The sequence below is a fragment of the Pelodiscus sinensis genome, chromosome 3 (assembly GCF_049634645.1).
Source record: "Pelodiscus sinensis isolate JC-2024 chromosome 3, ASM4963464v1, whole genome shotgun sequence".
In the NCBI taxonomy this organism is placed as follows: Eukaryota; Metazoa; Chordata; order Testudines; family Trionychidae; genus Pelodiscus; species Pelodiscus sinensis.
The window spans coordinates 68298498-68442676 of NC_134713.1; the positions used below are offsets into that span (position 1 = coordinate 68298498).

Genomic DNA, 144179 nt, shown 5'->3' on the forward strand with positions numbered 1-144179 from the left:
CTTCACATGGCACCCATTCCAAACCCCTCATCATTTTTATTGCCTTTTTCTGAACCTTTTTCAATGCCGAGATATCTTTTTTGAGATGAGGCAACCACATCTGTATGCAGTATTAAAGATGTGGACATACCATGCATTTATATAGAGGTAATAAGATATTCTCTGTCTTATTCTCTATCCCTTTTTAAAATGATTCCTAACATTCTGTTTGCTTTTTTGGCTGCTGCTGCACATTGAGTGGATATTTTCAGAGAACTATCCACAGTGACTCCAAGATTTCTCTCTTGAGTGGTTATAGATAAATTAGTCCTTATCATTTTGTATGCATAGCTGGGATTATTTTTTCCAATGTTCGTTACTTTGCATTTATCATCATTAAAATTCATTTTCCATTTTGTTGCCCAGTCACTTAGTTTTGTGAGATCCTTCTGAAGGTCTTCACAGTCTGCTTTGTTCTTAACTATCTTGAGCAGTTTAGCATCATCTGCAAATGTTGCTACCTCACTGTTTACCCCGTTCTTCAGATCATTTATAAATAGATTGAATAGGATTGGTCCTAGTACGGACCCTTGGGGGACTCCACTAGTTACTGCTCTCCATTCTGAAAACTGACCATTAGCGCCCTTAGCGTCACCGAGACCATAGTGTCCCCCAGTCCTCAGAGCAACACTCTGGAGGAAATTCAAAGCAGCAGCCGGGAGCTCTGGGCCCCTTTAAAATGCCAGGCCCCAGGGCAATTGCCCCTTTGGTGGGCCTGCACTGGAAGGGGGAGAAGTTTTGAACAGAGGGCCCCTACTTCTCATAAATATGCTCTAACTACTCAGTTATGGAGTGTTAACTGTCCAACATTAGACAGAGTTAAACAATGTTTGGGGTTCAATGTACAGAGAATGTAATCTGTACCATGGCAAACACACCATTACAAATCTTTTAAACCATTTAGTAAACAAACAGAAAAGGAAAAATGGTAAAAGCATTTTAAATGTAAAACGTTACGTAAGGTTTCATTTTAACAACATCCCTTGTTCCCATTAGCTTAGGCAGTCTTTAGAAGGAAAAAAATTCTACTGTTTGGCAGCCTTTTAGATAATAACTGCTCCTTTGGGAAAAAGAGAAAAAGTTAATTGAGAGAGGCTGGAACCGCTTTTCTTGCTGTTCTTGTTAAAGCCTGATTCTGTTTTCTAGAAGCTAAAACAAGACAAACATGAACAACAACAGCAAAGATAAAAAATATAACTTCTGTTTCTTGTGCAGACTTTCACTTGCAGCCTCACAGATGGGAAAAAATAGTCTGTGTCCTGGCAAACTTGCACCAGTCAGTGTTGGGCTACTTAGGGCATTCCTTCAAATTGCCTCTCTGGACACAGGCTTACAGCAATGTTGCAAAATATACATCACTGTCCAGCTAAGTGAGACTCTTGTTAGGCAAAAGGCAATAGGAGAGAGATGGGCAAGAAAAGAAAGAAAGTGGAAAACAAAAAAGACACTTTGGCAGGTGGGAGACAGTCTCATCATATCCTGGATGGAGCTAAGATTTAGTTACAGCCAGTGGAGGTGGAGTTAAAAGATGTCATTGGGTTTCTTTCTCTCTGGCCTGCTGTGGTCAGGACATCTCTCAGTATCAGAATAATAAAGAACTGAGGGTATGTCTACACTAACACCCTAGTTCGAACTAGGGTGGTTAATGTAGGCAACTGAAGTTGCAAATGAAGCCCGGGATTTGAATTTCCCGGGCTTCATTTGCATCTTGCCGGGTGCCGCCATTTTTAAAGCCCCGCTAGTTCGGACTCCGTGCCCGCGGCTACACGCGGCACAGAGTAGGTAGTTCGGATTAGGCTTCCTATTCCGAACTACCGTTACTCCTCGTGGAATGAGGTGTACCGGTAGCTCAGAATAGGAAGTCTAATCCGAACTACCTACTCCGTGCCGCATGTAGCCATGGGCACGGAGTCCGAACTAACGGAGCTTTAAAAATGGCGGCGCCCAGCAAGATGCAAATGAAGCCCAGGAAATTCAAATCCCGGGCTTCATTTGCAACTTCGGTTGCCTACATTAACCACCCTAGTTCGAACTAGGGTGGTAGTGTAGACATAACCTGACTGTGCTACAGTAGGTCCCAGAGACCCAGGAAATGATGAGGATGGTAGCCAGGAGGGTAAAGCAGTTGTAGGCAGACAGATGCTACTGCTTTTTGATTCATCCTCCCCTCTCAGCAAGTTTTTCTTTTAAGACCCCAAAAGGAGTGGTGAGTAGAATAGCCCATCCTTTCATTGTTTTGTTTATCAGTTGGGTCTAATTTTCAAAGAGATCAACTTGGGTCCATTGATTTCCATTCTGACACTTCTCTTGTTTATCAGATGAGTTTTTAACACAGTCTGAGTTATATCAGTTGGTCGTTTTTGAGGAAAAAAAATCCGTCTTTGTCTCTCTTTTGCACCTTTTCCCTTGAACATATGTTGTTGTAGGTTATTGTTATATTTTGTGAACTTTCACTCACTTTTTACAGCTCAGTTCACTATTAAGAATAAATGTATAGGCCCAATTATTACTACAGTAGCTTTGATTCTGTTCAGCTTGTCATACTAATATGTCAGTAAATTTGACTTAATACTGAATGAGAGCCTGAAAAAGTTCAAAAATATATCTTTCCTCTCCTTACATATTTTGCATGGCATTCAAAGACTGAGTGAAACAAATGATTATAGTAAACCTCAGGAAGTATATTTTACAGTCTTCCTGGAGGAAGATCAAAGAGGCTTAATTCATCACACAGTATGGGAGTTAACTCATCAAAATGCTTTGATATATTCAGTTTTCCAATTCAAATGGAGAAAAACATCATTCCCAAACAAGATAGAATTTGGACTTCAATGAGTTAGAGAAGAATAAATAATCCCTATTAGATATATCTACAAAAATAAAAGGTAATTGTTTCAAAAAATAGTAAGTATTATATATATTCAATTATAGGTATCTAAATTGCATGTGTAAGTTATCTATTTGTGCACAAATCAGACAGCTGCACATGGAATTCTTATTTTACTCTGTGCAACATATAAATACAATTGCTTGTTTGTATGTGCTGTTGCAGGGATTGTGCATTCATTAAAGCTTTGACCTAGAAAGGAATCATTATTAGAAAAGACACATTTCCTGCTAAGAAAAGACTGATTCTGGGTATTAATCCACAGGTAGGTAGGCAGACTAATTAATTGCAGGATTGCTGTTTAGTAACCAAAGAAATTATGTCGAAAAGGCTGCCTGAGGTTGAACTATATGCTGTCTCATTAGTATTCAGCACAGCTGCTAGCTCATGAACAAAAGAAAGAAAAAAAGACAGGACATAAAATGAGAAAAGTACAGTGAAAGAAAAACTATTTATAATGTTGCCTTTATGAAGGCCAGTGACAAAGAAAGGGACTGCCTTTATTCATGACACACTCAGCCAGTGCAGTGGAGGTATTGTGCTCTTAATGTATGTTCTATATCCCAATTAATATTTTTAAAAGGCTACTCCAAGCACACATAAACATCATTCACAGCATGCTGTAAATGCACAACCAATACTCCCATCCTTTACATATAACCAATAAAATGTTCCCATATCATCCTGTAGATTTGCTAATGAATTCATCATCCATCTTAAAATGTTCAATGTCACTCACAAACACTTCAGCTTTTATTCCCTAGCTATTCAACAGCTAAAGTTTTACACACTAGTATTGTCATGATTCATGACTCACTGGTGCAATGCCTCCTGCTGGTCACTCTGAAAATTAGCTCAGTCAAACCTCAGAATGTCCTCTCCTGGCACCCACTATTACCCTTTGGTTCTGGACACTCCCTGGACCATACTGTCTTCCTAAGGACACTGCCCTTTGGCCACTACTCCAGTCTTTCTCCCCTTTCTTCCCTTTCAGCAGGTATGTATCAACAGTCCCCAGTCTTGCACCTGGCACCAAAGCCAACTGCAGCCAATGTCTAGTCCCTCACCTCAGGGGCAAATCGCTGACTATAAAGGCCATTCTTTCATATAGTGAGGTGCAGTACAAGGAGGAAGTGGGGGGACCCAGACTTGCCCACTACTCTGGGTCCTGACCAGGGACCCTCTCGCAGCAATCTTGTCCTGTCCTCCTTCACTTCCCTCTACTGCCTCACACTTCTGGGCTACTTCTCTGTGATTTCTTGCACCTTCTTGGCCAGACACTGTCCATATACACACAGTCTGTACTGAACAGGTTCTTTTCCCCTTGTACATTCTTTCAAAAGCTTCCACTCTTTGTTTTCTAACAGTTTGATCAGTGGAGGATGAGACATTGGAACATTCTTGTTGGATCACGAATTATCTCAAATAGCCTATATGATTTGATTGCATCATTATACTGCTGCATTTTATTTATTTATATAGTCCTTTTAAAAAATAAGAACATAAAAAGGGGAACTTCACTGCAGAATATAAAAACACAGCTAACGTACGCATGAATTCAGACACAGAAGGAAAGTGGAAGAATGCAAACACATCTGATTTTGGAAAGCTTTTGCTTGGGTGAGGTTGGGTGAGGTTGCTTATGTAAGGTTGGCCAGATTATAGTGAAATGTTCCCCCCATACATTCAAGGGCTCCACATAGTTGCCAAATGGAAAATATAAGGCTATGATCTTGCCCCTTCTTATATCCAACCCTCCACAGAGATGTGTATAATGCATCATTTTAAGGATCACCAAAATGAGCAATTTTAGGTGTAGTATCCCTGATTCCTGCTGATTCCTGATTCCTATCGTTACTAACAAAACAAGTTTTTTAGCTCTTTACAAGATGTAATTTGTCCAACAGGCTGTTATTAGTGGCCATTTATTGTATAATTTCTTTTCCAGGTTGGCAGTCAGCAGTTGCGCTATTCAGTTGCTCAGGAATAGTTCCTATGATAAATAATGCCTCAGTACCTCAGAGCAGCAGCAGCAGCAAAATTAAGATGTTTCTTTAATTCCTTGATGAACTAGAACTTTTAACTCCTATAAGAATGGAACTTAGAATAGTCACTATGATCTTTTCTGGGTACTATAATAAGAAACTTTGTAAGGTATTTTGTGTCTCACTGTAAACATGTTGGGCCGTGCGCCCCGTTTTCGCCCGGTGCCACTTCCCCTTCCCCCGTGTTTCCTTTACCCTTTTTGAGCACCCTTCAGCGTTCGAGTCTGTTTTGTCCAAAGCTCGCCGGGTCCTCACTTGCCTGGGATTTCGCGGACCACTAAGCAGGGACCGGTCTCTCACCAGCCACGGGGAGGGGGGGGTCTGGACCCACCCCCTCTCACAGACCCCAGCCCAGGGCCCTAAGGACATGGACGCTTCTGCTGTCCGGTCCGGCTGGCGGGGCGTCCTCCGTAACTCGCCAGCCCGCAGGCTCCCTTTGCCTGCCCTGGGCTACTTCCTCTCTCCGCGGTCAGATATCACCTTGTCTCCAGGCTCACCTCTTTGCCTTGGGTTCCAACCACTGCTGGGCCTTGGCGAGAGGCCGCTTTCTCGTGCCTCCCCCCTCTGCCGCACCTCCAGGGGTTTAAATCCCTGCGCCGACTCCCAGACCGTCAGGTCCCGCCCCTTCCGGCGTGGCCCTACTTTCGGTCTGTTGGCGGGGCCGTGGGCCGACGTTACGCCCCCCACATCAGCGCCCGGCCCGCAGGTGGTACATGGGCGTCCTGACGGGGCAGCCTCCCAGGAACAGCTGCCGGCACTGCTACCCCGCCCTCTGCCACGAGAGCTTCCAAATAAGCAGCTGCCAGTGGGACTGGAGTGTGGGGCACCTCCACCCCATCACACTCGCGTATAGTATTGATTCATTTTGACAGCATTAATTTTCCCCATAATTTTCTTTCATTTTTCATAATTAAGATGGAGATTTGATGCTCTCAAAGTGAATCAATAGGATACTGTATGTGGATCATATTACATAGTACAAGTTTGCATTCATCAAGTAATATGACAATTCTTATTACAATATTAATATAAATAATTTTGAAACAATTATCTCCGTTAAGCCCATATAAATCTTCGTTTTAAGTGTACATTTCCTGAAACAACTTATTAAGGTAACTTTTGTGATATTCATGATTCTGGAATCAATAAAGCTCAAAATACTAGAGAGAACTGAAATATGTACCCAATAAATGTTATTTATACCCAGTACAACTACTGTATATTTCTCAGTTCACAAGCATATGCTAATAATATTAAGAGTTCAGTTCACTGTGATTGTATATGTATATATGAGATAATTAAATAAATTGATTATAGCTTCTTAACCACAAATGGTTTTATTTGATTTGAATATCATCATGACTTGTATAGTAGAAATACCTATGTTTATATGAATAACATTTAGATGTCGAAATTATCAGTGGACAAACAGAGTCTTTGTAGCCATGTTCATCCCAGGATATTAGAAAGACAAGTTAGGTGATGTAATATCTTTTATTGGACCAAATTCTATTCATGAGACAGAGAAGATTTCAGGCTTACACAGAGTTCTTCTTCAGGTCTGGGCTACATCAATATTACAGCAGTGAGATCAATCCATTGGTGGTCGACTTAGCAGATCTAGTGAAGACCCACCAAATTGACCACAGACCCTACTGCAGTTGACCCTGTACTTTATCCTAATTGACTCCAGCTACATTATTCTCCTACCTGGAGTTGAGTACCTTAGGTTGACTTTCTGCGGTAGTGTAGACCACCTGAGAATATCTGCTAAATACAAAGTGTGCACACACATATATACAAAGAGAATGGCATGTCTTGTTTTTAAAAAAAAATCCAGCTTCGAGTGCTCACTAAACAGCATGGCCTGGTATTTACAAATTATATTTTTAATGTACTCATAAATCTCAATTTTTTATATTTATTTGCTGTTCTTCGGCATTTCTTCTGCTTTTCCAAGTCACAGCTTATATGCACAGGAAAAATTACCAGAAAAATATAGGGACAGAAACAATATTGAAACAAGTCACTTTACTAGACCTGAAGAAGAGTTCTGTGTAGGTTCAAAAGCTTGTCTCTCTTTCCAACAGAAGTTGTCCCAATAAATTATATTACCCCACGTGTAACAGTTGCCAGTGGAGAACGCAGCTTCTCCAAGCTGAAGATAACAAAAACACATTGTATAAAATACAATGATATTATATTCTCTCTAAAATACTGGGATCAACAGAGATAAAGGCTACAGCAACACCGCCTACTTTTATTCTAGATATGAGGGTCAGTTCTACTGGTCAATTTCACATTGCAAAGGCAAATCCCAATTGCACATCACTATGTCTGTTTTGCTCGGAAGGCAGAGTGCTTTTCCGACTGAGTCCAGACTGCTGCTCTCTCTGTTCAAGCATAAAGAGTGAGCAAATCCCAGACACTCAACCTGAGACAAGGCTTTTCCTAGAGTAGGTGAAAGGTGGTTTGTTTAAATGGAGTTAGCTACCTTGGGTAAGGCAAAATTTAGTCTACACTTGAATAGTTATACGGGTTAAGGTGGGGTAAGAATTTAGCTATTCCTGAATCACTGCACAGGTGGTGTCGGAGAGAGGGCTTTGGTTGCTTCAACCATGGGACTCTGTTCTGGGCACAAGGATTGCTAGGAAGAGAAGGGATGCACTTAACCAAGAGAGGAAAGAGCATCTTCATGGGCAGGCTTGAAAACCTAGTGAGGACAGCTTTAAACTAGGTTCATTGGGGGGATGGTGACCTAAGCCCTGAGGTAAGTGGGGAAGTGGGATACTGGGAAGAAACACAAGGAGGAAGGAGCAACAAAGGAGGAGAATGCCTGGGAAACAAACAGAAAGAATTAGAAGCCTTGGCACAGTCAAAGTACTATGATTTAATTGGAATAACAGAGACTTGGTAGGATGACTCACATGACTGGAGCACTGTCATGGAAGGGTATAAACTGTTCAGGCCAGCCTACAACATTTTGGCACCTGAGGGGTAGAGCTCAAATGACACCCCCATATCCCCTCTCTTGGGCCAAAACTTTGAAAGGTCTCGATTCTGCCTTCTTCCTGCTCTACTCCTCTCATGGTACTGCTCTGCTTCCTACCCCAATAAAGGAGAATTAACAACTTAAAATGCCTTGTTCAAAAATTTTAAGTAACACTTAACTTTCAAATGCCTGAACAGCAAATGTAGCTTTTCTTGTCTGAATAGTAAACACTGGCATTTTTATCAGTCCTCTCCATGTCTTCTTGGTCGCAAAGATTTGAATTGCTTCCTGAAGATCCACAGTCTGGGCCAGCTCATGCTCTACTGAGATGGTTGCAAGGCCAACCAGCCTCTCCTGTGTCATTGTGGAGCGTAGATGTGTTTTTGTTATCTTCAGCTTGGAGACGCTGCGTTCTCCACTGGCAACTGTTACAGGAAGTGTTAGAAGTATGCGCAGAGCAACAAAAGCATTTGGAAAGAGGGTGGTCGTCTTATTTGTGCATATATATTCCAGAACAGCCTTTGGAGTAGATCCTGCTGAAATGTATCTTGAAAGGGCTTTCAATTCATCACCTAAATCACTCGCATCAATATCGCGCATGTCATCATGTGTCAACACTGTCTCTAGTGCCCTGCATTGCTGGTGTAGGTCTTCTTCAGATACAGTGAAGAGTTTTGAAATATCATACAACATCCCAAATATGCTGCTGTGTTCCTTGAGCTGCATGAAACGATCTTCAACTGACTGTATTGCACAATCTAGCACCTGGTTAAAGAATTCAATTTTGAATTGTTGTTTGGGGTCTCTTATGGGATTATCCCATGCCTCGTAATCAAAATGTCTTCTTCTTTGGTGACTCTTGTATTCTTGAATGGGTGGGAAAATAGCTTCAGTGTGAAGTTCCTCTGCCAACTTCTGTGCACTCTTCAGAATGTTTTGAAATCCCTCATTTGACCAGTAAGACTGTAGGTATGACTTTGCTTTGTCCAGTTGTTCCATTGCTCCAGATAGATCAAGGTCAATATCTTGGAGTCTCTTGCTTACAACATTTATTTCAAACAGTATGTCATGCCACAACACTAAGCCACACAGAAATTTGAAGTTATGTATGTTTCTGGTGATTCCATTTCCCTCTGACACTGTTCTCCCATGAACAGTTCCTATCATAGCATTATCCTCTATAATGGCAACTATTGCATCATCTATCTTCCCAATTTGGTGTTTGATAGGCTTTATCACCTCCACTCGACTTTCCCATCATGTGGCACTCAGTGGTTTCAGTGTCAGAGAGGATGTTCCCAGATGTTGATTCAAAATTTGCCATTGATGAGTTGATGCAGAGAAAAATACATAGATGCTTTGAATTACATTAAAAAATTCAGCAGCCTCACTAGAAGCTGATGGTGCATCACTGACCACCAAGTTCAATGAATGAGAACTGCACGGGACAAAAAAAGCTCAAGGGTATAACTCTCAGTTCCGCGTCTGCACTCCTCTGTTCTTTCCTCTCATGTTGGCACCATTATCATAGCCCTGATCTCTCATGTCAGCTATCGCAATTCCCGTATCTTCCATTTTTTTAAGAAGCACATTTGTCATACCAGCTCCTGTAGTATCACCAATGTCAATAAATTCTAGAAAATGTTCTCTGACAGTCACCATTTCAGGAACATTTTCACTAGGTTCTGTTGTTGTTACAAAATGCACCATTAAAGCAATTTGTTCCGTATAGCTGATGTCAGGTGTGCAGTCCAATAACAGAGTAATATCTTGCTGACTTCAGATCTGCCACAATCTTCTGTTTGACTTTTGTTGTCTGTAACTGTATGATCTCATTTTGAATTGTTTTTCCAAGGTAGTGGTGTGTGTACATTTCTTGGGTGGTGACTCTTCTTAGATGCTCCTGGAGTACAGCATCAAACTCAGCCATCAGCTCCACAATTTTAAGGAAGTTTCCATTGTTTGGCACATACAGCTGATTTGAAGCGCCACGCAGTGCTAGGTTTTGAGTAGCAAGCAGTCTCACAAAGGCAATGAGCCTTCTCAGAACATTTTGCTAGTAAAGAGACTCTGATGCAATCTTCTCTTGATGATGATCATCTATGGTGGCCTTTAATCTTAGTCTCATCTCAAGCTCTTTCCACTTATGGAATGCTCTCTGGTGATTTGCTGCATTCTGGGTTTTTGAGTACATAAGCCATAGCTTCTCCACTTTATCTCCATTGGAGCTTTCATGCCAGTAATGTGTTGAATGGAAACTTCTATTTTCATAGTCTTTGGGGAACATGAAGTTTTTCACTTGCTGTGGCCCATGCAGTACAAGGAAGTCCCTCAGGCTACTGTTCAAGTGGGTCCACAGTCCTGGATCATCTAGACTAAAGGAACGAAACTCAGCAGCACCTGTTTCTTGGGCCTCCACCACACTCTTCTCTGATCTACACTTTTCTTCAGGAATGTGCATGGTTACATCCATTTGAGATGGAGATATGGATGCTGCAGTAGCTGCCAGATCACCTGCACTCTCACTAACTGGAAGATCAGGCATCTCGTCACCACTCACATGCTCACTGAGGCCTGAAGGCTCACCGTGAACATTTGTGTCTATGTATCTCAGGAGAGCTCCTTCCTGCTTAGATAGAAAAGCTTCCTTTGCTTGCTTTCTTTTTCTGAATGCTGCCCCAGAGGGGCGTTTTCATCTTTCACTCATGACTGCTCTTCTGTGCCAGCTATAGTGGCTCTCATCACTCAGTTGAAGGGAACAAATAAACATGCTGGTAGCAGGGCCTGAGTGAGGGAAGATATCAACATCTTAAGGGCCTAACTGGCTCCTACTACTTCAGTTGACTGCCTGTTCTCCTCAAGTGGGTTTAGGGAAGCAGCAGGAAACAGGAAGCTCCCTGAGAAGCTGGTGTTAATCAGTCCAGGCTCCTGGGGGTGCTAGAGAGGTACATAAGAGGCTTCTCCTCCACTCTTTCCCTGAAGCTCCTGCTGCTTTCTGTTATTCCCTCTCACCTTGTCTCCTGCCTGCCTATTATGTCTCTTGTGCCCTCCTTCCTCCAGCACAGCACTCCACCATCTCTGTGCATCTAGAGCAGAGAGAATACATATGCACCAGCAGCAGACACAATTTTCTACACTCTGGGTCCTAGTGGAGGTGTCTGCTATAGACCACCAGATCAGGTGGATAAGGTAGACAAGGCTTTCTTCAGACAATTAAGAGAAGCTTCCAGATCACAGGCCATGTTTCTCATGGAGGACTTTAATCACCCTGACATCTGTTGGGAGACCAATACAGCAGTACACAGACAATCCAGGAAGTTTTTGAAGAATGTTGGGGGATAACTTCCTGGTACAAGTGCTGAAGGAATCGACCAGGGGCTGTGCACAATGCTCTGCTGCTCACAAACAGGGAGGAACTAGTAGGGGAAGTAGATCTGGGTGGCAACCTGGGCAGCAGTGATCATGAGATGGTAGATTTCAAGATCCTGACAAAAGGAAGAAAGGAGAGCAGCAAAATACCTACCCTGGACTTCAGAAAAGCAGACTTTGATTCCTCCAGAGAACTGATGGGCAGGATCCCCTGGGATGCTAACATTAAGGGAAAGGAGTCCAGGAGAGCTGGCAGTATTTTAAAGAAACCTTATTGAAGGCACAGGGAGAAACCATCCCGATGCGCAGTAAGAAAAGCAAATATGATAGGTAACCAGATTGGCTTACCAGGGAAACCCTTGGAAGCTTAAATACAAAAAGGCAGCTTATAAGAAGTGGAAACTTGGACAGATGACTAGGGAGGAGTTTAAATATATTGCTCAAGAATGCAGGGGTGTAATCAGGAAGGTAAAAGCACAACTGGAATTGCAACTAGCAAGGGATGTGAAGGATAACAAGAAAGGTTTCTACGGGCATGTTATCAATAAGAGGGTGATCAGAGAGGTTGTGGGGCACTTACTGGATGAGAGAGGTAACCTAGGGTATGTCTACACTACCACCCTAGTTTGAACTAGGGTGGTTAATGTAGGCAATGTATCCCGAGCTTCATTTGCATCTTGCCGGGCACCGCCATTTTTAAATCCCCGGTAGTTCGGACTCCGTGCCCGCGGCTACACGCGGCACGGAGTAGGTAGTTCGAATTAGAAAGCCTAATTCGAACTACCTACTCGGTGCCGCGTGTAGCCGCAGGCACGGAGTCCGAACTACCGGGGATTTAAAAATGGCGTGGAACGAGGAGTAATGGTAGTTCGAATTAGAGATCCTAATTCGAACTACCTACTCCGTGCCACATGTAGCTGCGGGCACGGAGTTCGGACTAAGGGACATTTAAAAATGGCGGCGCCCGGGAAGATGCAAATGAAGCCCAGGAAATTCAAATCCCGGGCTTCATTTGCAACTTCCAATGCCTACATTAGCCTCTCTAGTTCGAACTAGGGGGCTAGTATAGACATACCCTTAGATACTTGAAAGCTGCTCTCATGTCCTTTCTTGGTCTTCTCTTTTCGAAGGTAAACAAGACCAATTTCTTCAGCCTTGCCTTATATCTCATGTTCTCTAGACCTTTTGTATTGATCTTCATTGGACTTTCTCCAGTTTCTCCATGTTTCCTGAAATGTGGTGCCCAGAACTGGACGAGATATTCCAGCTGGGGCCTAATGTAGATGGCTCATTCCCTGCCTAGGGGACGTGAAACTGGGCGGGTTAATTTCCAATCCTTCTGTTTATTCTTTTCCTAAGCCAGGAGGGCACAGTAGTTCTGATGGGGGCTCTACAGGAAGGCAGTCCACACTGTCCCCTTCCTGAAACCTTATGCAGGTGTTAAACAGCTGTCCAGCCCACCCTAGAGGTGATAGATAGCTGCAGCGGCACAGGAGCCAGCAAACAGAGCTGTAAACAGGGGAGTTTGAGTGGGAGTTTGTAAAGGGAGTTTGGATATTGGGACTTGTTTGGGATTTGTTTTTGCTGTGGAGGGGGTGTTTTGGTCTGTTTTTGTGTTCACTGGACTAATAGGATTTTGGTGAGAAAGTAGATAAAACACAGAGGCAGTAGTGGCCATGGCCCAAGTAGCAGAGAACATAAGGAAGATGATTGGATGTGGTAGCTGCGGTATGTACATGATTCTGGAGGGGGTACCTGAAAGCAGTTTTGTTTGCATGAAGTGCCACCTGATAGAGCTGATGGAAGAAAAGATCCGAGGACTGGAGATGCAGGTGGAAACTCTGGTTGAGTTTAGAAGGGGGTTTGAGCAGATGATGGAGCAAAGGCGTGACGTGGCTGAAGGGGAAAGCTTATATATGCAGATGGAAGCAGGATCAAGGGCCTCAGAGGGGGGACTGCTGGGCAAAGAAAATGGACAGTGGAAGCATGTGACTCAGAGAACCAGGCACAGGAAAAGATAGGTCAGTGAAGGAAAATAGGGTTCAAGAACAGGTATGTGGAGCTGGAGAATGAAGAAGGGGTACAGCAGGTAGATAATGAAGATAGAAGGATAAGGAAGAAGAGAAGAGTGGCTAGTCCCATAGATAAAGGGGAGACAACACCAATAATGACCATTAGGAGGATACAGAATGGGTTAAAGAGGATTACAAGGGAAAATAGGAATGGCAAGGACTTGCAGCCAGAGGAAGCAAGAGATAGACCAGAGAATCGCACTGTCACTAGGAAAAGGCAGGTCTATGTGATTGGGGACTCCTTATTGAGAAGAATATATAAGCCAGTAACCACAGATAGTTCGGATTAGAAGCCTAATCCGAACTATCTAGTCCATGCCGCGTGTAGCCGCGCGGCACGGGGTTCGCACTAGCCGGCTTTTAAAAATGGCAGCGCCGGCTTTATGCTAATGAAGCCCGGGAAATTCAAATCCCGGGCTTCATTAGCAAGTTCGGTATGCATACATTACCCCCCTAGTTCGAACTAGGGGGGTAGTGTAGACATACCCTCAGTCAGTTCTGAACGGGAGATGTAGCAGCCCAGTCCTAATTCCTTCAGGCTTTTTTTTTTTTTTAATTTGAACATTTATCTCCACTAATTCCCCTCCTTTCTCTTTCACTATCCAATAATGCATGGATCAAAATTATAGGTGCTTTGTGAATATGCTGACTTGAGAGTGGAAAGATTTCATATTGTCATGTACGATTCCTGGTAACCCATCTCAAATATGAAAAACTAGGTTGATACCTATTAGGAGAAGTTGAATTCAGTTCACCATTTGCAGTATCTCATTAGGATGTTTAGTGGAGAAGGTATTGTGGTTTTCTATTTATACTGTGGGCAAAGCATGGGCTCACAAGAATTCCTCCATTGTTTTACCATGAGTCTCAAAACATTTGTTGTTTTTCTAAAGGCCTGGAGTCAATTGATTATGTAGGAATCTCAGCTTTCATTTAAAAAAAGTTCTCTATACTTCTGGGCCTTACAGCTAAAGAGGAAAGCTTTAAAACATGAACGCTAAATATTCAATAAACAAAAGGCCAATAAAATCCAACATGTTTTATTTTTAAAAAATCTTATGATTTGTAGACCATTCTCATAACTTTATGTAAGTGTTCCTCGTGATTTATGGGTTGGCAATACTGCTCTTTGATTGGTGAATTTAGAGAGGTCTCTCCCTTCAGTTTCCCTTTCCACCCTCCTTTTTTGTCACAGGTCATCAGAGAAACAGAGACAATGGAGAGTAGGATGAGTCCATGACTATGGTTAATGACTGGTCAGGGTGACTAACTATTATCAGCCAGTGGTTTGAATGAGCTATCTACTGCCATCTGTCAACTGTAGGAAAAGGCTTCACAAGCGGACCTTATTTATATAGACATACCTACTGAGCCACAGAGATCAGTAGACACACTTTCTGTGTCAAGGTGATCAATTTTGGCTCTTTTGGGTTGAAACTCACTTAAGACTTGGAGCTGGGAGAATGAAATGTTGTTATCCTTATTGTATGATTAAAAGGAAAAAGACCTGAACCTAATATGACCTGGCTTAGGGCCTTCCATAACTTGAACACTAAGCAGAGAATAGTGAGTCGCATCTAACTGAAAGTCACAGAAGATAGAAACAGGTTTTATTTCTGGTGATGTAGCGTCTATTTGGGAGTCCTCAATTATATCTGACACTTTACATCCAGTGTTTAAAGGCAGAGCTGACTAGAATCAATTGAGAGTCCATGTCTTGTCTCAGTGATCGCTTGAGCAAAAATCATTGATAAAATCTTGTGTAGACTGATCTTGGACTCAACATGCAGTCCGTGTGTTGAAGGGCAGTGCAAAGGAGGCAATGGTGGTGGTGAGGTACGATATTACCTAGTGAAATCATTGGTGCTGAAATCACTAAGGACTGGAATTTGACCACAGAACTGACACTTTCTTAACAAAGACTCCATTTTTACTATTTAAAAAGTAAAACAATGTAACAGAAAACTGCAATACTCTCTGGTAACTTTAAAAAAATCAAATTTTAAACTTTATTGAAAAGATTAGATAGTTTGCAATTGAAAATATTTAACCTACACTTAAGGCAACTGATTTAATTTTGTGTAAAATTTTGCATAATAAAGGATGGCTTTTAAAAAAAAAAGTTCAACTATATTGATATACATTTTGATCAGATCTACTTCTGATATGATATTTGCGTGTGGTTGTGGTTTGTAGTGTGGGTGTCCTTTTTTTTCTGAACAAAAAATCCTGGTGAGGGGGGAGGGCCGCCAACACTGTTCGAATTGGGCCCCGCACTTCCTAAAGCCGGCCCTGCATGGGTCTGGATTTAATACACCCGAGGGTACTGAGGGAGTTGGCAATTGTCATTGCAGAGCCTTTGGCCATTATCTTTGAAAACTCGTGGAGATCAGGAGAGGTCCCGGATGACTGGAAAAAGGCAAATGCAGTGCCCATCTTTTAAAAAAGGGAAGAAGGACAATCCAGGGAACTACAGACCAGTCAGCCTTAACAGAAAAATCATGGAGGGCATCCTCAAAGAATCCATTTTGAAGCACTTGGAAGAAAGGAAAGTGATCAGGAATAGTCAACATGGATTCACGAAGGGCAAGTCATGCTTGACCAATCTGATTAGCTTCTATGATGAAGTAACAGGCTCTGAACATGGGGAAGTCATTGGATGTGATATACCTTGACTTTAGCAAAGCTTTGGACATGGTCTCCCATGATAACCTCACCAGCAAGTTACGGAAGTATGCATTGGATAAATGGACTGTAAGGTGGATAGAAAACTGGCTAGATTGTTGGGCCAAATAGGTAGTGATCAATGGCTCAAAGTCTGTTTGGTGGTCGGTTTCAAGTTGAATGCCCCAAGTATCTGTTCTGGGTCCAGTTTTGTTCAACATCTTTATTAATGACCTGGATGAGGGGATGGATTGCACCCTCAGCAAGTTTGCAGATGACACTAGGGGAAGAGGTAGATATGTTGGAGGGCAGGGATGGGATCAAGAGTGACCTAGACAAATTAGAAGATTGGGCCAAAAGAAATCTGATGAGGTTCAACAAGGACAAGTGCAGAGTTCTGCACTTGGGATGGAAGAGTCCCAAGTATTGTTACAGGATGGGGACCGACTGGCTAAGCAGTCGTTTGGCGGAAAAGGACCAGGGGATTACAGTGGATGAGAATCTGGATATGAGTCAACGGTGTGCCCTTGTAGCCAAGAAGGTTAATGGCATATTAGGGTGCATTAGGAGAAACATTTCCAGCAGATCAAGAGAAATTATTATTCCCCTTTATTCAGCTCTGGTGAGACCACATCTGGAGTACTGAGTCCAGTTATGGGGGCCCCACTACAGAAAGGATGTGGACACATTGGAGTGGGTTCAGTGGAGGGCAACCAAAATACTTAGGGGGCTGGAGCACATGCCCAAGAGGAGAGGCTGAGGGATTTGGGCTTATTTAGAGAAGTGATTTGATAGCAGTCTTCCACCTCCTGAAGGAAGGTTCCAAAGAGGATGGAGAGAGGCTGTTCTTAGTAGCTGCAGATGGCAGAACTAGGAGCAATGGTCTCAAGTTACGGTGGTGGAATGTCTAGGTTGGACATTAGGAAAAACTATTTCACTAGGAGGGTGTTGAAGTACTGGAATGGGTTACCTAGGGAGGTGGTGGAATCTCCATCTCTAGAGGTTTTTAAGTCCTGGCTTCACAAAGTCCTGGTTGGGATGATTTAGTTGGGGTTGGTCCTGCTTTCGGCAGAGGGCTGCACTGGATGACCTCCTGAGGTCTGTTCCAGCCCTAGGATTATAGACTCCTGGTTAATCCATCCGGGATCTGAGAAACCCTCCCCATCAAGAAACGTTTCCTTTCCATGCTCACATTTCTATGACAAGTTTCATCCATGGACCATAGGAATGCTGGGCTGGGCCAGGCTGCATGGACTCACAATGCGCCAGGGCAGGTCTGTGGTTGGCAGCAGGGGGCTCCCACTTGGTGCCACGACTTGCCCAGGCAGGCTGGATAGGAGCCGGCCCTGGGCTGATGTCTGGGGGGCAGTGGTACCTGCAAGGGAGAGGGCACAGGGAGGGCCAGGCAGAGGGGCAAGGTGGGTGCGCATGGAGAACCCCATTCAGCAATTAACATGTTGGCAGGGCACAGGGGGCGGTGCTTTCCCCCAGAGCGAGCCGCTGTCGCCTGCGCTGGAGAGTTTAGCGGGGGCAGGTTTGTAACGAGGCTCCTGTCCCTGGCGGGCTCCTCGCGGGACGAAAGCCCCTCCCGGGGCTGAGCCTGGAGCCGCTTTCCCTGCGGCTTCTCCTCTCCAGGGGGCGCTATTGGCAGGCGAACGCCTTCGCCGCCGCGATGTGTCCCAGCGCGCGGCCCGTAGCCCGGCGGCTAGCGCTGACGTGGGGCTGCGGCGGGGGCAGCCATGGCGGCCGCCTGGGAGGAGATCCGGAGACTGGCCGCCGACTTCCAGCGCGCGCAGTTCGCCGAGGCGGCGCAGAGGTGAGGGGGCTGGGGCGCCCCTCCCCCCCCCGCTCGGCAGCCCAGCCTGGAGCGCCCCCCCCCCCCGGCAGCCCAGCCTGGAGCCCGGCTGCGCCACCCCCCGCAGAACCCCCGGGCGCGGGGGGCGGGGGGATTGGTGCTGGGGGGCGGCTCGGGGCCTGTGCCCGGCGCGGGGAGAGAAGCGGGAGGCGCCGCACTAGCCCCGCGGGGGGGGGGGGGGGGGGTCGAGTATCCCGCAGGCCGCCGGGTGACTGCGCTGAAATTGGGGTAGAAAATCCTTAGCTCGGCTGCGTAGCCGCTGCGGTTGGCAGAAAGCGCCCAGTGAAAGGTTAACTCGCGCTATAAAGTTGACGGGGTTTCAAATTGACAGCGAGGCCTCCTGTGTGTCCTCGTCAGAGGATCCGCTGCAGAGCTCATCTTTTGGCAGTTCATTGCCTTCGTCTCGACAAACAATGTTAATTGGTGTAAAGGGGGCAGTTGTTTACTTGTTTGAAGTGATTTCAAACACAAACTCCAAACAGAGATTGAGTTTGCTGATGTGAATGGTCTCCCTGAAACGTTAACTATTCAGGAAGGAAACTGACTTCAGTGATACTAGTATCATGAATAAAGTTAATTTTTTGCATGTGCATTAGTACGTATCAAGCCCATGTTTTTAAAATGAGAAGAGAATGAGGATATTTTATGAAACTGACATACTAAAAGGTGTGTGCAGAGAACAGCAAAATAATCCTTCAGTTTATAACAGTTGAAAAGCTTCAGTTATTTATCCCCAAATTAGAAAGTTCTCATTAAAAATTACTTGGTTCCTCTTTATAACATTCACAGGCTGTCTGAACGTAACTGCATAGAGATTGTTGCTAAACTGATTGCTGAAAAGCAGCTGGAAGTAGTGCACACCCTTGATGGAAAGGAGTATGTCACTCCAGCACAGATTAGCAGAGAGATACAGGATGAGCTTCATGTTTGTGGTGGTAAGAGTTACATTTTTTCCCTTCACTTCAATTAGATTAATAGCAAGATCATAAAAAATAATTTGGGGATTCTAAGATTGGCCTTGTTGTTCAATACATTTAGTATCACTTAAGTGTGCATTTCCCTGTTGCTTCATTGAAGATTAATTCCTCTTATTCTTGTGTCCCTTCCAAATTCTGCTACTGGCTGGTTATGAACCAGAACTGTCAATGTTACATTATTTTATAGTATCGAGAATATAGGACAAGGATGTTACAATACTTAACAATACATCTTTTAGTACCCTTAATATATTGATTTTATTTATTTCTGTGTGTGTGTGTGTGTGTATACACACATATATAACATGCTTTGATATTTTGTGGGGATTAATATTCACGTCTTTATGTATAATAAATAAAATAGTGATTTTATACATTCAGTAATTTTTGTGCTCTGTTTAATGTTAATTTCTCTATTGCTGTCAGATTGAAAGTGTGATTAAATTTGAATATTTTCATTGTACTTTTATAGACTTTTAAAGCCTTATCCCACAGTATAAAACAAGCATTGTGTATCTGGGCTTTTTTGTTTTGTTTTGTACTGAACATTACTGCTTACAGCCAGAAATCATCTAAATGTGACAGGCATATTTAGACAGTTTTCAAAGACAAATGAAAGATTATTGAATCAAGCAAATCACTCAACTAACCAGCCATTTTTCTCTGGGGAGAAATAAATGTATGTGCACTTATAATGAGAAATGTGAATCCGAAATGTTCCATGATGGGGTTTGACTTCACAGACGAATACTCATATTTCACAAGGAGATTATTTTTGAAAGGTTTGTCTCTTTTAGAAAACTTACAATAATATAACTATCCGTTTAAAACTAATGCAATTACACCAGTGAAAACCTCTAATATAGATTCATTACATCCAGTGAATTGTAATTTAAACCAATTTGAGAACATCAGTATTGGAGATCTGTATTGGTGTAACCAGATTTCGTGTTAAATGGACTTAGAAAATTTGCACTGGTGAAACTAAAATAGATGAGGTCTAAGACTGCAGCCCTGCAGTCTTGATTCAGGATCAATTTTTTTTATGTAAAAAGTAGAATGAGAGCCAACATATTCCTCCATGTTTGTATGATATCACAGAGTGAAGAGTACTAAGAGCTTTTCTGTATTAGATATGATTTAGATGCCCAGGGAGCATATGTGACTTACCCTGATGCTCTAGGCCAGGCGTGGCCAACCCACAGACAACTCCGGGTGTGACCTTTATTCTTGCAAGCTGGTTGTGAGCATACCAGGCTGGGCACCCTGGAAGGAAAGCATTGTAAGGTATCCATAGTGACCGGGCAAGTGGGGACGCCCCCCCCCCCCACTTCTTTGATTTGCACCCGCAAATCCAGAGTGAACTGTCATCACTCTCCCTTACCCAACACATTTTAAGAGCACTTTAGGAACCAGTTTCCCACATAGCTCCTACAGGGCTCATAGTAATCAGGAATTGGCACTGGTCCGTGTTGGTGAAGAAGTTCTGGGTCTTATTCCCTGTCATCAGGAGTCACCTAACTTCTCTGGAAGTGTTTTTTACTAAATGAATTGGCAAAAAGTGATTGCAGGAGTGCTGATTTTGTCCATTCATCTCTGTAATCTAAACTACTGACAGGGACAGATACAAATCCCAGATGTGCATGTCTTTGAAGTTGTGGTATCCTAGAATTTGGGGTGTTTGAAACCTAAACAAGCTTTGGAGCCAAATGTTGCAGCATACTGCAGTTGATTGGCTTGGTTCAGTTTGCAAAAAAAGGACCAAAATCAATATGTGCTTCAAATGTGCTCCATTTACTGATGTTTCAAGTGATGAATTGTTCCAAGTGATGGGGAGTTGGAAGGGTTTTTCTTTGCTATCCTGATAAATGCATCCCATTTCTGGAGAATGATAAATCATGCCTTTCTAGGCTCCTTATTGCTCTGCCTCCTTAAGAGGCTTCTTTCTTTTATACTGAAAAATATTGCGGCTCCTGGCGAAACCGAGATGGAACCTGGAACTACTCAGGTCAGTCGCTCTCGCAGCCGGGCCCCTGTGAGCTGCATGCATGCTCATGGCCCGCGCCGTTTTGCTCACGGTCCCTAGTGTACTACGTCATATCCTGTATGCGCAGGCCAGGTCGCACACCGCATCAGCCTGCACCTGCTAGCAGCCGGCTGCTGAGCGTAGGCAGCCGCAGGTGCTCCAGGTGCAGTGGTGGCGCAAGTGACGGCTCCGGGACCTGGGCATAAGGTTAGTGGGGGAGGGGGATTGGGTTAGAGTGGGGAGGGAAGGTGTCTGGCTGGAGGAGGGGGGTTGGGAGGAGCGTGCATGGCGTGCTGGCCACTCAGTGCGCCAGCCGTTCACTGCACTCGCCCCAGCGTCTGGAGGGAGATGCGTGGCTGTAACAGCAGCGGTGGCTCCAGGACCTGAGAATTAGGTTGGGGGAAGGGGGATTGTTGTAGAGGGGGGGCCGGTGCCTGGCTCTGGGGGGCTGGGATTGGGTTAGGGGTGTGTGTGCCTGGCTCTGGGGAAGGGGAAGGGGATTGGATTAGGGGTGTGTGTGCCTGGCTCTGGGGAAGAGGAGGGAGATTGGGGGAGGGGAGGGGAGGAGAAGAGTAGCTAGTGCACTTCCAGAGACCAGGGATCCCCAGGTACTGGCCCCAGCTGTCTCTGTCCCCTCCTCCTGGCCAGACCCCCCCCACGAGTACCCTGCCCCAGCACCCACCTGCACCCTCCCCCAGCACCCTGTCTTCTGTCCCCACCAGCACAGTTGGGGCCACATTAGTGAGGCTTGGGGGTTTTTGGAGCAGTTGTTTTTTCACATCTCACTTGTGTGACCCTGACTGACTTTTCTGTGGGTGGGTCAGTGACCCCTAACTCCGAACCGGTTCCCTGTCCCTCATAAATAAAGACAACGCTGAAACATTTTATGTTTGACATAATATTTTATTTTAAAATGAAGCCTGGCCAACAAGCTCCCAATTGGGGCCAATTCCCCATCTGGCCGCAGCATCATAACGCTCCTGCACCCCCCTCAGCCCCCAAACCTCAGCCTATCATACACTGGAACCCCCTGTCCTGAGCCTCTCACATCCCCAAATTCCTGCACCCCCACATCCCCAGTCTTCTGCCACAACACTTCTGTACCATCCACACACTGCACATCTGTGTCCTGAGCCCATCATACTCCCAGCCTTCCTGCCCTGAGCCCCTCATACACCCCAGCCCAAACTCCTGCACCCTCACAGCTACAAGCCTGCGGCTTGCTCAGCACCCCAACCCTCCACCTGACCCCAACACTCTCCATCCTGGAGCCCCCTCCCTGAGGCAGCATCCCCTTCTCTACTTCCTCCTGCACCCAAATTCCCTCCCAGAGCTTGCACTTCTCACCCCTTCCCAGTGCTTTTTTTGTGAGCCACAATAGCAGTGGAGACAGCGTGAAGAGCTGGGGAAAAGTTGTTAACACACACAAAAAGAAAAAAAAGAGCTGTGCCCTGGGACGAATGTTCCAGCACCTATTTTCCACCAGTGCAGCTTTTTTTTTTCCCTCAACAATTTTGCCCCAGTTCTTCACACTGTCTCCACTCTTCATCTGGAACGGGTTGGCCACTCCTGCTTGGGCAAATGAGTACAGGCAGTCCCCGGGTTACATGGATCCGACTTACATTGGATCCCTACTTACAAACGGGGTGAGGCAACCCCGCACTAGCTGCTTCTCTCCCAGCAGACCAGGGAGACGCGAAGCTAGCGCCCCCCGCCCCAGCAGACCAGGGAGATGCGGAGCGGCTTTTCTCAGCAGACACCTCAGCTTGAGAATAAAGGACTGAGGGAAGTGAGGTGGAGAATAAAACTGAGCTCTGGAGAATGTTTGGCTAGAGTTTCCCCTACAATATGTACCAGTTCCGACTTACATACAAATTCAACTTAAGAACAAACCTACAGTCCCTATCTTGTACGTAACCCGGGGACTGCCTGTAGTTTTATGTCTAGGATACCGAATTCTGTCAGTGTAATTCTATCAGTCACAAGTGTGAAGACTATTCAGAAGAGAAAAGAAACTGACTTCAATGATATTAGTCACATGAATAAAGTTAACATCCCTGACCAACAGCTATGTCAGCATAAGCCCCTAACAAAGACACAATTATACCGGTAAAACTATGTTTTTAAACAGTATAGCATGTTTTACTGTGGGGAGTGGTTTTACAACTCTGATACAAAGCTCTGCTTTCCCAGTATAGCTGCATCCATCCTAGGTGCTCTTTGCTATTATAGTGTATTGGATAAGCATTCCTACTGTAGACATGGCCTGAATTATAATGTGGAGAAAGCATATACCTGTAGTTAACCTAATTAAAGTTTTTCTCTCGTGTATGAAGTTCATATTGTGATGTTTGGTAAATAAGTTAACATGCCTGTCACATTCATGCACTCCAGCTGATTCCCCACCACCCCCCATCATTAAGGTATCTTAATGTGTGCTGCCTCAGTGTGTTAGCATGACAAATTTGGACATTTTTACCATTTGACAGCAGTTTTCTTGCATATGTGGAAAGGGTGGTGGTTTCAGTTCCATCTGTAGTAGACATGTTCCTTTTCTAGTAGTGTCCATACGAGTGTTCCACAGTAGGTGCACTTACATCTCCTGTGCCCTTGATCAGAGATTTCTCATAACAGTGTCCATTTGGCCTGTGAGAACATGTTATTCAGATTCATGCCCCAGCCTGTTGCTATATGGCACTGTGCATGCTCATCATCCTTAGTTCTTTCTCATCTTAAGCTGGTGCAGTTGAAGCCTTAGCAAGTTGTCCATGTTGAATTTTAGCTCAACTGTGTTCTCTTAGCTTTTGCACTTTGTATATTAAAACAACTAGTTGTATTTTTTTAATACAAATTTTACTCTCCCCTCCCCCATATACAGGCAGTCCCCGAGTTACGCGGATCCGACTTACGTCGGATTCATACTTACGAACGGTGCTTTTCTCGCCCCGGAGGATGCAGGCGGCGGGACCGCCCAGACCCGCCGTGGTCCCGCCGCCCGCGTCCTCCGGGGCGAGAAAAGCTGCTCCGCGTCTCCCTGATCTGCTGGGGGGGGGGGGGGCAGCAGACCAGGGAGACGCGGAGCAAAGCCGCGAAGGACCCGGGCGGCGGGACCGCGGCGCATCTTGGTTCCGCCGCCCGCGTCTCCATGGTCTGCTGGGGGGGGGGGGGGGGGGGAGACGCAGCTAGTGCGCGCCCCCCCCCCCCCCAAGCAGACCAGGTTTTTCTAGCAGACGGCTTTTCTAGCAGCGCCCCAGCTGCTCTGTCCCAGGCGTCCAGATCCAGCTGCTGTTGAAACTGATCAGTGGCTGATTCCAGGAAGCCCGGGGCAGAGAAACTCTGCCTCGGGCTTCCTGTAGTCAGCCGCTGGTCAGTTTCAGCAGCGGCTGAATCTGGACGCCAGTTCCGACTTAAGTACAAATTCGACTTAAGTACAAACCTACAGTCCCTATCTTGTACGTAACCCGGGGACTGCCTGTATATATAATATATAGCTTCTATATAGTTCTCTGCCCAAGGAGATTGTTTTGCTCTTTCCAAGGGTATGCCTGGTTCTCCCAGATTCAGGACTTGCTTGTCACACTGGGAGGCAATCCCGGTGAGTGATGGACAGCTCCCGATGCATCCGTTACCATTGGGAATCTCATATTTCACAAAAGTGGAAATTCTGGCTGGTGTTAAAAGGTAGAGCCAGAAAATACAGGGAGATATTACTCCTTTTACTGGAGAACTTTGCGCCTCTATTATGATGTCTTTAAAAAGTTTCCATGCAGCTTGCAGGGATTTGGTTCTAGTCATTGTGCCTTTTAATTTCCGTTTAACTAACCTCCTCATTTTTGTGTAATTCCCCTTTTTTAAATTAAATGCCAGAGTGCTGGACTGCTGAGGTGTTCTTTCCACCACAGGAATGTTAAATGTTGTTATATTATGGTCACTATTCCCAAGCAGTCCTGTAACGGTTATCTCCTGGACCTGATCCTGCGCTCCACTCAGGACTAAATCAAGAATTGCCTCTCCCCTTGTGGGTTCCTGTACTAGCTGTACCACTGGGGCTCTCAGACTGGAGGTGAGACAGTACTACAGTGTCCCGGAAAGTCTCATCAGCGTAGCTCTCTATCTCTCTTAGCTCCTCCAGTTCAGCCACTCTGGCCTCCAAAGCCCGAACTCAGTCTCTGAGGGTCAGGAGCTCCTTGCAACGGGTGCACACATATGCCACCCGCCCATGGGGCAGGTAATCATACATGTGACACTCGACACAATAAACAGGATAGCCCCCACTCTGCTGCTGGGCTTCTGTCTCCATTTTTCCTATGAATAAGTTTAAGTCTAAACTGGACTTATTAAATGTCTGGAATATAGATTATAAAAGTTATGTTTAAAGAAGGTCAGAAGTCACTAGTGCCCTCTAACCTCCCCCTCTAAACTCTCTCTCCAAACTCCCTGTTAGCTGCTCCTGTTCGCAAGACACTCTTCTACCCCTGTGTGCTACAGAATAAGGATGTAAAAAGTCAGTTAAAAAGTTAACCATGTAACCACTAAAAATTTTAGCAGTTACATTGTTACATACACTGGGCTTTGCAGTATAAAGGTTAAATAAGCTTTATACTTCAGAGGTTGCAGTAAAGCCACGTCCCTGGGAGCTGTCTCCGCTGCCAAAGTGAAGCCACTTCTCTGGGAGCAGGAGATGGCAGGGGCTGCAGATCCCCCTCCTGGGGAGTCATCGCATCAGGCTCTGTAGCTAGCTCCCTGGGAATGGGGCAGAAGCCCCTGCTGGCCCCGCTCCTGCAGAGCCGGCTGCTGGGACCCAGTGCATACCTGGAAGGAAGCTTCCGGCTCCTAAACTCTGGCACCCAGTTACATATGCTTTGTAAAGAATACTACCTACTGTATCAGAAGGTTATATCCCTGTCCTTTTGTGTTTTCCTTAATGATGCCGAAAACTTTTGCCTCTGGAAGAACAGACTAACAGGCAATATGCAGGTTATTATACAGTGTCTCAAAATCCATTTTGGAGAGTAACCAGATATGGAGTTGAGCTTTCAAAAGTACATTTTGATCCCTGTGCAACAGCTGGAATTCATAGGGGCTCATCATAACTCAGTAGCAAGAGCCTACCTCCCAATGCACAGATTTATATCCCTGTTCAACTTAGTCAATATGATTCAGATCAGACCTCATATGCCAGTCAGGAATTATCTGTAGCTTATGATTGCCATCACTTTCATTATTGATTACACATGACCATGCATGCAGTGTCTTCAGGAATGGCTCAGGACAGTTTATTCACAGAGCAGATACAGCTCAAATATACTGCTTTCTGTACCCACTTCTGTAAAGGAATCTCTCAGCATGTGTGCTAGAGTCTCCTTCCCCCATCCTCTTCCGATGGTTGCCAGAGTGACAGATGTTTTTCTGTTAGGATGGGGAGCACAGCTAGAAACCCACACAGCTCAGGATAGTTGGACATCCCAAGAAGCCAAGCTGTACGTCAGCCTGGTATTCAGATATGTCTGTCCAATTCCTGCCATTAATCAGAGGCAGAGACATAATGATGGACAGCATATCATGCATGTTTTATAAATATATTGGCAGTGAGGAGCAAGATTTTCCAAGGTTATAAGGCTATGGTATTGGATTAGATTTAGTCAGATTGTCATCACAGCAGTTTACCTTTGGGAATTCTGATCATAACTGTGGATGTATTGGACAGGCACTTTTCTTAAGACCATGAGTTGCAGATTCCATTGTATGTCTCCACATATTTTGGCAATGGGGTACTGCTCAGATAGACCCTTTTCACCAGTGTTGCTTCAGAGCCTGGATGTGTAACCAGTCTCTGGGGATACCTTTCCTCTCTAGTGGTTTCTGGGTCTTCTGTATGCATTCCCCCTAGTGTCTCTGATATCCAGTGTTTACTCAAAATAAGAAAGGACAGGGAAAGAGGTATTGTTTGTTGTGATGTGGCCCAGGTAAACATGGTTTCCTTACTGGTACAGGTGATGGTGTTCTCACCAATCATTTTCTATGCTGTTCCTCACCTCCTCTCCCAGGAGATTAGGAAGATCCTTCACTCCAAGTTCAGAATCCTTCTCCTGCTTGATGATTCATGCATATGGAAATTGCCTTTTCAGAGCAAGTAGAAAAAAGTGCTCCTATGCAGAAGAAAACATTCCACATGATGCACTTCACTTGCCCACTGGGGTGATCTCATACACATTGCACCAGGAATCTCATTGCTGCCGGACATATTTAGCTACATTGTAGAACTAAAGAGCTTAGAGTTATCACTGAGTTCCATCAGAGTTCACCTGGCATCCTTCCATTACCCAATAGATAGCTAGTCTATTTGCCCTTCCTATGACATAGACTCATAGAACTCAAGGAACCTCAGGAGGTCATCAAGTCCAGCACTCTACTCAAGGCAGGACCAATCCCAGACATCGAGGTTCCTCAAAAACCTCTCCAACTTTTCTCTGCCAGTTAAAAACCATACTTTGGTTTATGACTTCCTTTTGGTTTTTAAATACCTTACAAGAAAATATGGCTGCCTGTGCACTCATCCATTTATTGATGAAATGAAATTTCTGGTTGCCATCAAATGGTTGATGTGTGTAGGAGATAGGGCATCTCACGGCATATCCCCCTTCACAACATTATTCAGAGACAAAGTCATCAGATCCAAGATTTTGCCAAAAGTGCCTCTTTATTTCCATATTAATAAGCTCATTTGCCTGTCCATCTTCCACCCTGAACCTCACCAGAATAAGGAGGAGGCATTATTCCATGCTTGATGTCAGGGGGGTTCTTACCTTCTACCTACGTGGGATTAAACCTCTCAGGAAGAATTCCAGATTTTGTCTTGACTACAGACTGAACAAAAGGAGCTGCACACTGTAAACAGAGGCGCTCTGCATGGATAAGTGATTGTATTCTGCTAGCCATCTCAACCTCAAAACACCTGCTGATATATGAGCTCATTCTACAAAAATCTATGTACACTTCGTCAATCTATGAAGACATTTCCTATCATTAGAATACATTAAGGCTCAACGAGGACTTCTATGCATCATTTGCCATAATAACTTGTGATTCTTCTTCTGATAAATGTTTGTCTTAGCTATATTTTCTTCCATACTGGACTAGATTCTGAAGTTCCCTCATCCTTTAGTCGACCACCAAGCAGTTCTCTTTTGAGTGGAGCATCCATAGGGACATTACTTGGAAAAAAAAATGGTTATTCATCCTGTGCAGTAACTTTGGCTCTTTGAGGTTTGTGTTCCTGGTCTCCTTCCCCTCTGTCATAAGGTTTCATAAAGGTTAGTCTGCACCATTCTATATAGCAACATTGAGAGTCATGAGCCTGAGCAACATGCATCTGCGGCCCAAATGGATTCTGCTATGAAAAATTGCTGATCAAAGGTGCAGTGGTTGCAAGTGCACCCGAAAGTGGAGCATCTATATGGACACACATCTTGAAGAGCCACAGTTAGTGCATATAGGGTATGTATCCATTTCTTTATATTTTGTTAGTGCCATACCTGACAATTTCAGCAGAGAGGTAAACGAGAAAAAAATCTCTCAACAAATTCTTTAACTTGTAGAGATTCTGTGTTAACATTGTATTTAGGGACATAGACTAGGCTGTCATAAGGAACTGTGCCTCCAAGTGTGTGGTTAAACAGATATCAGTTTTAAATATTATCACTATGATACGTCTTGTGATCACTAAATAATATTGATTGGTTGTTCAAGGCTATTTTATGTACTGAATTCGTATTTGTATTTTTTTCAAAGGTCGAGTAAACATTGTTGACTTACAACAGGTAATTTTTTTTAATAAAAATTATGTATACTTTGTTTCTGTTTTTCCTTTTATACAGCTTTAGTTAGTCTCTAAGTAAGTTGTTATGCTGACACTGACGTGCTGTATAGCAGCAGTTCCAAAATTGGTGGCACTTAATTTCACTAACATTGACTACTTCATCCTTTTGTATATTGCTTCACAAATGTTGTACAGGCAGTCCCCGGGTTACGTACGAAATAAGGACTGTAGGTTTGTTCTTAAGTTGAATCTGTATGTAAGTCGGAACTGGCGTCCAGATTCAGCTGCTGCTGAAACTGACCGCCAGTTCTGACTTACATACAGATTCAACTTAAGAACCCCAAGCTTCCCCAAGTCAGCTGCTGCTGAAACTGATGAGCGCTGATTCCAGGAAGCCTGGGGCAGAGCAACTCTGCCTCGGGCTTCCTGTAGTCAGCGCTGGTCAGTTTCAGCAGCGGCTGACTTGGGGACGCCTGGGGCAGAGCAACTGGGGTGCTGCTGGGTTGCTCCAGTAGCACCCCTCGGCGCTACTGGACCAACCCAGCAGCACCCCAGCTGCTCTGCCCCAGGCGTCCTGATTCAGCCACTGCTGAAACTGACCAGCAGCAGCTGAATCAGGACCTGGGGCAGAGCAGCTGGGATGCTGCCGGGTTGGTCCAGTAGTGCCCAGAGCGGGTGCTGCAGGACCAATCCGCAGCGCCCCAGCTGCTCTGCTCCAGGGTCCAAAACAAAAGCCTGGTCTGCTGGGGGGGGGCACACTATCCGGGCCCCCCCCGCCCCAGCAGACCAGGGACACGGGGAGCAGAGCAGCAGCGGCAGCGGGGTGCCGCGCCTCTGAGGCTTTGCTCTGGCAAAGTCTCAGAGGCACGGGACCCCTCCCCCCCGCGGCTGCGGCTTCAGTCCCGGTGCCTGTGGTCTGCTGGGGACCGTCCCCAGCAGACCACAGGCACCGGGACCCAAGCGGCAGCAGCGGGCGGGTTCCCGCGCTTCTGAGGCTTTGCCAGAGCAAAGCCTCAGAAGCGCGGGAACTGCCGCTGCTGCCGTATGAGACCCGGTGCCTGTGGTCTGCTGGGGACGGTCCCCAGCAGACCACAGGCACCGGGTCTCAAGCGGCAGCAGCAGCGGTTCCCGCGCTTCTGAGGCTTTGCTCTGGCAAAGCCTCAGAAGCGCGGGAACCCGCCTGGTGCCCCTGGTCTGCTGGAGACGGTCTCCAGCAGACCAGGGGCACCGGAGCAGCTTACGAACGGGGCTTTCTCGCCCCGGAGCTCGCAGGTAGCAATCCGCTACCTCGACCTCCGGGGCGAGAAATCCCTGTTCGTAAGTGCGGATCCGACATAAGTCGGATCCGCGTAAGTCGGGGACTGCCTGTATTCATGTTTATGTTGATTTTGACATAATATTACTGTAATCTGTACTACCGTGGCACACTTTCAAATTGCCCCTCAAAAGAAGCAATGCTTTTTTGATTATTTGACTCTCTCTGCTTTCTTAAACTGACAAGTACAAGTGGATAAGAAATGTCTGTCTGTTAAAATTTAGAGCTACAGGGTCATTCAGTGAAATATAATAAACTTTGTATGTCTCTTTAGGTCCTTTCTCTTCATTCATTAATCTCTTGTCTCCACTATCCCCCAGTAAGCTTCTGTAACTATGACATCAGAAAACTTTCTATAAGAAAATGAGTAGTTTCTCTTCAGAGCTTTACAGAAATCTTAATTTTCTAGGGCCCTTTTAACCATGTAATTGCAAGAGATTCTTTTTTAAAGTACAAATGCTTCTGTTCCAAGCTACAGACTTACTTATTGCCTGCCTGTCTATCTAATCTATCTAAAAATGATAGAGCAAATCAAAAGCAGATATCCTTTGGAAAATATATAAAATCTTAATATCTGAAAATTAATTTGAATGTAAGGGACTGATGGATTTATTTTTTTTCCAGATAATAAATGTAGACCTGGTCCATATTGAAAGCCGAGCTAATGACATTGTTAAATCAGATAGAACTATTCAGCTGGTGCTAGGACAGCTTATAAATGAGTGAGTATCTTTAGGAGAAATTTGTACAGGGTCCAGAGATATGACTTTAGATGTTCGGGTGCAATATAACTTTAGTCTTCCTTTGTTAATTATGCTTTAGAGTTTATTCTTGGGGCAGAGAATAGACATTCATGTGCTAACCCCTGTGACACGATGAGCACCTTCATTTCCCATAAAAGTCAATATTCAGTTCCTGTTGAGAGGAAAAAATGTGTGTGTTTGAATGAGGGGGTGGGAAGTTATTACTTATTGTTCCATATAAGGAAACAAATGAACAGGTTGCAGGCTAGTGGGTTGATTAGAAGAATATTAAAAATACATTTTCCCTTTAATACGTGTACTGAATTTCAATATCCTATCTCTGTTTTACAGTACAGGTTGTACCTCTAAAACTCAACATTCTCTGGTCTGGCAACATTGGATCATGGATGCTCCTGGACCAGAGAGCCTAGGAGCCTAAGGGCAGGATAAATAGCCAGGGCTGGGGGGGAAACAGGGTCAGAGCTAGGGCTGGAGCCCCTGGAGCCAGCAGCAGTGCGGAGCCAGGACTGGAGTCCCTTGGCAACCACACAGATGCATGGGTCTAGAGTCTCCTGACAATCCCCAGGAGTATGGGGCCAGAGCCCCCGCACCAGCCTCCTGGAGCATGGGGCTGGGATTGGAGCCCCATGGCTGCCCCTAAGAATGTGGGACTGAGCCAGAGCACCGTGGCAGCCTGAAGCAGCCCGGTACCAGGGCCGGAGTCCCTGGGCAGCCTTTCTTGGCATCGGGCAAAGCTCCGCAGCAGCCCGTGGGAATGCGGGGCTGGGGCCGGAGTCCCTTGGCAGCCTCCTGAAATGTGGGGCCAGAGCCCCCACAGCAGCCCCCCGGAGCTGGGACCGGAACCCTATGGCAGCTCCTGGGAAAACATGGCAGGAGCTGGAGCCCGTGCTGCTCAGGGAGCCGGCAGCAGCTGGCCAAGTAGCCCTGCAGTTTGGGGTGGAGGGTGAGGCATGGTGCATGCTGGGGCAGCCTGATGGCAGTCTGGGTTTTAGGGCTGATGGCAGACCTCCCCTTTTACAGCAAATTCTCTTGTTTGGTACCGGTCAGGTCTCGATGGTGCCGGACAAGGGAGGTCCAGCCTATAAGTTCCAATGTGTGTATGCATACACTGGAAATACGTTAACTCTGAACAAATACATTAATACTGAGGTAGGATAGTGATACATAAAGAGATACAAATTTGGAACATGACACTAATATTTTTCTTCCTGATTTTACATAAGGAGTTACCTAGACCAATTAGCAGAAGAGATAAACGATAAACTACAGGAGACTGGCCAGGTGACAGTATCTGAACTCTGCAAGACATACGACCTTCCAGGAGACTTCTTGATACAGGTTACTTCATGCTATCTACACTTTCATATAGAAATGATTAATTCTGATTTGAAGAAATATTTCCCTCTTAGAGCAGCTGTATTATTCCAAGGATAGTTATATGAAGTCTTGCGTAGTCCTAAGAAGGTCGGTATTAAAACCCTAGGTTTGCATTTTAGTGGCTATGAACTGATTTAGCTTAAAATTTGCCAGTATAGAATTCCAGTACCTTAAATGAGCTAGGTTTCCTCTTAGCCATTATGATTCTTTCGGAAAAAGGAACAACTATACTCTGAAAATGGGACTAAGGATTTGAAAACTGCCTTAAAGTGAAAGACTCAGTGGGTGCAAGTGAGGGATGTCATAGTATAGTTGATTAACTGATAAGTAAAAGCTTATAAGTTAATGCTATAGACTACACGCATTCCCCCCACCCCTTGCCAGGAAATTTTTTAGCAGGCTGGCCAACAGCCCAGCTCAGTCCCGGCTTGAACTGGGTTCTGGATCTAGCTCCACTGTGGTTCTGTGTTTAGAGTGTATTAGGAGCCAGGTGGGTAGGCAGACTGGCTCAGTTCCGGTTTATACTGGGTCTGGGAGCTCAGACCCCTCCCCCCGACAGGGCTGCTTGGGGATATAGAATAGTCGACTGATAAAATTCATAAGGTTAATCGAGTATTCAATTAACTGATATTTAACTTCCCTAGTGCAGGCTAGTTATCTTATCAAAGAGAAGGCTGAACTTGATCATAGTATAAATACCAACATGAAGAATAGAAATTTGATAATAGGAGTACTCTTCACTCTAGAGGAGAAAAGTGGCTGAAAGTTGAATCTAGACCAATTTGAACTAAATAGAAACATCCACTTTTTAACAGTGAGAGTAATTCAGCATTGGAACAACTTAACAACAGTTGTACAGTAGAGCCTCTATCAACGGAAATTTTTAAATCCAGACTGGATGTTTTTCCAACAGAGGCTTCCCTTTGAACAAAATGCAGGACAATGTAGCACTTTAAAGACTAACAAGATGGTTTATTAGATGATGAGCTTTCGTGGGCCAGACCCACTTCCTCAGATCAAATAGTGGAAGAAAGTAGTCACAACCATATATACCAAAGGATACAATTTAAAAAAAATGAACAAATATGAAAAGGACAAATCACATTGCAGAACAGAAGGGGGATGCGGGGGGGTGGGAAGGGGGAGGAAGGAAGGTAAAAGCTTTTCTCATTGAAAAGGAAATCCTATGATATGTGTTATGCAGTAAGTCAGACTGGATGATCATAACGGTCCCTTCTGGCTTTAATGCATCTGGCTTGGTCATCTAAACACTTTGTAGAGAATATTTACAGATGTAGTTTCTTTTTTTGTCCCAGATAATCTGAATATTTTAACTTACTAATTAGAACGCAAATCCTTTTTTCTTTTATCCAAGGGTTTTTGTTTTTTCTTGCTGCTAACTTCTACTTTGACATCTGGGAAGTGTGGGCCAGGGACTTCCTTTGACACAGACACAAAGGATTTAACTTGAATGGGGAGCCCCAGAAATCCCAGATCAAATGGGTTTCTTTCACAATGTGTACAGTCTTCATTCACCTATAACGATTGTAATGTGTGTGGGAGAAGGAATAGTTATTAAATAGTTCAGGTTATTCTATGTATGTATTAAGAAAGCTACCAGTTGGGTAAAAATAACACAATCTCACACAATCTTTGTGTGTGCATTTTATAGCATACTCTCAATATTCTTCAACAATTATTGCCATTTTAAATGCATTCTTACTTCTGAATGTGTTGATTATTTAGACCAATTAACTTTTGTAATCTCCAGTACAAATATATTTTCTTTTTTTACTGAATAACTGAAAACTTTTGACCCAATATTTCTCATGACTTCTGATCACAGGCATTGTCCCCCCGTCTGGGTAGGATTATCCATGGCCGGCTAGATCAGGACAACAAAGGAGTGATTTTTACAGAAGCATTTGTAGCCCGGCATCGGGCACGCATTCGCGGTCTGTTCAGTGCCATTACTTGGTAAGCCATATCTGTATGTAGAAATGTGTTTTCCTGCATTATTTATGCATCTGATTTATTTGTAATATAGAAAAAAGAAAGTAAAGACATGTATATGAGACTTTTTCCATTACAATTCATTTACTATGAGAGAATTTTTTGTACTTTTTTGGAGCAACATATAATGTGAGCAGGATAAAAGGCTTATTCCTAGAAAAGGGAAGGACTAGTTAGCTAAGTTGAGCTAAATTACAATGGGGAAATATTTTGAAAAATTGGCTAAAGCTATGCTGAAACTGGTCATGAATTCACTGTGAATTCTTAATTTTTCTGGAAAATGTCCCCCTTGTTGACTTAATTATAGATTGATACCCACCAGCTAAGCTTCATTTTTCAGAAATGTATCTTAAGGCTCTCTCTTGAGCAGGAACTTAAGTTAGTAGAACTTTAAGTGTGTTTGTTTTTATTATATTTATATTATATTATTTATATTGTATGATATTTATATTAGTTTAGTTCTGATATAGTTTTAAACCAATATGAATTTATAAGCTTCCTAAATTGTTTAAACCTGGCAGTAACTGTCTGGCTAATTCGCTTCATCAGTGTTGCAGACAATATCTTTTTTGAGGGGAAAAAAGAATCCACAGGTACTTATCTTGTTTGTAGATTCTACTTCAATTTGAGAGTCTTCAGACCTTTTAATGTTTTTTTCCTTTTTATTCTTTATAGGCCTACTTCTGTCACTAACTTGATCACTCGGTATGGATTTCAGGAACAACTTCTTTACTGTGAGTTTCTTTCAGTTTTTGATTCTAAATTCTTTATTGTTGGAATTAAAATTATTTCAAATAAAACTATTAGTGTTTACTTTTGTCATATTTCATTAAGTGCTCTCAACTACTAGTAGACTTAACAATGGAGTACATAAAGACTCAGATTTCACATAGCCGAATGACATTAACTGCACAGGATTTTTATTTATTGACTTTATTCTGAGATAAGAGGCAGAATTTTTGTTATCCTATAACTAGAGGTCTTAATAAGCTGGGAGATAAATCACACTCTTCTTTGTGTATATTTTCTTTTGTTTAAATAAAGCCTCACAAAATTATGACCCATGAAGATTTCCTTGAATAGTCCCTGATTAGTTCTCACATCAACTATTGCAGCTCCTCTTTGACTATCCAGCTCTCATCTCTGCTCTATTCTGTACAAAATGCTACCTCAGATATCACCTGTCTTGTTTGTGGACTGACCATGTCCTGCTATCTCTATTTGCTGGCTTCTGTATCTTCTTATATTAAAGATAATCTCCTTTTCTTGGCCTCAGGGCCTCACATGACTTAATTCTATTAATGTCCCCATGTTCCCTTTCTTCTTTCATTCTACATGGCTAACTGTACCCCTATCAACAAAGCCTTGCCGTGGGGTGCCCCCTAGCTCAGACACCCACATCTCCCACCCACCCAGAGCCCAGCTGTAGGGCAACCTCCAGACCAGAACTGAGCCATAGGATGCCCCACTAGCACCAGAGCACGCTGTACCACACATATTCCCAAACACCAGAACTGCAGGTTTCCCCTAGCTCAGACACTTGTGCCTCCTATACCCTCAAAGCCCTGCTGTGGCATGCGCCCCAGCTCAGAAAGTTGCATCTCCTACCCCTTCAGAGCCCAGCCACAGGGCAATCTCCAGCCCAGAACCCAGCCACAGGCAGCCCCCCAGCCCATTCTGCTGCACCCTCTGTCCTCCGAGCCCTGCTGCAGGGTGCCCCCTAGTAAAGACATCCACCTCTCCTATCCCCCATAGTCCTACCAAGGGGCACCCCACAGTCCAGAGCCTAATTGTTGGGCATCTTCCAAAGCCACAGCCACAGAGTACCTCCCAACCTTTTCATTCGCAACCACGTTCCATATACTCCAGAGTCCAGGGATCCAGAGAGAGAAACATCCTGATGCAGGGTGCCAGACTTGTAAGGCATTTCCTGCACTCTCTCTGTCTCTTTTCTTCAGGATGTGCTGGGAAATACATCTGTGTGTAACTCTGTATTTTATTGTCCCATCCTGAGAAAGGTAGCTAGTATATCCACTCTCATGTACCTTGTACTGTTGTGATAATTCTAAGCACACCATGAGTACTTGCATGATGATAACTTTCTAAAAGAAGATCTTATAGTGTGTCCCTGCCCCCTCTTTTTTTTTTCTAGTTGAGTCCTGGGGATGATACACATCACTTCTTTATCCTTTTTGTGAGAGAAGGGGGAAAGCAATTTATCACTTGTTTGTTCTCCTGTCTGTTTCTGTTAGTGCTCCAGTCACAAATTCCCTAATAATCACTTAAATTCAATGGATGCTTGCCATAAGGAAGGGTCTCCATATGTTACTATCCAGTTGTGTTCCCCTTGCTTTCTGTTTCCATTCTTGTTAACCAGTTAAGGAGGTTCTGTGTTAGGTATTACCATGTTGTATTTTATTCCAGGATAAATGCATGGCTACTTTGCCTTTTAATGAAGTAGAACTCAACATGTTCTATAAACTAAAACCTATGGAAAAATCCATAAAATCATAAAAAAACGTAGAGCCTGGTGCCTCCCTCATTTATAGGGTTGTTGTTTTTTTTAATATAAGCAATGGCATGTAAAAACACAGGAGGATTATGGGATGGTGAACCTTGCATGCAACTGGAATAAATTGAAAATACACTTGAACCTCTATTCTCCAGGGCTGTGTCTACATTGGCACCCTTTTCCAGAAAAGGGATACTAATGAGACAAGTCAGAATTGCAAATGCCGCGGGGGATTTAAATATCCCCCGCGGCATTTGCATGAACATGGCTGCCGCTTTTTTCCGGCTCGGGGCTTTGCCGGAGAAAAGCGCCAGTCTAGACGGGATCTTTCGGAAAATAAAGCCTTTTCCGGAAGATCCCTTATTCCTCTTAAAATCCCGAGCTGGAAAAAAGCGGCAGCCATGTTCATGCAAATGCCGCGGGGGATATTTAAATCCCCTGCGGCATTTGCAATTCCAACTTGTCTCATTAGCATCCCTTTTCCGGAAAAGAGTGCCAATGTAGACACAGCCCAGGTGTTTCTAACCCAGGAACACCTGTTGTATAGAGGAGGAAGCAGCTCTGCTGCTCCCCATCTCACTGGCTGGGGGAACAGCAGCACAGCAATGTGCTTCCTCTGTGGCTTTTCCTCACTGCACCAGTAACAGTGAGTGGGGAACACACATGTGGCTCAACAGGAACAGAGCACCAGATAAGGGTCCCACCCTTAATGTCCTCATGCCCAGACCCTGAGTGCCCTGTGTGGTCCGGCAAAATGTTTAATCTGGTATATCCAGGTTTCCAGGGTTGCCAGATTAAAGAAGTTCAAGTGTAGTATGTGTGTTAAGATGTCCTTAATAATTTAGTACTAGTGATTGCCAATATGTCTTTTGCTTGCAGTGTATATTCATATTAGTGGATTGCTGCATATGAATGTGTTGCTGATTCTTGGTGTCAAGGGGTTAATTAAACTTAGAAGTTTTGAAGATCAACTGTAGTCACCAGCAGGGATACAGGCTCTTGCATCTGGCTTATAGGTATCCAATCTTGCCATGATTTTAAAATGTTAAGATCAGAACTATTTCAACTTTGGTTCTGACGATTTAACACCTATCCAAAGGGAAAATTAACAAATTAACTTCATCATGCATTTTATTTGCTGGCTAAAGATCAGCATTATGACCAACTTTCTAGGCATTTCAGGAAATTATCAGAAGCATATAAAACTGTGGGAGCTCAGAATCACTTCATTAAAACAGTTACTGTTAGTTTATTTTGGTTTATTTTGGTTAGCAATGGGTAGAAAAAAAAGGAGGAATTACAAGAAGAAAGAAGGAAAAATAATTCCTAATTTTTTGCTGAATATATTTTACTGGAACTGTTGCTTCATTTGTTTTATTCTTTCAGCTGTGTTAGAAGAACTTGTTAACAGTGGACGTCTAAAAGGCACAGTGGTTGGTGGGAGACAGGATAAGGCTGTGTTTGTTCCAGACATCTATGCCAGAACACAGAGCAACTGGGTGGACTCCTTTTTCAAGCAAAACAGTTACCTAGGTAACTGATCTTCATTCTTTATGAATAAAAGGTCTTTTTTGGAAATTGATCTAGGTAACTAAAAGAGCCCTACTGATTCCAGTGTCTCTGACTGAGTCTTATAAGAATAATTGAAGTGCTTTCATTAGTAAAGGCTTGTTACTGCCTTCCAAAATGCATGCATATGTAACTGCGTAATCGCAGTCCCTAAATTTGCAAGCTGTGCTGTGTTTGTATTTGTTCACGTAGATGGCATTGTTGAGATGAAGTCCTGCATATTACTTTAATGATGAAAGAACATTGAGTGTTTTAGATGCCAACAGATAAATGTATAGGATATCCTTATTTATAATTCCATTACTTTATATGTATCGCACTGAAAACATCTGTTGCACAGTGTGCTAGACCCTTTAATAGTAGATGTCATAAGCCCAACTGATGGTAGGGACTTGGAGCTAGATCAGGAAAGGTATTCAGGCACCTAACTGACTTTTAAATATCACAGAGATTCCTTCTGGCCTTGGAATCTGAATATCTTCCTAGTTCTTATCAGAAGTCCTAATACTCTGTGGCATCACAATGGATTGCTATGGAGGTGAATATAATTTCACAGACAATTATGATTTCTGGTAAGAGATAAACTGCAAATGCGAATGAGATTTTAAAAAAGAAACACTCTTTTTCATGCAAGTGTCAGTGTTTGAAAAATCCATTCAATGTGTTGCTTATGGTGAATAAATAGGAAGCTTTCCTAGGGGGGTACCATCTTTTTTTCAGAACCTAAGCTTGCATTAAAGAAATCCATATGATTGTGAAGATGACATTCTGGTTGTGGATCATGTGTATACCAATGTATATAGATCTGCGGAATGATCATCCCCAATGCCTCTGGTGCAGCTTGAAAAAGAAGCTGCAAAATGAAAACTGACTAGTATTTATTTCTTTAAATTGCATGAATTGTGGCAGCATGGGTATTTTAGCCTATGTGCTAATTACATTTAGGTTAAATTTTTCAGATCCTCTTCTTACATGTAAGAAATAAAGTTTGAAATAATATTACTGGAGTTCATGGACATGCAATCAGTGAAATGGTTTCTCAATACTATGTTTTTTTCATGAGGCACCATTATCTCTTCAAGAATTTTAATGTCTTCCCAGTGAGTGTATTTGTACTTGGAAATTTTGATTTCTTCAGGCCCAATGAATGGATAAAACTTAACAAACTTTTTATAATTTTATAGAATTTGATGCATTGTCCAGACTTGGCATCCCAGACCCTGTGAACTACATAAAGAAAAGATACAAGTCCACAAAGCTTTTATTTCTGAAAGCAGCCTGTGTTGGTCAGGAAATTGTGGATCAGGTGGAGGCTTCAGTAGATGAAGCTATCAGCTCTGGAACATGGGTGGATATAGCGGTATGCTTTTTTTTTTTTCAGTGGGCTGTATTTCTTCCCTTTTTTGTTGGATGTCATCAAGTAATGTTGTTTTAAAGCAGAATTTTCAGTTTACTTAGACCTAGTAATGAGTGAAACACATGTCTGCTGGTTCCCCACTTTAAACTTGTCTGAAGCTGAATTGGGCTTTGTTGGTAGACATCTATGGCAAACTCATTCCCTGAATCAGTAGAGAGTCATTGTGTTAGGGAACATTTTACTTCTAGAGGTACCATTTGTCAGATGATATTTAAAACAGACTGACTGTTACACTCTTGATCAAAATAGGAGGATGTTGAATATTGTGTTTAGCTAAATTCTAATTTTAGCAATAATATGCTGCCTTATTTTCTAGCCTAGTCTGTTGGGCTGCATTTTTAAGCAGTTGCCATCTTCCTTTCTAGAGGTAGCTGTATATCATTGCTGGGTGAAATTAATTAGTGTTCCTGTATTCCTTTGGGATCTTTCAAGATTAAAATTTCATTTAAAATATGAGGACACATCTAGCTCAGATGTAAAGGAGTATATTTTAAACAGCTACCAGATGTTGTAGGACCTCTTGGTACATGTAAAAGTGGCTTCATAAAGTAATATTTTGTGCAGTGTGTATATATACATGATTTTGGTATTTTTTTAAATCTTAGACTCTTCTACCTAGTTCATTATCCATAGAAGATGCTGGAATTTTGCTTCAGCAAGTGATGAGATCTTTCAACAAACAATTGCCGACTGTAATCTTTAGTGACACTATTGTAGTCAGTGAGAAATTTATAAACAGTTGTACTGATCTGTTCAGTGATTTAATGCACCAGAAAGCCGAAAAGGTATGCTCTCAAGTATATCTGGATGTGTATGTGTGTTTTGTTTCTAATCATATTTGAATTTAGTTGTAATTTTTATCCTTTATATTGTAATTTTGGTTTGAAAACTTATTCCTGTAAAAATGGCCTCATCAGATTCTTAGGTTTTGATATTTTCTGGAGTATTTACACAAGGAAAAATTATTTTAGGAATAGGATGTGGTATTGCATGCATCTGTGCAGATCTCCTCAAGTCCCTGAAGGGGCAAATTTAAGTGATATTATTAAGAATCAATTGCTGAGATTTCCTCCAGCATATAAAGTTCCATTTTTACATTACCAGTTCTCAGATCCTGACCACATAATGTTTGTAATGCACTAGATAAGAGTAAAATTATCATTCATTATTGAACTCTTTCTAAGGGTGAGTTAAAAGATCTGTTACTGACTCTGATTAAAAGATTCTATCAGATCAATCCATAGACCTCAAACATACAGGTGCACTGTATATTTCAGCATGTTTTACATCCATAGCCTTATTTTGATGTCACCTACTTCAGAGTAAATGAGAACCTCATTGAAATCACTGGCATAAAACATGGCTGTGTCTAGACTGCATCTCTTTTCCGTAAAAGGGATGCAAATTAGACACATCGCAATTGCAAATGAAGCGGGGATTTAGCGTAAACATGGCTGCCGCTTTTTTCCGGCTCGGAGCTTTGCCGGAAAAAAGCGCCAGTATTGACGTGATCTTTCGGAAAATAAAGCCTTTTCTGAAAGATCCTCTGGAGGAATAAGGGATCTTTCGGAAAAGGCTTTATTTTCCGAAAGATCTGCGTCTAGACTGGTGCTTTTTTCCGGCAAAGCTCCGAGCCGGAAAAAAGCGGCAGCCATGTTTATGCAAATGAAGTGGGGGGGATTTAAATCCCCGCTTCATTTGCAATTGTGATGTCTAATTTGCATCCCTTTTACGGAAAAGGGATGCAGTCTAGACACAGCCTACGTGTGTGGGATCAGCATCAGGCCCTGTTTTAGTTGTTATTGAAATATGGTTTATAAATGTGTTCAGGGTTAATAAGTTGAGGAAATTCAAGAAGAATCTGAAAATTATGTTCACAATTTCACAAAATTTGAGAGTCAGTAATTAACTTGTTTTACTACAACAAAGTTGTGAAATATTGCCATGCACACCAGATAATAAACTAGTTGAACAAGGAATGTAGGTGAGATCAGGGAAATCAAAAGATGTTGACCAAGGCTATTTTAGGGAATAATTTGTCTGGGACATTTCCAAGTAAGTCATACAATAATAGAGAACATTTTAAGTTACTTTTTGCCATGTCATTTTAGCATTCTGGTTTGTTTAATAAAAAATTGCATTTTTTGAAAAACTTGTATTTGCTTATGCTATTTACTTGCTGGTTTTTAGAAAGTATGCTTATTCTCAGTTTTGCCTGTGTGAGCTTTTATTTTTCCATATGCAATTTTAATCACATACAGGAAAGCAAGAGTAAATCAGATCAGGAATCTGGAAGTGTTTTATCCAGGACTGTCCCTGTATTCTTAAATCTGTCTGAGTAAAAGAGTCTGTGTCCCAGTTTCTCTGGCGCATCAGCACTTACCCCACAACCCCCACTAGTCTCTAACTGCTGGGAGCCCTCCCAGCAGATGGCTTCTTGTTTATCTGACCTGCCCTCAGTTCCTTGGATGGCTGTCTGCTTTCACCAGTATCTCTCATAGCAAAGCTTAGCACAGCTGGTGCCAAGCAGTATCAGATCCCTAGTCTTATCACAGTGAACTGAAAGAGTTTAGGGGCCCAATTTCCCAATCCATTTTGTAACCACAAAAAAAGAGAAATCAAGGATTAGGGAGACAGAATAATCTCATGGTTTTTTCATGAAGTACTGACCTGGCCTGTCAGGCAAATACAAAGAGATCAAGAACAGCCTAAACTTACTCATATTTTGGGCCTTGTTTATTTAAGATATTCTTATGTACAGTTCCCTTAAATTCAGTAGAATGCACATACAAATATATGGTGACGAGGGGCCCATGAACACCATATTCTTTGGAGAATTATGTTTTGGAATATAATTATGGTATTAATAGTCTTAGGTTACAAAATGCAGTGCTGTAATTCTTCCCAATCTATTTCAGTAATTGCAGGTGACATATTTAAAACCTATTTAAACTTCAGGATTCATGACAATATTTGAGACAAAGCACTGTCTTTTAGTTTCTTGACTGAATTCATTACTGTAAAATTAAGGTTATTATTTTACTAGATTTGTTTTACAGTTCAGTTATTTCTTGACCAACTTTATCACATGCAGCTATCAGGACAGAATGTTGGGTTTGAAAGAGGAAAATAAGTGTCTTTTTCCTGTGCTGCATTTAGAACGTACTGTGTTTAAGACAGTATTTTTTTTTAAATGTCTATACTGCAGGAATGGTGCTTTATTAGTCACAACCTTCATTTGTATTTTTAAATTAAACGAATTATCTTCATTCCAGGAAATGAAAAATAATCCTGTTAATTTAGTCACCGAAGAGGACCTGAAACAGGCTTCTATTTTAGAAAATGTGTCTGCTAATAAAAAAGACAGAAAGGATGAAAGAAGGAAGAAAGCAATAGGTACGGTACTTGGATTTATTTCTATTTCTGTAAAGGAGCACCTAGCTGCTTGTGGTCATACTTTCCCATGAAGTCAGAATGAGTTTTGAAGTCACAGAGTATTCTCCAAGCATAATTTGGTAGCCTGCTCTCTATTACTACCAGATAACTATTTGAAGGTTCACAATGTGGTTTTTTTTAATATATTCTGGACCAAATTCATACTGGGTCTAAGCATACATAACTCATAGCTCCATTTGTCAATAAAGTTGTTTACAATAAATCTCCATTTACTCCAGCATGTAAATATATATAAAATCCTTCTGAAATTTTATAGTTTTCAGTAATCACTGAAAAACTTTAATTAAGCTAAATATAATGCAATAAGTCCTAAAAGTTTAACAGAGCAATTAAGAAATCTGCTTCAGTCTCACAGTGTTGTGTTCTCTTGCAAGCAACAGAATCAAAACACTGATATATTTAGCTTAATTTGAGATACAGCATAACCAAATCTTGAAATAGAACATTAGTTTCCACTCTAAAGAGGCCAGCACTGAGTTGGCATGGAAACCAAACTTATTTCACCACAAGAGACAGCAGATTTTTCTAGGGCATTGTTGTTAAAGAGGAGCTTGAACTTTAATGAACTGTCATAAATAGAAAGCCTTCCACCCTGGCTGGTGTCTTACTCATGCACATAAATTACATGTGTATAAATATAGTCACATGCATACATGCATAATATATCTTGCATCCTGGCAAAGCTGTTTTCGTGATGTGGTGTTTTCTTTTTGGCCATTATGTAGCATGCATCAAGATGATCCATATCATGATTTAAGGTTCCAGATACCATCATGTTATAAACTGGAAATAATGACAGGTGCCACTTATTTCCTGTTTAGATGCTTAATTGGGAACAGTTTTATATGTATGAAATTCTAAAATATACTCATGGTGTGTTTTTGTGCTGCAACTGAAAAAAGACAATAAAATAACAATGGTAGTTTTTTTTGCAAGTTCATTCTTTTAAAAAAAAAAACTAAAAAACCTGCCATGGTATAGTTTCTCTAATCAGGCTTTCACTCTATTCATCTTGTTGTCAGTAAATTATAGCATGCGTGCTGTTTTATTTGTGCTTTTCACAGATCATATCTTGGTTGCACTTTTAATAATATAAGCAGTGTGAAAGATAGGATGCAAATCATTAAATAGCTTTTTTTAAATAGATTTTTATCATTTCTGCTTATTGTGTTGTTAATTAAAGAATTGATTCCTGCTCAACTTAGGTCAGTCTCAGTTCAAATAAACCTGTTTCATCTAAAAAGTTGCAAAGTGCTAGGGTTACCCAAATATTTAGCTGTTCGTAAGCCACATCTTAAGTATCACAGCTGTCGCTATTGTGGTCCCAGGACATGATTGAGGAGCGGGGCTTTGGAATTCATATCAAAGACATAGCCAGCAAATTTAGTGGCACAAGCAATTGAATACTGTCTTAGTATGTTTTTCGTAAGCAATAGTAGAGTTAATCTTGTTTGAGTAGTTCAGTTGTTCAGCAGTGCTGACCTGCATTAATAAACAACTTATTTTCAGCCATCAAGTTCTTGTGTTGGGCAATGGTATCTGGTTTTGTTATCTAACGGGAGTGGTTATTTTACTGATGTTATTTACATTGTAGATAGATAGATATTGATATAAGAGTAGTCATATTTTTAGAAAGTTCAGTTTATTTTAATAATGAAGTGACAACTAAAAAAGTTGTGAATCAGCATGTTGTTGTTCTCATATTATTTAAACATCAGACTCATTAATCTGCATATATGTTGCAAGTGTCATTCATGATAGGTTGATAAGATTATTTCACCAGCGTCTTTGACAGATAGTTCGGCCTCATTTGTTACCATAATTACAAAATGTCATGTTAAGTCATGATGCTTTTCTGTGTCCTAAACAAAATAATTTGCCACCAGAGGGCAGTGGAAGTGTAAGAGGAGGAGGAGGTGGAAATGCCAGAGAAATCAGGATTAAGAAAACCAAGAAGAAAGGAAGAAAGGATGCTGATAGTGATGAGGAATCACAAGCAAGTAGTACAAGTTTGTAATTTTGTTTTAGGTATTATCTGTGTGCACTGGCATGCTCTAACTTCTGCTTTTGTAAATCTTGCTTTGTTTCTCTATATCCTATCTAACCAGATAAAATATCAAAAGATATTATTCTGTTGATAAGGTTAATTTTGTAAACAAAAACATATCTCAGTGTAAATTGCGGTATTGTAATATGTATTCATAGTGAGTATTGTAATCAACTCTTAAAGAAATCAAAGAAAAGGGAGTTAAAGAAGAATTTTTATTAAATTTTTAAGAAAATATAGAAATAAACAACCTTGATTTCAATATGCAGATACTACTTGGTCTTTAAATATCTGCTGAATAACATATGATAAACCCACTCATTTTCATCTAGTTCCAAGTTTTAACTAAATTAACTGACAAATTAGAGGAGGTTTTGGAACAAATTGATAAACTTAACAGTAACAAGTCACCGGAACCAGATGGCATTCACCCAAGAGTTCTGAAAGAACTCAAATGGGAAATTGTGGAACTATTAACTGTGGTTTGTAACCTATCCTTTGAATTGGCTTCCGTACCTCATGATTGGAAGATAGCTAATGTGACGCCGATATTTAAAAAGGGCTCTAGAGGTGATCCTGGCAATTAGACGGGTAAGTCTAACATCAGTACAGGGAAAATTAGTTGAAACTATAGTAAAGAATACAATTGTCAGACACATGGATGAATATAATACAATGCCAATATATTGAATATATTGCGTTGCCTCATCTAAAATAAGATATATTGGCATTGGAAAAGGTTAAGAAAAGGGCAACAAAAATGATTAGGGGTTTGGAATGAATGCCATATGAGGAGAAATTAAAAAGACTTGGAGTTTTCAGCTTAGAAAAGAGGAGACACAGGCTAGATGCCCCTTTTTTTCAGAAAAAGGTACGCAAATTGCACTTTATAATTTGTGTACCTTTTTCCAATTTTTTTCAGAAGAGGCTTTTCTGAAATCTGACCGGTCTGCAATGGGCCAAATTTCAGAAAAACCTCCTCTTTCAGAAGAGCCTTTCTTCCTCGTGAAACAAGGAAGACAGGGCTTCCAAAAGAGTGCATATGCTCTTCCGCAAAAAATGTCAGAAGAGCAACGCATTCCCTGGACATGGTGGAGTTTTTCCAGGATACCAGAAACTCCGTACTCTAGACATAGCCCAAGGGGGGATATGATAGAGGTCTATAAAATCATGACTGGTGTGGAAAAAGTGAATAAGGAAAAGTTATTTATTTATTCCCATAATAAAAGAACTGAAATTGAAATGAATATTAATAGGCAGCAGGTTTAAAACAAACAAAAGAAAATTTTTCTTCACGCAGTGCACAACCTACGGAACTCCTTGCCAGAGGATACGGTGAAGACTAGAACTTTCATAGGGTTCAAAAAAGAGCTAGATCGATTCATGGAGGTTAGGTTCATCAATGGCTATTAGCCAGGATGGGTAGGAATTGTATACCTGGCCTCTGTTTCTCTGGAGGTGGGTGACCGGGGAGGGATTACATGAGGATTACCTGTTGTGATCCCTCCGTCTTGGGGCATTTGGTATTGGCCACTGTCAGCAGACAGGATACTGAGCTAGATGGACCTTTGGTCTGACCCAATATGTCCGTTCTTATGTTCAAATCCTAGTGATGACTAGAAATAACTAATCTTTTTTCCTTTGTAAAGGAAAACATCCAAGCAAGTTTTTAACTTCAGTGAGTTATAGTTGTTGCAGATGAAAAATGAGCACAGTTATAACACTTAAGTTTCTTTTCTAAATTAAGGCAGAAAACTTTGTGTGCTATAAATGTTGACAAATTCTAACTGTTTAATGGTGACTGTTATAACTGAAGTCTGAATGAAAACAGTCTTAGAAGTTTTATGGTTAAACCCATTAACTCTATTTGTATAAGTCCCTAGAATATCTAACAGTAACTAAAAGCTGTTCCACTAGATTTGTGTAATTAATATAGGGCATGTTTATACTGCAGCTACTAGAATGATGTTATATCAGGGCCACTGTTGTATCTTGGTATAGACTCTTCTGCATAAGCAGAAGGGTTTTTTTCCATCAATATAGTTAATCCAGCTCTCCAAGAGATGATAGCAAGATCAGTGGAAGAATTCTTACATAATTGAGCTGCATCTACACCAGAGATTAGATCAATCTAAATATGGCACTCAAGCTATGAAATTTCATAGCACTGAATGACATGGCTAGACTGGGACATAGTGAGATAATTCTTCTGACTCCTCATCTACTAGATGAAATGTTGTCACACTGGAGGGTTTTTAAGTATAATCCTCAATAGTTTAGTTTCAAATCAATCATTGCAAATATTAATATATTGTACTAAATGTGCTCGGTTTAATAGTTTTGAGTGGTGTTGGTAGACATTCATTTACTGAACTCTTTTTCAGGTGCCCAATCAGTTAGACTAACAAACCCCTGTATAAATTGAAATTTAACCACGCACTCACTTCTAAGTCCTTAAATAAATAACTCAGTCTTTTCCTGTTTGTCCAACTTTTGTCTTTTATTGTCCCCCACTCCTACTTACCAGTGTTGCCTTTCCTGATGCCTCATTTAATTGTTTTTTCAAGTAGATCCGCATCTCTCTTTACACTGCACTTTATATGTGGAATCTCTTTCCTACTCTTCATTTCCAAGGCTTGCACACCTATTAATACCTGTAATACTCATTTCTTCTGCAGTGCCACAATAAATGTCATGCTAAATAAAAAATCAAAATGAAAAATACAAAGCCACCAAAATACGTTCATACATAAGCTGAGTATCCAGGCGATTGTATTGCTATAAACCACATTCCTTCCATACTGCTGCTTGTTCTCATTCATTGTGTCTTACAATGAAGATGTTAACCTGAAATAAAACATGCTTTGTCATGTTGTCTTGCTTTTGAGTAATATAAAAATAATCTCTTCACCAAGTAACAAATGTGAGAGAAATCTAGAACTGATATTTTTACCTTTTGTGGATAATTTATGAAATATATAGTAGTAGTCTTCAAGTCCCCTGAACAGAAATATCAGTCTTTTTATTTGTGAGACAGTTGTACCATCATCAGTGGCAAAGTCACATGGCTTGAGATTTGCTGCTAATTTTTTTCGTGTTAGAGGTTAGAGCTACCAGACATTACAATGTCCTGTGCCATAGGATAGTTTTAAAGAAATTCATCTCTGTATTCTGCCATTAGAATGTTGTTCATGGCCATTACAGGAAAGAATAAGCACTTGGAGATTCCTTTCATGACACAGGAAGAGATTCAAGATGTTTTAAGGAGCTATATACATGACTGTCCTGAAGAGCTTATCACAGAACTTGCTGAACATTTAATAAGGTAAGTGCACTAATTCATCTTGGAAAAATTAGATGTGCAATGATTCAGTCCAAGTGAGTCTCCTTCTACTTGCTTTGACTAGAATATACTTTTCTCTTTCTCTTAAAAAAAAATAAAATAAAATAAAATAAAAGTCAGAATTGTAGTGCTTGCTCTTTGGTGATGCTCAGTATAATATTGCAAACCTCTTGGTAGGTCAGAAATCTGTGATGATACTGCTTTCTGGGAAAGGCTGCTGTTGTGCTACAGCAGTTTGTATTATGACATCTGTCAGTCAGCGTATTCTGTACAAGAAGAGTGACCTCAGAAAAACCACATGCCACTTTAAATTAATCTTAATTGTCTCATGCTGCTCTCTGATCTGGTATCAGTTCTGTGACCATGTGGAACAGTTTATAAATAGCATCCTCTCTGGGAGTATTATACCATTTTTTTCCTCTCTTGTTTGGATTTAAGGGCAAGTTTTGTATGCCTTTGAAACTGAAAACATTGACAAAGACTTAACAATATTATAACAAATTGTGCTGTAATAAGTGCCAGAAAAATGTAATATGTGCACATTTTAATAATCTATCATCACTAACGTTCTATTACTTTTAAGTATATTTCTATATTTTTGTTGCATTCTGGAATGTTGTTCATGTGTAACAGAAATATAATAATGTTCTCATTAATAATGAATGTATTTGGAGATAAAACTATTAAAAGGAAATTGATTAAGAATGTCCTTTTGTTTCCTGTTCTGAGGTCCCTAACAGCAAGTTACCAGGAAGTGGTACGTTCATTGTTCATGTCTTCAACCTCTTCTTTATCTGGAGCTAGCAGGAGGCGGACCATCAAAGACTTGCAGGATGAGGTTTCAAACTTGTACAATAACATCCGATTATTTGAAAAGGGAACAAAGCATTTTACAGGTACAACAAATATTTCCTTAAACAAAGTATTAACACCTCTGTACTAGAAAGATGACATTTGAATACAATAAGGATGTAAAACAATGCTGTCATTGAGTAGAGTCTGCTTTATGTAAATCTAGTTGCATTTACATGGTGTAAATGCCAAGGAGGGAGAGGAACTACACTGGTACTGCAAGAGTGTAAAATGTATCTATAGGAAGATTAGGATGAAACTAAGAATAGGGAAATTATGCTAAATAGTGGGGAAAATATTGTGATTGTGACATCTGTTTCATGGAATAATCTCCCAAGTCAAGTAGCAAACCCCTCATCACTTGAATCGCGTAAAACACCAATGGACAAATCATTAGGCAACATACAGTAGTCAAGGCTTTCCATACTTGTTCACATTATGTACAACCTCTTAATTCAGAAGGTCTCCCCTCCCATTCACACTGACATTGATAGCATCGCTGTGGCTACTACAGTTCTGTACTTACATGTAAAAAGTAGCATTGGGGGGAAAACGAAGTATTTCTAGCTGTTTCTAATGCAGTAAGTTGTCATAAAGGCAGACATAGGGTATGTCTAGACTACCGAGTTTTGTCGAGAAAAGTGGACTTTTGTCGACAAAACTATACCAGCGTCTACACTACCGCTGAGTTCTGTCGACATAACGTCGACAGAACTCAGCAGTTTTGTCGACGCTGGTATACCTCATTTTACGAGGCAAAACACCTTCTGTCGACAGAGTTCTGTCGACAGAAGGTGTTATTGCCTGTAGGGTTGCGTCCAGACTACGGGGTTCTGTCGACAAAGCAGCTTGCTTTGTCGACAGAACTCAATGTGTCTGGACTCTCTTTGTCGACGGAAGTTTTGTCGAAGTATCTGTCGACAAAACTTACGTTGACAAAACGCGGTAGTCTAGACTTACCCATATATTAATCATACTTTCTCTTTTTGCCTTTCATTACATTTACCTCAATAAATAGCTGTTCCTCTTTATACTGCATGTGTTTTTGTGCACCTTCTTCCTTCACTCCTATTTTAGTTCCTTGAGTGTGCTGCTTTAACCCCTTGTCTCTGGAACCTTGCTGTTTTCATTCATTTTCTCCTGCTCCCTGTGATATTTCTCTCTTGTGCTGGCTGGCAGCTCCAGTCCCGCTTGTGGTTCAGGAGCTGCCCCCTGGAACCAGTTTCTTCTCATTATGTAGCATTATTTCCTAGAAATATCAGTTGCTCTGACTCTTCCATTCCAGTTGCATTTTCAAGCCTCCAGCTTCTTGCACGCATTGGAACCCCTATAAAAGCAGTTGGAAAGAAGAAGCACTTGCACCACATGTCAAGCTACCTTTCTGTGAACCGCCAGTAGTCTTTAGCCTGCCATACGGGAGCCGCTGTTGTATGGAAATCTGAAATGTCATGTGGATAGATTAGACAACATAATAAATTACTTTCTTACTCTGCTTTTTACTTACAGAAATAAATTGTATCTTACAGATGAGACGCAAACTAATCTTGCCAAACACATGCTGAAGACCATTTGTACAGACATCACAAATCTTATTTTCAACTCTCTTGCTGCCGATTTAATGATGGCAACGGAAGATTGTACTGCCATTACAAGTGAGGTATGTAAATAACACTTGTATTTTTCTTTAAGGCAGTTTCATTTTAATAAACACAACAATAATATTCTCATTATTTTAGTTATAAAGTACCGACATGAGGGTAAGTCTGAAATTTATTCATAAAATGGTATTACGTTTTTTTTCAACAGGTCAGGAAAAAGATTTTAGCAAAGTTACCTGAAGAGACCAGAGGTCCTCTGACTAAGCTACATGCTTCTCTGAATGGCAAGGTAACTTGCTCCAAAAACTTCACATTCAGATTATCCATTTCGCTAATGCAGTACTTATAACCAGCTAAGTTAAAGATTCTTGTCACTGTGCAAGCGGCATACAAATATCCTCAATTCAAATTCTTGTAAATCAGTTAAGAATAAGTACATCTTCATACCATAAACATTTTAAGGGGCTGGAGAGTAATCTCAATTTAAAATGCAGTTCCTTAACTTTTATTTAGAACACTTGATATTTCCTTGATCCTCTCCCTAAAATTCTTGACCCCTCATCTCCATAGGCATTTAGTCATCATACTCATGGATACTCAATTGTGAATTATAGCAGCTGTAAAACAAAACTATTTAAATATATACACTTTTAAAGGTTTAACAGGATTTTATTTTAAACAGTCATTTTCCCCTGCTTATATTGTTTATGATTTTACATCACTATGATCTGAATGCCAAATTTAGAACAGGGAAAAATGAGATGCTATAAACTGGATTTTTAAGCCACTAAGCACAAATTAATTGTCTATACCTGCGTCAAATTTTTTGTAGAGTTTAGAAGACTTTCTTTTGTGCCTTGATTCTGCAACAGATGCTTGTGATATTATGGTGAAAAAAGGGGACAAAAAGAAGGAAAGGTAACTTTTAAATTGTATTCATTACCCTATAAAATTGTATGAAATGGGATATATAGCACTATTTTGGCATACATTTTAGATAATTATCTTGTAGAAATTTAACACACAAGTAGATAAGGGGTGAAGAGAGAGATAAAGTCAGGGGCCTTCTTTTTAGGCAAAGATGAGGCATTTTTCCAAAGATCAGATCTTTAACTTGCACATTATGTACCATCAGCAGCGAGGAGTCCTGTGGCACCATATAGACTAACTGAAATCTCCTCGCCGCTTTTGCAGATTCAGACTAACACGGCTACCCCTCTGATATTGTGTACCATGTTTGAAGCTATTTTTTTTTTCTGATAGCAGAGTTGGTTGCTTTATATCACTTTTTACAGAGAGAGAATTTTAAAAGTCCAGGGTGGGATTTTTCTAAAGCTCTGAGCTTGGCGTGTGCTGAGCACTTTTGAAAATGCCATCCATTAATATTGAGAATCTGTCTGTTGGGAGGCAACAAGTTAACATCCATCAAATCTAAATATACATTATACATTCCAACCTGATGAAGAAAAAAAAATCACTATGCACTTCTTGTTTCCTAGGCAAATTCTGTTCCAACATAGACAGGCACTGATTGAACAACTGAAAGTCACAGAGGATCCGGCTCTTGTTTTACACCTGACATCAGCCCTGCTGTTTCAGTTTTCAACACACTGCATGCTTCATGCACCAGGAAGATGTGTACCACAAATCATTACTTTCCTAAGCACTAAGATCCCAGAGGTATTCTACTTATGAAATAGCATGCTAGTGTGTCTTGCTGTTTTAAGCAAAGCATGGTACAAAGCAGAATGAAACTGACTTATTTGCTTTTGTTACCATTACAGTGATACAGACTATAAAACTCTTCTGTTTTATCTGGCTCCATATGTTTATTGGCACTAGCTCCCTAGCCTCCTTCCATGGAGCTTCATCTGTCACAGGTCATCTGTAAATTACAGTGATCTGTGAGGATGATTCAAAGCTATGAGGTGTTTTGATGTCAAACTCTTGATTATAGATTAAAGGTTGCCATTTCACTGAACCATTGATGGTCTATGGCAGTAGTCCTCAACCTTTTGGGGCTGCCAGGGGCCCGGCATGTGCCGGGTGCCCAGGGCGCAAGAATGGCTCGGGCCAGCCCTGGTCACTAGGCGGGTGCACATAAATGCCCCGGCGGGCGCCATGGTGCCCACGGGCACTGCGTTGGGGACCACTGATCTATGGGATCCACCACAGAAGTCTATGGGTATCTGCAAATTTATTGGAGTCACCTTCCAAGGGTAGACCATTGAACAGCCTTCATTCTATAATCTTTACCTCTTCTCAGTGAGAATAAAACCTGACTTCTTTCAATTCAATTTTAAAGGGAATATAGGGTGTGCTCCAAAGTGTACTTAAAATGGCTGTGTCTTAATCTGCTGAAGGATAGCTGTTCATGGTATAGCACGCTGTCTTCCAGCATGTTGTTTCAGATACTTTTTCATTACTACAGACATTTTATTTTTGATATACCATAACATATTTGTGTGACAATTTAGATTGTAAAATGTTTTGATGGAAAAATATTGGTTGACTGTAAGCACATGAAGTCAGCTGTGCTCCTTTAAATAACTTTAACACATTTCTTTAATATTTTTCCCTCTCAGGATCAACATTCTCTTCTGGTCAAATATCAGGGATTAGTGGTGAAACAATTGGTCAGTCAGAATTATAAGATTGGACAAGGGGATGACAACACAGTAGATAACCTAGTAGAGGAAGAATGTGCAGACACTGTTCGAAAAGAACTTCAAGAAATCACCACCTCTCTCAAAGATCTTGTTCTCAGGCCCAGAAAATCTTCTGTCACAGAGGAGTGACTGTCTGTCTAAACTTAAATCCAGCAAACAGAATATTTTTTTCTTAAATGAGAAAGGTGTTCATTGTGTTGGGATAGTGGAGAATGATTGAGAGCGCCTTCGCTTCAGAAACTTTTTCTTTACCCTTTAAAATTGCAGACTGAAAGATAACAGACAGTGATGGATTTGAATTTTGATTTACAGTCTTAAAAAAATATTATCCCAGTGCATGCAATGTTACACAAGACATTGATAGCAACACTGGCTATGAAATTAAAATTCTAAGATGACCCCTTTATATAGCATCTCAAAATATTGGTATTCTTTCAAATGATTGATTGAGTATTTTACAAATATCTGTGAGTTTATAATTTGCTTTTCAGACCAGGATTTTTTCCCTTTTTACCTGTATAGTAAATATCAAAATGTAAGTTTGTCTAGATTCCACAGCTACGTTTTAAATTTATGTTTATAGGTCTGTAATAGCATTGAATGAGAGGTCATCTTTCTTTATTGATCTCATGAATTGGAAATTTTTCAGAGTATCCTCCCCCTTCTCTCCCAAGCTATACAAAGGCAAAATATAAAGTGGTCAAGCACACCCGCATAACATAGTCAAAATATCTGATTGGTTAGAGTAAAGCTTTTAACCAGAGAGGTAATAGTGATTAAGGATGGATTTCTTTTTTCAACAAACTCCAGTGAATTCTGCGCACACTATTATTTTTCATTTCATTTTCTAATGATTTGCAATAAAACTGTTAAGGTATGCACGTGATCTGTATTGGGTTTATAGGGATTTTTTTGAGGAGGAGAAATGGGGAATGACTTCTGTAGTTAATGTACAAGTTAGATTGTTTAGGAAACATTTGCTACCACACAGTTTCAGATGTGACTCCTAGAGAAGTTTCTTAAGGGGTGTATCCATATCCGTATCCACTGATATGGATACAAGGGGTATATCAATATCCATTACAAATACTGTTTTTATTCGAGGGAGTTTGGTCCAGAACTTTGTTCACTTTACCATATGTTTTTTTAAAAATATTCTGAAAATAGTAACCATTTTGAGTATCTGCTATAGTGTTTTTTTCTGATGTTAACCTATTCCAAGTGGTATTTGATATTATTTAGCTATATTTTTGTCATGCCCATTGTAATTTGTATCCTCATTTGTACATGGGGTATATTGTGTGTCTTAGAAAAAATATATGTAAAGAATACCAACTAAAATCTTGCCAATATTAGTTAAGTATATAATTTGTGTATGTCAGTTGTATATTTTTGAATTTGTTTTGAAGTTAGTGCAGTTTTAATTTAGCAAATCAGTTTCAACTTATCACTGGAATATGCAGTGATTATACTTGTTACCTAGCTGCTTGCATAAAATCAGGTCTTAATAGTAAGGCAATAGACATTGATATCCAGTGAAAATAATAGTACAGTAGTTCTAAGTATTCTTTCATTCTTGCCCAAACTCTATTAGCACTGAACAAAACCTTCTGTAAGAATGCTGTTAAGTTGCAGTGGTTGTTAAATTCCTGCAAGATGTGTGCAGAATTGTGCATTGGGTAGAAATCAACCAAAAATGTCCCCAAAACTTTGATTGCAACAAAAGAAAGGTGACTTGAGACTTTTGTGTTCCTGCATTTAGGCTTATTTTAGAATGCAGTTTAAAAAAACAGAATCGCTTATAAAAAATTACTAGATTACTGTACTAAAGTCAATAATATCTCTACAAAATAGCATTGGTTCTGTCCAAACTGTAATACAAAGGAGCAACTCCATCTCTGCCCTTTGGATTTAGAGGCAGAGACAGTTTTGTCCATCATCCTAGTTGGAAGCCTCCATATAAGCCTGTCACCTGGAAATAGCAAAAAAGAAAATATTCTGACTGCTTTCACTTTGTTTACAAAAATGGTTTGCATAAAATAAGTATATTTATTCTCTTGTTATTGAATGAAAATAGTTATAATTTTCCTATATTAAATGTACACACTTTTATATGGCATTGATTTTGTAAATAATACTCTACAATTTGATATTCTTTATGTAAATATAATTATTTTAATAAAATTAATGATTTAAGTGGTTAAAATAGTTTCTGCTGTTGACTTAACCATAGATATGTCGATTGGACTTGCACTTGTTGCTTGCAAACTACAGTTGTTAATGTGCTCCATTTAATTTGTTATACTTGCCAATTTTGTGTCCTCTTTTTTGCTTAAAACTGTTGTAATACATAATAATGAATTAATACAAGTCTTCTATGTAATGCAACAGATTTTTGTTACAAATATAGGCCACATGATGAGAATAATAAAAAGAACATTCTTTAAAATGGATAGGAAAGAAGTACTAATGTTTCGGTAGTGGTCTCTTCATAGAATTTTCAGTGGTTAATTATGAGAAACCTTCATTGGTGTTTCCATGCCAGAAAAAATAAGTATTGAATATCTGTCTATCAAGTGTAGAGGTTAACATTCCTAGATAAAGGTGTCTTTAATTACAAGAGAGAGGAATAAATAAAATATTTTCCCCCAAACACTGTGCTAATGATTTTTTTCCTGTATATGATTCACGTAGCGACTGGAAAAAAAAGGAAAGGATTCATTACTATTCTTAGGATTCTTATTTTAATTATCAGCTGTTTAGTTGACAAAGCTGCCTATTTCTTTTTCAGATAAATTTACAGTGTAGCTTAATTTAAATTACATTTTTAAAAAGAGCAATATCATGGACAAATTGCCCCCTTGTTCCACTCACTAAAAATACATGCTTCATAAAATTTCTTGTATGAAGTCTCTTCCAAAGACACTTGAAAAACGGGGGAGAGGAGTAATTAATCTGAGAAACTCTTGAGATTAAACTTCAAGAAGTGATGACATTTAAAAACTGTTGTAATTGTACTCAAAATTAAATGACTTGCATGAGAGCAGTCAAAGATTGCTGATGTAATCTAACAGAGCTTGTCCTGAGTTTCTGATATTTAGAACTTCTGCTAAAGCTTTCTGTATACCTTTCGATTAATGATTTAAATGGCTTCATGTTTTTTACCTTAAGACTTTTGTAGCCTTTTTGAGAGACATTTACTACTGTGATGGAGAGCATGGTTATAATTGGAACATAAAAGTAATGATCATCTGAAGCTTCTGGATTATTGAAATGCTTTATTGTGGGATCAGAATGCTTTCTGATATTTTAAATAGCTACTCATTTTTTAAAGTATAAGAATACATTAAAATAGGTTGAAGATCAATGTAGTAGTGAAATGGATTTTAAATTATTTTTCTGAATTGTCAGAGATAGAAACCTTGCTTAGAAAGATACATTTGAGTGAATCTTAAACAAAAATAAAGGGGAAAGAGCTCTTTGAGAGGCTCATGTTAATGGCAAATACCATGCTAATATCAGTGAGGGTAGAAGTGGAAGTTTAGGTCAAATCAGGGTGGTTTTGTTACCAGGTTGGTCAAATAGTTTATTAAGAAGGGCTATGTGTTATAGCACCTCGTTTGGGTTTAGAGAAAAGGGCACTTAGTTTTCACATTATCCACTAATTAATTTCACTTCATGCTCCTTATTTGTGAAGGTTTTCACTTTGCTTTAAATGCTTAAAAAGACAACTCTCTAGTAAGTTATACAGGTATAGTCTCCATTCTGCAAGTTTCTTCTGAGAAGAAAAAAAACATGAATTGAAGTTTGGAAAATGCGATGTTCAATGGAAAATGAACATATATTTCATACTCTTTCCTGAAAAGAACATACTATTTGTGTAATTTGGTGTGCTTATCACGAAGAAGGCTAGTTCATGTGGTATGGGCTTTAACCAGGCCACTACTTTGAGTCAAGTTACATCCAAGCATCCTGTCAGTAGACAGCCTTGTACAGTCACTCACGGCCCAGGGTCCTATTGAAGATCTACCACCTAGAAACTTTATTTCCTGGTATTTGCAAATTTTACCAAAATCTTTCAATGTAAGATTTATCGAAAGAGAGAAACAGAATTCTATTTCTTGGCAATGACATAATAATAAACAGCTCTTCTGTACACTTGACATGCAAGGCTTGATTAAGCCCAGAGATAAATTGGTTCATCATAGTGTAATCTAGGGAATATAATGGTGGAAAGCATGGTCTAGGGTCTGCAATGTCTCAAGCCACAACCAACAATCCTGTTTTAAGCTGCTTAATTTCAGCTGCTTAATTTTAACTGGATATAAAAAATTCACTGAAGGCTGGTACAACAGTGCAGTGAATGAACTGTTCTGTAGTGGGAGTGGTGGATAGTGTAACCTTAGCCCAAACACTGGTGTGGTTACCTCTGCTCCAAGTCTAATGCGGCCAGCCCTGAGATGAGCATTAAGAGAGGTCCAGAGAAAAGCCATTCACTTTCCACTGATATGAATCTAATCACCAGAAAACTGCATTGAAGGCATCAACCATCCCACTGTATAAATAACTAGCAGGAAGCTGTGATGTAATATTAAATCCCATAGCCCTTTCCTAAATTGGAAGGGTGTGGTATTTTAATGTCTCCCTTCCACCCCTACCCACAAAACCTATGCAGAATACAGGCAGTCCCCGGGTTACGTACAAGATAGGGACTGTAGGTTTGTTCTTAAGTAGAATCTGTATGTAAGTCGGAACTGGCGTCCAGATTCAGACACTGCTGAAACTGACCGCCAGTTCTGACTTGCATACAGAATCAACTTAAGAACCCCAGGCGTCCCCAAGTCAGCTGCTGCTGAAACTGATCAGCAGCTGATTCCAGGAAGCCCGGGGCAGAGCAACTCTGCCTGGGGCTTCCTGTAGTCAGCGCTGGTCAGTTTCAGCAGAAGCTGACTTGGGGACGCCTGGGGCAGATCAGCTGGGGTGCTGCCGGGTTGGTCCAGTAGTGCCCAGAGCGGGCGCTGCAGGACCAATTGGCAGCGCCCCAGCTGCTCTGCCCCAGAGTCCAAAACAAAAGCCTGGTCTGCTGGGAGGGGGGGGAAGCACACTAGCTGCGCCCCTCCCCCCCCCCCAGCAGACCAGGGACACAGGGAGCAGAGCCGCAGCGGCAGCGGCTCTCGCAAAGCCTCAGAGGCGAGGGACCCCGCCGCGGCTACGACTTCAGTCCCGGTGCCTGTGGTCTGCTGGGGACGGTCCCCAGCAGACCACAGGCTCCCGGACTGAAGCCGCAGCCGCGGGGGGGTCCCGCGCTTCTGAGGCTTTGCCAGAGTAAAGCCTCAGAGGCGCGGGGAACCGCCGCTGCTGCCGCTTCAGTCTGGGTGCCTGTGGTCTGCTGGGGATGGTCCCCAGCAGACCACAGGCACCCAGACTGAAGCGGCAGCAGCGGCGGTTCCCCGCGCCTCTGAGGCTTTGCTCTGGCAAAGCCTCAGAAGCGCGGGAACCCGCCCGGTGCCCCTGGTCTGCTGGAGACGGTCTCCAGCAGACCAGGGGCACCGGAGCAGCTTACGAACGGGGCTTTCTCGCCCCGACCTCCGGGGCGAGAAAGCCCTGTTTGTAAGTGCGGATCCGACGTAAGTCAGATCCGCGTAAGTCGGGGACTGCCTGTACCCCAAAAACTGTAAGCAGGAGTTTTAATGTTAATTTTGAGTTTTATCGAGTATCTTGAATGTTTTCAAAGAATCTGTGCACAAAAAAGCTGGAGATTAATATGTTCATTCCCTTCCCCGCCTTCCACTATAGATTTTTTTACTAAAGCGCCTCTTTCTAGGTCTTTGAAACATTGTCCTTGAAAAATGCTCTTTTAAGGATCTCCTCTGTGGTCTGTTTTTGTCTACCATCTGTAAACACAATATGACAAAGAATGATTTCAATCCAGTGACAAGGGAACCAGCTATTTGCATGTCATGAGGTCTAAGGGAAATAAACTGTCCCTCAGCCGTCTTCTACACAGCCAAAATTTGATAGGACCCTCAAATAGCTCTGGCAGAGTATTCTGTTTCTTTTGGACTTGATGAATGCTTATTTCTGTGAAAGCTAATCTAATTATTTTCCCCCTTTATTTTGCTACACAAGTCAGAAGAAGAAGCAGCTTGAACCAGTTGTGAGTATTATAGAAACTGCTTTTCCTTATTATTTCTCTTTCCGCTCTTTTAGTTGATACGTTTTAAAATATTTAGGTCAGTTGACCTGGTAATCAATTGAAAGTTTGTGAATTAAGCAAGAACTTTTTCTTTTCGGTCACTGATTAATTCTGATTTTTGTTTGTTTGTTTCTAGTAGTGTTTTAATAGAATTAGTTTATATAATTGATGGAATTTGTGACATAGACTAAAAAGAACATTGTCATTAAGACTGGCTGAGGCCATATACTTTGGTGAATCTTCTTTGGATTGCCTACAGAATTCTGTGAACATATTCAAACAAGATTGTTGCTGATTTCAATGAACTGTTTTCAATGTATTAATTTTTAAAAATTAGATAAGTAGGAATCAACCAATATGCTGTAAATTCTGTTTTCTTCTACTAGCCTACTTTCTTCCTACCTGCCACTGAGAACAAAAGCTTTCAACGAGGCATTTATGATGAGATACCTAAAGTTATTTTTGCTGCAAACAGTGGATTGTTCTTGTTGCTTATTTAATGTAAAATTAACTTGTTGGATTTCTAAGTTTACACATGATATAAATCTCAATCAACATTATTTCATTTTTTCTCCTCCACTATTATGTCGGAGTCTCAGCTTTTAAAAGATCTCTGCTACAGATTTTGTATTTACTGTACTAAGTACTATATTAAGAGGATGTGCCAGTGCTTAGTTAAAAAAAAAAGCACTACTTAAATGTCTATTTACACGGTTTGCATTAAAAAGCTTTATGGACAATGACATTGAAATTTTCTGTAACAGAATGTCAACAACATAGATTAATTGTTGTACTATCTGGTTTTATGTATGAAGTACATTCAGTCAATTTTTCTTTTACTAATGAGTCCCAAAAATCAAACTTTGATAAACACAATTTAAATTGTAATCACATCCCTGTTCTGAAATACACTATTTTGTATCTTTTTTCTTATTTTCAGCAGATTAGTTACATGCCTAAAGCTTGACATAGAACCTCTTATAGTAAGAAAATAACTTTGTGATGCTTGTCTTGTTCACATCTAACATTTATGCCCACATTTGTCTTCAGTATGTATGATTAGTTGACATTTCTTGAAGTATTTTAACAGAACAGAATGGAACAGATTTATGTATTAATGTTATCACATTGCTGACAGTCTTGCCATGTAATTTTATTGCACTGTCACAAAAGGCACTTTGATTTTAGATTGCATAATTTGCAGAAATTTAAGATGCTATACCAATCTTCTTGTAATAGTAAAAAAATAATAATGAAAAAACGAGTTGTTTGAAAAAGACTCTGATCAGTTTTGACCTATGGTGTCTCAAGGTTATTTGCAGGGAGAAAAGTTTAAGGATTTTATTTATTGGTTAATTGGTAGACATTGTAAGGTTCATAGTTAGTTGTCCTTTTAATCACAGTTGTTCTTTTGCTAATAAAGCCAGTGTTTTCAATTTTTTGTATTTTACTTTTATGGTTGAATTTTACTTCTCATAAAAGTTGAAGTCTAATAGCATTGACTAATTGAATATAAAGAGGGGGAAAGTGCAAACTCTCCAGAAGAATTCTTCTAATAATGGAAAGCTGAAGTCCAGGGGTAAAATACTAGATCTGTTCAAATCAATGCAAAACTTTCCTTGACTTCAATATGGCCAGATTTCACCTGGTTAGGAGCCAAGAACCTTAGGAACAGTATCCTCCTTAATTTGTGTAGAAATTTCCCGACTGGTTTGATGAGAGATCAGGTTGTGTAGTGCTCCCACTGAATCAAAGCCCTTCCAGTCTAGCGATCTGTGAAGCTCCAAATGCTGTGTTCATAGACAGTGGAATGATGCATTGCAACATACTTTCTACTTGTCTTTCTCTAGTAGATTTTTTTGGGGGGGAGGGGAAGGGGAGAGAGGTGGGTAGGAGTAGGGACTGGAAAGCATCCAAAAATGTTTAGATGGCTTTTGCAAATCTCAGCCCACATATTTAAACTTTACCTTCTTGTAAACTCGTATAGAATTGGAGAGGGGTAACATTAATTAAAGCGTACCAGAAATTTAATAAGGCAGCATATAAGTTATTCCACAAATATAGAGAATTTAATGGATACTTATATAAACTATCCATTAGAATTCTATAGCAGGGATATAATCTTCTATGAAATAGTACAGCGTGGTCCAAAAAAGTAGTGGGTCAATTCTCCTTATTGTTTCCAGATTCCTTTTCTTTGAGCTAAAGCTTTTCTTTGACTATGGTTAATATTATTCCTTCAAAAGCTTCCTTCCATTTGCATCTTGCTCTCTCACCTTCACAAACCTCTGCCCTTGAGGTTGTGCTGATTTTTAGTTTTCCCTTGTTGGATTCTTCATCATTTCAGTGTTCCTTCTTAGTTACCATCCCAGCTAAAATTCTAGAACTGGTAATTTTAATAGGGCTTCTGAAATACATAAGTGCTGTCCAAGGGGTTATAACCCTTTACACAACTTACTAGTTACTACTGAAATGGTATTTGTAACTTTTTATTTACTCTCACAACGTGAGGGTACTTCACCATCACCGATGGTTGCATTTTTACTGTTTTAATTTGTTTTGGGTAAATCTGATTTGTTTTACATTCATCAAAGTATTAATAAGATCTCTTCGTTCCATCAGGTATGGGACCTTGCTTCTGAGGAAGCTCCCTTGGCTCAGTGCTAGCCTTCAATCTTGTTCCCTCTTCCATGACTACTTCTGTAGTGGCACAATGTGCCTTTCTTCCCCCACCCCCAATACCTATGACCTTTTTTTCTGTCAGAGAATGAAACTAAGACAAAGGACATGGCAAAGGTAGGGCCATGGCTTTGGATTTTGGAGACAGGTTCAATGCCATATTCTATCACAGACTTCCTATGTGCCTCTGGGCATGTTAGCTTTTCTGTGCCTCAGTTCCCCATCTATAAAATGGGGATAATGACTCAGGAGTGTTGTGAGGATAAATTCGTCATAAATTCTGAAATACTGAGATACCATCGTAATGGTGGTATATAATCACAATAGAGAGAGAAACATGAAGCAGTAGTTAAAAACAAACAGAACTCCTTGCTGGAACTTTGCATGCCATTCTATGACTACGAACAACTTCCAGATTTTTTTTCAGATGATTAATGTTCATTTTCCTCTTTTCCCCACCATCTATATATGGACAACCAATATTTCTAATGATCTAGGACTACGAGGCTTTCACATTTTACAACTGGATGCCATTGGGTGAGTCTCTTCACATTGCATGTAGGCGAGATTCACAGTTTGGGTTCAAAAATACTTTTGTCAAAATGGAACACACTCCAAGGCTGTGTCTAGACTGGCCAGTTTTTCTGGAAAATCAGCCGCTTTTCCAGAAAAACTTGCCAGCTGTCTACACTGGCCTCTTGAATTTACGCAAAAGCACTGACTTCCTACTGTAAGAAATCAGTGCTTTTCGCGGAAATAGTATGCTGCTCCTGTTCAGGCAAAAGTCTCTTTTGCACAAAACTTTTGCGCAAAAGGGCCAGTGTAGACAGCTGAAATTTGTTTTGCACAAAAAAGCCCCGATCGCGAAAATGGCAATTGGGGCTTTTTTGTGAAAAAGCACGTCTAGATTGGCCACGGACGCTTTTCCGCAAAAAGTGCTCTTGCGGAAAAGCATCCGTGCCAATCTAGATGCTCTTTTCTGAAAATGCTTTTAACGGAAAACTTTTCCGTTAAAAGAATTTCCGGAAAATCATGCCAGTCTAGACGTAGCCCAACAGGTTTATGGTATATTAGGCATGAATAGGAAAATTCATATGATTTCAATGCAAAATCATGCCAACACAGGCATGCTGGAAAATGAGCTCAAATTCATTGGAAAAATTCACAATCCTTTGCAAACCTTTCAGCCGGCATGGGCTATGTTTCCACTTTATTACTTAACCCAAAATCAGGCAAGTTTTCCTGAGAATTGTATAGCCTTAGTTACATCCCTAAATGCATAACTAATGTGCGTAAGTTGATGTCTAGAACTTTTTATTGTGCCTCCTTCTTTACAAATTCCTACTTCCTGATAACAATACTTTTTAAAATTACCCATCATGCAGCCTTTGCAGTTAACCATCCATCAGCATTTTAGTGACTACTGTGAACTGAAATATGGTCTTGTGTTTAAGGCCATTGGCATAATTTGGAAGGAGCATGTGGGCCATTGCTGCCTCAAACAGCAAGCCTTTGGCAGACAAAGAATTTGCAATCCACCCACATGCTATATTGCTGTCCCACTGGCCTTACTGGAGTTTCCCTAATACAGAAGTCAGACTAAGTGAAAGGACTGACCTTAGGACTTCCATTATGTCCTTGGAAAAGTCACTTAAAGTCTCTGTGTCTCACCTGTGAAATAAGGGGTTTTGTTTCCTTTTCTGAAGAAAACATGAAGATGGTCCCTATTTCACAAGGACATTATGATGGCTAATTAACAACTGCAAAGTTCACTGAGTTCCCTTAGTGGGAGACACTGTATAACTGCTAAGCACACTGCTGTTATCAGAAGCTGCTTCTCCTGTCTCCTTTTATCCCAGGGATTAAATGCAGCAGAAATTTATCATTTGTATGTTATCTTAACATGACAGATGATTCTATTGTCATCCATGAAATTGCTGCTGCTGCTGCTTGTCCTCACCATACCCACACAACTGACTGGAGTTAAAAGATTTAATCACAATTTGGAATAAGAAACACCCCAGGTACTGAAGTTGCTCATTAAGGATTGTGTTCGGTACACCCTCACCAGTGGTTGAGATCACACGTACAGACCTAAAGCAATACAAATTAAGAAAAAAGTAATGTAGTTAGTGATATGTTAAATCCTCCTTTTAGCCTGGGGTGGGAAACCTAAGTCTCTAGGGCTAGATACAGCCCCTGGCTCGTCTGGATTGGCCCCCAAGGCTCAGCCCCCTGCCACCACTTCAATCTACTAGCCTGGGCCTGCCTAGGCTCTGATGTGCAAAGGGATTGTGAGGAGATTTTTCTGCTTCTCAGTCGGGGGCCACATATATATGGGGGGGGGGGTTCTCACTTGTGTGGCCTCCAATTGATTTTTCTGTGGGTCAACAGCCCCAAAATAGGTTCCCCACCCCTGTTTTAGCTCAAGAGTCCTTTGCTTTTCCAGTCATGTTCTTAGACTCAGCTTGAAATACGTGCTGCTTCTGGTTTCATTTTCTTCTCATGATATTTTTGGAAAAGCATGGTCCCTAGAATTTGTGCACAAAGCAAAACCTAGGAGTACAGTTGGTTGAAATTTTCCAATTTTTTAGTTTTCTCTCAACAATTTTCTTTGTCAAACACTTGGTTTTGAATTTAAAAAATAATTTAAATGATGGAATTTTGAGTGGGGTTTGGAGAAGTTTTTTTTGTATTTTTTTTTCCAATTTTCAACATTAATATACATCTACATTTTGAAAAAAACGATAAAACGTTTCAAATTTCCTTTTTGTTTTTAGCAGCTCTACTGAAGAGGAAATAACTCCTTTCTAGATGGAAAATAAGGCAACAAAGAATGTGAGCTGTTCACATTAATCTCTGAAAGTAGGAAACAACAAAGTCCTTTGCCTCCTCTTTGCAGAAGGTTTTTAGAAATCTTAATTTCAATAGAGTGATGTTTGCTACAAGGTGGACTAGCTATCCCCCAAATGTGCTGATTGGTTTTGCAGCAATTCTTTGAGGTGGTGAAACACTCTGGGATCATCACCTGAACAGCAAGGGAAATATATGACAATGATGGATGAACATGCAAAAGAGCAAAACTATATTTCAAGTAGGTATGGAAGAAAACACACAATCTGCTGGAAATAATGTAGATAAAGTATGTTGTCTGGGTTGTCTCTCATACATACAAAACTGGCCCTAGTAACAGGTGTTTTTTTGGTCTCAAGAGTGTTGTTATGATGATTGATGCCACCATTTCTCTTTTTTGTTTGTACCTGTTCAATGCCAAATTGAGAACCCTGCTTCATATATTACATTTGATTGATGTAGTTCAAGGACAAACTGATGAAGGCAGATTAGGAAATACTCCACAAGGGGAGCATAAAACAAATAAAAATAGTCTCCTTTATATATATTTTAATTTATACATAAACAGGAATAATGTACTAAACTCAAACACATCATAATCTCTAAAGAGGAATCATGTATTTACAGGAAATAAAGTAATATTAGATATTTTAACTTATCCCTTAGCTACTTACACAGTGATAGAATAAAATATGAACATCATAACACAGGGACACCCATTTTAGGTCAAACCAAAGATCCACCTAGCCCAGAATCCTGTCTTCTCACAGCACTGTACTCGGTGCTCCAGTTGGAATGAGCAAAACAGATAATCATCAAGTGACCTATACCCTGTTGCCCATTTGCAACTTCTGGCAAGCAGAGTCAAGGAACGACATCCTTGCCTATCCTGGCTCGAAGGACCTATCCACCATGGACTTACCGACTTCTTTTTGAATCCCGTTATAGTTCTGGCCTTCACAACATTCTTTGTCAAGGTGTTCCAAAGCCTGACGTTGTTCTGTGGGGGAAAAAAAACTATTGCATATTAATTTAATTTGGTGACCCCAAGTTTGTGTGTTAAGAGTAAATAACACTTCATTTACTTTCTCCACACTAATCATGATTTTATGGACCTATATCATATTCCTCCTTAGTTGTCTCTTTTCCAAGCTATTAATCTCCCCTCATATGGAAGCCGTTCCATGCCCCTAATAATTTTCATTTGAATCTTTTTCCAATTCCAATATATCTTTTTGAGACGGGGCAACCAAATCTGTACTCAGTATTCAAAATGTAGGCATGCCATGGATTTATATAGGGGCAATATGATATTTTTTATCTTATTCCTGATCCCTTTCTTAATGATTGCTAAGATTCTATTTTCTTTTTGGACTGTGGATGTATATTGAGTAGACATTTTCAGAAAAATATCCATAATGACTCCAAGATCTCTTTCTTGAGTGGTAACAGCTAATTTGGATCCCCAACACTTTCTATGTATAGTATAATCCCCTTTCTTGTTGACTCTCCACCTAGGCAACTGAGGTTAGTGAGTGGTCTTCATGAGTGGCCCTCCTTCATCTCAGTGTGCCACAAGATTTTTATAACCAAGACAGTCTCCGGGGATAGGGGTAGTTTTGATAACTCTGCTTGCATACCTAGAATTCATGGGGTATGCTGATTGAACCATAGCAGCACTTTGACTGGATGCAGCTTGGTGCTCACACTCAATGCTGTGTGCAATCAGCACACACCTCACTTCATGTGCCCTTGCTTTATATGCATGTGACTTTATTAATACCAGTAGGAAAAAAACCTGAGCAAATGGAAGCCAACAGAATCTAGCAACCCTGCGTATGACCAACAGTAAACAAAATGTCTCATAGGCCACAAAGGAGGACCGCATGTGGCCTATGGGCCGCAGGCTGCTTACTATTGTTCTTTACTATCCAGATTTGGATAGGCCTCAGAAAACTCCCAGTTAGTGCATATATGACTTCCCTTTAACTCAACAAGATTTTTGGACTTGTAAATCCCTGCACTTTACATAGACCATTTCAACTATGCAGAAATTCTGAGGCATGCATTTGTTGTGTTTTACTTTCTGTTGAAACTGTTGGCAGAACATCATTAAAAAACAACAAATGATCCTGCAGCACCTTAGAGACTAACAAAAAATGTAGATAGTTTCATGAGCTTTCGTGGGCACAACTCATGGAGCCAGGGATCCAGAAGTACAAATTGTGTCCTGCTTTCACCAGCTTTTTAATTTGTACTCTGACTACATTCTCAACTCTAACCCGAAAGCTGCATCCTTGTTACCATAGTAACTCCTCTGTACCCTCATTTAAGCTATACGAGAGCTACAGTTCTTAATACTGTCGCTTACATTGTATGTGCTGTTCTGTAAATGAAAATCAACTGCATTTTATTTTTGTCCTCATAATAGCTTAAAAACCCTAATTTTATCCAAGAAATACATAAAATTCAACATTTTACTGTGTCTTGGAAACAAGTAACCAGATGGAATCCTGGAGTCAGCATTTCATTCCATGAGGGTGCATAACATCAGCTCTCCAGAGACTTCTAAGCTGACCTCCCAAAACACAAAGTCTAGCTTCCAGCTAACTTCCAGTAAACATATTTCTGAAGAGATTAGGATCAAAGCATCAGAAAAATATTCCATTTCAACTACACGATGCTCATAACATTATTTATTTATTGACAAAGGCAAGGGATGGTTTAGGGAGACAGATTTTCATTATTTTTTTGTGTTGTCTTATGGTAAAAGTATTTCACAAAGATCTTCCAGAGCTAGTCATAAGATTTGCAAATTTTGTCATTTCTTTGCCATGCCATTCCAGCTTTATATCCAAACATGGTATCAGTTTAGCAAGGGCTATTTCCTGAAGTCCTTAGTCAAGCAAACTCTTATTGTCCTCACTGACAGGCTATGTCTACACTGCCATTTTTTTTGGCAGAAGATATGCAAATCATCTCATTTGCATATCTTCTGCCAATCCTTTTTGCAGAAGAGGTTTTGCTGCTAGAAAGCCCCATGTAGATGAGGCCATAAGTCGGGAAAAAAACTCTTTTTTGCAAGATCCTTTATTCCTCAAAAAATGAGGTTTACAGGATCTTGCGCAAGAGGGCTTTTTCCCAACAAATGGCCCCGTTTACATGGGGCTTTTTATTAGCAAAAACCTCTTCCGCAAAAAGGATCGGCAGAAGATATGCAAATGAGAGCACGATTTGCATATCTTCTGCCCAAAAAACCTGGCAGTGTAGACATAAGAGAGGTTTGTTTGAGAAAAGACTGCAAGATGTGGACCCTTCTGTTTGTGGGGGATATGTTGCTGTCACCATTTTCCAAAGCAGATACGGAAAATGGTGACAGCAACATATCCACCCACAAAGTGTATCTCTGACTTATTGTGGAAAGGATGGTCTAATAGTTAGAACTTGAGCTTTGTACTTTGGATACCTGGGTTTAAGTCCCTGCTTGTGTGTAGTTAAAGCAGATTACATCCTCCTATATATTAAATTGCCACCTGTATAATAGGACTAAGATTAATTGACTACATGACAGGTATATTATGATAAATACACTAAAATACTAAAGTGATGGGTGCCAAATAAGTAGCTGAGAGAGACATTTACAGCATAGATTAACCCTAAATAACCAGTAGGCCTGTACTTGAAGAAGTAGGGATTTTACTTTTTACAGTAACTTAATAGCAGAATGTCATTTAGTTGAACCAATGTGCATTCATAGCATTTTGCGCATGACTGAAATTATGTCAGTGGGCATTATGCTTCACAAAGCACTGCAGGTGTGCATTAGTAGCTCATCAGTGCATGCTCTCTTATTCCTTCGAAAGCCCAATGGACTTAGCAGAAGCAAATCAAACATATAATAAAGTAAGGGCTTACTTCGGAAGTGCATAGCTGTGACTCAAACAAAAACAAGTAACAAACTACCTCTCTTACTGAGGCTCAACCCAATCCCATGTCCTTGTGTACGCAGGCCTACCACTCCACAGGCATATCCTGCCCAAGCATGGTGCAAGAGGTAAGGGAAGATTAACTAATTGTCACTAACTTTTGCTTTACTGGGGACTCTATAGTCTCCCTGTGCCCAGTTACCACAGTGTGCATGTTTGTGTGTGTCTGAGTCTAGTGGTATGAGTATATCAGATGACAGATTTTATATTTTCTTGAACTTTCGTTCATTTTATGTAAATTATAACAATATCCTACGTCACTCCTATTAATTTTAGTGGAAGTCAGGCATTTGAACTAACAGAAGAATAGGCATTGAAAGATCAAAGAATTTCATAACACTGGGTCAACATTACTTTGCACACCTACATTTGCAGTGACACATCCCATAAAAGTATGTGAAAAGGGAGACTTTATGCATAAGATGGCCATTTAGAGTCATATGTTTGTGAAAATACCCAGTAATGGTTAGTGCAAAAGAAACAGCCCAAGTGAACACAGAACTAGGGCTATACTTTATGAAAATCACACTTAAACTATTGTAAATTCTGGTGATCCAGACAAGTCTTTCTTCATTTTCTTACATTTTCCATAGTTTTAGCTTTGAGAGTTAAGTATTCCTCAACTCAGAAACCCTTTTGATCAGGTAACTACAGCTATGATTTTTCTTGGGACATTATTTATTGCCTTCTGGCCTAAATTAGCTGGAAGTCCTATTAAATACTTAGTTATTAATATCAAATTAAATACCTTAATAAAAATTCAATTGCATTTTGAGCCAGACCCACAAGGTCCAAGTTGTGTTTAGCAGCTGAGAATCTGGTAAATGATATTAATAGTATTTTTGCTGTGAGTACTAAAGATAATTATATCTCATATGTTTTGATCATATTAATGGCAAAAGGCAAAACATATTTTGTGTTTGGTTGGAAAGGTGTGTAGATTGGAATCTGTGATGTGTTGACTGACACGTGTCCAGAGATGGTAATAAATAAACTCCTGCCATTATCCACAGAGTCATTCCCACTCCCCAAAATTTGATTGCAAAGGTATTGTTAGTGCAACTGTCACAGGATGCACTACATGAAAACAGATTATATAGCTCAAAAACTTACAACATGGCAGTCTGCTTAGTCTAATTGTTGTTTGCTGTGCTAAAAATAGGTGGAACCTAAGTATGTGGAAGTCCAGATGCAAACTCCTGTTATAATTATAACCCCAGAACAGGATAGACAATAAAACTGAAATATTAGTAAAGGAGCACTTGATTCCCACTGATTTGAGTTACAGATCATTTGACTTTTTTACTGCATCCTGTACTGGCTAGTGCAATGATTTAGTGTGGTTAGAAAGATAGTAAATCAGCTCAACTAAAAATGTTTTCAACACACAAGGACAACAAGTTTTCCACAGCTTGTGCCAAATGAACAAGCCATTATTTTTGGTTTAAGATAAGCATTCCATCTTCCTCCCCTACTTATTCTTCACAATCATGCCACAACCCTCAGGGAACAGAATAAAAACAGAGTTCTATGCTTTGAGTTTACTGTAGTGAGGAGATTGTCATGCTTTCTTATAGTTTCAAATATTCTTTTGTATTATGTCTAATAGTCCTCACGAAGGAAGAAAAAACTGTAGTGCTTCTGTAAAGCTGCAGTCTGGATATGAGCTGTACAGTGGTTGCAGGAGAAAGATTAGGTGTGAGCATGACAGCATAGAACTAATCTAGTTTTAAAGTCACTGGCTTCCTCAAATGTTATTCCTTTTGATTCTTTTCTTTGCTACTTTCACCCTTTGCAGCCTGTTCAGCTAAGTTGTAACATACTCCTTGCTTTATACGTGCAAGAGTTCAGTTATAGCTGCCCAAAGTCAATGAGATGTAAATACGTTATGAGATCTAGTGTTTCTTAAATCATCTGTAACTATGGTTGTTGACAGTAACTGCAGAATGACCCTAACTTATGAGCTATTCAAATGTGCAGCCTAATGAGTCCAGCAGATGTCTGAGTTTTGCTTCACTGTGAACCTTTTGGAGGCGGTTTCCCTTGTTCCCAGGAACCATGACCCAATTTTAGCAAAAGGCTGCTGATCCAACAAGCAGTAACAAGACTGAAATAAGATTCCTTTCTCACAAGCCTCAAAAGAATCAGTTTCAGACACCAAATTTCTATGCTTATTAAAGCTCTCTTTGCCCTGTAAAACTGAGGGAAGGGGAATGCATGAGATTGGGTGCTCAGAAAATTGATGGTATTTCCTGCATCTGGTTGATATGGAAATATCATTTTTTCTCACAGTATGCTATCATGTTCCAAGTTACATTCTGAGAGGAACCTGGCAATACAGTTGCATCTCAGAAAAACAAAAGACTAATCACTTCCAACAATAACAAAAGAGAGCTTGGTCTGATTCAGAGTTTATGTTGGTTATACCTGATTTATCCCTCTCTCCCTTTTTCTTAGGATATCCAAGAGAAGAAAGCTACTCAAATCTCCCTGCACATACTAAATACTCTGAGGCTATGTCTACACTGCTGTTTTTTGGGCATACGATATGCAAATCATGCTCTCATTTGCATATCTTCTGCCGATCCTTTTTGCAGAAGAGGTTTTGCCATTAAAAAGTCCCGTGTAGATGCAGCCATTTGTCAGAAAAAAAACCTTTTTCGCAAGATCTCTTATTCCTCAAAAAATGAGGTTTACAGGATCTTGCGAAAAAGGCTTTTTTCTAACAAATGACCCCATCTACACTAGGCTTTTTAGTGGCAAAACCTCTTCCGCAAAAAGGATCGGCAGAAGATATACAAATGAGAGCATGATTTGCATATCTTCTGCCAAAAAAAATGGCAGTGTAGACATAGCCTGAGTTTAGTATTACAGAGATAAGCTCCACAGTGTAGACCAGCTAACCAGTGGTTCCTTGTCCATCTTCCATCCATGGTGGGGATAGGGTTTCCAAAAGGAAAACATATTCCAGAAAGAAAGGAGTTGACAAGGAAATTGGCAACATTCTGGAGATCTGTTGGTGAGGAGAAGTCTGAAAATTTTGGCACACACCTACTTTTTCTTTGGCTTATTTAAATATTCAGTCAGTTTGATTTCAGAAAAGTTTTTGTCCACATAGTATGATTTTTCTGGATAATTTACTCTTCACAATGTACTGGATAACATACATTTTCTCCAGTGTGGTTTGGTGACTTGGGAAGCTCACAAACCTAGTTACTTACTGTATAAGGCTTTGTGTCTTCATGTTTCACCTATTTTCTTCTGAATTCAAATCCTCTATGGCCAGTGTGCTCACTTGCAAACTTCTGATTGATTTCCTCCATGTATTTTTGAAATCCCAAGTTACATTCAATATCCAGTGCATGTTTCATCTTTTTTTATGTCTGCTGGATCTTTTTTATGACTGAAATTCTACCGAGAAAATGCTAAGGTTTATTCCTTTTTTTTTTGGCAGAATAGTTCTTTTCTAGGAGTAAAGTGGTCTTAGATAAGAAATGTATATTTGCCAGATTGGTTTTGGTTCTAATAGTGGAAATTTCAGGCACTAGAGCTATCAGTGTAAATACTAACAGATTTAAACTGAGTCAATCTTCTTGTTTGGTTTTATGAAGGCAACCCATTTCTGAATATTACTCATTGCTAAAGACTGCCATTTTGTTGCCAAAGGGCTCCAACATTAGGAACCCCAACCACAGCAAGTAACCGGGGAATCGTTGCTCTAAATTGCACCAATAATGCATTAGTGGCCACAGATGTGAGATGGAGCTTCTGCATCACTGCATACTGCATATTGTTTGTTGGGGCCTAAACTCTTCCATTCATCTTATGTATTAATCTTCCTTCTTCTCAAAACAGTTAAAGAACCCCCCAAAAATGACCAGTAATCACTGCCATTACTGCATGGAATCCCTTCTTGGCAGAAGGTATGCACTGAGAGAAGAGCATTCTTACTGTGTTACATGCTATGATGACCTCTTTGCTAACTCCTGTGAAGAATGCAAGAAGCCCATTGAATGTGATGCCAAGGTAAGCATTTATTTTGGTTTCAGTTTTATGTATTTATTGCGATTGTTAAATCACAGAGTATAAGATCTGCCTCTTTAGGGGTGGATTCCACCCAAGGTTTTCTGTGCCAAAAATGAATACAGAAGCTCTGCACAAAGCTGGATTTAGCTGTTGTGCTAATGTGAGATGGAGCTTCTGCATCCCTGTATACTAGGGCAGGGGATGGTTCCATGCTGTCCGGTAATATGCTGCTGCAGAAGGAAGCTTTGGGGCAGGAACCATAGGAGCTACACTTGTGTGGATTCAGTGACCAATTCCACCGTTCACTGCTGGTTAGCTTCCTGCGTAAAGACTGTACAGATTTTGGTTGGTGATACTAGGGAGAGGATCCACCAAGAAAGCAACCAAACTATTTAATTCACTTCCACAATATTTTGTAGTATCCTCAACTTCCAGTGAATAGCAGTACTTTATTTATCAATGTTACGGTTTTATACCTCTGTCCTGTATTTTAGGACTGAGTGACTTCCATATAAAATCAAATAGCAATAAGAAAGTCTCTTTTGGGGTTGTGTGTTTGCTTGGGTGAGTGTCATTCCTGTTGTGGCAAAAAGGGTTGGTGATTGCAAAGAAATATCTTGGGTTGTTTAACTATCTCAGTGTTTCTCAACGTGGTCCGTGGACCTCACTCTAAGAAAGCAGCTACCAGGCCACTCTGGTTTGTCTACTTACCGGTTCCACAGCCACGCAGCTTCAAGGCTCTCATTCGCTGTGGTTCGCCTTTTGCCAGTAAGTAAACAAACTGGAGCACCTGGTAGCAGCTTTCTTAGAATGGGTCCATGGACCACTTTGAGAAACACTGGTTTAACTTTTTTTTTCCCTCTAGCACTCTCACTAGTTGCAATCTCGCACTCTCCCCCTACTCTACCCTCTCTTGCTGTCCCTGTACTTCAATAGATAAGATCACAGGAAACTGTAAAATAAATGCTTCCAAGGGATGTCCAGGGAAAAACAACTTCACTTTGTCTATAAATTGGTTTTATTATAAATGTTTAGTCAACACACAGGAGTTCAGCGGGAAGGGAACAATATTTATCATTTTTATGTAATGTCTGTCTTCGTAAACAAGATGCCTTCAGAGGGCATATTTTGATTAAAATATCTTACTTGCAATATGACAGCTTAATTTCTTGTTTATCTCACACCACCTGGCTTGTCTCAAAAAGGCAATCTCCATGTTAGACACAATCAGACAGAACAAACTTCAGCTTTCTGGACTCTGCTTTCCTTGAATCTAGACAACTTGCAGAACTTTAATCAGAACTGTGATATCCTGAGTAGGTGCAGTTAGTTGTCAGCTGACAGCTTTTCCCCTTTAGTTCTGACTCACAACCCCTGCATTTCACTTTGAGTTTTAAATTCAAATGAACCCGGAAACTTCAAGGGAGACTATCAATGCACCCATGTTTCACATGGTTTCAAAACATAGAAATTTTCCCAGGCTCACTTGTACCACAAACCAGATATATTCACAACGTTTGGGGAAACAGGGTGGTGCTCTGCTCAGCAGGAGAGCTGAGTTTGGAATCATATGAGAACTGAGGCTTCTTGGAGCTGGTCTGGGAACCTACAAGAAGACAGGTAATTTTTTAGTTAGTCCTAAGTGCAGCACAAGATCTGGTCTAAGAGCTAGATTGCTTGGTAATAGCAACCATAATATAATTAAATTTAAAATTCCTGTGGTGAGGAAAACTACACAACCAGGCCCACTGATGGAGGGGAGCAAAGGGGCAACTACCTGGCCTGGGGCTCTTGGCTGCTGCTACTGCAGGTCATTTGAATCTCCACCAGAGACATAGGTGGAGCACTCCAGGTAGCACGGAAGGACTGGTATGAGGGGAGGCACAGCATGCTCTAGGCAGTGCTGAGGACTGCTTGGGGGAGCCTAGTCCTATCCTAACCCCTTCCACCCAAAGGGAGAAAAGGCAGAATATATTTTGATACCTAGCAGCAGCTATAAAAAAATTATGAAACAAAATCTATGTAACTATATAAAACAAAGCTATAAAACAAAGCCTATATAACTACTACTATGTGTCAGGCCTACCCGGCAAGTCCGTCAGCATCACTGACCATACTAGCCCAACCCTCGCATTTAATTTCAGAAAGGGGGACTACACAAAAAGTGAAGAAGTTAGTTAAACAGAAGTTAAAAGGTAGAGTGATAAAAATGAAATCCTTGTAAGCTGCATGGAAACTTTAATGACACCAAAGATTCCCAAACCTGAGCCATTCTTTTTAGGTGAGAAATCTAAGGAACTGTCCCACAGTGAGGTGGTGTGAGAGGAGGGTTTAGAACAAATTGATAAACTAAACAGTAACAAATCGCATTAGCCAGATGGTAGTCACCTAAGGAGTTATGAAGGAACTCCAATGTGAAATTGCAGAACTAACTATAGTTTGTAACCTAGCATTCAAATCAGCTTCTGTATCAAATGACTGGAGGATAACTAAAATGATGGCAATTTTTAAAAAGGACTCGAGAGGTGATCCCAGCAACTACAGGCCAATAATTCTGACTTCAGTAGCAGACAAACTGGTTGAAATTATAGTGAAAAAGCAAAATGGTCAGACAAGTAGATGAACATAACTTGTTGGGGAAGAGTCAAGAGGATTTTTCTAAGGGGAAATCATACTTCATTAATCTACTAAAAATCTTTGTGGCGTGTGGACAAGGGGATCCAGTGGATATAGTATGTGTAGATTTTTCAGAAAATCTTTGACAAGGTCTTTCACCAAAGGCTCTTAAGTAAAGTAATCTGTTAAGGCATGTCTACACTTGCATCCTCTTTTGAGAGAGGGATGCAAATTAAGACATTTGAAATCACAAATGAAGCAGATGACCTAGAGGTGTTCGATCACCCTGGCGAAATGCCCTACATTGGCTGGGAGGATTCCTAGATGACTGCATCTGGTGGTTTTATGGCCCTGCTACATTAGCAGTGCCAGAGGGGCCAGAGGATAATGGAGGGCAGGATCTGTGCTCTCCAGGGAAGAGGTCAGTGGTCCCAATGGAGATAAAAGATAGAGCACAGCTGTGTATCATATGGCAATTATCAAGGGAAAACTGCTGGTTTGGGCAGAAAACTGCCCCAAAACTCTGTGACCAGCATTTTCAGCAGCAGACTCATCCATGTGACCCAAAAAACCCCTCTGGCTACATCTAGACAGGCATGATTTTCCGCAAATGCTTTTAATGGAAAAGCTTTTCCGTTAAAAGCATTTGCGGAAAAGTGTGTCCAGATTGGCATGGATGCTTTTGCGCAACAGCATCTGTGGCCAATCTAAACGCGCTTTTGCGCAAAAAAGCCCCGATCGCCATTTTCACGATCGGGGCTTTTTTGAGCACAACATATCTGAGCTTCTACACTGGCCCTTTTGCGCAAAAGGACTTTTGCCCGAATGGGAGCGGCATAGTATTTCTGCAAGAAGCACTGATTTCTTACATGAGAATGTCAGTGTTCTTGCGGAAATTCAAGTGGCCAGTGTAGACAGCTCACAAGCTTTTGCGGAAAAACTTGCCAGTCTAGACACAGCCTCTGTGTTCAGAAGCCCAACCTACCTGTCTGATCCAAAATTTAAAATTAAAACCAACTAAGTTACAGCATCATTTCATGCCAACTATTTTGGCCCCTAGATGGATAGCTGAATCACATTCCAGAAGACTATGAAGTATCTACTTTACAAACACTACAGCAGCACAATTACACTGTAGCACTATTGACATCTGCTTCAGAGACAGAATAGGTTTTTCCTCACTGTAGCAAATCCACCCACTTGAGAGGAGGTAGCTAGATGGCTTGAAGAATTCCACAATGGGACTTAAGTTGCCTTAACAGAAAGTTTGTCATTGTTGTGTGTTGTATCCTCTTCACTTCACTCCTATTATATTTTCATCCTGGCTTTTCCTGTGTCTCAGGCCTGCTCCACATCTCAAACTTAGGCCAACCTAGCTGTGTAGCTCAGGGTGAAAAATTCACAACAATCAGCCAAAAAAATTGCCCCTTTAGGGTGACAATTGGTGGTTCCTCACAGAATTAAAGGGCCACCCCCCTGCCTTCTTTCTCTCTCCTTTCTATATTTTTGCCCCAGGCTACTCTTTGACAATAGCTTTTGTTATATAGGCAACCAGAGAAAATGGTAGGTGTTCAGCACGTCTTAAAATTAAGTCTTATGTATTTTATTTCCCCTTTTATTACTTTAAGGGGGACTTATACAGTCAATAAAAGACCCATTTGTGCTTCTTTGTACTACCTTCATTAGAAAGAAGATCTGGAAGTATTTGATTTATTTTCCTACAGGATTTGTTGCTGTTTAGTTGTTTGGGTTTTTTGTTAATACCTATTTAACTCAATCACACTCTAAAGAGATTTAAAGACAGATATTTGTAAATGATTCAACATGCTTAAGCACTAAGAAAGCTAAGAAAATATACAACAAGATTTTCAGTTTGTTTTATTAAGAACAAGGAAGATAAAGTTTAACATGCCTCATATTTCTAAGATTAAAAAACAAACACAAAGGGTATAATAGTCTGCATAAAGGTTGCTTCCCCCATCATTTAAGCAGGTTTCACTTGCTTGTTATCTGAGAGGCCATAATCCTTTGAGTTCTTTAGTTACCCATAGAGTATTTCAGGGGGAAAAAATGGTTTTTTTAAAAAAAAGGTCTGCATTTTTCATGTAGAGACCTTGAAAGAAAGAAAAAATGCTAGTGGTTTTTATTAAAGGGATGAACTCCATTTGTTTCCTGTGACTGTCATCTTTAAAATACTAAGTAATCCTGCCATGGAGGAACAGCTATGGCCTGAGCAAAGGAGCTCTTTGTGGTCAATAAAAGTGAACTACAGAATATCCTGCCCATCTTTTCACTCTGGATAGATTTTATTTGTCATCTTTGACAATTATTTTCCAGCTAAAGGCACAAGCCATTGGTCCAGTCACTCTCCAAGTGCTTTTTGTTTAGTCTTTTTTTTTTTAAAGTGTGGGGTTGTGGTGGAGTAAACCAATGCTTTCCATTAACATGTATTACTCTCTCAAAGGATCTCTCCTATAAAGGCCGCCACTGGCATGCAGCGTGCTTCAAGTGTGCCAAATGCAATCACTCTTTGGTGGAAAAGCCTTTTGCTGCCAAGGATGAGCTCTTGCTGTGTACTCACTGTTATTCTAATGAGTATTCATCAAAGTGCGTCCACTGTCAGAAGGCCATTATGCCTGGTAAGTTAACAAGGGCTATTCACTAACTCGATGAAACGATTATATTGCACTTTTAATTAAATGCAAGCACTTGCATAGTTAAGCTACAAGCAGAGCATAATTCCCTGTCTTTCAGTACAGCATGCAGGGGACTATCTTCCCCTCTTTTAATCCTTCTGGCAGTTAATGAGGTGGGGGAAGGCGGATGCATGCTCATAGTTTAAGATTTAACATTGCACGTGTAATTATATTAAACCTGCAAGGAATAATATTACAATCTTGAAACAGACTCAGATTTTCCCACATAGGCTCACTGACATTGCCTACACTTGCAATTCTCAGGAAATCTACCATTAGACTGACTACAGTAGGAGTGCTAATATGAGTGTAGAGAATGCTGCTATCTGTATTTTTCCATTGTGTCATTTAGACCTTCAGAGATCAGACCTGGTTACAGTTTGTTTGCTTTGTTTTATGTGAGGAAATTTTTGTTGCTGTATCATGATTTCTTCGAAGATGAAAACTTTTCTTCAAAATATTGTCAAGATATTATTGTCAATCATTTGTGATGATTAGTTTAACTTACATTTTTATCAGACTAAGTTTCTCAAAATTGTTTTCAAGATTTTTAATTTACCAAACACTGTGTTTTGTTTTGTTTTATTTACTGTTTTGGTTTATCTCCCAAGTGTAGCTATACCCCCATATGTTTTATACTAATATAATTGGGTGTACAGGGGTGTTGTACTTCTTTAACTCCAACGGTATAGTTAAGAGGGTACCACTTGTGTGTAGACAAGCACCTACTGTAAAATTTACAAAAAAAATTAAAATTAATGGAGATTGCCTATCTCCTAGAACTGGAAGGGACCTTGAAAGGTCATCGAGTCCAGTCCCTTGCCTTCACAGCAGGACCAAGTACTATCCCTGATGAATTTTTGCCCCAAATCCCTAAATGGCCTCTGCAAGGATTGAACTGACAACCCTGGGTTTAGCAGGCCAATGCTCAAACCACTGAGCTATCCCTCCCTGACAAGGATGATGTCTAAGGGCTTGTCTCCACTACCATGTAGCAACAGAGTTGTAGCTATGCCTGTAGGACCCTATAATGCAGACACACATTAGAGACAAGAGTTTTTCTGTGGCTGTGCTAACTCACACCTCCTTGAGCAGCTCAGTTGATAGATGTGTTCTTCCATCAACCTAGTCATGTGTACGCCAATGAGTAGGTCGGCTGAGCTACATCTATCAGGGTGTATAATTTTGTACATCTGGAGTGATGTAGCTATGTTCAGCCACATTTTAGGTGTAGACCAGGCCTGATTTTAGTGGCCTTACCAATTATTGTCCTTTAATACTTATGTCTCCAAACTATAAACTGTCCCATAGTCTGGCAAAAAGAAATGGCATGAGTGCTATTAGTCCCTGCTCCATTTGAGGATAGTAGAGAAAAGTTAAAGCACGCTGGCAGGTGACAAGGTGACGCTTGTCTGTTTCTGTCTTGGACACGGTTAACACCTCTTATTTTTTCTGGTCACTATGATCAGCCCTAATAGGTCAGGACAGCAAGGCCTGTTCTCTTACCCAGGGGAAACACCAACTCTATGATGTGATTTTGCAGCTTCTCCCTCCATTCAGAACGTGGGTGTACTCCCTTGCAGAGAGGAGAGGCATGGCCTGCTGTTGGAACATGTCTCCTCCTCCCCTACAAGGGGTTCTCTAGGAGACAATAAGAGGCCCCTGCTCTCTCAGCAATGAGGCACCAGCAGAGGAAAAGGAGGGAAGAAGCATTATAGTATGTGGATGTGGGTATGGATTATGACTTTGTAGTTGAATTGGATGTGGGGTGCAATGGTAGTCAGGGGCTCAACAAAGTCAGATGCAAGTTCATCTGGATGAGGGAATCTTGTCCTTCTGCAAGGTGATCCCTTAACTTCAGTGGCACTCACATGCTTTTATTGGTTTTCAGGTTCTCGTAAAATGGAATTTAAAGGAAATTGCTGGCATGAAACTTGTTTTGTTTGTCAGTACTGCCGGCAGCCTTTAGGAACAAAGCCTTTGGTTACCAAAGACAATGAGAATTATTGTGTGCCATGTTTTGAGAAGCAGTTTGCACGCCACTGCTATGCCTGCAAGAAGGTAATTAACCAAACATAACTAAAGGGAAGAGCTAGAGCTCTACAAGACACTACTACGCTCGTTTTAATGCAATTCTGGACAAGGAAGCCAAAGATAAAACATTATGTACATTAGGATACTATAGGCAAAGTCTGATTACAGAAACTACAAGGTTAAAATAATCTCTGTAAACACCAAGCATTATAGACACATAGAGGTTTAAATCTGAATTTACATGAAACAGCAGGAAGGGCACAGAGCATACAAATGAGCTTTTCATAGGATGTCAGCAAGGGAGCTAATCTAAGAGCAAAGTTAGAGTTGATAGTAACATACAAGAACAAAGGAGGATAACTGGTATAGCAGAATGGAAGATCATACTGGCTACTTTGAAGTAGGAATAAGAGCCTCCGGAAAAGGGCGCTTTTTCCGGAGGATCGGGGCCAGTGTAGACGCTCTTTTCCGGCTTTTTTAAAAGCCGGAAAAAAGCGGCGGACATTTTTATTTAAATGCCGCGGGGGATATTTAAATCCCCCGCAGATTTCCCTACTACGATAGGTGAAATTAACATGCCCCTTCCGGAAAAGGGGCCAGTGTAGACGAGCCCACTATGTTTTGCTCTCCTAAGGGCATAAGAATGTTTTACCACAATGCTTACTTAGACTGTGGGTACATCTAGACTGCAAGGTATCCTAAAATAGCTACCCCACACCCAAGGAACGTATCCACTCTTTCGAAATAATTTTTTAAATAATGGACACACTATTTCGGCATCCCTGTAAACCTCATTTCATGAACAATAAGGGATGTCTCAAAATAGTGCTTTATTTAGAAATTTGGCGCTGTGTATACGTGTCAAATTTCTAAATAGGCTATTTCAAAATAAAATTGAAATAAGATACGCAAATTGCATATCTTATTTTGATTTTAGAGTGCAGTGTAGACATACCCTGGCTACTTCTTACTAAGTTAAAATACAATATTTTTGAAAACATTTAAAAAGTTACCCAAGAGTTGCTGAAAAGTTGAAAATGAACCAGTAATTAATAGAATTCTACCATCTTCCATATTTAGAGGCCTAATTTCTTCTGCTGTTCTTAATTATTGGTATTACAGTAGCACCATAGAGTCAAGAAGTGGTCCCATTGTTTAAGCACAGTACATGAGGGTATGTCTACACTGCATCTAAGAAGTGTGATTCTCAACCAATGTAGATAAACTTGCCCTAGCTCTGCTTGAGCAAGTGTGCTACAAAAAGTAGTGCGGACAGGCGTTCAGGCTAGCCACAGGAGCTCAGGCAGGGTTGGACTTGCGCAGTTAGCATGAGACACAATGTCCACAGTGCTATCCTTAGCCACCCAGCTTGAGCAGAGCTAGTTCAAGTCTATCTACTAGTGATGTTAACGAGTAATTGAATAGATGTATAACCACATCAAATATTATAGTTACACAACTATACGATAGTCCCTGGCGGCTGGGCCGGCAGCCAGTGCACTCCTAGCTCCACTTGCATGGAGGCCCCTGCGACTCTGCACTACTGCCTCTGTATCAGAGGCAGCAGCGTAGGGTGGCAGTTGGGAGCTGGTCCATGAGGGGAGCCAATTTAAAAACCAGCTCCCCACACAGGCGGCCTTCTGCTTGCTGTTCCGTGCTGCTGCCTCTGATATAGACACAGACACAGTGAGGGGAGGCTGGTACAAGGGAGAGCCACCTATCCCATCCCTCTGCCCATTGCTGCTGCCTCTATTAGAGGCAGCAGCATGGGGTAGCAGCAGCCCCTGTCTGTGGAGGGTCTGAGCTCCCCGCAGACACGAGATGCGCTGGCATCCCAAAAAGCAGCCTTCATCCACGGTAAGCCTGGGCTCACCAAGGACAGAGGCTGTTCCACGGCAGCTTCCCCTGCCGCTGCACTACTATGCCTCATTGGGTGTTTGACTACACTATGACATCCCTACTGTCTACTTGGGTTAGAAATCACCCTTTCCAGCTGCAGTGTAGACATATTCTTAGAGATATTCCCTGTCCTGAAGAGTTTATGTTCTAAGTAGGAGGGATGATCCAGTGATTATGGTACTAGCCTGGGAGTTAGAGAACCAGGGTTCTATTTCCTGGTTTTACATATTTCTTGTGTGGACTTAGACAAGCCACTTAGTGTCAGTGTATCAGTTCCTCATCGGTAAAATGGGGATAACAGTTCTTTCCTACTTCACAAGGGGTTGTAAGAATTAGAGATGTGAAGGACTAGTCGACTAGACACTTCCCGCCCCCACTTGCTGCCTCTATCAGATAGAAGCAGCAAGGGGGGGAAAAGAGAGGGGTACTTCAAAGTGGCAGTGTCACACGGAGCCCGGGGTCAGCTGCTCCATGCAGCGCTGCCACTTTGAATGCGTTAGGCTCCTCGTGGCATTTCAAAGGCTGCGTGGAGCCTGGGATCAACTAAGGAGTCCCCAACGGACCCTGGGCTTTGTGCGGAGCACTGGTGCTTTGAATGTTGTGGGAAGCCCAGCATTTCAAAGCAGCAGCATCGCAGGGAGCCCAACTGACCCCGGGCTCCATGCAATGCTGCCGCTTTGAATGCTGCATGGAGCCTGGCATTTCAAAGTGGTAGTGTCATGCGTAGCCTGGGATCAGCTGGGGACTCCCCCACTGACCAAGGACTTCATGCGGCACTGCCGCTTTGAAACGCCATGGCGGTGTTTCAAAGCAGCAGTGCCGGGCAGAATCTGGGGTCATTGGAGGAGTCCTCAGCTGACCCCGAGCTTCAGTGTTTTCACCTTTGAAGTGTAGCAACAGCCCTATACTTCAAAGGCGGAGGCGCCCTATCAACTAATCGAAGCAAAAATGCATCGACTATTCGATTAATCAATTACCCAATACTTAACATCCTTAGTAAGAATAAATACACTAAAGATGATGAGGTGCAGATGTTACAGTATCTGCTATGGAACCAACATGAATAATTTATGCAGCTGCATATTCATGTCAGTCCTACTCAGTCAAGATTAAAATCCAAACTGCAGAGAGGAAAGAAGTAGGAGGATTTATTTAAAAAAAAAACCCACGTACACCTTGGGAATTCCTACTTTAGACTACCCTTCACATGTTATCAGAATTGTGCAAATAAGAGAACATTTTGATTTTGCAGCTGAATGCTATGGATTCATGCTTTCATTCCTTTGTTTATTTGCTTTTTGTTGCTGCATCAGGTGATAACAACTGGTGGAGTGACCTACCATGACCAGCCATGGCACAAAGAATGCTTTCTGTGTGCTGGATGTAAGCAGCAACTGTCTGGGCAACGATTTATTTCCAGAGATGATTATCCATACTGCCTAGACTGCTTCAACAAGCTTTATGCACAGAAGTGTGCAGCCTGCAACAAACCCATTACTGGTGAGTCTAGCTATTTAAAGTAGATCAGCCACTAAAAAATTATCAGTGCTGATTCAGCTCAAATATCTGTAAATTCAGCGGTTTTCAAACTACAGGTCTCAACCCAGTACTGGGACATAGAATGTCAGGCACTGGGTCTCACTGCTGCAGGGTGATCAGGTGACCAGTGGGGATGCCTGTCCTGGCACTGCAGAGTGTGCCAGACCCTAGGAGCGGGGAGAGGAAGAATGCACAGGGCTCCTCACATGACCCCAACCCAAGCACTAGCTCCACACTCCTTTTGGCTGGAAACCTGCTGCTGGCTGCTTCTTGGAGCAGCATGGGCTGTGGTGCAGGAGAGGCAGGAAGCCTGCCTTAGCATCCCCGCTGCATTGCTGGCAGGAAGCTGTTCAAGGTAAGCCCTTCTTGTCCCAGCCCTGACTCCCCCACCCCACAAAGCCAGAGTCCTTTCCTATACCCCAAAGCTCTCATCCTCAGCCACACCCTGGAGCCCAGACTCTAGTCAAATTATATTGGGTTGCAGGCATCTATGATTTTCTTCAACAGGTTAATGAGAAACAAAGTTTCAAAATCACTGTATTAACTAACATAAAATATTCCACTTGCAATTAAAATACTGCACTTATTGTGAATTTTAAGTCAGTTTGCTTAAAAAGTACTTTCTGGGTATGACTACACCAATAGTAGAACATGTGTTAACAAACTCTGGATTTGTTTACTTAGGGCTTGAGGTTAACCTAGGTTAGGAATTGTTGAATTGTCAGTTTCAACCTGGATCTCCAATGTCTACACTACGGCATATAGGCCTGAGTCCAACCACCCATATCTCAAACTTCCTAGCACACTCCCCAAATCTGGCTGCTCTAGTCCTTTGTTCATGGTGCAGGTTATGAAAACTTGACTGTCACCAAATGTAACTGTCCAGAGGAAAAGAAAGTGTTGTTACTATTAAACATGGTACTGGTGAGACCTCATCTGAAATACTGCATGCAATTCTGGTCTCCCATGTTTAAGAAAGATTAATTCAAACTGGAATAGGTGCAAGAGGAAGACTGCTAGGATAATCAAAAGAAAGAAAATCCCTACTTATGAGAGGAGACGCAAGATGCTTGATTTGTTTAGCCTAAACAAAGGAAGGCTTAGGGGGGATTTGACTGCTCTCTATAAATACATTAGAGGGAGAAAAACCAGGGGAGAGAGGGGGAGTTATTTTAGTTCAGCACCGATGTTGACACAAGAACAAATGTAAATAAAGTGGCCATTAAGATGCTTAGGCTTGAAATTAGGTGAAGGTTTCTAACCACCAGAGTAATGTTCTGGAACAGCCTTCTCAGGAGAATAGTATGTGGCAAAACAGTGGGGGCCAAAAAACCTAAGTCTCTTCAAGCCTGAACTTGATAAACTTATGTAAGGTACAGTATAATGAGACTGCCTACAATGGCATGTAGTTAACCTGTGACTGCTAGTAGCAAATATCCCCAATAGTCAATGATCATTTCCCAGGTGTCTAGCTCAGAGGTGGGCAAAAGGGCCTCTCCAGGCTGGATCCAGCCCGCCAAGTGGGTTGATTTGGCCTGTGGAGTCCCTGCCGCTCCCCTGCCCCCAGGCCAATTAGGACCTGGGGGCGGGGGAAGTGCACGAAGTTTCCTCCACCTTGCCAGGAGCACGTAACACTTTGAAGTTCCTCACGCTCTTGGCAGGGCAGGAGGAGACTTCACATGCTCCCCCACCCCCAAGCCCAGGGATTGGCCTGGGGGAGGGAGGAGTACGTGAAGTTTCCTCCGCCCCGCCCTCGCTCTATAAGGAACGCACTCCTGGCAGGGCGGGAGGAGGCTTCACATGCTCCCCCGCCCCCAGGCCAATCAGACCATGGGGGCGGGGGAGCACACAAAACTTCCTCTGCCCTGCCCCCACCCTGCGGGGGAGTGTGCAGCACTTTGAAGTGCCGCGGGCTCCTCGCAGGGTGGAGGAAACTTTGCACGCTCTTCCCGCTCCCAGTCTAATCAGGGCATGGGGGCAAGGGAGCGTGTGAAGTCTCCTCCTGCCTTGCCAGGAGCGTGTGACACTTCAAAGTGCTACGTGCTCCTGGCAGGGCAGAGGAAACTTCTTGCATTTTCCCCGCCCCCAGGCTCTAATTGGCCTGGGGAGTGGGAGAGCTTGTGAAGCCTCTTTCCACCCTGCCAGGGGCATGGGTGCTTAGTGGGAAGGGGGGGCAAAGGGACTCCCTCACCCCCAGACCAATCATGGTCTGTGGGTGGGGAAGCCCAGAAGCATCCTGGCCCCACCCCTTCCACTTTAGCCCTGCCACTTCCAGGGTGGTCCGGGGCCACTTCAAAAAATTTTGAAGTGGCCCCCAGCCAAAAATTATTGCTTACCCCTGGTCTAGCTGGTGGGACTTACTGGAATCGTCAGGTAAGCTCAGGAAATATACATCAGCTGAAAATAAGGTCAATGTTGTCTGGTGACACAAAAGGTGTCCTCCTATATTCTTCCTCCAAATCACACAAAAGGAAAAAAACAAAATCTATTTCATGCTCCCTATAAAGCTCTTTGTTATAAAACTTGCCCCACTGAAGGGGCAGTATGTAGGCTCTCAGCCATATGAAAGTGAGTTCCATGAATCGAATTCTGTTCTTAGCTATGTAAATGAAGACAGAATCTGAATTCGGTCCATAGTAAATGCAACATAACTTGTTAGACCATGTAAATCACATATTCTACAGGACCTACTAAGCATTACATTATTTTCATGTGCTGAAAAGACTTTTCTTTTGGTTTATATAAATGTCTTGTATATTTTTGGATGGAGGAACTGCAAAGTGAAGTTGAGTGACTCACGTCCCTAAGGATACACAAAGAGACACTTAGGGTACGTCAAGACTATTTCGGGATACCTCCTGAAATAGCTACCCCACATCCAAGGAACACGGCCACTATTTTGAAATAATTTTCAAAATAACAGATGCACTATTTCAGCATCCCTGTAAACCTAGTTCCACAAGGAATAAGGGATGTCTCAAAATAGTGCTTTATTTCAAAATTTGCATAGCGCTTATTGCGTATCTTATTTTGATTTTAGAGTGCAATCTAGATGTATCCTCAGTAGCATCCTACCTCTACTGTGAACACAAACATTTTGTATATTATTCCTGTAATCAGTTTTTTTCAGACCTAAAACTAGTACAATTGTATCTTAATTAGATATAACTGTTCTGTTTAGCTAAGGCACATTTACCACATTAAGAGTGCGTCTACACAGCAGAACATAACTTGAAATAAATTATGCAAATTGAGCTTCCTCTGACTTGCCTTACTCCTCGTACAATGAATCGGAGTAAGAAGTCCTCCAGCTTGATAGTATTTCGAAATAACTGCCATCTGTGTGGATACGGACTAAGTTATTTCAAAATAATGTTGCTGTGTAGACGTATCTCAAGAGATCTAGCCACTCATGGAATAGTTGTATTATGATTTGGCCCTGTGTCCTTAGATGATTTATAATTCAAAGTCAGGTCCATACCATGACTATTCTGAGACCATTAGTTGAGATGATTAGTAATGAATCCTCTACTCCTGTAGCCCAATGATGAAGTGTAATGGAACCAGCTAATAACAGTAGCATGCTACTCATATACATACATCCAAAAAGTTAGGGGAAATGCAATCAACTGTGATAAGATTACAGGGTGGAGGCAGTAACAGATTTAGGAATATTTGAGATTAACAAAATCTTCACTCACGTGTTAAGATATGGAGTTCCAAAATCCACCAGTATACCTACCTGAGGGTATGCTTTTTCTGGGACCTTATATTTCACATAGCTCAAACCTAGTGATTTTCAGTTTGAGTCCTGGACTATGAAAATCCCTAAATCTCAGACATGTTCCATTGAAATATCTGAATTTCACTTTATTTTGCACTGGAACCACAAAAATTCACATAATTTCTATCAGAGATGATTCCTGCCTCCAGGTGCAAGACCCAAAGAGGACAACTCATGACCACCCCAGTGTCTCCTCCCCTGCCAAGTGCCCAGACCAAGGCCACTGTGCTCTCCCCACCCACCTGAGGAAAGAAGGGGGCTCTGTCCTTCTGCTTTACCCCCCCTCCAAGCAGTACCATCCCTAGGCATACATGAAATACGCAGCCTGCCACCAGCAGAAGCCATGCAGGGTTGGCTTTAGTTGCACAGGGCCTCATAAATTGTAAGGATGGCCCTGCCTCCAGACACATTCAAACGTTCTCCCTGGCAACCGGGCCTTGCATTCCACTTGGCCTTGCACTCCATTTCCCCTATGGGCTGTGCAAGGGAGTCGACTGCTATCGCCGCATCAGGCCCTCCTGGTGATCCTTGGGGGTTGAGATGCTTTGTGGTGGAGAGGGCAAGTGATAATGGGAAGGGCTTGAGGGATGATTCCAACATGCCCTTGCCCACCTCAGCCCACCAGTACTCCCAGGCCAGATGGTGCATTCACTCCAGCCAGGGTAGCCTATGGGCTGGGCATTTGAGACCCCGGCCTTAGTGTATGAGTCACATCTATGCTTAGAGATCATAATGGAATATGAAAACAGGCAGGTATCTCACAGTTCGGAACTTTGTTGCAAATATTGTCCTCGTCTTTCATTTTTAGCACCTACCTTGCATATGTTGGGCAAATCTATTTTTACAGGATATTTCAAACTGCAGGATGCCTGTAGATTTCAGTGTGAAAGAAGACAACATGATATATTCAAAAACAGGCTATTGAATTTCAGATCTCTTCTGAAATGTATTGAATTCCCCTTTTCCTAATTTCTTTTTCAGCTCTTGGAGATGCCAAATATATCTCATTTGAAGCACGCCAGTGGCACAGTGACTGTTTTAACTGTGTAAAATGTTCCATTTCGCTGGTGGGCCAAGGATTTCTCACACAGCAGGACGACATTCTCTGTCGTGAATGTGGCTCTGCTGTATAGTTAGAGACACACTCATTATTCTCTCATGCTGTAACCAAGTACTTCATTAGCCTGCAGTCAGAAATTCATCTAAAGGCCCTAAGAGTTATTTAGTCATTCAAGTCACTCTCCAACAGCAGTTCAATTCTATCACAGTGCTCAGCTGCCGCATGCATGCCTTGTGTCTTGTAACAAGAGTTTTACGCAGTTCTGGTTAAGAAAACATTTCAAAAGAAATGTCTGCATATATTTTAATGGAAATACAGTATGTTCGTCCTTGTAAAACAGTGCACTCTGCCGTTGGGAGCTTTAGGGTTTCATATTACATAATCCAAAAATTACTATGAAAAATCTTTATTGGGAAGACATAATAGGTGACCTTAATGAATATAAATTATACCAGTACTCTATTGATCCAGACATTGAGGTGTAAAGTGGTGGTGACAGTAGAGAAATGCATCCCCATTGGGTCACAATATTTAATCTGAACAATGCCCCTCTGCGCTCTGAACCTCAAGACTGCTGGACAGACAAAGGAGGCTGCTGCCAAAGTAGTCATTCTGCTATGTACAGGAGCTGGGGGGGTAGGAGGGTAGTATAGAAAGGGAAAGAGTCTGTATGACTTTCACCATTCCAGAGGGAAGAGTGCGGGGGGAGAGGGGACTACTTCTCTGCCTTGCAAACAGAAAGGAATAACAGAAATGGATACCCACTAATACAAGGAGACGAGAATCCACTCCATGGCCAGGAGGAGACAGAAGGCCATCTCCTCCATAATTTGCACCACCAACTACACAATTAAAAGCCGGTTTAATGCTTGTTTCAAATTGTACATGAAATCAGAATCCCCTTACAGTGTTCTACACTTTATCAGCAACTCACTTGCTTTTTTCCAGTTTTCTGATTCTCGTTATACTGGATGTTAACTAAGCAGTTTGCAAAAATGTGGGACTTAGCCAAGCAATTAATTATGGGTCCAAAATTACAGGTGCATGTTCACAGATTATTTTTGGAAAAGGTGACTGTAAAAAATCCATTTTCATTTTTTCCACTTCATATTTGCTTGTAGCAACAAAAATCTCTACATTACTAAGCACTATATATGGGAGAAAAAAAGTTGAATTATATGGGAGAAAAAAATTCTTTAAATTTTTCATGCATTATGATGAAGGAAAAGAGGAATTGCCAGATAGTATCTGATCAATGGACCCATCTAACCTAGTATCTAGTTTTCAACAGTGGCCAGCACGAGCTGCTCCAAATGAAAATGGAAGAAAATGCATAATGCACAAGTATGATATATGTTGCTATTCTTGTAAGTTTCTTACTAACACTTACCACCAGGATGAGCCATAGATCAAATGTCACCCAGACCATTTATAGCCCATTTCATGACTTTGATACACAATTTGCATGTGTCATTTAAGCCGGCTTTATATGATAAATTTGCATGCTGTGAATCTGTATTTTTTTCATGTCATGTAAAAGAAAATAAAAAAATTGTTTCCTGTAAGCTTATAGAAATCTGAAATGTGCTGATATCAAATAAAATTGAATTGTGCATCTACATTGTAAAGTTTTAAGTAGGTGACAGCCTTAGAATGTTAACCCTAGTTCTCTAGTTCCAAAGTTTGCTTTTCTCACCAATCAAAGGTACATTTTAAAGATACATTTCAAAAGGCCGCACTCACCATGCGGCATGTAAGCAGAATCCTCAAAGCTATCCGTGCACTAGGAAAAGTGTCCTTCAGCTCTGCACCCTGAATGAACTGGAGAACCTGGAGGGAAGAGTGCTTCCCATGTGCTAAAACATGACATGTTGTCCAATTTGACATAAGGGGTCTTTATCAATGGCATCCAAACATTTCCCATGTGCCACCATCTGGTGAAATCTACACACTTATTCTTTTCTTGTCTGCTGGCAGCTTACTAAGGTCATACAGCCCCTTTCCTCCATGTCTTGTTGTGGTGCTTCATTTATCCAAACCTTGGCTGAGAACATTGGTTCCAGGAAAATCTATTTTTCAGAAAAATTAAAAGGTTCTAAGAGATTCTATAAAGCTCCACAACATAGTAGGAGGTTACTGAAAATGAATCCACATATAGAATATCTGAAACATTTTACTTCAAACATTCTGCTACCCTTTTGGTTATGAACAACAAAAATGGCACCTTGAGTCTGGTGCCCCTAAGATTGGAGTTGCTTGCCCATAAGCCCAGCCCAGCCTTCCACAGAGTAGTTATGTTCTGAAGCATCAAAGCTGATCCTTTCTTAACAAACAAAAATAGGTTGCAAAACTAGCAATTTGCAGAGCTGGACTACAGTCCCTTTACCAAAATGAGCTAGTTTTCTATGAATATTTTTTCTTTGCTATGTCATCTTTTCAGAATACAAATAAATAAAACCACACTTTAGTCTGCCACTGGCATCAATACTCTCCATCAATCAAACACAGTACTTGTGTATAGTTTCCCTCAACCAGCTAACATGTTATAAAACTGCCACTGCCTTTTTCAGTATATACTAAACATACACATTTTTACCTTGTATACACATGGCCTGAGATTCACCTTCCTGTCTGCCATATAACCTCTCACCTTCTGAAAACCAATTTTCCAGAAATTCATTTGTCCTTCTCACCATGAATAGTTTCTTCTTGGTCTTTCCTCTTTGAACTGTTGTCTAATACCTTTTCTTACATGTGTTTCTTGTCTCTATTAAAACTGTCAATGCTATAGAAAAACCAGCATTTTGTTAAGAGTCATGTACATTTATCATCATTACAGCAATTATTTTAACGATATATTTTCATTACAATCAATAGAACAATATAGCTTTGTTCCTAAATCTCATTTATGTCACTTTGCGAGGATTTCATCTGCTTACTGAGCTTTTAAAATTAAAGTGTCTATATTAAAGGCCATCTCAGTTCATGTTACAAATGCTTCTTACCTTTGTTGTTCTATGCTTTCATGTAATTAAACTATCATTATACTAGGCCATTGAGAATGGTGCAATTAAATACTATAGGGCAGATTTCATACCATTTACCACACTCCTGTTTTAAAGCACACCTTACTCAGGAGCACAAGTATCTTTTTAGGTGCTGATACAAAGACTGTTGCAGTTAATAGTAGTCTTTTAATTGACTATAGTTGCATTAAGATCTCATTCCCCTATTTCAGTGAAAGTGGTAATTACATTTAGAAGACATAAAAAGAAAAGTACACTACAGGAAAATAAGCCATTGCCAAACTGGATAACTAACTAAAAGTATATAATTCTCTGTTTTTTCTAGTCCATAAAATATTGATTTTTTTCTTAATGTGGTGTTGGTTAAGATTTTAATCTCTTATGGGAGGAGAGCTTTTATCAGAGTTTATTTTTTGATTTACTTCTGGTCTTTTTTGTTTTACTCTGTCTGCTTGCCTTTCCTTTCTTATACATCAGGTACAGAATCTTGATAAGAGTCAGGATACCATAAATAGAACTAGATTGTGTAGCCAAAAAAAGAACATAAGGGGGACACATTCTAAAATATGCAGTGAAATTAGCCCATTGGGAAATGTCAGTTGACCTGCAGAATCATTAAATAAATATTGACAAATCACCTGAAGTGACTGTGTCTACAGGATATGAGATCTGAATGTTATTTAGTTATAAGAATTCCTTGGGCGGGGAGGGACTCTAATGATATGGTTTAAGCCAATCTATTCAACCTTGTCTGAATAATGCTCTTATTCAACCACAAATTGATGCAGGATTTACAGGGTGAAATTCTATGGCATGAGATATGCAAAAGATCAGAACAGATTGTCACAGTTATTCATGTTAAGTTGTTTACCTACTTTCCACAGAATATACCATTATTAGGTGAGAAGATCTGAATGCTTTCACATTACATAAAGGAGTGCTAATAAACCATGAACTAAACTCAAACAAATGTTGACAAGATTTTTGTCTATGATCAAATTGAGACTTTTCTGGTAAATGCTACCAGGGAATGGTATTTAATAAGAGAATATTATTTACTTTCAGATTGCTAGTGATTAACCCTGAAACTGACTCAGTTTTGCTTAACTGAATTTCAATGTTTAGAAGCTTTTAGCTGTGTTTGTTTTTTCTAAGCTGTTTGGGGAAACATGGACAGGGACAGCAGAAAACCAAGTGCATAAAAATCCTGGCTTCTGCAATTTATTATTTCTTTCCAAAACTTTTCTTAGATTCTCAAGTTTTATTTTTTATAAGTGTCTAGTCCTTTTTCTTGTGCTAGTACAACTGCCCAGTGGACGAATTTTGTGTTGCTTTTTTGCACAATGAAGATCATTCTTTCTATATACGCTGATGCATTATGTCCAGTTCAGAACATAGCCTTGCTGATAAAGATGTCTTCAAATATATATGATTAATTGGGTTTGGTCTTTTTAAAGTATTTCCCCCCTTTCTTATTTTTTACATTTGAAATGCTGATCACATCTATCTAGAACTCTGTGGGTAACTTTGGAGATCTTAATTCACATCACACGTACCTGGATCTCTATAGGTAACTAGAGAAGTTAGTGGGATTGTAAATTAATTAAAAAAACTGTCAGCAGAGTAATTGCAAGGTGGAGACAAGCTTATTTAGGCCATTTAAAACTTGTGGGGTCTTTTAGGGTTTTTTAAAAAATTAATTATGATTAAAGCCCACCAAAGTTACAGTCCATTCTGGTCAATTTCACTTTAGGATTTTATAAATTGTAAATTTCACAATTTCAGCTATTTAAATCTGAAATGTCATGGTGATGTAATTGTAGGGGTTCTCACCCCAAAAAGGAGTTGGGGAAGGATTGCAAGGTTATTGGGTGGGGGTTGTAGTACTGCTAACCTGCCCTGTGGCTGCCTTCAGAGCTGGGCAGCTCAAAAGTGGTGGTTACTGCCCAGGAGCTCAGCTCAGAAGGTAGAGCCACCATCAGCACCAGCTCAGGAGTAAGGATGCCATGGTATGGTGTTGCCACTCTTACTTCTGCACTGCCACCACCCCCCAGCCACAGCTCCTAAGGCAGCAGTTCAGTAGTAAGAAAGGCAATTCCGTATTATGCCACCCTTACTTCTTCACTCTGATGGCAGGGAACTGCCTGCAGAGATGGGTGCCACTGCTCTGTGGACCCTCAACTATGAAAGATGTCAATACTATATCCCCCGTAAAATAACCTTGCAACACCCCTCCAGCTTTCTTTTGAGTCGAGACCCCTGTTTGAGAAACTCTGGTCTCCCCTGTGAAATCATAGTAAAAGTGTGCGCATGCGCGCACACACACACACACACATTTCATGGGAGGAGACCAGATTTCACTGTCGGCAGTGCATTTTTTTAAGGTCATGAATTTGGCAGGAACATAATTATGGACTAGAACTTAGGCTAGCTGGGTTTTATTACCAGCTCTGCTATTGGCTTTCTGGGTAACTTTGGGCAAATTATTATATCTCACTTTCCCAATCTGTAAAATGGGCTCCTCCTTTATGAAGTACTTTGAGATCTATACAAGAGCTATGTATTATTATTTATTTTGCCCTAATGCCTGATAAGATATTTTTGTTAAAGACTGGCCATCCTTTCACAGGGGGATGAGCTGGCTCCCAAAAGTTCTCAAGCAATACTAGGAAAGCCAAGACTTGATCATTATGCTTCAAAAATGAAAACCTTCAACCTTGAAAACCAATGAAAATAAAAGATGGAGAGAGGCTGAAAGATGGAGCTACGATGGCCCCATAGTAAAAGAGACACCAGGACTATGGCTAGACTACAAGCCTCTTTCGAAAAAGAGCATCTACTACAACCAGTACTTTCGAAAAAGCGAGTCGCTTTTTCGAAAGAGAGCACTCAGGCAGTCTGGATTCTCCCTTTCGAAAAAGCACAGTTTGCATTATATAGCGCCTTTTTTTTTTTTTGAAAGAGCACTTTCGAAAAAAGGCATTCTTCCTTGTAAAACAAGGTTTTCCACTGTCGAAAAAAATGCCACTTTCTTTTGATTTACAGCAGTCTAGACGCAGGGGAAGTTTTTTTTTTAAAAAAAGGCCACTTTTTTTGAAAAAGCCCTGTAGTCTAGACACCCAAGGAGCGTGAAATAATGTCTTGTACTGAACCAACTTCTGTTTGTGAGAAAACTTCTCTCTCATCAACAGATGTTCTAATAAAACTATTACATCACCCACCTTGTGTCTCTAATATCCTTTGTTATTCATTTTGAACAATAAAGGTAGCAATAGTATTAACTTACTCATCCCCACCAAACTCACCTCCATGAGCTGAGCCAAATTTCAGTGCCTGTTGGGAGCCATTTGAAAGTTATCATTTGACATGATCAATTGATGGGGGAGAGGGAGAAAATGAACTGGAGATTGAGCAATATTGGAATCTAGGGCATATCCTGTAACTGCACAACATTGTTCTTAGAATAGATGTAATGGCATCACAAACATGAAAGATGAAGAGAGGGGGACTTATGTTTATTTTTCACAACTAGTATTTTGAATGTTCAAGATTCATTTCTCTAGCTAAACCCGCAATCTCTTGTTTCACCCCAGTGTTGCACTGGAAAAGTAACAATAGTTCATGACAGACAAAACTGCATAGTACAGAACTGAATGGGGATATGTGGAGTCTCATGCGCATGGAGAAGTGTAGCTTTGAATTATGTTTTTAATTATGTTGAGGCAAGAGTTGGTCACAAGATTCTCAAGGTGGAGATTCACAAAAAATGGATATAGGCTAGTACTACTTCTACTTTAAGATCTGCTGGTTATGTCCCTAGAGCTATGTGCTCTAAGAGTATGTCTTCTTTAAAGAATTAACTTGTCTGTTGGCCTTAGCACAGCTCCGCTCCCTCTGGCCTAGGGTGTTGGTGTTTTACTCCTGGGCTACCTGGGGCATAAGCTAAAGTCCCAGTTTTGCATTCACACTAGTTGGTATTGGTAACCCACCCACTTTATAGTGAGGACAACAGAGTAAACCACTCTAAGGGAACTCTGAAACGAGGCTTACAGGATCGGTTGGCAAAGGTTTCCCCAGCCGACCGATCCACGTCTAGACTACCGTGCTGTGCCGGATCAGCTGATCGTCGGCATAGCGTGGCGGCCATGTTTATTTTAATGAAGCGGGGATTATTTAAATCCCCGCTTCTTTGCCTATGCCAGGTAGCCTAATCTACATGACTCTGTTGCCAGAGGCATGTAGTCTAGACATACCTTAAGTGTGAGTAGTTCTCCAGAGCATTCCCATGATAATAATGCCCCCCCCCCCACACACACACACATTGCTATATGCCCAAAGGACAGATGAGTTTGCCCACTATTCACTGGGAAGAATCATGAAGCACTAAGAAGCATGGGTTGTACCTTCCAGATGTTCTAGTGATACAGACAAGTGAATGCAGCATGGGAGACACTGAGATAGATTTGTAATGTGGCTATTCACACCCAAGCTCGGCTAATCCAGGTACTTATCCTCTGGTCCCAGTCACCTAGATTAACTCTGCAGTGAAGATGTAGCCCAAGTACCATTAAGCCATAGTTGTGGGAAGACCGTCACCTGACCACCCCAAGCCTCAATAAATTCAGCCCTAAACTGAGCTTAGAATTCAGAAGAGCTACTGGAAATCAGCAGCTGTGAATGTTGCTCAGTAACACTCAGCCTGAGGAGAGTGAAAATGGTGTTTCTCTCCCCCACGCTGGGAGAGGTGGGCAGGTGAAGAACCTGAGAGCTGCAAAAATGAGTCTGGGTAAGCAAATTTGAAGAGGGGAAGGGAGTAATGGCAGGAAGGGGCAGATGTGGTGGGTGAGAACTGATGGGGAGTTGGAGGAAGCAGATGTGGAGGCAAAACCTCTTGCAGCAGGGATCAAAATCAGTTTAATAAATTTGGGCATGTTGGCAATGCCAATTCATACATACACATAAATGGAGAAGGAGGGGGAGATCAATGGTCAAACTAAAATACAAAATATAATATTTTTTAAATCCCATGGTTTTGTGGCCAGGCTGATGAATTTCAGGGATCTGTGCATGACTTTTTAACTTTTGGGATTGGCTGTACTGCTTACTGCTTAAGAACATGAACTCCATTTATTTAAAATAACAACAACAAAAATACTCACAAGAATGTAGTCAAACATTTTCCCAGGCAGAGTAACAGTCTTTGAGGAGTGGGCTCTGGCTATCAATGCACATGGCCATAAAAGGGTGTGAGTATGAGGAATAGGACTGACCCAAATTTGTAACCCAAACCATGGGCCAGATTGTACCCTGTGGGACTGTGCACACAGGAAACCTTGGCATCCTGGCCTCTGTATTTCAGCTCAGGCGTCAGGGTTAGTCAAACCTATTTATGGGCACAGAGATCTAAGGGTATTCAGGTTTGTCCTTAACTCTTGAATTTCTAGGCTTTTTAATGATGGGGGTTTTGTTTAATTTTTTTCTTAATCACAACCCTTAAATTACTAATAGGCAATCTCAGCCTTATTGGCATTTTTCCCCCTGACTGTGTATTATTAAAGTAACAAGCTGGGTGAGGCAATCTTGTTTATTGGACTAATATCTGTTAATGAAATAGACAAGTTCTCCAGCGATAGAGAGCTCTGCTTCAGCTGTCCAACATTACTATTATAAGACCCTTTTTACTGTTGCTTTTATCTTTGCAAAAATCTAATCAACTTGGCTGAAATTTCCCATGCTGAGTACCTACCCTCAGGCTGATTTTTTGGGGGAGGGAGGACTGTCAGACCAAATTATTCAGCACTTCTGAGAATGAGGCTATTGAAAATTACAATTATTTGCCATGTTAAAAATTCTGGTGGTTGCTTTACAAAAAAAAAAAAGAGGAACAAGTGTTTTTCTACTTTGCACAAGGCAGTTATTTTCCAAGGAGCAGTGTTTGTCTCAGGGACGTACCCTTTTGCCATCCCTGGGAAATGTGCTATCCATACAACTGTGGCCAAGTAATAAGTCTTTGAAAAGTTGCAGTGCACAGAGGCTCAGTAGATACTGAAGAAATCAGCTAAAATCTCCCTCATTTCTATGCACAGGTCCTGTTGTTGACCAGATTGCCAAGGAAGTGAGCTTGCTCCAGACCCAAGGTTATGGGATGAGAGGGTTGGAGCACTGTTAGGGTGCATCTAGACTGGAAAGATTTTGCGCAAAAACTTGCCAGCTGTCTACACTGGCCGCTTGAATTTGCGCAAAAGCACTGACTTTGTAATGTATAAAATCAGTGCTTCTTGTGCAAATATTTTCATGCTCCCGCTCAGGGATAAGCCCTCTTGCGCAAGAATACTTGCGCAAGAGAGCCAGTGTAGACAGGCACCTAAATTTTTGGTGCAAGAAAGCCTGATGGCTAAAATGGCCATCGGAGCTTTCTTGCACAAAAGCGAGTCTAGATTGCCACGGATGCTTTTGCGCAAAAGCATCCTTGCAAATCTGGACGTTCTTTTGCAGAAATACTTTTAACAGAAAAACTTTTTCCGTTAAAAGTATTTCCGCAAAATCATGCCAGTCTAGACATAGCCTCATTGTAATAACTACTCCAGGCTCTGCACTAAAATTGACATCAGGGAGCCGGTCTTTCCTGTGCTCTCAACACCACTGCCTGCTGATGCCCAGGCAGAATGGAGAAAGAAGCCCTCTGCTTCAAATGCAAAGGGAACAAAAGGCTGACCAAGGGGAGACAACTTTTTGTGTGTACGTTGTGATGTGGTCTTCAGTTACTTGATTACATACTGGCTGCGACTAGACTGGCAAGTTTTTCCGCAAAATCATCTGCTTTTGCGGAAAAACTTGCCAGCTGTCTACACTGGCCGCTTGAATTTCCGCAAGAACACTGACGATCTCATGTAAGATCATCAGTGTTCTTGCGGAAAAACTGTGCTGCTCCCGTTCGGGCAAAAGCCCTCTTGCGCAAATCATTTCCGCAAGAGGGCCAGTGTAGACAGCACTGTACTGTTTTGCGCAAAAAAGCCCCAATGGCTAAAATGGCGATCGGGGCTATTTTGCGCAAAAGCGCGTCTAGATTGGCACGGACGCTTTTCCGCAAAAAGTGCTTTTGCGGAAAAGCGTCCATGCCAATCTAGATGCTCTTTCCCAAAAATGCTTTTAACGGAAAACTTTTCCGTTAAAAGCATTTCCGGAAAATCTTGCCAGTGTTTTCCACAGGAACTGTAGGCAACATGTGGGGTGCATGAAGGGCACATATGCCCCCCCAAACACCATGGGCAGGAGGGGCAAGGAATCCAGTGCAGAGCCTACTGGGGGGGGGGGAGGGCCACCCTGCATTCACTTGCTGCCTTGCTCCACTTTCCCTGCTGCTGCTGCTGCTGCTGAATGAGGGGGCGGGGGCTGGACCCTGCTATTCCCCATGGCCGCATCTCTTAGGGAAGGGAGAAAGAGGCAGGACAAGGGTGGAAAAAGTGTGGCGAAGAGGCAGTGACAGTGGAGCAGGGGTGGGAAAGGGGGAGCAGAGGCTGTGAGTGATAGGACTTAGGGCATAGGGAGGTTGTCCCATGTGGCTGGTGGTCCCCTTGCCCAGCTTCACCAATTGCCTCTGGCAAGAACCCGTTCCTTATTCGGTGAAGGAGATGGACCTGCTCAAGGGATGAATTGGGGTTGTGTAGTGAAGGAAGTTGTTGTGTGCGAGACCCCTTGCTTTGTTACAGAGATGGGAAGACATGTATTATGTGAGGTGAATAAGGCAGGGCTTGCAGGAAGTGAGGGGGATTGTCTCATGGCTCTGGTAACTGATTATTGTCCTGAAGAACTAAATGCTATCCTGCCTCTGCCACAGAGGCCTAAATCCTCCAACGTGATGGAAAAGAGGAGAATAGAGAGGTATCTTGATTCTACTGAAATGTTCTGAGTGCTTGACTTTGCAACATTAGTAAAGTTCTTTAAATATAGTTGTAACTTAACATGGTGATTTGTTCCCTTAAGGCAGGGATCAGCAACCTTTTCAAACCAAAGAGCCAAACTACATCAAAATTCAGAACAAGTGGTCAACAAAGAGCCATATAAGAATGCCCATTTGCATGACTGAAAATATACAACATAATATTATTGATAATTGACATCATGATTAATAATAGCATAAATGAAACATTGTACTAACAGACTATTTAATGGAACTTCTGCTGCAGCAGCTTTCTGCACAGTTCTTTGAAGTTTACATCATAGCTGGTCAAATCCAACTTCATTCATGCAATCAGGGCTGTCTTCTGTCAATCTTATGACACGGGGCTGGTGATGTGGGGATGCAGGAGACTGGGTTGGCGAGTACTAGGGGCTCAGGGCAGGAGATTGGGTGTATGATGGACTCAGGGCAGAAGGTTGGGGTGTGTGAGGGTGCAGGAGTGTTATGACAGGGGACTGGGGGATGTGAGGGTGCAGGAGTCTGGGGATGTGGGGATATGAGGGGCTCAGGACAGGGGAGCCAGGTGTATGATGGACTCAGTGTTGGTGTGTGCAGGGGTGCAGGAGTGTTATAATGCTGCAGCTAGATGGGGGCTGGACCCCAACTGGGAGCTTGTTGGCCAGGCTTCACTTGTAAATAAAGTAAAATATTATGTCCAATACAGAAGGTTTCAACATTGTCTTGATTTATGACAGGAGGGAGGGAACCTCTTTTGGGTCAAGAGACACAGAAAAATCAGTCAGGGAACAAACAAGTGAGAAGCAAAACAACAACAAAAAACCTCCAAAACCCCCCAACCCTCATTGATGTGACCCCCACCTAAAACACCTCACTCCCCTGGCGCTCCAGCCCCATAGTGAGGGGAGGGGCAGGGAGGACTGAGATTCAAGGCCTCAGGTCATATTTACTCTTCTCATGTTCCAGGGTTAGTGGATTTTGCTTCCTGAGGCTCCTCTTGGCTGCAAAGGAGAAGCAGAGCCAATGGGAGCTGCGAGGCTCCATGGCTGCGGCGCTGGTAAATAAACAAAATAGGGCAGCCAGTTAACGTGTTTCTCAAAATGATTCCATGCAGCACTTCCAGAAACACTGTTCTAGATCATTTATAAATAAATTGAATAGGATTGGTCCCAGGATAGACTCTTGGGGGACCCCACTAGTTACCTCTTTCCATTCAGAAAACTTAGCATTTATTCCTATCCTGTGTTTCCTGTCTTTTAACCAGTTATCAATCACTGAAAAGACCTTCCCTCTTATCCCATGACAACTTACTTTACTTAAGAGACTTTGGTGAGGGATCTTGTAAAAGGCTTTCTGGAAATCTAAGTATACTATATCCTCTGGATTCCCTTTGTCCATATGTTTGTTGACCCCCTCAAAGAACTCTAGCAAATTAGTAAGGCATGATTTCCTTTATAGAAAACATGTTGACTTTCCCCCGGCAAATTATGTTCATCTATGTGTCTGACAATTTTATTCTTTACTATAGTTTCAACTAATTTGCCAAATACTGACGTTAAACTTATTGGTCTGTAATTGCAAGGATTACCTCTAGAGCCCTTTTTAAATATTGGCATCACGTTAGCTATCTTCCAATCATTAGGTACGGAAGCTGGTTTAAACAATAGGTTAAAATCCACAGTTAACAGTTACGCAATTTCCCACTTGAGTTCTTTCAAAACTCTTGGGTCAATGCCATCTCGTCCTGGTGACTTGTTACTGTTAAGTTTATCAATTTGTTCCAAAACTGCCTCTAATGACACCTAAATTGGGGACAATTCCTCAGATTTGTCACCCAAAAAGAATGGCTCAGGTTTGGGAATCTCCCCAGTATCCTCAGCAATGAAGACTGAAGCAAAGAATTCATTTAGCTTGTCCGCTATGACTTAATTATCTTTGAGTGCTCATTTAGCATCTCGATTGTCCAAGGCCCCAATGGCAGTTTAGCTGCTTCCTGCTTCTGATGTACTTAAAAAACATTTCGCTATTACTTTTTGAGTTTTTGGCTAGCTGTTCCTCAAACTCCTATTTGGCTTTTCTTATTATATTTTTACACTTAATTTGACAAAGTTTATGCTCCTTTCTATTTTCCTCACTACGATTTGACTTCCACTTTTTAAAAGATGTCTTTTTATCTGAGTCTGCTTTTTTTACTTGATTGTTAAGCTATGGTGGCACTTTTTTGGTTCTCTTACTGTGTTTTTTTTAATTTGGGGTATACATTTAAGTTGGGCCTCGACTATAGTGTCTTTGAAAAGTTTTCATGCAGCTTGCAGAGATTTTACTTTTGTCACTGTACCTTTTAATTTCTTTTTAACTAACCTCCTCATTTTTGTGTAGTTCACCTTTCTGAAATTAAATGCCACAATGTTGGGCTGCTGAGGTGTTTTTCACACTACAGGGCTGTTAAATTTTATTACATTATGGTCACTATTTCCAAGCGGTTCAGTTATATTTAGCTCTTGAAGCAGATCCTGCATTCCACTTAGGACTAAATGAAGAATAGTCTTTCCCCTTGTGGGTTCCAGAATCAGCTGGTCCAAGAATAGTAATTTGAAGTATCAAGTAATTTTATCTTTGTATCCCATCCTGAGGTGACGTGTACCCAGTCAATATGGGGATAGTGGAAATCCCCCACTATTATTTAGTTTTTTATTTTTATAGCCTCTCTAATCTCTAAGTTTTAAAGAATGGCAACCCTTCTAACTTCCTCATGAAACTCCCTGTTAGCTGCTCCTGTTCGCAAAGCTCCTTGGTCACTTATTCATGGGTTTTATAAAGCCCTGGCCTTTCTGATAGCTCCACCCCCTGGCTAAGGCTTGACCAACCTTCTTTCGAATGTCGTGTTCAACGCTGTATTTCTTCGTCAACGTTGGATGTCCAAACTCTCCAGCCAGTGAACAGCATCACTGGTTAAATTGTGGATATCCTCCAATGAGCCAATAAATTTTTGTGTTGGGCATTCTGCAACAATTTGATGCATAGTTTGTGGACTGCCACAATTACAAAGTGGAGATGGCAACAAATTTAACTTATGCAGTAGATAACTACACCTGCCCTGACCAGTCCTAAGCCAGTTTAGAACATACCACAGTCTCCAGGGAAGATTGAAACCTTTCTACTCAGTGGTGGGATCTGACATATGGCATGACCAATGAACAGAGGGTTCTAAATTTCTCGTTAAGAAGTTCACAGCTTCCAACTGCCGGCCACAGTTCTTGAAACAAACAGTTCAGCACTTGAAACTCCAAACAAACAAACAAACAGACAGACACAAGCTCAGCACATAGTTTCTTTCAGGCAACCAGCAAGTAACCCCCAAACACAAACAAACACACTAAAGACAGCCACTTACCACAAGGGTCCTGTAATCACTCGTCCTTCACCTGGAGAACTCCCTCACAAAACTCCCTATTAGCTGCCCCTTATGTTCTTATGTATTGCTGGGGAGTCTACATACGGTCAGCCACACTGGTTTTGCGATTATGGATTATATCTATAGATTCTCTCAAATTCTGCCAGCATAAGACATTCGGCTGTAAGAGGACAGAAAAGGAGCTCTGTGAAACAGGTCTGGAACTTGGTTACTGGTTTGTTGGGAAAGTTGGCTGGACTTATAGCACCACCCCAGAAGGAAAATTCCTTCACCCCACAAAGGATGGCTGTGGAAACTCCTAACTAGGGGAAGAGTTTAGGCCAGGAAGGTTTAGGCCAGGGTTTAGGCCAGTACTTGAACTACTTTCGTATGCAAACAAGTTATGTGGAAAATAGGAGAACTACAAGAGAGCTGAAGATGACATGCTGCAGTATCACAGAGGAGAGCTCCAAAGACTGCACTCTGCCATAGTGTCTGTCTGTCTCTGTCTCTCTCCCCCTGCCCCCAAGTCTGCCCACTGTATATATTTTGGTATAACTGCCAGACTTTTCAAAACGGTAAATAATTAAGGATTTACATTAGCTATTCAGCCACTTTTCTAAAGAGCAAAGTGATGAGGAGCTAGGTGGCCCTATGATAGATATATTTGTATTCTGTTTTGAATATATCACTTGTATATTCTATCACTTACCCACTAGATGGCACAAAACTGCTGCTGGCTAAGCAGTAAACAATGCACAAACATGTTTTCTTCTTCCATTAAGCAACCATGATGTTGCAAGGGTACAAGCCTGATATTGAAAAGAAAATGTCAAACACTGCCTCAGATGACTTCAATAGAGCTTCACAGATTTACGTCAGTGGAAGGTGCAATTGGTCTCTAACTACAAACTTGCAACCTTGACTATTTAGTTCTCTATGTAGAAATAGGCTGACCCTCCATGAACTGCCCAGATTCACACATTAGCAACTTTGAGCATAGAAACTAAGTTAATGGGTGCTATAGAACATCCTAAATTAGAGCCTGATTCTGCCACATTGAACTGGACTATGTTGCCTGAGTAGTCCCATGGACTTCAAAAAAAATTATTCCCCAAGTCTGGAAATGCTCAGCATAATTTAGATTTGGCCCATTAAATTGGGACCATCAATTTGGTGGAAATATATGTTGCCATACTGTTCTTCATGTATATCTAATTGCTTTTGTATTACTGAAAATAGAGTGAAGTTGCTTTTTATAGTGGTGCAAAGTAATGGTCAATGGTGCAAATTCATCAGTGACACCAGGCTGATTGCAAGCCCAAAGAAATACTGTTAAAACTGAAAAATAAAAAAATTGCAACTGTGAGCCTCAGAGCTCAGGTCAGCTGATTCGGTCTCGTGCTACAGGGCTAAAGATGTTCCTGCTTGGACTGGAACTTGAGCTGTGAAACCCCATAAGGAAGGTGAGTCTCGAAGCACTAGTTTGGAGTTTATCAAACAAAGTGGCCAGATGTTTGTCAGAACCCATACTGAAATTCAGTAGTTCACTGAATAAACCACCATGCTATGCAGCCAAATATATCATAGCTATATCTTCTCTGTGCAGCTCCTACTCTGTGTGTCTCTTGCTCAGGGATGCACAGAAGGAAATTGATGAAGCCCTTAAAAAAGATGCAGCTTTCTTTCCCCCTTGCTGACCAGGGAAGCTGATCTGTTGGAAAGCTGGAATCAAGACCCTGCTCTTTCATTTAGCTCTTTCCACACTCTTCTTTACAGTGAATAGTAAACAGAGACTGGCTTTCAACACTGAATATAAGATCTAGACCAAGCAAGGGCTAAGTAAGGATATTTTATTCCCATGCCCTTTTATTCCCATGCTCAGGTGAGTAAGACAAAGACAGTGAACAGCCACAGAATATCACTGGCATTGTTGTCATAGCTTGGAAGTAAACACTGTACTTTACATATAGAATGAGGCTAGTATATCCATAAACACAATCCTAATGATATGATCTTTTTTTCAGTTATACCAGATTGTGTCACGAATACAAACTGTTGGTGGGTTGGAGAACCTCACAGTCTTTTTCATTCTGTGATGGGCATTGACTTCACACTGGCCTCTAAAGGGTTAATAGGAAAGCAGCCAATGGGAAAGGCACTGTGAGGGATAGTCAGTTGGGGCCTAGCTGGCCCATATAAAAAGACTTACAGGGAGAATGGGATCAGTTACTCCCTGGAGCTTAAGGAGAGAGATCTGGGTGCCTGACAGGCAGAAAGAACCTAGCACCCTGGACAGAGCAGTACTGCTAGCAGGGACTAGGGTAGCTAGAGAGAAATCCTGGCTGGTTGCTAGGATTGGCAGGCTGAGGCCCTGAGGCAAGGCCAAAGAGGGTGCTGTGGCCACAGGTAAGTGGCCAGACAATTGGCTGCAGTCACTACTGAGGAAGTTGCAAGATAATTGGACTACAGCACTCACTGCTGGAAGGGGAGAGCATAGATTGCAACTCAGCTCAAGAGCTGTGTCATGAACACGGTCCTATGGTCATTAGAGTGATGTGGGTCCGGAAGCAGAAGAAACAGCAGGTGAGGCACCATTAGGATGTGGCCTACTGATGGGCAGAGCTAATCCCCAAGACAGCCAGCAGAATGCACCAGTGTGGTGAGATGAGCCCCACTGTGCCTGTCAAGATGGCACTCAGAACATGGCATTCATTAGCCTGTTCAATTCCAATCTTCTACAGAATGGAGCCTGAAATTAATATTCAGAGAAAAAATAACCTAAGGAGTCACCCTTTGCACTGATTTTTATGTCCAGTTTAGAGGTTTTAAATGATGGTTTTACTGGGGTCTATCTCGTGGTGAGCATGTAATACAGGCTATTTTCAGACATCATGGCATACACAAGGTTTGGGTCAGGGGATGGAGAAATAGTATCCCTGATAGCAGCAGAAATTATAATGTAGTTCTGCCTTGGTAGCATGTTTCTATAGTCAATCTGGAGGAGGCAACTCATGCATTTTATCAGGTAATTGGGAAACCTTTCAAACAAAATCTGCTCTTTGTCACTCAATTTATTTCGTGGAATGGAAATTTTTCAATTGGACAAAGTCATATTAAACAACTGAGGATGGCTTTTTCAAGCAATCTCTCTCTTTTCTGAGGCAGTGTGGTGGTAAGGAGAATTATCTGTTCAATGTAGATAAAATAGAACTTCCTTCATAACACACTTGGTGGTTGCTAGGCTATTACTGGCTTACTGGTGGAAGAAAAGAAAGCCTCTTCTAAATATTAGTGAATGGTGTAATAGGATATGAGGAGTGGTAATGGAAAAATAAATTCATCAAGTATGAAAATATGAAGACAGACTGAAAACCAATTATCTGATCTTCACAAGCAGTAAAATTAAAGCAATCGTGTAATTCATTTTGATATCAAATATTAAACATGGAGTTCCAGAAATGGTGAGCCCAGCAAGCTGAAAGGCAATGGGATAAAACATAAAAAAGGAGTTTATGCTGACAATTTTATGGAATAGCATTAACCACAAGAGAAAAAGTACTCTGACAATACTGACTGATTCATGTAGCAAACTTATCTATCTATTATGTTTGGAATTGAATCTTAAAGTAAGATTTTTTTCTGTCCCAAATGGATTTTCTGGAAATCTGAAGACCAACTCTCACAGTCTGTGTTACTACAACACGTATGCATTGCAGTTGGAAGTATGATGGCAGCCCACATAGTCTTATTCATGCTAAATTATTCTACCTAGCACAACTAAAAATAGCACTGAAGACATGGTAGCACAGGCTTCAGCCTGGGCTGTCCAAGGTCTATAAAAACTGTGGGTACATGCACACTCACAATCCTGCCATGTCTTCTTTGATATTTTTAGCCATGCTAGCTAGTCTGATTAAAGCTGGAATGCATGCCCAGCCAGCCAACAATCACATCTTGAACAGCAGTATAAATATATCCGAGGTGATAAGTGAATGGAGTGAAAGAAAATGACTCTGCATTTCGCCCTTTGGGGGCTGGTACATTTACAATATGTGTAATTGTATATTGTATAATATAAAGCAGGGAGGGCTGGGCATTGTTCATCTCTATAAACCATTCTTGTCAAGTAAGATGGCTGTCAGAGGAACATCTATTGTGTTTTTATAAAGGGGCAAGAAGTAAATTGCGTGAATGTACATCTTTTCACACAAAAAGGGCTGTTTACCATCCTGTTATCACAAACTGCTTTTAATTATTTTATTAATCAAAATATATTTTGGCTAGAGGATTTCCTCTGTTCGAGAACAGCCACTTAAATCAGCGCCTTTAGTTTTTTACTGTTGCACTTAACATAAAAGATGATTTCAGAGCAGCCTTATTCCATCCCCCTTTGGGAGCACACTACTACTGCCCCTACTTCACGTGCTTTCAAGTCAGTGACACCTATGCACAGCGTTGATCAGGACCACACAATGCACTAAAGGCCCAAGCCGACAGATGTAGCTCCTGGAGTCATGTAACTACATCAGATTTTTTTAAATTAGATTTCTAGTCCTCATAGTTTTGAAGAGACCATGTATAACAGATGTAGCAGTGTCTGTCTGATCACTTGTTTACACACAGAAATTACATCAATTGAACTAAATCACTTTCTAAATCCAAGTATTTACATCAACACAATCCCTTTTGCAGACATCTAAAATCAGTTTAAAACTGGCTATGACCAAGTTAGCTTGATAAACTGAAACATTTACACTGATTAATTTCCCTGGACCAAATTCTGTCTTATTTAGGCTGGAGTAATGAAAGTCAGTGAAGTTACTCTGGATTAACACCAGTAGAATAAAGCAAATTTTTGACCTTTTATTTGTATCTAAAGCAAATACAGTGGACAAAGGGCTTTTCCAGATGCCAACAAGGGTTTGAGAAGTTTGCACTTTTTCCTCTACAATTAGCCCAATGGATCACCAAAAGGGGATGTGGGTAAATGGGTATTTTTAGCCATTACACAGTAAATAGGGATTTTGCTGACTTGAAATGTGACTGTATCAGGCAGATTATCCAATACTATATTACATATTATCCAGTACTACAAATAAGTATAAATATTAACAGATGCAGTCACTGATGTGCACCAGCCACATCAGAAACAGTTGCGTGAGGCAGATAAATGAAAACATCCAGGTAGACCTGCTAATATAAAGCTCACAAAGCAAACATTAGCAACAATGTCCATCAGATTAGCTATGGACAATCCCTTTAGGACTATATTGTCCAACAACCACTAAATTGTTTTGTCAGATTGTGAAAGATACAATGCTGCTCTGACAGGTGTAATGCAAAACCACAGCAAAGTGAACCTATGCTCCTTGAATCACCGCTCAAAAATGACCAGACACTCACCTTTCAGCATGAAGAAACAGTGATTCGAGTTACTTGCCATCATCCCTTATAAATTCAGACCGTACTGAGTCAGAGATGGGAAAAGTGGGTTATGGTTAAATGCTATCCACAACATTGTACTTTGCTTTCATACTGTTGGTACTTTTTGCCACACTGTTATGAATAGGCAACAGTAACCATCTCTTTTGGTTTTCTCATGAAACTCACTGGTTACCCTCAATCCACTACAGCTAACTTCAGTCCACCTAATCAGGATTTCCACTGCAAGTCACAGACACAAAGGTATGTGCCACTTTCTTTTCATGGTATGCACGAAGCCACAAAATCTTACAATTGTGATATCGTTCCTTTAAAATCTAAAGCTGTGGCAACCCTAAATTTGACTTGACAGCTGGCCTGGCAAATAATTACATGATCTATGGGCTCTGTGTAATCAGGGTCCAGACTAAACAATGTGCATTAGAGTTCCTATCTCAGCAGATCCCCTAACCACTGGAGGAGGGGATAGGGAGCAGAAGAGAGGGAACAGACACACATGAAATGAGCTTAAGCCAGGAAGGGGGCATCATGAGTGGAGGGCCCCCCCTGCATGCAGAGAAAAGAGCCACTGGGCCAGATCAGGGAGCTAGACCAGCCCTACAGCCATGGACCCACTGAAGGGTCACTCTGAAACACAACCCCAAGTTCATAAACAAGATAAGCATCAAAACATTGTTAAATTTATACATAGATAAACAATAATAGTGAAATTGGTCTTTTCTGCCAGCATAGCCATTTTTAAGACTGAAAAAAATATAAAAATAAAAAGCAAAGGAGTTGAAATAGAAAACAAACACTTTGAGTCAAGATTTTAAAAGCAAATGCCTAAAATATGAGTGCACACAAAATATAACTACAGAACATAATGTGAAATCCACAAAATGGGTAACGAGCTGTGCAGCGGGACATTTGCATTACACAATTACCAGGATACACAAGCTGGGAAACTGCTTCAATTGCGAATCGCATTTAAAACACTCACATGAGACACACATACAAAAAACAAACAAACCTTTCTGCAGACTCTGTTTTATGTGGCTTCGTGGTGGAGCTAGTTAACTAAAATGAGGATATGTCTACACTACAGAGTTTTTTCGGAAAAATGGCCATTTTTCTGAAAAAACTTCAATTACATCCACACTGCAATTGCATTCTTCTGAAAGAAAATTGAAAGAACAGAGGGGTTTTTCTGACATTGGTAATTCCCATTCTGCGAGGAAGAAGCCTTCTTCTGAAAGAGCTCTTTCAGAAAAAGGTGTTTGCAGATGGGGAAGAGGGAGTTCTTTTGAAAGAAGGAAAAAGCACAGGTGCCCTCGTGGCCACTCCAACCACAGTAATCACAGCTTAAATGGGAGATAGCATCCATTCAGTCTGGATGCTAACTTTCAAAAAAGCAGATTGCTTTTTCAATGTGCTTTTGCAGTGTGGATGCTCTCTTCTGGAAAAGCTTCTTCCGAAAGAGCCTGCAGTCTAGACATAGACAGAAAGATACTTGACTGTATTTTTTCCATCACAAAATAGAAATCAGCAAACAGGATGGCTGTGTCTACATTGGCACCCCTTTCCGGAAAAGGGATGCTAACGAGACAAGTCAGAATTGCAAATGCCGCGGGGGATTTAAATATCCCCCGCGGCATTTGCATGAACATGGCTGCCGCTTTTTTCCGGCTCGGGGTTTTGCCGGAGAAAAGCGCCAGTCTAGATGGGCTCTTGCGGAAAATAAGCCCTTTTCCGGAAGATCCCTTATTCCTACTTTGCATAGCTCAAATTGTGTATCTTACTGAGTGTTATAGTGCAGTATAGATGCACTCAGAGTGAGCAGGGGCAGGACCTCAGAGAAGGTGAGGGGCCTTAGAGGAGGAGTGGGTGGGTCAGGGGGCAGGCCAAGGATGTTCAGTTTTGTATAAATAAAAAGTTGGCAACCATTCTGGACACAGAAGCCAAAAACTGGACTGTCCAACCTGGACTTGTGGCAACACTTCTGCAGGCTCCCCCCCTCCCCACTATCATACTCAGTACATGCTCTGAGCTTTTACAGAATAATTTCTTTACATACCTAGAAAGAAATTATAAACTAGCAAACACATTCTGGAAATGCTTTATTTCACAAATCACATTGATGTCAAAGCACTTAATAGTCTGAAAAATAGGTAATTTACAAAAATCACAGCAATACCCGGAAAACATTTCTTCATTTAGTAGGAGATTGAGCCCTTCTGTTTTCAGTGTGTTTGGAAACCAATCATAGACCAGTCTTCTCAAACTTAATAAATGCCATTCAAAATTCATGATTCACAATTCAAACGAATGAAAGTTTCAAAAAGAAAAATGAAGGTCGTTCTGCCTAAGGCTAGTAATAACAAAAAACCTCGATAAAAACTAAAGACTCAAGGGTTTTGATGGTTCTATTTTTTGGTCTTTCCTGTTAGTTGAGAACTTCGTGACATGAACTGTTTGTTACCATGTAAATCAGGGGCGGCCCTAGACTAGCTGCCAGCAACTGGTGCCCCAGGCGAACCATGCAATCGCCGCCTCCCTTTCCCCCCTCCCCCAACCCCAAGGGCTGATATTGACTGAGGGTTTTGGTTCTGTGCTGGGGAGGGGGGGCTGGGGATGGAGTTCTATTGGCTGGGGACTAAGGGGGTTGGGGATGGAGTTGGAGTTCTGGAGCTGGGGGCTGGGGGCCAGGGGATAGAGTTCTGTGGCTGGGGGGGCGGGTTGGGAATGGAGTTGGACTTCTGGGGCTTGGAGCTGGGGGCTGGGGAGAGGGAACAGGGTACCAGTCGAGGGAGGGAGTCCTCTGCACTCGCCTCCTCCCAAGATCCCCCCCCCCCGAGAGAAGCTGGCATGCGCCTCTCCCGGGGTGACCCCCCCTCGTGGGGCAGGGGAAACCCCCACATTCCTCCTCCCCCGGGCCCGACCCCCCCGCGTTCCTCCTTCCCCAGAGCCAACCACCCCCTCCGCGGTACAGGGGAAACCCACCCACGTTCCTCCTCCCCCGGAGCCAACCACCCCCTCCCGCGGTACAGGGGAAACCCACCCATGTTCCTCCTCCCCCGGGGCCGACCCTCCCGCATTCCTCCTCCTGCGGGGCCGACCCCCCCCCCCCTCCATGGCACAGGAGAATACCTCCCTCCCCCGGTGCACTGCCTCTCCTAGGACTTACCCCCATCCAAGCTGCACAGAAGCCGTGCTCCAGGTAAGGCACCAGAAAAGGAATGGGAAATGGAAGGGGCAGGGTTTGGAATTTGGCGCCCCATGCAAGTTGGCGCCCTAGGCAGCTGTCTAGTTTGCCTATAGGCACGGGCCGCTCCTGATGTGATTGTACAATACCTATCACAATGACACCTCATCTCCGTTGAGACATCACTATGCTCCTGGAGCACAATTAATAACGGAGGGTTAGACTAGATATAAAACTAGTTTAGATGGAACTGAATGTCTGTTTCATTGGCACACTTGTTGAGGGTGCTTTTACAAGGATGTATGGAGGTTGGTTTATGATTAGTTAATGCCTATTACACCCACTGGCATGTAGGGCAGCAACAAAGATTCTCCATTTTTGTTTGTCTTTGGCCATTTTCTCCAGTGTGTCCCAGTTGTAATTCATTCTCTTCATATCTGACTCAACACTACGCCACCATGTTGTCTTGGGCCTCCCACTTTTCCGTTGTCCTTCAGGCATCCAGTGAAGTGCTACCTTTACAATGGCATCTGCCTCCCTTCTCATCACGTGCCCTATCCATCTCCAGCATCTTCTCATAATGATAGTGGTCATGTCTTCCTGGTGGCATCGCAGGAGCAGGTCGTGGTTGGAGATTGTTTTCGGACAAAAGATGCGAAGTATCTTATGAAGGCTGGTGGTGTGAAAGGATGGTTTATGATTGTAGCATGTAATACAATATTAATGTCTTTACAAAGGCAAGACTTCTATTTATTTCAATTGAATTTTTTTCTTATTGAAAATTGCAGCCTTGAGCCTATTTTCCCCCTCCACACACATACTCACTTCTATGATAGGCAACACACAATGATCCTGTATTTATTCAGTTAATGTATTCATCTCATATTGCACATTCAGGGAATTAGGTTAATTGCAGTTTATTCAACACTTTGAAGATGTTAAAGTGCTATAGTGAGTAATTACTGGTGTATTGTTACCTATAAACTTGTGCTTTTTTAATTTAAAATTTAAACCCAAATGCCTTTTAAATTATGAATAATAAAGGAAAGTCAGTTAAAAGAGGTAACATTTGTATGACATCATGATTACAATTCTAAGTACTCCACAGTCAGAAAAATCTTAATTATCCTTTCTATAATGGTTCTGAGAACAATGACATCCCAGAAAGTGCCACCAATTGCACTGTTTTCATCACTGATTCACAGGCAGCATTCCTGGCAGCCCTTATCAGCAACAGGTCAATGTGCTAGTGCTTACAGATGTGAAGTGGGAAGTCACCCAAATTCCCCAGTGATCCTTATGAGCTAACATGCTCTTGCAGAAGAGCTATTTGAACTCAGCTTTTTCAGTGAATGCCAACTTTTTTTTGAAGGAGAGAGGATAAATTTAGCTTAAACACTGGGGAGAAAGGGCAAAGGGAGAAGGAACATAGAAACTTCTTTACCAAAAAGGTTCCCCACACTGTCCAGCCAAGGAGCATAAAGGTCAGAGGATAACGATATATATTTAAAAGAAAATTATTGCACATTCAATAAGCTTCTGCTTGAGGCTGCATAGTCTTGTGTTTTAATTACTAATTTCCAGCAGTCAAGGGGATTACTTAATGCTCTCAACCTCTCTCTCTGGGATCTCTTGAATCAAGTAAGATTTCCTCTTGGACACCTATAACTGATGAGTGCAAAGATAAGAATTTAGGCCAATTCTGGCAAGAAACACTCTCTGGTAGTGGCTGCATGTGAGGTCTCTATCTCCATCAATGCCAACCCCAGCGGGCCTGGGAATGGTCCTTACATCGGGCTCCCTGATCATCTGTGGACGATTGTTTGGAGACCATCTTCTGAGGTGGCACTGACCTCAGTGACATCAGTGTACTGAAGTTGTACCACTGACGTTGTTGTAGTCTTGGTCTTGGCTCTGAAGTAGCCCAGATTGAAGAGGCTACCATCCATCCTGTAGGTTATCGCCAATAACCTGGAACATGGCTGCCAGAAGATATTAAATAGCATAGGTGCTGTCACGCACTCTTACGTCAATTGGTTCAGTTACAGTGCCATTGCTGAGTATCACACACTGCAAGTGGTTGTATAAGAGACATATGATATTATGTCAAATTTTGGTGGACAGCCAAAGTGTCGCAGGAGCTTCCAGAGGGCCTTGCAATTGGTGGAGTCAAATGTTTTAGTCAAATTGAAGAATGCTATATACAGATGCTGATGTTACTCCCGACACTTCTCTAGATGGGCAGAAAAGATCATATTGGTCATTCCTCACCCCAGTCGGAAGTCACATTTTGACTCCGGAAGGCCTTCTTCAGCCAGTGGAAGGAGATGGTTCAGAAGGACTTAGGCGAAAATTGTACCAACAATTGAAAGCAAGGAGTTCCCTTGGTAGTTTCCCAAAGTAGACTTTCCTGTCATCCTTCTTAAAGATGTTCACTATGATGGTGTCTCTGAGCTCGCTGGGTATGGTTTCTTCTCTCCAGCTCAGCAGAAGGAGGGAGCATAGGCATGACAGCAGGAATGGACCTCTCTGAATATCTCAGTGGGGATTCTGTCAGTGCCTGTGGTCTTGTTCGTTTTTTGTGTCTTCTTGCATCTTGTAGATGGAGGGTTCTTGATCCATATCAATATGGACAGGTAGACTGGTGATCACATTTAAAGTGCTATTACAGATGGCTGAAGTGTTCCTGCCACTGAATACTGATGCCATTTTTGGTCTTGACAAGTGATGTCCTGTCTGCTGATCGTAGAAGAGTGGCACCATAAGAACATAAGAATGGCCATACTGGTTCAGACCAAAGGTCCATCCCGCCCAGTATCCTGTCTGGCAACAGTGGCCAATGCCAGGTGTCCCAGAGGGAGTGAACTGAACAGGTAATGATCAAGCGATCTCTCTCCTGCCATCCATCTCCACCCTCTGACAAACAGAGGTGAGGGACACCATTCCTTACCCATCCTGGCTAATAGCCATTAATGGACTTAACCTCCATGAATTTATCTAGTTCTCTTTTAAACCCTGTTATAGTCCTAGACTTCACAACCTCCTCAGGCAAGTAGTTCCACAGGTTGACTATGCGCTGTGTGAAGAACTTCCTTTTATTTGTTTTAAACCTGCTGCCCATTTTTGATTTAGCAAATATCTCACCAACTTTTGAGGAATATTGGAGTTTTCTGATTGCATAGCTGTCTTTTAGGAAATTACTGCTAAGGATCATTGTGCTCAATCTGAAAAGAAAAATGGGCAGCATATTTGTGAAGGCCCCTAGGAGTCTTAAAGTGTTGACAAATGAAATGCCACATACAGTGGCTTGATTAAGCAGAATTACAACTGACTAACATGGTCAGTTTCAAATCAGCTTCAGAGTGAGTTAGAGGTTAGTTTACATTTCTTCCCAGTCACTATGCCTTATGTGGCCATTTTCAGAATGTAAGTGGTACTGTATTGTCATACTTAAAGGTGAACTAAAATCATTTCTAAAACTATAGATATAAGTAGAACTACAGGTTCAGACTTAAAAATATAAATACACAGGGGAAGCAAATTCATGAGTGGTGAAACTGAATGACTCCCTGTAGGCTTCTTTGAGGCTCAATTCTATTAACAGTCAGCACAGATTCCTGACTGAGACTTAAAAAAAACCAAACACCCTCTCCTGGAAAAAATAGGTATCAAGAAAAGAAATACCAAAGAATGGAAGCCGAGCGTTCATGTCATAGTATCCAACCACCTCACAAATGAATCCTCAAGACATCCCTATGAGGCTGGGAATTATTATCCCACTTTGAAATGGGGAAATGCAGTGTTAACTCTGAAACATAATATAGCTGGTTTAAAAGTCAGCAAAGTTCACTGTTTTACTGACATTATCATAAATACCTAACTCAGTGGTTCTCAACCTATTAACCATCATGAGCCATGTACTTAGCCCCCTGTGTGCTATGTAGGCCTCAACCACACAATATATACTACCTGTATGGATGGGCCTCAGCTGTGTGCTGATTGTGCAACAAGTGGCCCACATCCACAGGCTGAGAATCACTAAGCTAACTGATGTAATGAGCCATAATTGGGTTCAGTAGTGGAATATGACTCTAGCTAATTACTAGAAAGGAGGTAAAGTCTCCTTACCAAAAATGTCAAGGTTCCTCTAATTCTGCCGCCAAAAAGAGAGAAAACTAGACATTTACTGCCAAAAGCCTCATCTTTCTCCTAGCTACCAATAACCCCAAACCTTTAACACTTTCTCTGGTTCCAAAGCCCAAATTACTTGCTACCTAGGTGATAAAACCTCCATTTTCTTCTAGCCAATTTCTACAGTTCTATAGGAATGGTCTCTTTTCTCTCTCTCATCCCTTGTACATATACATTACAATCCTTTTTAATTATAAAGTGACATATGCTATTTCTCAAATAATACCATTTAATGCTGGGAATTATTTTCTAATGCACTTGAAAGGTGCACTTTGTAAGCTGTTCAGTGAATGAACCAACATTCTATAGAATTCCCTTCCTTATTTGGTATATAAATTACTTTTATGGAACTTCACTGTCCAGCAAAGATAGACAGTAATATATAGTTGAAGTAATGCTCACTCTGAAGAGGTAGAGTGAACAATACAGAACAAGCATCCTGCTCATATGCTTTACAGATCAGGTAGATCTTGTACTAATATAGCACTTATTGAGCAGACACAGGAGCAGAACTATTGGAGACTGTAGCGGAAGGCTTGTATGGCAGTTCTTGCTATATAGGTATTATGTTATTATGACAGCCACCCTTCTTGCCTGACCCAGTGGATCGAATTGGAGACCCTTGGTCCTGAAAGCATAGGCTGTTACAGTTTAAGCTAAAGTTTCCTAGGTAGGAAATGTAAGAAGTCATATCTTCTGCAGATGGTGCACGACAGGGGCTACACTGATACCACCACATGGGACATCCTGGGGTGATGCAAGAAATGTTCTCTATTTTGTTGGTATTTTGAAATTTTAGAAAATACTTTCTTGTCTGAAAAGCAAAATGTCCTGCATCTTTTGAGGAGGGAATTTATTATCCATTTCAAACAATGTTATTATCAACACCTGTGAATTGAGCACACATCACTTGCAGTTTAGGTTTTTTCTGAAAGCCCCAGTTCCTGGAGTCATACTATTTTGTGAGAATCTTGGTTCTTAAAAATGTAAATTAGCAGCAGACAAAAGCTTAAAAATATGACTTGAATGCCCTCTAAAGTCTCAAAACCCAGTAGAAAATAAAAAGAACCCAACATCTATGAATCAACATTTATTTGGCTTTTATGTCCTTGATGTTAGATAGTGAGTATTTGAATAGGCGTATAACTTCATGAAATCTTTGTGGTTACATGACTATTTGATAGTCCCCAGGGACAGGGCCAGCAATGAGGACTATCACTCCCACTCCATTCCCAGGAAGCCCCGTGCTGCCTCAGGAGGCAGCAGCATGGGGTAGCAGTGGGTGCCAGCAGGGCTGGTCTTACCATGAGGCGAACTGAGGTGGCCGCCTCAGGTGCCAGACTGTGGGGGCTCCACTAGGACCCAGAGTGTAGAAAATGTTGTCTGCTGCTGGTGCATATGTATTCTCTCTGCTCTAGATGCACAGAGATGGTGGAGTGCTGTGCTGGAGGAAGGAGGGCACAAGAGACATAACAGGCAGGCAGGTGAAAAGGTGGCATGGGGGCATCAATTGAGCTCCCCAACTCAGGTGCCAAAATGTTGTGAGCTGGCCTGGGTGCCAGTTTGAGAGGGGAGCAGCATGGGATGGCAGCAGCCTCTGTCTGTGGGGGGGGGGGGGTCCAAGCTCCCTATGGACAGAGGCTGCTCTGTGGGATGTAGAGCATTCACTGTCCGCGGGGAGCCCAGAACCCCCGTAGACAGGGGCTGCTATCACAAAGCAGCCTCTGCCCACAACAAGCCAAGGCCCACTGTGGACAGAAGCTGCCCTGTAACAGCGTCCCCTGCCCCTCCCCCACACTGCTGCCTCTGATATAGGCAGCAGCATGGGGGGGGCATGCTGCACTGGGGAGCCGGTGCTTGGGCAATCCAGCTTTTAAGATGGCTCTACCCAGCACCAATTCCTGCTTCCTCCCCCTTGCTGCCTCTAACACGGAGGCAGCAAGGAGGGGATGCAAGTAGTTAGCAAGATTAGCGGATAAGCCTAGGCTTGTTGGTTACTTGTCTAGTCGACTACTCATTGACATCCCTATTGACAAGTCCTGATGTCCAAGCTTTTTAAATCTGGGAGCAAGAGGTGGAGAAGGGGTAAGGCCTCAAGGGAAGAGGTAGAAAAGGTGGTGGAAGCTTGAGGGAATAGGTGGAGCGGGGGCATGGGCTTTGGACCTTGGGGAAAGAGTCAGAGAAAGGGTTGGGACCTGGGGAAGAGGCAGGATTGGGCAAGGCTTTGGGGATCAGGTTATCAGCCATTAGAAAGGTGGCAACCCTACACTTAACCAGGATGTTGATCCAAAGTGTTTAGAGAAAGGAGTATTTGAAAAAATGGGGAAGTGCTCCTGTTTCCTACAGATTCTTTAATCCACCTGCTGATCAGAACAATGGTCTCTGGTGACAAGAGAAGCAAAGAGGCAAGAGAAAGCAGGAATTCACAGGAGAAGCTGTAGCTGCTCACATGTGGTACTGCAAGGCCTTTAGTTTCCATTCACCCCATAAGAGCTCTGCTTCTCGCTACTACTTTTCCAGGAAGGGTACATCTAGACTACGAGGATCTATCGGAAAAAGATATGCAAAGTGCACACTGCATTTTGCATATCTTTTTCCACTGCTTTTGTTGGAAGAGGCTTTTCTGAAATTTGCTCCAAATTTTGGAAAAAAAACCCTCTTTCAAAAGCCCCCTTCTTCCTCGTGGAACGAGGAATTTAGGGGCTTCCAAAAGAGTGTGTCTGCTCTTCCATAAAAAAAAAAGCAAAAGAACAAACGTGTTTCCTGGACACAGCGGAGTTTTTTTCAGGATACCTCTGGTATCCCGAAACCCCCCCGCAGTCTAGCCATACCTGAAGCTAGTGTGTGCACCACATGTCACCCATCCCCCATTTTTGTAGTAGGATGTGGCTTATCACAGGCAAACATACTCTAAATGCTGCATTAGGACAGCTGCACTGATGCTGCTGCACCACTCTAGCGCTTGAGTGAAAACACTCCTATGCTGAAGGGAGAGCTTCTGCCTTCAAAGTTAGTTAATCTACCTCCCAGAGAGGTGATTGCTATGTCAGTGGGAGAAGCTTTTCCAATGACATGCCACTGTCTACAAAGGGGGTTCTGTTGGTATAATTGCACAACTCAGGGGTGTGGACTTTTCTCACCCATGAGTGAGAAATTTATACCCTATAAGTCCGTAGTGTTGGCCTGGCCTAAGTCATTTTTCCCTACACCTGTCCCCTCTATTTCCTATGGTTAATAGATAGCTACATTAAACTAAAGCATGATCAAAAGTGGCACAGTCAAATAGAGAGACAGATAAAACCCATATAAAATAATCCGCAGGGGTCTGTTTTGGGACCGGCTCTGTTCAATATCCTCATCAACGATTTAGATATTGGTATAGAAAGTAGGCTTATTAAGTTTGCAGATGATACCAAGCTGGGAGGGGTTGCGATTAATCTGGAGGATAGGGCCATAATTCAAAATGACCTGGACAAATTGGAAAAATGGTCTGAGGTAGAGAGGATGAAGTTTAATAAAGACAAATGCAAAGTGCTCCACTTAGGAAGGAATAATCAGTTTCATACATACAGAATGGGAAGTGACTGTCTGGGAAGGAGTACAGCAGAAACGGATCTAGGGGTCATAGTGGACCACAAGCTGAATATGAGTCAGCAGTGTGATGCTGTTGCAAAGAAAGCAAACATGATTCTGGGATTCATTAACAGGTGTGTTGTGAGCAAGACACGAGAAGTCATTCTTCCGCTCTACTCTGTGCTGGTTAGGCCTCAGTTGGAGTATTGTGTTCAGTTCTGGGCACTGCATTTCAAGAAAGATGTGGAGAAATTGGAGAGGGTCCAAAGAAGAGCAGCAAGAATGATTAAAGGTCTAAAGAACATGACCTATGAGGGAAGGCTGAAGGAATTTGGTTTGTTTAGTTTAGAAAAGAGAAGATTGAGGGGGGACATGATAGCAGTTTTCAGGTATCTAAAAGGGTGTCATAAGGAGGAGGGAGAAAACTTGTTCATCTTGGCCTCTGGGGATAGAACAAGAAGCAATGGTCTTAAACTGCAGCAAGGGAGGTTTAGGTTGGACATTAGGAAAAAGTTCCTAACTGTCAGGATAGTCAAACACTGGAATAAATTGCCCAGGGAGGTTGTGGAATCTCCATCTGTGGAGATATTTAAGAGTAGGTTAGATAAATGTCTATCAGGGATGATCTAGTCAGTGTTTGGTCCTGCCATGAGGGCAGGGGACTAGACTCGATGACCTCTTGAGGTCCCTTCCAGTCCTAGTGTTCTATGATTCTATAATCTAGCCTGGGAGATGTGGAGAGTGGAGAAGTGGTGGGATTTTGAAAATTTAGAGAAACGGGAAATTAGTGGGAGTCTGAACCATGAGGTTTAAGACATAGCAGCAGAGTGCTAATAGCAAGAAAGATAGACTTTTATATTCATTCAATTATTGTTATTGTAGCCCTCTTAGTCCTAGGGTATTAGGGAGACTTGCTAGGTGATGTAATATCTTTTTTTGGACCAACTTCTGTTGGTGAAAAAGATAAGCTTTCAAGCTTACACAAAGACCCGAGGAAGAATTCTGTGTAAGTTCTAAAGCTGGTCTCTCTCACCACAGAAGTTGGCCTAATAAAAGCTATTACCTCACCCACCTTGTCTTTCATTCAGTATTTTCAGAGCCAATAACAGTTCACTGGGGTAAAATTTGGGCTCCATTGAAGTCACTGGCAAAATTTCCATCCAGTGAGACTAGGATTTCATCTTAGAACCAGAGATGGGGGCTTTGGGAGAGGGGAAGAAGGAAGAGCATGTAGAGGAAAAGAAAGATTTATTTATGTTTCCTCTGCTCCTCTTGCAAAGGACCAAGTGTGAATTGTGCTAGTATCCAATCAGTTTTACTTTGCTTCTGCCCAGCAAGAGCAGCTGTTGGTGGGAGGGCTAGGCAGGCACCAAGGAGAGCAAAGAAGAGGTCAGAAGCAGCCTGAGGTGGGCTGCAGCAGCTGGTGCCCCAGGCGGAACGCGTGATTGGCACCCCTGCCTGCACGGCCGTCAATGGAGTGACATCATCATCAGGTGCCCCGGGTGCCCTGTGACGTCATCATCGGGCACCCCAGGCACCCCGTTGAAGGCGGCGCCCTAGGCGATGGAAGAGGTGGCTACTTTTGTTTGGAAAAGAAATCCAAGTCTTTAGGCCAACAGAAGGTGGTAGACCAATGGAGAGAATACGCATGCTGTCATGGTGACTAGGAGCTTTATAAATTGCCTCAATATAACCTATGTGCTAGCTTTGTGTGTACCACAAGTTCCTTCTGTGGCCTGACATGTAAGGCTGGGAGTGCCTCATCAGTGAACCTGCTACACCTGAATTATATTTTTTTTAATGTTAAAACAACATTAAGTTAGCAAAGACAAGCATTCAAATGTTTGGAAGAATAGATAGAGTCTGCATCCCTGTATGGTGGAAGGTAAGAGTCTCATCAGTCTAGTGATGTAGACCTATGTTGGTGTGGCTGACTAAAGAAGCAATGGTTTAAGAAGAGAAACACACCCAACTCTCCTCTCAGGGAAGAAATAAAAAGAGAAGGAAAATGAGGATACTGGAAAACCACCTCCTAAAACACACAAGAGCAGAACTTCATTTTGTTCAATTTGAGAAATCTACAAGGGAAAAAGGGGGAGCATTTAAGAAACAAGGGACAGGAAAGGAATTGAAATCCATAAGGTACAGCTGATAGAAGAAAAAGTGTGTGGAGGGGGCGACTGTCTATGTATACATTGGTTGCTTTAAAAAAATTAGAAAAACAAATTTTACACCCCCCCCCCCCGCCAATACTTTTTCACACTCATAAAATAAAACATATTAAAGCCTGTCAAAGATAAGGTTTCCCCTCAGATATTGGGGAAGTTTATGGGTAGAGAGCCAACAGCATATGGAAACATTTAATGAGGCTCAGGGTAAGGACCTCTCACACTCCCCACCTCCATTTTCCATTTTTAATTGAATGGCGGCTCAGTGGATAACAAGGCACCTATGTTGATAGCTACTTTTAGATTATCCTACTTGTCTATTTTCCTCTCTTTCTCTCTCCTCTCCCACAGATTTGCCTTTTCTTCTGGCCTTTTCTTCTATTTTCTGACAAGCTGATGACAGCTACATTTAAAATGGTACATGGTTCTCTAACACAGAAAGGCTTTACATGCCCAGAATAGGCTGCAATGTAAAACTGGCTAAGATCTCATGTTAAGTGGTTGTACATCTCAAGGCTGCTGACACCTGTTATACTGCAGCAATCCATGGATTTGAGAAAACCGGGGCAGAAGGCTCCAAATCAGTGAGTGTTTTAGAAGAAACGGTGTCTGAAGGGTAAAAAAAAAAAAGATTTTTTTCCCCACTCCTCCCACTCCCCACCAAAGAAAAATTTTGTGCATGTATCTATTTTTAAAAAAGTAAATGAAACTGATGGGCCATAAGTTAAAACTCTGGAGCATTTTAAAAGTTGAAGAAATAAAATAGCAATTAACCAACATTCTTTCCTCTCCCACTTCAGCATGACAGCTGCTTTGGTTAAGTGACCACACTAGACACTCTTCTAGTTATTGCCTCTAAATGAAAGCTTAACTTCAAAGGCAGCAAAATCACAAACTGCTTCTTCACCAGAGATGACTCTGGACTCCTCAGTCACTGCAGAGGGGCTGATCTCTGCTATCAGGGATCTTCTTCAGGAAGGAATCAGGCGGCTTCAGTTCCAGAATTTTCCTCCACCACAAAGGGGAGCAGGGCTCAAGGTGCAGATTACACAACTGTACTAAAAGCCAAACTGTAGTCTCCTAGCCCAGCATCCATACAGCAGCCCTGAACTAGCAGGCAAAGTAGAGCTGACCATGTGGTGGCTGGTCTCACCTATGGAGCTGGAGGGCTAACTCAGGCTGGGGATCCCCAAAGTTTCCCAGCCTAACTCTACAAACTGGGAATCATCAGTGGAGAAGGAAAATCCCAGTGGAGGGATCTTTCTTTCAGGACCATAGAGACCAGTTCTCAGGAGGAACCCTGCGTGCAGGTCTGGGGCTTACCAAGTCCCCACACAGCCAGCCCTGCCCTTGCTCTGGCTGGCTCCAGCCTCACTCCAAAAAAAAATGCTTCTCCCCTTTCCTGAACTCCCTGGGAGGGTCATCTCACTCCCTATTGGATGCCAGGCAGACTCTTGAGTTTGCCTTGGTTCCCCCTCCCTACTAGGAACAGTGTGCCTCTCCCTGAGCTGCCAGCAGACAGAGCCCCAGGAATCTAGGTAATCTCCTTGGGGGTTACATTAATAAGAGAATTGAACCATCTGGAGAGTTTTTTTATGTGGCTCTCTATGACTGCTATTATTTTCCAAAATCTTTCTGCAGTCCTAAGAGTCATTAATACTAAGAAGAGACCCATGGTTCAGCAACCATATGCATGCTCCTATCCAGCATATCCTTGTTGTGCTATGACTTTGAAATTTCTACAGGGAATTTATGCAGGGGAGAGGTGTTATTTCACTTCTTTTCATAGAAGCTGACCACAGTGACCATGATTAAGATGTCACACTATTTATGGTGAAGGTGGCCATCAATCTAGATAATATATCAAATAGAGCTGTTAGAAAGCAGAAAACGCTTCAAAATTATTCATGAAAATTATGACTTGTTGAAAATCTTGATCACTGTATACCTTGGTCACAAAACAGCAAACATTTTCCACACAGAAATATGAAATTTGTCTGCAAAAAAATGTTAAATTTAAAAAAATTAAAGAAATTCATCCAACTCTAATATCAAAGATTTTCCTGTAGCATCTGTCATAGCTAAAGAGGAAATTTAGATATAAAGAGCTGGACCCTAATGGATTTTAAAAATGTTGCTCTTTACTTGTCCCAGGTTCCAGGAGTTATTCTTTGGGCTTATATGTGTTAGTGTTTTCTCATCTACTATTATAGCAGGAAAACTTTGATTAATAGTGAATCTTGCTTTGACTTATCTACTTTTATCTCATTCCAAACTAACATGCCTTGACTGAGATATTTTAAATAAATTATTTGTAGTAGCTGTCTTAATTGTTTACTTATTTTGGTTTGGGACCAGTTATTTTACAAGTATGTAAAACGTATTTTACATGAGACTATGTGACCTTGACAAACTGGATACAAAGTCCATGGTCTGGGAAATACTTCTGTGGGGCTGTGTCTAGCTGAACCCTGTGCTGGACAGGCTGACTCTGACCTGGATTAGGTTTTCTTCAAGTTTTGTCCTTTGCAGTAACAGGCGTGAACATTCTAGCAGTGTGGTGATCATGCATAATATTTCATAAAAAGCCTCTCAGGTGCATTTGTGTGACTAACCATTTATTATATGACTGGGCAGTTCTTAACAGTGGTAAACCACAGGAAATAAAATCAGTTCCTTACTGTGGTAAAAAGTAGGAGAGCTAAGCTCTCCCCAACCCCTTTTGGTACCCTGACTGGTAATAATGGCAATTGGAAGGTTGGAGTGTTTTACACTTCAAGACAGGAATAGCTGGCTGGTGCCCAAAGATATACTGAGCAAGTCAATCTGCCAGGAAGCCCAAAGTCTGTCTGCACATCCCATGCTGAGAATGAAACAACATCTTCCAGGAAGTGGATGATGGGAACAACTTGTACACTTAGGAAGAGCACATCAAAAACACAACCATCATTTGTGGGAGTTGTTTGAACATATATTAACTAGTGCTTACTGTGAAACTATCCAGTTCTAAGACACAATAAAGCAGAGACTTTAAAGAGGAGGAGTATTTACTTAGTAAAAGAAAATATGCTGTCTGGATTGCAAATTGCTTTACTGCAATACTCCTCAGTTAGGGAGCATATTTGTCTTACGATAATGCAAAATATAAAAAGCCTTAGTATCAGAGAAGTTTTGCAGTCAGATGTCATATGTATGGAAATCATAGTTATTTCTGGCCAAGCCGATTAATTTAAAGCAGACTGACAGCATCAAATAAGCTTGTCTTCTAGTCTATCTTGCCAGAATAAAAAATAAATTGAACTGCAGAACCATGTCAGTTCATAAACTGAGAGTGTTCATTTGGTGAAAGCAGCCACTTATATTTTTCTTGACCATTTATAATAGGCTTGGAGATTACAATTGCTACTGGGACCAGCTCTGCATTGTTCTCTTGTCTTTTATCTCATGAAGTAGATGAACTTCTCCTGGCACAGAATTTAATTGGGTTTTACTTGGATGGTATTTCTGTAATATTGAGTGATCAATCCGTCATATTCACTAAACGGAAAGAAAAATTCCCTTGACTGATAGGATGGCACTGCTCAAATTCCAAGCTGAAGCCATCACTAGATGTCATATGAAACAATACAAAAATATACCACCTCCAGTTTTATAGCCAGATTGTCCAGGGAGTGGGGATGGTTAGCAAATCAGCCAAAAACCAAAAAAGGGCTTGCAAAGGCATCTGCTGAACTAAGGGTATGCGTTTAAAAAATAGAAGCAGCAGCAAAGAAGACATCTGGTGTGACATGGATTAGCTCCAGCTTCAAAATTGTAAATGCTACTTGGTATTCATATTCAGTTTTCTAGAGCCAAAGATGACAAGTCAGAGGACAAGCACCTCGTCAAGTTTATGGAAGAGCTATCTGCCAGGTCTTCTTAAATCTAAGCTTGATATTGGATTCTCTGGAGAACTGAAAGGTCTGTCTCGGGTTTTGCAGGCAAGAGACCTAATGCTGATAGCTATAAATAAACTCAGCCAAGACAAATTGATGCATTTGAAGGGTGAAAGGAAAACATGGACGCTCATCAGTAACAAGCAGCTGCTAAGGAAGAACTACTGTGAATTGGACAGCACAAATGCCAAAAAACAAATTAAAGTATGAGAGTTGTTCAAGGCTCTAATTAAGGCTGTGACTATGGGGATGATAAGCCATAATATGACACCAAGCCTATGACCAAATCATTTGCCATGATCCTTTAGAGAATTAGACCTGCAAGATGAATGTGATTTCTTCTGTGATGAGTGATCTAAAAGATGACAAGACTTATCCCTTGAGAAACAAATTTAGAAAACTGGTACATGCCATCAATTGCATTCAGCAGAACAATGACTTTCTATATAATCAGTAGAACCAACCCACTCCTCAGCACATACTTCAAGCATGAAAAAAAAGGCAGACTTCCAGAGGCCTGCATGACATTCTAGTCAGGAGGAAAAGTTTCTAAGACCTGTGGCAAATCCTATATGGCTACTCTACATCAACAGGAAAACTGGGGTATGAATCTAACACTAGCCTTCCAGTGTACTCTGCTGATGGGTGTTAACAGTGCATTAGAGCACTTTGCATTATTCTTCTTTGAAGCTTCAAAGTACAGTGTACTGTTTCTGTGCATCAGGAAGGTACACACAAGCAGGCAGACCATGGCAGGTAGTCTAGATTCACACTACAGCTTGCTGCAACCTAATTGTAAAGACAAAGCCTTAGCAATTGAAAACTAGATTTTTCTCCTTCACATTCTGATAATTAATGCTCACCTTGAATTAAGTTGAAAAACTAATATTATAGTCGAAACTGCATCCTTTAGCAATGGAGGCTTCTGAACCTAACTAAATGGGCCTCTAACTATTTTCCATGTTTTACATTGAAATTTGATCCTTCTGAATGAATTCCTGGCATTCTAGCCCTTATGTTAACAATCTGACAAATCAGCAACATCATTATTGTAGCAATTTGTGCATAAGCAGAGCTTTTTTATTTTGGTCAACTCAAAAGAAATATAGATCAGAGCAGAATGCAAGCTGTGTACTGTATTTGCAATCACATAACCCATTCCTTTGTATTTTTCATGTCTCTTGAACAAAAATGCCCCACTTCATCTATTTTTAACTGTATGAAAAGTTCAAACAAAGCAAATTATACTGAGGAAAGCAGAGAGTGATAAATGCCTACTCCTGGAACGCGGTGTACCCTTTCTCTTTTCCCTATCTTGCTCTATGTCAGAGACTTTGCATCACTGATAGAGAAAAAGACACCTTTTTAAAAGTGGAAGTCAAATCATAGTGAAGAAAATAGAAAGGAGCATAGACTTTGTCAAATTAAATGTAAATTAAATGTAAAACTATAATAAGAAAAGCCAAACTGGAGTTTGAAGAACAGCTAACCAAAAACTCAAAAACTAATAGAAAAATGTTTTTTAAGTACATAAGAAACAGGAAGCTGGCTAAACAGGCAGTGGGGCTCTTGGACGATCGAGATGTTAAATGAGCACTCAGATATTAAAGTCATAGCAGAGAAGCTAAATTAATTATTTGGTTCAGTCTTCATGGCTGAGGATATTGGGGAGATTCCCAAACCTGAGCCATTCTTTTTAGGTGACAAATCTGAGGAATTGTCCCAAATTGAGGTGTCATTAGAGAAGGTTTTAGAACAAATTGATAAACTAAACAGTAACAAATCACTGGGACCAGATGGCATTCAACCAAGAGTTCTGAAAAGAACTCAAATGGGAAATTGCAGAATTATTAACTGTGGATTTTAACCTATCCTTTAAATCAGCTTCTGTACCTAATGATTGTAAGATAGCTAACGTGATGCCAATATTTAAAAAGGGCTCTAGTGGTGATCCTTGCAATTACAGACCGGTAAGTCTAACGTTAGTACCAGGCAAATTAGTTGAAACTATAGTAAAGAATAAATTTGTCAGACATATAGATGAACATAATTTGTTGGGGGAAAGTCAACATGGTTTCTGTAAAGGAAAATCATGCCTTACTTATCTGCTAGAATTCTTTGAGGGAGTCAACGAACATGTGGACAAGCGGGATCCAGTAGATATAGTATACTTAGATTTCCAGAAAGCCTTTGACAAGGTCCCTCACCAAATACTCTTAAGTAAATAAATTGTTATGGGATAAGAGGGAAGGTCCTTTTGGTGATTGATAACTGGTTAAAAGACAGGAAACAAAGGGTAGAAATAAATGGTAAATTTTCTGAACAGAAAGAGGTAACTAGTGGGGTCCCCCACGGGTCTGTCCAGGACCAATCCTATTCAGTTTATTTATAAATGATCCAGAGAAAGAGGTAAACAGTGAGATGACAAAATTTGCAGATTATACCAAATCTGCTTAAAATAGCTAAGACCAGAGCAGACTGTGAAGAGCTTCAAAAAGTTCTCACCAAACTAAGTGATTGGGGCAACAAAATGGCAAATGAAATTTAATGTTGATAATGTAAAGCAATGCACATTGGAAAAAATAATCCCAACTATACCTACAATATGATGGAGACTAATTTAGCTACAATTAGTCAAGAGAGAGATCTTAGGGCATTTAGTATTGGCCATTGTTAGCAGACCGGATACTGGGCTAGATGGACTTTTGCTCTGACCCAGAATGGCCATTCTTATGTTTATGTTTTTATTGTGTGCTACTGTTGTGCCAAGCATTAGGTGACAGAGTACCTCTGTGATACTGAATCTTTTTTCACAGACTTTGCTTATTTGACCAAAACCTTTTGACACTTTGTTGCAGGTGACCCATGTAGGAATTGTTTGTTATTAATTCAGCAACTTGTTATTTCTCTGTCAGGTGGCTGGACTAGTCAGGCCCTATGCAGTTTGAGGACCACAGTTACAGTGCTGTATAGGTCTACTCACGTTTAGTATTACCTCCTGCTAATCTGAACCCCAGAACAACATTGATGCTTATATCCCATATCTTGGCAACATTGGTCATCCATACAGCTTTTACACAGCCCTAGCACCCTCACTCTGTCTTCTCTGCAATTTTCATTTGTTCCCTGCACGGCTCCTTGTGCATCAGCTTTACTGCAAACCATGGGTGCTTTGGCCATTCTGCTTCCCATGATTTTCCATGGCTGACTTTCCCTGGGAGCCCCCACCCATTCTTCAGTTTCTTATGAATATCTGCATGCAAGCCAGTCTCCAAAAGATTGTCATTAATCTTTAGCATGTATGTATTATGATTATATTATCATAGTTTTCAGGAGCCCTAGTTATAGATCATTGTGCTAGACACTTTACAAATAAATTCTGTGTTTTATTCAATGGCTTGTAAATTGTTCTGTGATCATTTAGGGTGAAAGGTGCTACATATGGATGGGGGTATTTTTGCCATTGTTGGCACTCCAAGGTACCTTCTTCCCAACAGGGAGTAGCTGTGAAATTGGAAAAGATCCTATGCCACTTTTGAATTGAGTGTTCCAGCCAACAGGCTGTCCTTAAGAAATAGTATTTAATGTCCAAAGCTTTTTGAGAATGCATAATGGTTGCTTTGTTTGACAATACGGGTATCACAACTCTTGGAGAAATCTTGAAGATGCAAATAACGATATAAAACCAAATTCTATCCCACACTTACCTGCAGAAAAACATCATAATTCTAGCTTGTCTTAAATGAAAGGAAAATAACCAGTGCTATGGAAGCAGACAAGTGTGTGTTCCTTGATGTAGTCACACAAGTCAAGCTGCAGGCAAGCTCGAAAAGAAATCATAAATCTCTTCCTGTGGACTTTCTCCAGGTGTATATCAACAGAAAAGTAACTTCAGGTTGCAATCTTGTGTGCTGGGGACATGGAAAACAACAGATAAAAGCAAAACATTTATTCTCCATGTGATATGCATGTATATCACGCAGAGCATAATTGTTATTAATGCCAGTTGCACAGCACTAGAAACTTACATAGACATCCACATTGAATATCCTCACGCATCCATAGTTACATACATACAAATAAAATGGCAGATCCTTGCAACGGTAAAGCAGCCAAACGTATATAGAAAAAGGAGTTACAGTCTATGGTTTTAAAAAGTGACTGAGATGTAGTAATCTGTCAGCTCTGAATGGCCAGGTTGGCCATGGGGATATCTGCTTCCGTTTTCTAGCTCCACCCTTTGAGAGTTCAAACACAAAAGAGATGACTGATTTTCCTGGCAGCTACTTTTACTTTTTCAGAATTTACATGGATGGGATGTGCCCATTTGCACATAGCCTGTTCCTAGGTGTAAGGGACAATTAGCAGTCTTTGTATGGTGATGTTCCACAATGGCCCATTTCTTTTTGATAGGCCTACTTGATGGGTGGAGATAATCCTGCCTGACTGAGGCTATGTCTACACTACAGGCTTCTTGTGCAAGAAGCTTTTTGAGGAAGAGATCTTTTGCAAAAACTTATTGTGCACGAGCACGTCCACACTGCAAAAGCGCATCAAAAAAGCAATGCGCTTGGACGCTCTCTCAAAAGAAAACTCTGATTGCTATTTACAGAATGGCCACCAGGGCACCTATGCTTTTTTCGATTGCCTCTTTTTGTGCAAAAAAACCCCTGTTCCCCGTCTACACACACCTTTTTGCACAAGAACTCTTGTGCAAAAAGGAATTATTTCTCATAGGAGGAGGAATACGTATACCAGAAAAACTCCTCTGTTCTTTCGTTTTACTTACTCAAAAATGCGCTTGCGGTGTGAATGTCGGTTTTGCTCAAAAACACTGTAGAGTAGACCTACCCTGAGTTCACAATGCCAGAGTTACCATTTTTACAATTACAAAGCAAAAGCTTACTATACAGCATGTGATAAAGACATTTTGTGAGATTAATGGATGCAACAACTTACAAACATTTCATAAAGTCTAAACATATTGTTACAAGTCCAGTTCTCCTTTTAAATATACTAATGAACGTGTCAATGCTCTGCTAAGGCACAAAGCCTTGGCAAAAGCAGGTATCTGCTCTGCCAGGGATCCAGCTCTGTGTTGCACAAAAGATGCCATCTGGAGGAAAATAGGGGCATTTAGGCCCTTACAATTATGGGCCTAAGTCCTTTAAAGTATTTAGGCACCTTACTCTGGTTGAAATCAAAAGGTGTTTAGATGCCTAATTTCCAGAGATTAGGCACCTAAATAGCTTTGAGGATCTGAGTGCAGGGCTGGATGGGGGTCAGCGAAGGTCCCAGCATAACTTTAAGCAGCCTGGAGAGTTTATGCATGCTGACTATTGGTTGTGTGGCAAATATTGCTGTAAAAATATTGGTTGTAATTGTATGGAAATGAGTAATTTGATTTGTAGTGCTACTGCCTTAAAATGACAATTAAACTCTTCTCCCATGTATTTATTTAAAAGCCCATGATGTGTGGCTCAGGGGAAAATATATGGTATATTAATAGTCCTTGCCCTTCTTCATCAGTCTAACCTCTAATCTTTTATGTCTAGCTGCAGACTGACTTTTGCCGTGAGCATCAGTATGGAGGTGATATATCATGTAACAAAATTCAGCAGTCTGCACATGAACAGTGTGTGGCAGGGGTGGAACCAAGGGCTTGGAGTGAGGGCTCTAAAAAGGGGTGCAGCTGTAAACGGGTGCTGCCAGTGTGGGAGAGGATTCTGGCTGGAGGTGTGGGCTCTGGAGTGGGGCTGGAATGACAGGTTTGGGATGTAGGAGGAGGCTCCAGGGTGGTGGAGGGCAGTGGGGCTGAGGGATTAAGAATATAGGAGGGAGCTATGTGTTGAGGCAAGGAGTTGGGATGTAGGAGGGGGTGAGGGCTCTGGACTATGCCTGGTGATGAGGGGTTTGGGATGCAAGAGGGGACTTAAGGTTTGGGGAGGGTCTCAGGCCTGAGGATTTGGGTGCACGAGGGAGTACAAGCTCTGGAATGGGGATGTGGGCTTTGGGGTGGAGCCAGGTATGAGGAATTGGGGTGTAGAACATGACTTTGGGTTTTGAGGGGGGGACTTAGAATTGGGCCGGGGGTTGGGGCTCAGGCTTATCTGGTGGGCTCCTGGTCAACAGCACTAAGGCAGGATACCTGCTGCCTGCCTGTGCTGAGGCACTGCACTATGCCCCAGAAGTGGCCATCAGATCTGGCTCCTGAGGAGAGACATGAGGATCCACATTGCACTACATACACGGTTCTTGTCTACAAGCAACCCCCATCCCCAGCTTCCATTGACCAGGAACCAGCCAATGAGTTTACAGAGCCAGTGCTCAAGATGGGGGCAGCCTGTGGAGCCCAGTGGCCCCTTGCTTAGGATCTGGACCTGCTGCTGGCCATTTCCCCACAAGCCTCAGCTCAGGGCTGCCCCGGCTGTGGCAGCTTCCTGGTGGGACTGGCGGGTAGAGGCACCTCTCCCCCTGCTGCAGCAGCTTCAGGGTTTGGGAAGAGGCATCACCTGAGTCTCTGAGTCCCTGCATGGGGCTTAATAGGAAGCTGTGAAGCCACACAGCTGCACAGCTTAGAGGGAAATTAACTCTTGATCTTTTGTCAGTATTCTACACAGCTACTTGCTCTCATTTTCTCTGCATGATAGGCTGGACTATCTCCTTTCCTCTGTAGTTGCCCTGATGGCTCCTAAGACACTCCTAAAGATACTACATTACCACCATTCTGTCAGATTGTAGAACTGACTCATTTTAAAAGATCTGTATCTTTCCCCCAACTTTTCCAGTTATTCTTCTCCAGAATGCCCAGCAACTCCACATCAGTCATTTCCAAAATTGTGCCCATCTCAGTGGGATACAGTAGGAAGTTTGTTTCTATGTCCACTATTCATTTTTATTTGATTTTTCCCCATGTACCACTGCACTCAAACGCCTGAAAGACATGTTGTGTGCTCAAAATCACACACATCTTTACCTTTTAGCTTTAGAAATAAATTGCAGGTGAATTGTTTCCTATGTCCATCCAGCAAGAGCTGAACACTTTCTTACCTCAGAATAGCTTACCTTTTATTTTCCTAAATCAGACACTCTTGGGGTAGAAAATAAAATAAATGAAACATGAAAGAGAACACTTCTACAAATTCAGCTAGTGTACTACATATGTACTACATACATGTATTGGTACAAAACATCCTCATTAACACTACACTTGGGAGTCAATAAACATTCTGAATTTATAAAGAATGGATCTGGTAATAAGGTTGATGCTGCATACAGTCAGGGTACGTCTAGACTACAGGCTTTTGTCGACAGAAGTTTTGTCGACAGATACTGTCGACAAAGTTTCTGTCGACAAAGAGCGTCTAGACTACAGCCAGTTCTGTCAACAAAGCAAGCTGCTTTGTCGACATGGCAGTGTAGACGCAAAGGACAGTTTAGATGCAATAACGCCTTCTGTCGACAGAACTCTGTCGACAAAAGGCGTTATTCCTCGTAAAATGAGGTTTACCAGCATCGACAAAACTGCTGAGTTCTGTCGACAGAACTCAGCGGTAGTGTAGACACAGGTTTAGTTTTGTCGACAAAAGTCCACTTTTGTCGACAAAACCCTGTAGTCTAGACACACCCTCAGAGGCTGTGTCCAGACTCCATGCCTCCGTCGACGGAGGCATGTAGATTAGCCAGCTCGGAAGAGGGAAATGAAGCCGCGATTAAAATAATCGCGGCTTCATTTAAATTTAAATGGCTGCCCCGATCTGCCGATCAGCTGTTTGTCGGCAGATCGGGAGAGTCTGGACGCGATGCCCCGACAAAGAAGCCTTTCTTCATCGACACAGGTAAGCCTCGTGAAACCAGGTTTACCTGTGTCGATGAAGAAAGGCTTCTTTGTCGGGGCATCGCGTCCAGACTCTCCCGATCTGCCGACAAACAGCTGATCGGCAGATCGGGGCAGCCATTTAAATTTAAATGAAGCCGCGATTATTTTAATCGCGGCTTCATTTCCCTCTTCCGAGCTGGCTAATCTACATGCCTCCGTCGACGGAGGCATGGAGTCTGGACACAGCCAGAGAGAGGAGCTCTCTGAGCCTTTTAAGGCACATGGAATGTCTTTCAAATCCTGCAATACTGTGTCATATAAGCAGTAAGTATGCAAGATTTAGAAAATGTCTTTTGTATCACTGCATTCTAAAGGCAAAACACACTTCAAGCTCTGTCCCACATGTGGCCATTTGTGTGCATTTTAGTTAAGGCTTTATTGTTCCTCTTAAGAGAATGCAATAATTAGAAGTTTGTCTCATTCATGTATTTTCCTTTGGGCCACATCTCTCTCTAGCTACTGTTGTTAAGGATTACAATGGACTAAAGTGATAATCTAAGTCATCCTGTGATGTCTAGGATTAAAAGAAAAATCACAAAGGACAAGGTGTGTAAATTGAGGAGGCAGACACCGAAGGGGAAAAATTCTATCTAAAGAAATGGAGAGAAAAGGCAGCCACAACCAAGTGTTCTAAAATCAACTGTTCATTTCCTGAGAGATTCAAGCGCCATTGCCTGTAGCATAATGGTGTGATTTGAAACATGGGCAGATAGGCCAATGCTTTCAATGAGCTAAGCAGAAAGTGAATCACTTTCCAGTGGGGTTTTGCTCTTTATGTCTCTTCAGATAGTGTGGTAAGTCAACCAGGGAAAACTGCTGGTGGGATGCTCATGTAGGCCCTGGGTCTGCCAGCAGGAGAAGCTCTAGTGAATGGCATGAATGCTCAAACTGTGCAGGAGTTACTGTTAGACATCTCTTTGCCCTATGTTGGCCATCTGATGGCATTATATTTCTTCATCCTCTTCTCTCTGGTTTGACAGGCAGCTAGGGAAAGATGACCCTGTTGTGTACAGATTGGACCTCCCTGGTCCGGCACCCTCTGGACCTGAGTGGTCCCAAACCATGGAATTTACCAGACCAGGAGAGGTGAAGGTTCTCCTCTGGGCTGTGAGCATCCCCATAGCCTGCATTTCTCTCCCAACTGCTGGCCCCATGCTAGGGCTCCCAGGATTAGGCTCCCCAGGCTGGGATTCCCCCCAACCCCTCTCTGCTGAGGTTCCCAGCTGGGCGGGACTTCCCCCGGCCCACTGCTGCTGGGGTTTCTGGCCAGGGCTGGGACTGGAGATTCCCTCTGGCTGCCACCGGCCCCACTCTCACCAAGGATCCCACCCAGCTGCCACCAGCCCCACTTCCATCATGGTTCCTGGCTGGGGATTCCCCAAACCAGCTACTGGCTCAGCAGCTGCCTGAGTTCCCAGCCAGGGCTGGAGATTCCTTTCTGCTGCTGCAGGGGCTCCCCAGCCTGAGGCTCCCCAGGGCTGGACTTCCCACCCACCGCAGGACCAACCCCAGCCAGCCCAGCTGGAGCATCTGAGCATGGGTGGGACTCCCAGCTGACTCATGCTCCTTGCCTCCAGGACTCTCTTGTCCAGCAACATCCATAGCCCTTCCTTCCAGACCACAGATGTTGCCAGACCAGAGCATCCCAGATCTGAGAGGTTCAACCTGTATTTAAAATTACCAGAAAATACCTGTAAAAGTCATGTACATTGGATTGCATCTCTTTACTCACCCACACCCTTCCTATGTTTCTCGTCAGCCTATGCTGTAAAATTTCCAGGGCAGTGCCTCCAGTTGCACTTCTGAAACTCTGGCACTCCATGGGGCTCTAGGAGTGTAACCCTAAGCAAAACTTGATCTCAGACATTTGTATATGTCTATATTGCACATTAAGCCCATGTCCCATATATGTAGTATGGAGGCTTTGTTTCCAAGCCTATGCTTGCACATCTACCCTACATTGTAAAGTTGTGTTTATACACGCTGAATCCCAGTCCATTAGCCATGCTAATACAACTATACTACACTATGCGGATCTTCTGACTCAAGTTGTGACTTGAAATGTGTCTATACTGCTAAGGGACAGGACTTGGACCCACAACTGAGCAGTACTTGGGCTGTAACACATCCCCTTACCAGGAACCTGCAACCTTGTTCATGAGTTCTTACTAACCTAAGTCAGACTAAGTTGTATGTGGACAGAAGAGAAGAGAACCCAGGCTTACTATACGGTGTAGGCCTATGTCACATTACTCCTCTTTGCTGTGATTTTACACACCACTTACTCCTGAATAAAGTTGCTAGCATTTAAACTGCATACAAATTTCATGTAAAACTCACTTTAAAGGTATTTCATCACCTTCAGAAAAAATATTTTGTGTGTCAGATTTCAAAATCTCCCCCTCCCCCCCCCCCCCCCCCGCCGCCTCTCTACATAACATGGTGTCTTCATTTTTGTCAAAGATTTTCAGACTATGCATGTGTTTCAGATATTGCTGCCCAAAATAAGTGGCATGTTAAAACTGTTTTCTTCATCCTACAAAACCCCACTCTGTGCATCAGATATTGTGGAGAAGAGGGAGAACATCAGAGCAGTGTGTGTCACAATTCAGGGCAGTTACACCAGTCTTCCTTGTCTGTGGTCCCTTAAGAACACTCACTCTAGGCCCCGAGCTCCTGAAACATCACCTCTTTTGGTGAGAGACCTGCATCTCTCCACCTCCTGGTTGGGGTTTCTCCAAACTACATAGTCTCTGTCTATACTCTCACAGGATAAAGGCTGGCTTGCTGAGACTTTCTCTCCAGAGGCTGCCCCCAATTGTAAGTCAGCACACAGTTCTTTATAAGCAAGCACATTTATTTTTAAGATGAAAGCATTATACAGAAAACATTACAAATAAAAAAAGAACCTATGCACATGCTAAAAGTTTACCCTAACTCCAGCATTGGGCTCTGATAAGTGTCAGTCCTTCAGAATTCACAACTTGGTTTTGCCCATTGTTACAAGTTTAAAACGGTCTCAAACCAACCATAAATAGTTCAGTTTTTCCTTTATATGGCATGGGTCTTTGATTTTGGCTTCCTGTGGCAGGTGATAAGAGGCCAAGGGCCTTGGAGAGCACAACTCCAGGCATGTTTGAAGCATAGCTGAATTTCCAGGAAAATTTGAGCAATTCCCCTAGTCTGGCCTCAAGCTTACCAATGTAGCTTTCTTGCTGGACATTAGTCATTGGTTACTCTCCTTACTGTTGTCTCTGGGAAGTTAATATCTGGCTGATTCTACAACATGTGTTAGTGATAACCATACAAACACATTCAAATAATTTTGTATGAATTCATGATATATATACGCAGATAAATGACTTTCAGCAGATCTTAACCTTTCCCCTAACACCTTACAAAGCATGCTTTATATGCAAGACCATGTTGATATAAAAATGAGAAATATGGGGATTATAGGGCACTCCCCCAATGTATACAATGTCACACACACCTTTTCCTTATGAGCATTCTGGCTTAGAAGTTACTTTTTCAGGAACACATGACTGTTGGAGCAAATAGACATAGAATTTGCCAGAAGGATTTTTTTTAGATCACTCTTTAGACAGCACACAATATATATACTAGTGAACCTCCCCGGTGCGGGACTCTCTGATCTGGCAACTTTCAGTAGGACCACAGATGTTGTGGACCAGAGAGCCCTGGCGCAGCAGAGCTCCAGCAACCCCAGGGTTGGCCACAGAGCTGGGAGTCCAGGGGCCCAGGGCAAAAGAGTGGTGATCTGCTGACAGACTCACAGAGAGTCCAGAGTATATCAGCAGAAAGGCCAGTCTCCATGGTTCCAACCACCTCCCTCCTTCATGACCTGTCAGATCCCCAGGGTACCAGACCAGGGAGGTCTAACCTGTGCTCCAACAAGTAAATACCTTTATGCTTTTTGCTTCTCCATTTCCTCACCACTTTTTTGCATTCTTGGATTTGGCAGAGTTTTCTGGTGTGTCTAGGACCTTCACCTTATCCTGAACTCCTGCAGTTTAGTATCCTTCCACTCATTTAAGGAGATGGTGAGAGACACTTCCTTTTATAACATCAGCCCCCTTTTATCAGGAGACTCTCCATACAGCTTCATAGGGGAATCAAAATCCCCTATCAGGTGATGCATTTGCTTAATTACAGCCTATCTGGTAGAACCAGTGTTCTTAATTTGGCCATCTACTTTAGCATATCCAGCTTACTGTCCAGAAAGACCTATTTATAGTCCCTTCTTTGAGCCACTACATAGCTATATCACACACACATGATTGATTAATCACTCTCAGAAAGTGTCCTTGTAAAAATGTTAATTCCTTGAGGTTAGTAACTAAGCAGCACAAAATTAAACATCTAAATAGAAGCACACAGAATATTTCATAAAAGGAATGCAGAAATCTCTTACATTCTCCACATCTAGTCATCCAGGCTAAGTTAATGGAGGTGTTGATTAGTTCACTATTGCTGTACTCTCAGGGCTCAGTTCAATGGAAGACAGATCTACATAGTGGTCAGAGGAGCTCTGATTTGGCTACAAGATACACTGAGATAGGTCCAAAGTAAGGCCACTCTCCTGATTTGGAGAACAGTTAAGGACAGGTTTGGTTCCTGACAAAGAATACAACAACTGCAGAAGTGTTGTAAGCTATGCTTAAGCAAATAACTCCTCTGAAATACTTCAACAGATCCTTGGTTAACTGCACCTGGAAATCCTTTGAGATCTTTGACCTCTTATACCCTTGACCTTTAAACCCTCGATCAGACCTACGGTAGCAGACTTGCCAAAACCCAATGGCTGTGTCTAGACTGGTCAGTTTTTCTGGAAAATCAGCCGCTTTTCTGGAAAAACTTGCCAGCTGTCTACACTGGCCGCTTGAATTTCCGCAAAAGCACTGACTTTCTACTGTAAGAAATCAGTGCTTCTTGTGGAAATACTATTCTGCTCCCATTCAGGCAAAAGTCCCTTTTTGCGCAAAGCTTTTGCACAAAAGGGCCAGTGTAGACAGCTCAGATTTGTTTTCCGCAAAACAGCCCTGATCGCGAAAATGGCGATCAGGGCTTTTTTGCGGAAAAGCGCATCTAGATTGGCACGAACGCTTTTCCGCAAAAAGTGCTTTTGCGGAAAAGTGTCCGTGCCAATCTAGACGCTCTGTTCTAAAAATGCTTTTAACGGAAAACTTTTCCATTAAAAGCATTTCTGGAAAATCATGCCAATCTAGATGCAGCCAATGTGTAATTGATGCAATGAAAGTTTTACCCAACTCTAACTTCTACATTTGCTGACTGCACATTAAAAAAAACAATTTGCAATTTACATTCTCACCTTCTCAGATGTGTGTTGCTAATTAATTCAGAGTGATAGCACAATGGCTAAATATACTTGATGTTCTCTGGCTACAAATAGAAAACCAGTGTAAGCTATTTTAAAGTTCTTACTCTCTGCAAAGAAAAGAAATCAGGCGTTTGGGGGGAAGGGTTGTACCATTTATTGCTGAGAATTCTCTGTGTCTTTTCTTGCATCAATTTTTATGGTAGATCTCCAGATAAAATACACTAACATCCAAAGCTAGCACAAAATGCAGCTGTACAATCAGACATTGGGGAACGGGGCGTATGCTGCTGATAGCACCATCCTATGTCACAAGTGCCTGGAAAGGCCTAATTTCAATTTGGAAAGTGCAGTCAGGTCTTAAACTAGAAGGTAATAAGGAGGAAGAATAACCATCCTCATTATTGAAATAAGGTGAAAGACTGAGGTTCTGACCGTTTGTTAAAGAACCTGTGATGATTTTCTCAGGAGTTAGAATGTTAACACTAGCCAAATTATTTTCTATCTAAAGTTGCCCTCCTAATTGCAATAGGATAAAAAGCTCTTCTTTTAGCCCCAAATAGTTGTGTAACCTGCTAGATGTGAACTGTTAAATGTCTATTGCATTGTATCCCAGAAATGGCCTTAAAAATATTATTGTAACCCCCTGCCCCCAGATGCTGAAGTGTGTAAGGGAAATACTTTAGAATACTGTTGTACTTTGTAAGTGGCAATAATTTAAAAAAAAAATTAACCAATTCCCACAAGAAAAAGCTAATTAGACAGAAATTTGCAATGCAACATAATAGCAAAGAAAGAAAGAAGAAAGACCAGTGGAAGAATTATTTCTTGTGTCTTGCTTACAACACGCCTGCTGATACATCCCCAAAAGATTATTTTTAGCAATAGTGTTACACTGTTGACTCATATGTTTGTGGTGATCTTTTTCCGCTGTACTCCTTTTTAGGCAGCCATTTCCCAGTTTATATGCATGCATGTTCCTGATTTGCATGAGTCCTGATTGAATTTCATCCTATTTACTTCACACCATTTCTCCAATTTGTCCAGAGTATTTTGAGCTATAATTCCATTCTCCAAAGCATTTACAACCCCTCCCAGTTTGGTATGTTATTCAAATTCTATTAGTTTACTCTCTATGCCATTATCTAAATCATTTACAAAAATATTGAACAAAACCAAAACCAGGACCAATCCCTGTGTGATCCCACTTGATATGATCTTCAAACTGGATGGTGAACAACTGGCAGTTACTCTCTGGGAACAGCTTTCCAACAAGTTAGGTGTTCACCTTATAGTAGCTCCATCTAAGTTGTATTTCCCTTTTAGGCCTTATCTGTTCTGCACTGTTGACAACTGTCAGGTTTCATCGATAAAAGAATGGACATGTACACACAACAATGCTCCTCCTATCAATTTAACTCTTCAGCCACACCAACATAATAAAACCTCAATGAGTGGCAGAGAGCTTTTTGCAGCAACTTAGAGTGATGTAGTGTCAGTGTAAAAACTATGAGGAGTCCTGTGGCACCTTAAATACTAAGGGTATGTCTACATTTGTACCCTCTTTCGAGAGAGGGATGCAAATAAAGACATTCGAAGGTGGAATTTAAATATCTCGCGCTTCATTTGCATATTCGCATTATGACACTATTTTGAAATAACAGCGTCTGTTATTTTGAAATAGTGCTAAGATGTGGTTATTTCGAGAGAAAACCCTCCTCTTGAAATAACCCTTATTCCTCATACAATGAGATTGACCAGTTATTTCAAGAGAAGGGTTTTCTCTCAAAATAACCGTGTCTTAACAGCATCTATTATTTCGTAATAGCGCCATAATGCAAATATGCAAATGAAGCACAGGATATTTAAATCCCGGCTTCATTTGCAATTTCAAATGTCTTCATTTGTATCCCTCTCTCAAAAAAGTGTGCAAGTGTAGACATACCCTAACAGATGTATTTGGGCATAAGCTTTCCACTCCCTGCATCTGATGAAGTGGGATTTTGGCTCACAACTGATTACGCCCAAATAAATCTGTTAGTCTTTAAGGTGCCACATCTTCCCAGATGACCAATCCAGTTTCCCACAGCAAATGGGCTTCTGCATGGAGTTGTTGGATCTGTTGTTTTGGGGACAGGGGAGACAGGTGTGGGGGGAGAGAGAGGAGGGAGGCAGCACAGTCACAGCCCCAAACCAGCCATAGGAACTTGACACCTATTATTGTGCATGGCCTGGGTGAGAAGGGGCACAAAAGGGTCATTGTGCTAAAATAAAGGAGCTGAGGCAGGAGTACCAAAAGTCAAAGGAGGCCATCACTCTGATGCGGCCCTGAAAATGCTGCTTCTACAAGAAGCAGCATGCCTACTTAGTGGTGACTCCATGTCCACCCCAAGCGTCTGTGGATACTTCAAAGGGACTTGACACAGTACTCAGTGGAGTCAACCCCAAGGATGAAGTGGTGTAGGAGGAGGTGAAGTTGGAGGACCAGCAATAGGTTTGTCCAGTGGCACGGTGACAGAGGACCTCTTTTTGACACCAGAGAGGCCTAACCATATCCAGGAGTCCAACTCCAGCTCACCTGAAGCAGGAGAGCTCTGGCAAGTACTCCTTTTGCTTTGATACTCTATGGTTATATGGGGTAGAGATGTCCTTCATGTTGTTGCATGGTACACATGGGAGAGGGGATCAAAATTAACAATATTAGGTACTGTTTGCATCTGCTTTGCAATATCAGTGCAGCTATGCAGTGGGGGCCATTTGGAAAAATGTGTTAATACACACCATTATCTCCAGGAAACACTCCTAAAAATCTCTAGGAAGCTTTCCTTCAGGAACTCTGCAATTCCCTGCCAAAGGTTCCTTGGTAGATCAGCTTTGTTTCTTCATGGTTGTAGGAAATGTTGCCATGCCAATCAGAAATTACTTCTGGAGGAAGCAAAGCAGCACACAGGAGAGCAGCATCTTGCCTGATCTGAAATTGCATCCTTGCATCTTCAATTACTCTCAGAAATGTGATTTCAGTTTTGATCACCCCTGCTTGTGAAAATGGTTCCAGTATTTGTAATCACATCACCAGGCACCTGTATTGACTCCCATCTAAAATCACCCAGACACTGTCTTATCTTTCATCCCCCCTCCCAGGGCCAAGTTCTCTGGTCATACTGTGTGCTTGCCAAGGGAAAATGAAAAAGAGGTGCATTTAACTTTTATTATTCAAAACTGAATGCACACACAATAGTGATTCTATGTGAAGGCAGTTCCTACCCACTCTAAAGCAGCTCCTTCAGATAAGGAGGCAAACAAGAAGGGGTAAGGAGATCACAAGGAATTGCTGCAAAATTGTCAGCATTTCTATTGAAGGACCTAGAATTCAATATTCTCCTGGCCAGCTTTATGCCTACCACATAGTAAGCCATTCCCTACTTTAAATCTGGTTCTCTTTCCCCTGAGCACCTGTGCTCCTTTGCCATGACAGAAAGGAGTCAACATTATCATCATAAGGGCTTAAGAAAGGTAATGAACTGCATAGAAAATTGCAAAAGCAGGTTTTGGATGAACACAGCTGCCATGATTCATTTCAGGGTCACTGAAAATTTTAGTCTGCTCAGTTTGCCAGAAATTCTTGATAGGCTCAGAATAATCGGGTGAACCACTCCATATAACCAGAAACAAAGTCTAATGTTTTTTTAGTAATGTGACACGGATGCTTGTTTTTGCTACTGGACACTAGAACTTAGCAGGGACAGTCCAATGATATGTTTCATGCTGATAGCATGAAAGGATTTATCCTAGTCTGTGCAATAAACAACCCATCCAACTAAAACCATCTTTTGAAAGCAATGACTTTTTCAAAACATCTCCTTCATGCCCCACAAAAAAAGTGATCTATTTCAGAACACCCTTAACCAATCGACTCCAAATTTTCACCAACTGTAACCAAGGTCCAGACCAGGCCTACCAATTTTCCAGCAGCCTGGATTATGTGTGTGGATTTTCGAGACTTTTGGAAAAGTCACCTTGAAAAAACAATGCTAATGCAAACGGAGGTATGGAGCAACACTTGTACTATAGTGCAGTACCCAGGTTATCTGTTTTGTTTTAATGCCAATCTGTTTATATGCAGAGTTACTACTAATCTCTCTGTATGCTTAATACTGCTCATGATTCAAACACAATTTAGTAAATAGAATCAAGACCACCAATGAAGATTTCATTTTTTCATAGTTTGTGGAGCTTTTGTTATAGTTCTTACCATTATTATACCTCCCACAGCAGTTTATATGCCTAGAAAAATGTATAATGTTTTTGAACAGTTTAATAAAAATTAATCCTCACAATTAGAAATGGAGCATGAAAAACAGATATCCAGAACATCCATCAGATATTTGTATGCATCGTACAAGCCAAAGCCATATCATACAAAAACAAGCATAAGTGTGCTATTATCCAGGAAAAGTCTAAGCTTGCCTTCATGCTGTAATAGCTCCAAAGTGATCTGTATTTTGTGGGTAGATTCATATTTTAAACTGATAGGAAACAGCCAGAGTCTGTAAGTAAATTCAGTAGAATCAGCAAGAGATAAAATTGACTGGGGGATTAAGGGGAAATTGACTGAATCAGTAACAAGAAAGGTCATGTATGCACTGTAGCATCGTGTTCCTTTTCATTGTTCCACAGAATTAATGTTCTTGAAATTTGTATGATTTTCCAGAGGTAGTCAAGTTGCCACAACTAGTAACTTTGCCCTCATCTTGCAGTGAGCTCTGTGCCCATAGGCTCCTGGATTATAGCAAGGCCGAACTTGAATATAGGAAGCTCCCTTCCTGGGGTTCATTCAGGGCTTATTTTGAAGAAAAAGGTGTCATCTAAACAATATATAATCACTCATTATGAAGGGAATTGAGTGCCTCAGCTTCGAATGAGTTTATCTCTAAATCAGTGAAGTAGGAATACACTTATCATCATTTTACTGATGAGGAACTGCAGCACAGATAAATTAAGGCCAGATCCTCAAAAGATATTTCACTGCCTTAGAGAATCTGGGCCTAAATGAGTTTCCCAA

General features: G+C 41.6%; 2 protein-coding genes and 1 non-coding gene across 8 annotated transcripts; all 3 read left to right on the plus strand.

Moving 5' to 3' along the window:
- Positions 1–17727: 17727 nt before the first annotated feature.
- On the plus strand, positions 17728–55883 carry UFL1 (UFM1 specific ligase 1). 2 transcript variants are annotated; one of them, XM_075923904.1, is made up of 19 exons: positions 17728–17884; positions 18713–18858; positions 28718–28746; positions 30685–30782; positions 32048–32162; positions 34048–34178; positions 34890–34948; positions 38113–38259; positions 39480–39655; positions 40318–40497; positions 42988–43108; positions 45055–45177; positions 48420–48540; positions 49288–49454; positions 50937–51067; positions 51217–51297; positions 51841–51926; positions 52508–52688; positions 53594–55883. In XM_075923904.1, the coding sequence occupies exons 1-19, from the start codon at positions 17808–17810 to the stop codon at positions 53804–53806; spliced, it is 2382 nt and encodes a 793-aa protein (XP_075780019.1). In that variant the 5' UTR covers positions 17728–17807; the 3' UTR covers positions 53807–55883. The 2 variants fall into 2 exon arrangements, with proteins under 2 accessions (XP_075780019.1, XP_075780020.1); XM_075923905.1 differs by having other exon boundaries at positions 45055–45168.
- Positions 55884–59265: 3382 nt separating this feature from the next.
- On the plus strand, positions 59266–90660 carry FHL5 (four and a half LIM domains 5). 5 transcript variants are annotated; one of them, XM_025182293.2, is made up of 9 exons: positions 59743–59834; positions 63050–63089; positions 64463–64576; positions 65333–65646; positions 73247–73417; positions 78498–78672; positions 80621–80790; positions 83976–84162; positions 88967–90660. In XM_025182293.2, the coding sequence occupies exons 4-9, from the start codon at positions 65614–65616 to the stop codon at positions 89116–89118; spliced, it is 888 nt and encodes a 295-aa protein (XP_025038078.1). In that variant the 5' UTR covers positions 59743–59834; positions 63050–63089; positions 64463–64576; positions 65333–65613; the 3' UTR covers positions 89119–90660. The 5 variants fall into 5 exon arrangements, with proteins under 5 accessions (XP_025038077.1, XP_006118480.1, XP_025038078.1 ...); XM_025182292.2 differs by lacking the exons at positions 64463–64576; positions 65333–65646 and having other exon boundaries at positions 59266–59834; XM_006118419.4 differs by lacking the exons at positions 59743–59834; positions 63050–63089; positions 64463–64576; positions 65333–65646 and adding exons at positions 69412–69459; positions 69668–69783.
- Positions 90661–124372: 33712 nt separating this feature from the next.
- LOC112545043 (small Cajal body-specific RNA 16) lies at positions 124373–124532 on the plus strand. The gene has a single exon (XR_003088429.2).
- Positions 124533–144179: the final 19647 nt, after the last annotated feature.

Coding starts and splice junctions, on each gene's coding strand:
- FHL5 (XM_025182292.2), top strand. CDS start 59,749: ATGCTTATTTCTGTGAAAGCTAATCTAATTATTTTCCCCCTTTATTTT. Junction 78,673..80,620: donor TCAGAAGGCCATTATGCCTG/GTAAGTTAACAA, acceptor ATTGGTTTTCAG/GTTCTCGTAAAATGGAATTT. Junction 80,791..83,975: donor ACTGCTATGCCTGCAAGAAG/GTAATTAACCAA, acceptor TTGCTGCATCAG/GTGATAACAACTGGTGGAGT.
- UFL1 (XM_075923904.1), top strand. CDS start 17,808: ATGGCGGCCGCCTGGGAGGAGATCCGGAGACTGGCCGCCGACTTCCAG. Junction 34,949..38,112: donor TCAGGAACAACTTCTTTACT/GTGAGTTTCTTT, acceptor TTATTCTTTCAG/CTGTGTTAGAAGAACTTGTT. Junction 49,455..50,936: donor GGGAACAAAGCATTTTACAG/GTACAACAAATA, acceptor TGTATCTTACAG/ATGAGACGCAAACTAATCTT.